At 41.4% G+C, this 121,896-nt stretch overlaps 3 protein-coding genes and 1 long non-coding RNA gene across 8 annotated transcripts; 2 read left to right on the plus strand and 2 right to left on the minus strand.

Annotated features, from left to right (window-relative positions):
* The first annotated feature begins 50,920 nt into the window (after positions 1-50,920).
* Positions 50,921-56,073, plus strand: LOC140915602 (leukocyte cell-derived chemotaxin-2-like). The gene is made up of 4 exons (XM_073355510.1): positions 50,921-51,013; positions 53,612-53,717; positions 54,842-54,993; positions 55,638-56,073. The coding sequence occupies exons 1-4, from the start codon at positions 50,968-50,970 to the stop codon at positions 55,802-55,804; spliced, it is 471 nt and encodes a 156-aa protein (XP_073211611.1). The 5' UTR covers positions 50,921-50,967; the 3' UTR covers positions 55,805-56,073.
* LOC140915603 (uncharacterized) lies at positions 55,008-67,803 on the minus strand. The gene is made up of 4 exons (XR_012160215.1): positions 66,256-67,803; positions 63,623-64,580; positions 59,483-59,645; positions 55,008-55,318 (listed from the first exon to the last, which is right to left on the minus strand). It is a non-coding gene; the product is annotated as an uncharacterized lncRNA (long non-coding RNA).
* A 263-nt stretch (positions 67,804-68,066) lies between these two features.
* LOC140916433 (leukocyte cell-derived chemotaxin-2-like) lies at positions 68,067-83,435 on the plus strand. Its single transcript, XM_073358082.1, has 8 exons — positions 68,067-68,130; positions 69,486-69,582; positions 70,758-70,848; positions 72,142-72,204; positions 77,334-77,343; positions 81,313-81,409; positions 82,588-82,729; positions 83,202-83,435. Exons 1-8 carry the CDS (start codon positions 68,067-68,069, stop codon positions 83,433-83,435), a joined length of 798 nt encoding a protein of 265 aa, XP_073214183.1.
* Positions 83,436-90,917: 7,482 nt separating this feature from the next.
* On the minus strand, positions 90,918-115,108 carry LOC140915604 (F-box/LRR-repeat protein 21-like). 5 transcript variants are annotated; one of them, XM_073355516.1, is made up of 8 exons: positions 114,965-115,108; positions 114,330-114,479; positions 108,060-108,159; positions 107,069-107,197; positions 99,564-100,022; positions 97,629-97,751; positions 94,219-94,390; positions 90,918-92,412 (listed from the first exon to the last, which is right to left on the minus strand). In XM_073355516.1, exons 5-8 carry the CDS (start codon positions 99,933-99,935, stop codon positions 91,769-91,771), a joined length of 1,311 nt encoding a protein of 436 aa, XP_073211617.1. In that variant the 5' UTR covers positions 99,936-100,022; positions 107,069-107,197; positions 108,060-108,159; positions 114,330-114,479; positions 114,965-115,108; the 3' UTR covers positions 90,918-91,768. The 5 variants fall into 5 exon arrangements, with proteins under 5 accessions (XP_073211617.1, XP_073211614.1, XP_073211613.1 ...); XM_073355513.1 differs by lacking the exon at positions 114,330-114,479 and having other exon boundaries at positions 108,060-108,155; XM_073355512.1 differs by lacking the exon at positions 114,330-114,479.
* Between the last annotated feature and the right edge of the window lie 6,788 nt (positions 115,109-121,896).

Below are 121,896 nucleotides of genomic sequence, written 5' to 3' on the forward strand. Positions count from 1 at the left end.
CAAAGAAAAGGCTTTGATGCTAATGAGCCTAGGGGGATTTTAATTAAGCTCACTGGAGAATATAAATATTTGGTTACATTTCCCTGTAAGAAATAATACTATTTTAAGCTAGTCCATGAGAAGCCGTACAAGCCAATTATCAACAATCCAAGAATAAATACAAAGAAAAAGAATGACTTGTCCTTCCAATGAAACAACATGTGGCAAGAGGAGCTCACTGACGAATCTGCCCTTTAACTGCAGAGCGTAATAATTATACAGGAAGACTGTGTTTGGTCACTTGCTGGTTGCCAATATTATTAGAATCAGGGTTTGAAATATTGCCACATAAGAGTTTCATCTTAACCCATTCTGAGAGAAACCCAGCAATGTACTCTACCCAAATGTAACTATCTTCTGTATGCAGAGGACTCCCAGACCTACCTCTACTCCTGACTGCTCGCCTTCTGTCCAAACGAAAATCTCAGCCTGCCTCTCTGACATCTCCTTTCGGATGTCCTGCCATCAGCTTACAGCCAACATGGCCAAAACAGATGTCCTCATCTTTGCCTCCACTCAGTCCTTCCTCCCCTCTTGATCACAGCACACAACCACTCTCCTCCCTGTCACTCAGGCCTGTAACCTGGTCATCACCTTGACTTGGCTCTCACATCCAAGCTGTGTCTAAATCTTGCTGATTCTTTCTGCATAACATCTCCAAGAGACGGCTTTTCCTCTGCATTCACTCAGCTAAAATACTTCTCCAAGGTCTCATCAGATCACATCTCAATTACTGTAGCATCCTCTTTCATGGCCTTCAAAAATCCCATCTTGCCCCTGTCAAGCCATTCAAAATGCTATTGCAACGATAATTTCCTAGTTTGTCTCTTTGACCAATTCACCCCTCCACTACCTCCCCTTTCTCCGTCACATCAAACTACTTGTCTTTACTTTCAAGACCTTCATGGCCTATCCCCACCTATTGTCTGTCATGTGCTATCCAGATGCCAGCTCCTACCTCCACTTTGCCAGTAATGCCAGCCTCCGTTGCCTACTTGTTAAAAGTTCAAACAAGCACCTTTTTTCATTTCTCCCACAGTACCCCTGACCCTTTGGGATAAGCTCCTCAAACGTCCCCAAAGCCATCTCATTGTCCTCCTTCAAATCCCTCATTAAAACTCCCTTTGCCATGATGTCTAAAAAAAAAAAAACACACCTTGGCAAAGGTTAGGCAGCTGGTGTCACTGCCCATCATGTTGACCAATGCTGTCTCATTGTTATCTTGTACTGCCCCATTAGTGCATCAGCATCCGCTCCTTGGGGTAGTGTTGTATTAATTTAGGTGTGCGAATGGATTCGTGGTCCACTGCCACTGCAATTCCCAGTGGCCACCCCACCTAGTTTGGTTGCAGTAGGAGAAGTAGGGGAACCCAGGCTCTCCTGCTCCACTGGGTTCTGACCCAAGGCCCTGTGCGGCCTGTCCAGCATCCTCCATCTTGGGGTGCCTCAAGTCAGCCTCCCTGGGTCACTTCCTATCTCCCTGTTTCCTACAGCATGCTACAGTTTATCCCTGTAAGCGCTATCTCGAGGGTTGCCTACCTGGCTCTGGCCCACAGGACTGCCACTCACCAAAGTTCCTTCTCCCAGTCTGGATCTGGGTCTGTCCTCCTCCAGAGTTCCCAGATCAAGTCTTTCTCCCTGCTCTATCCGCCTCCAACTGAGCCAGCTGGCTCCCTTTTAAACTCTGCCTCCAATTGGAGCATGCTCAGCAAGAGCAGAGGAGCAGGGCCTCCTGAGCCCAGAACTGCTCTTTAACCCTTTGCTGTCCTTCCTGGTCTCTCATCTTTCAGTCAGCCAGCATCGCAGTCCATTAGCTTTCCCCCCAAAGCCTCTTTCTGAGGACCCCAAAAGGAAGTTATGGGAGGAATGACCCATCCACTCATGATTTTGTCCACCAGATAGGCCCAATATCCAACACCAATTGTGGTTCACTGATTCCTGATCCCACACTTCTCTTGTTTACCAGGCATGATTACACAGTCCTTGAGTTATAGCAATAGGATTTTTTGTTTGGACTAATTAATTCCGTCTCCTTTTTGCACCTTTTCCCACCAACACTGATGATGGCACTTTATGAACTTTCACTCACTTTTCACAACTGAGCTCACAATCCAGGGAAATGTGTAGGCCCATTTATTACAACAGCAGGGACCACCTCTTTGTTCTATGCCCGTATAGCACCCCGCACAAAGGGGTCCTCATCCCGGGCTGGGACTCCTAGGCGCCACCACAATACAAAGTAAGAATAAATCATCATCACCACCACCATGAGGAAGAACACTGAGGACACTAGTGTCTATTTCTTCTCTGCCAATTGAACAATTAATTAAGGACACCGTGTGTGGCTTCTTAATCAAACCTTCCACAGTGAAGAGAAGCAAGGCTATTGTGCCCATTCTCTGATGCTACTGGATTCATGATTGGAGGATGCCTTTTACTATGGTGCCTTGTACTGAACTGACATCCATGCTACTCTGAAGCAGCTATATATGTATCCTTCCCAGCAGCAGCAACTCCTTGACGACATCTTTTATCCTTTATGTCAATTGTTCCCCTCTCTGTCTTCATTCAGACTTCAGGCCCAATCCTTTCCCATCAGAATTCTTTCTTCATTGGGGCTCTGATGCAGGAAAGCATCTGTACTCAGGAAGGTGCTTTTAACCCCTTCCTTAACTTCCCTGAATCAGGGCCTCAGATTGCAGTATTGATTGTCACTTGGTAGCATTTTCATAAACACTAAAAATACTGGATATACAATAGCTTAAACACTTAGCAGTAGCTTAGACAGTGGTTTATAATTATGTAGCTGTCCTTCAGAAACCAGCCAAGAGGCCATTCCTATACACAAAAATAAATACAAGCAGGAAGCAGTATTCTGCCATAGAAGAACCTGCCAGCATGAAGGTAGCACTTCTAGATTTTATCTGCATACCTATGAGCAATTCCCCATGTACTTACTCTTCAGCAAATAGATTCTGCAGCATTCTGAAAATAATGTGATAGCGTCTTCGAAAATTAAAAATGTGGGTCTTCTTAACTATGAATAATCATTAGTAGAGTAGCTGTATCATGTATTTTTATATTTGGTTGGACACTGTTCTCACATGTTTAGTTCCGGTATACTGCAGATGTCTGCACTGACAATGCATTTTAGATGCTATTCGTTTTGGGGTGGGACTAGAGATTGGGGCAGCTGGCTAAATGAGGTCTGATGCTTTGGACACCAGGGGGCCTGGGAGACAAGTTTGGGATTTTGAGCTAAAATGATCAGAAGTGAAATAATTCACAAGGTTGACAATTAAAATGATCAGCACAGGGAGATGAATGGGCCAGTTAATGCTTCTCAGAGCTATTGTTTCAGGCTGTCTGCAGACTCCAGCAGACAACACTGCATTGCTTAGGCTCAGCTTGCATTTTCAAGGGGTAGAAACATTTTTTTCTAAATGAAAGCTAAGTCTGGAGCACAATTCTGCAGGAACTCGGTGGCCTTGGCATTGCAGAATTCACAGGGTCTCACCAACAATCCACATGCTGCATGGCAGAGAGAGAAGTACAGAAAGTGGGATGAATGGGCCAGTAAGAGAAGAAAGGCAAGTAGGCACTACATTGCTTCCACCACTACCTGCAGACCTCCTACTCTAGCAATAGATGGTTAGCTCCTCGTGTCTGAAAATGAGCATAGCCTGTCGAGAAGGAGTGACTTATTCTGCAACACGCAGCTAATAGCTCCCAGTCTGCACCATTCAGACTCCATCAGAGGACTTGCGCATGAGGAGCCAGAGATAGGAGAAACAATGGCCATATGACGTAGGAGCAGCTAGACAGTGTCCAGTGCTGGTCCCTGACTGTACAAGTAGACAGATATGGGTGAGGCTATCCTGAGCCTACTAGATAGCACACTGGACTGGAGCTCAGGAGACCTGGGTTCTATTTGCAGCTCTGCACTGGCCCCCTGAGTGATATTGGGGAAGTCATGTCACTGTCCCTGTGCCTCAGTTTCCCCATCTGTAAAATAGGAATAATAATGCTGACCTTCTTTTAACGTGCTATGAGATTTACTGATGAAAACTGTACGTAAAAGGTAGGTATTTTTATATCCTGAGAGCCACAGGTTTTGCATTATGATTCACTTAACCAGAGATCAAGTAGGGTAGCGAAGATGTAATCTGAGGCATCAGGAGCTAAGGACATGCATGCATTGCAGTCAGCCATCCATATATGGAAGACATGAAGAAGCAGGAGTGGAACTAAATATGAAGACTCTCAGTCAGTCAGTCAGTCCTAAAACAGAATCCAAAAACGCTAAGGAGGAAGCTGCTGTAGTTTAGCTCAGAAGGAAGTGCTGTATTTGTAGCCACTCTCCTGCAGAGGGCAATGTTACACAGTGCTTTTCAGTCTCCATGTGAGGAACTGTCTAGCAAATTGTGTGATTTAGTACCACATAGAATCATAGACCAAAACATCTCACTGACTTTGCAGCAGGCATAATAGTGCCCTTTCCAGATCCTGGTATGTTTCTCAGGAGTCTGATGAAAGGATTTGACTGACCCCAGCCACGATTTCAGTGACACTATCTCTCATCCCCTCCAAAGGTTGGCTAAATCATAGCTTCATAAACTGACAAGAAGTTTGATCGCCTCCCCTGGGTTTGCCTATTCAGGATGCACATGGGCTTCTCCAGAAGCCTCTCCAGGATATTAATGTAAAGTGTCAGTTGCATGATTGTTTGTTACAATTGTTTGTTACAATTTTGATATTTGGTTGGTTTGTTTTGCAGAACTATTACAGAATTTCATTCATGAGGGCTCAGCTGTGAGCTGCCTAAATCTACCTTAAGTCAGAGGGGAGGAGGGGGTATAAGATACATCCCTAGTTCTCTGCACTGGCTTACCTCCATTGCAGTCCATGTGCAGGGAGAAGAGAAGCTGCCTCCAGGCTTTTCCTTCCTCCCTCCAGAAGTGGGTAGAATCTACAGAAGAACAAATGGATATAAACTGGCCATCAGGAAGTTTAGACTTGAAATTAGATGAAGGTTTCTAACCATCAGAGGAGTGAAGTTCTGGAACAGCCTTCCAAGGGAAGCAATGGGGGCAAACGACATATCTGGCTTCGAGACAAAGCTTGATAAGTTTATGGAGGAGATGATATGATGGGATAGCCTAATTTTGGCAATTAATTGATCTTCGACTATTAGCGGTAGATATGCCCAATGGCCTGTGATGGGATGTTAGATGGGGTGGGATCTGAGTTACTACAGAGAATTCTTTCCTGGGTGTCTGGCTGGTGAGTCTTGCCCACATGCTCAGGGTTTAGCTGATCGCCATATTTGGGGTCGGGAAGGAATTTTCCCCCAGGGCAGATTGGCAGAGGCCCTGTGGGTTTTTTGCCTTCCTCTGCAGTGTGGGCCATGGGTCACTTGCTGGAGGATTCTCTGCACCTTGAAGTCTTTAAACCAAGATTTGAGGACTTCAGTGGCTCAGACATAGGTTAGGGGTTTGTTACAGGAGTGGGTGGGTGAGATCCCATGGCCTGCGTTGTGCAGGAGGTCAGACGAGATGATCATAATGGTCCCTTCTGACTGTGAAGTTTATGATTCTATGATAATCTTCACTCTACATATCCACTCCTCCCCCCACTGCTTGCTCTGCTCAGCAAGTTGAGCTGAGGGGGAACTAAGTGGTGCCAGTAAAGAGCTTGCACAGTTTGCTTCCTATAGTAAGAGAAGGGGGAAGCAAGGACTCAGCCAGAATTCAGTCTGCTCTGCATCTGGGGCAGTGTGGCTACGTGATGACAAAGGGGCAGTGATGGAATATGAAATATGGAATATGATGGAATATGAAAGCAAATATTCTTACAAATATTTTAAGGGAAACTGATTATTTAGTGTTGCACATGGGGTATAGCTAGGAGTACGGGATAAAACTAAGTACCAGGAACAGTTTTCAAAATTGTGAGATGTATTATGGAATAGTCTCTCAAGGCAAGTGACAGAAGCCCGTCTCTTGGGACTTTATAAGGAAGACAGGATGAAATGCACTGCATGGTATAATCTTGCACTGGAATGGAAATGGGGTGACAGACCTAAAAGGCAACTTCCATCACTAACTTCTTTGATTTTATACTCAGAGGCTCCAGTTTGTTTTCCCTTTTCCATCTGAACCAGTTTTAACCCACAGGAAAGATTCCGATATTTTCTCCATGCTTTTCCAAATGATCATTCAACCTTTGTGTTAGCTAATCCTAAAATTCTAACAGCCTCAGAGTCAGAAACCTCGGCGCCTGCTTACTGGATCGGGCCCTGCAGGCAATAGGCAGGGGAAGGCTTATCTTCCCTTGATTCGGGGATCACGCTAGGGCTTCGGCATCTGGAGTGAAGCAGCAGTGCACATCTTCACAGGCAGAAACTTCTGTTGGAAAAGTTTCCTAGACGCCGAAGTACAGGTGCCGAGTATAGTCACCTAAATGGTTAGGTGGCCGCTGAGAAAGGATTTTGTAGATCACAGTGTTGCCTAAAACTGGGATTTAAGTGCTTAAGAACCTTTGTGGATTGTGGCCTGAGTCTTCACTGTTTTTGTTTTTTTTTCTTCAGGACCAAGTTGAGTCTCAGCAATGTGCTCTTCTCCTTCTATTTAGTAAGGCTGAGATTTTCAAAGACTATTATGCGATTGGGCTACACAGCTCCCATTGAAGTTAATGGGAGTTGAGTGACTAATTCCCCTGACCGGCTTTGAAAATCTCAGCCTCCATGTTTAAATGAACCTTAGATTTTGTTAAACACATCCCAGCACAATATACTCTTATGGCATGTCAGCTGAGATAATCCTACTCTTATTGAAGCAGCTGTGAGCATGAATGCCAGCAAAAGCAAGTGTAATTGCATTCTGGGGGGAAAAAATCTTAAACCATATCCTGGTTTGAAGCCTTGACACTATTTAATGTTTTTAATAGTATGTAAATTTTAAATTGCTGTAAAGGCTGCCATTCTGATTGGGCCGTGAAGTGCTATAGGCCCACTTTGCATAGGTGTATATAGCTTTAAATGGTACATGGCAGAAGAGAATCGGACACATAATTACAGCACTGTAACACTGTTCCTGCCACAGCCCTAGGGTCTCTACAGAGCCCTGTGTTTACTGCTGGAAGTTTTGGGACTCTATATCTTGTTGGGGGTGGGAGGCGAGTCAGGTGGGATGTGGGAGGAGCTTGCTTTATATAAATTGCCCTTGGGCTGCTTGCACCCCTGTTGAGTTGCTTGTGGATTTGCCTAGGTTATACTTTTTGCTCATGTCATAATTTAAATTAACTGATTACCAATTAACCGGGGTTAATTTACATGACCTATTAACCAGAGTTACAACACAACCAAAAACTGTAGTCTAGACAAACTCTTAAGCCATGTCTTCACTGAAGGGGGAAAATAAAGTATGTTTTTGCATAGATGCAAAATCTCCTTGTAAACTCCTACTGCAGACATCAAAGTTCTGAAATTCACATGAGTAAATGAGATGGGGGAGCTTATGCTCAAATAAATTGGTTAGTCTCTAAGGTGCCACAAGTACTCCTTTTCTTTTTGCGAATACAGACTAACACGGCTGTTACTCTGAAACATGGGGGAGAATGACAGCACTCCTTTGCTGGTGCTGCTGTTTGGTAGGAAAGGTTTCTGGAAGGCTGGGTTAGCGGGGCAGCTGTATTTGTGATTACAAAGCAAAGGCTGTGAGTTCACAAAGAGATATCAGCTAACTCACCAAGCTAGCAATGTCTAGACTGGCCCCCTGCACCTCTGGGGGTCCTTTTGGGACTGGACTCTGCAGGGGCACAGGGCTCTGAACTGGCAGACTGGGATCCAAATATGCAGTTGGAGGATTTTGCTATGTGCTTCTCAATGAAATACTTGAAATATAGCTCAGGCAAATTGTCCCAGAAGCAGCCTGGAACAAGCAGTTCCCTCATGACTCTCAGCTTGACCTCCTACTCACTGCCCAGTGCAGTTCACTCTGCTCCTTATTGATATTATGTAGGAGAGCTGGGGAACACCTAAACTCTATATTTGTAAAAAATAGCACATGGCCACTCAGCATGCAGAGAAATAATTTTTCAAGCCGTTAAAAGTTTCTCATTGTTGAATGGCACCAGCCCAAAAAGAGAAAAAAAACCCAAAATCTAAAGTGGCTCACCCTCACCTGAGACCGGTTACAAGCACACTGAGACTTTTTTTTAAAGCACAGCACATACTGCTGTTGCAATCATCACACACAAAGAGATGACTGTGCATTTTCAAACACAGACACACACATTTCCCCTACTTCCCAATCATCCACATCCCCCTCCAAGCCTCCTCTGCCTCCCATTGCTCTAGACCTTCCCAAACCCCCCACTGCTCCAGACCCCCCTTCTACGCCTCCCCTGCCCCCAACTGCTCCAGACTCTCCCTCCACGACTCCCCTGCCTCCCACTGCTCCAGACCCCCCCCCACATTCCTCTCGCCTCCAACTGCTCTAGACATTCCCTTACCTCTTCTGCCTCCCACTGCTCCAGACCTCTCTCCACACCTCCTCTGCCTCCCACCGCTCCAGACCCCCACCATGCCTCCTCTGCCTCCCACTGTTTTAGACCTTCCCATACCTCCTCTGCCTCCCAATGCTCCAGACTCCCCTCCACACCTTCCCTGCCTCCAACTGCTCCAGACCTGCGCCCCCCCCGCCCCCCGACACACACCTCCTGCCTCTCTCTGTTCTGGACTTTCCCCCACACTCGTTCCCTGCCTCCCATTGTTCCAGACCCACTCCCCCCCCCCCAGTTTTATGGTTGTGTTGGAGGAAAACTATAAGAATATTATTGTACATAATATCGTATCTCAAACTAAACAGGAAAGTTTGTTCCCATATGTACATTACTTTCCTATCAAGTTTTTAATAGCTAGAGACAACTGTAATCCCTTTTGCTCTCTAAAGAAAACTTAGAAGAATGAAAACAATTGAGTTCTAGTATCAATGAAGGATTGTGCACAAACAAAAACTAATGCTCCCTCTGCTGGCCCATACTGCAAATAATTATTTAGATTCCCGGGCTAGCACCATTCATATTCTCCCCACAAAATAATTTTCTATCGGTGTGTGTTGCACTTTAATATATGGTACATTTACAGTGTGGATGAAAACTTAACATACACTTAAAATTGTATAAAGCTTCCCAATTGCAGATGAGATCAATAACGTTTAAAAAGTAATGTTGCATATTTCATAAAAACTGACCAATCAAATATAATTGGGAGCAGTGTAACAGGTAGTAACTATAATTCATTCCAGAAAAAACAGACACACAAAAGTGGGTGAGGTAATTATTTTTAGTTGGAAGCTGTTCCAACAAAAGATATTACCTCATCTGCCTTCTTTCTCTATCCTGGGACATACGCATCTACAACACTGCAAACAAAAATATAGAAAAAATACTTCCAAAATGTCTGTTTTCAATTTAACCAAGAAAATGTTGTTCTTTTTACAAGTTTCGTAACAGGAAGACATTTTAATATATTATTTAAATGTCACATTTAAAAGCCTCAGTCCTCCAGTCCTCAATATTGACGGTACTACTGAGATGAGTAAGGGTTGCAGGATCTGGAATGTCTCTACTTAAACCTCTAGGTCTTGTCTACACATACAGCAGTGCAGCTGCACTGGTGTAGCACTTAGTGCACATGCTTCCTAGGCTGACAGGAGAGCGTCTCCCGTCGGCGTAGGTGCTCCACATCCCCGAGAGGCGGTACCTATTTTGACGGGAGATGGAGTACCCCTGTGAGCTTTAGGCTTTATGTGGCACTTTTTCATAATTTTCATATGGGGCTGAAGAGCAAGCCTGGCCCAATTTCCCCAAGCAGCAGTGGCTCCTGTCCTGTCCCATGGGACTGGGCCCGGATCCCTGCTCCAGGCAATGCAACCCCATTCACCATGATCCATCACCACTCACTCAGATTTGGCCCGGTGCTCCTCCATCATGACTGAAATGCGGACAGGCCAGACCCGAATGGTGCTTCAACCTCAAGTGCCAGGTTGCAATGCCCACTGTGGGGATCCAGGCCCAGCCCTGTGGGACAGTAGCCGCTGCCAGGTGAGTGCAGGGTGGGCTCACTCTCCATCCCACCACCAATGACCCATCACCCTCCTCGGTTTCAAAATCTGACCCGGACACTGTTTTAAATTGTCTATTTAAAAAAAAAAAAAAAGTATCCCTCTGACTTCACAGCAGGCGTCTGCCCTTTCCAGATCCCGGTGTGTTTCTCAGGAATCTGATGAAAGGATTTGACTATTTCCAGGCAGGTTTTTCCCAGACATCTCCAATTTCTGAAGGAGATGAAACAACCTGGCACACTAAACTGGGGCTCCTTAAATTGACTAGAGGTTTGAACTCCACCTCCAGGTTTGCATATTGGGGATGCACTTGAGGCTTTTTGCTTCTCCGCCAGCCTCTTCAGCATATTAACAAAAGTATTGTCAATGGCTTGATATTTTTTTAAGTGTATGGTTTGATTTGCAGAACTGTTGCGGCATTTAATTTGCCAGAACCTAAGCTGTGAGCTGCCTAGTGTACCCACACAGGGCAGTGAGATGACATACCCTGTTCTCTGCATTGGCTACCCACGTTGCTGGTCCATGTGCAGAAGGAAAGCAGCTGTCTCCAGGCTTGTACTCTCTCTCCTGTGTAGGTTGGTGGGAGTGGATGGAATCTTGGCTGTACATTCACTCTCCTTCCCCAGCTGAGCTGGCATAAAGGGGAATTAAGGTGTGCCCGGAAAAAGGCTTACAACGCAGTTCACATCCTTCGTGGAATAAGGAGGAAGCAGGGACTGAACTTCAAATCTAACTCAGAATTAGTCCCATCTCTGCTCCTGGGGCAGTGCAGCCCCAACGTGGTCTGGACTCTAAGCTGCCAATACCTCCCCAAGTGACTGTATCAGGAAGCTGGAGATTTTCTAAGCCTTTAATCAGGGGGTTCATCCTGGCTTTGTGTGTTGGTTTGTTTGTGGGGTTTCTATGATTTCTTTTTAAAAATTGGAAGTCATCATTTCTGTATAAAAGAGAAAAGAACAGATGCATCAACCCAGACATTCTGTTGTTGGTGAACTTCACCCCTTGCAGATGGGCTGGAACAAAATAAAGCTTAAGTGAGACTTAAGTGGTACATGGGCTTTGTGCTGGCTCGCTGCACAGGGGTGAAGTTTACCAACAACAGAATAGGCCAATGAATCAACAAAAGTTTGGAAGCAACTTCTTAAATTTGGCTATGAATGCTAACTTCTGCGCCTATTCTATACACCTCTCATTACATTTACATTCCATTGAGCACACACAAAAAATATTTAGTCCACATTAGCTTTCCATCTTTTAATGAATGAGGGTGACTAGCAGGGAACAATAATAAATAATGAGAAAATAATGGATGTTTGGAATCTTCCCCTTGGAATAATTCCTTTTGCTCCCCGAGTCTGATGTGACCGCATCTGGAATATTGTGCACACCACATTGCCCAAAAGGAGAGACAAACTGGAAGGATATCAAAGAATAAGTATTCGGATTAGAAGATGAGGGGCTTGGTTTCCGAGTACAAAGCTCAATTTGTTATAGCATGACAAGGGGATGACAAGGGGGCTATGGTGGAATATGAAAGCAGTTCCAAATATTTAACAGGAGATTAGTTTGTGTTACACATAGGATATAGCTAAGAGTACAGGACAAAATTAAGAAGGTTGAATACCAGTAAGTTTTCTTACTGTGAAATGTATTGTGATGTGGAATATTCTCCCATAGTAAGTGGCAAAAAACCCCTCTCTTGGGACTTTTCAAGGAAGACAGGAAGAAATGCACTGTAGGGTGTAATTCTGCACTGGAAGAGAGATGGGCTGGAGACTTCACAAGTATTTTCCATCTCCAGTGTCTCTGCTTTTGTACTTAGTGGTGCCAATCTAGTTTTATTTTTCCACCTGAGCAGCTTTTAACTCATAAGGAAGTTACTCACATTTTTCAAAATGTTCAATCAGCTTCTGTATTAGCTCATCATCAGGTGCTTCCTCCCTCACACAGAGAAACTAGTTCTTAATTTGCATTCTGTGAAGCAATGGTCTCATTATTAACAAACTAAGCCACCTTTTGACTAATTTGTTATTATTCAGATCATATTTATTTGGCTTCCATTTTGTATGTGGAGTTAGGACCCGAGCCAAAGATCATTGAAGTCAATTTTCTATGGACTTCAATGGGCTTTGGAATAAGCCCTTGACTCTGTCTATACTACGATTAAAAACCCCTGGCTAACCTGTGCCAGCTGGCTCAGGCTCACAGGGTTCGGGCTCAGGGGCTGTTTAATTGCAGCATGGATGTTTGGGCTCAGGCCCGGGCTCTAGGACCTTGCAAGAAGGGAGCTGGCACAGACCAGCCGCAGGTGTCTAGCTGCAATGTAGACATACGCTCAGCGTTTCAAAAACAGGAGCCTAAGGTTTAGCTCCTAAGTGAAGGATTTAATGTTCTGAAGTGCTGAGCTTCCTGAATCTGGATTTTGGGTCATGCCCTCAGTGCTTGGGAAAGGAGATGGATCCACAAAACTGACACAGCCTGACCGTGGCACTGCAAGCATCTCTCACAATGTGCCTCAGCCCTGCTTGGGGAGAACATCGGCAGGGCAAAGAGGGTGATGCAGTTTCCATTCCTATTTTCTGGATCACTGCAAAGGATGCACACAAACCTCTTGTCTCCAGGTTCAATTGTCTAGCCAATTGGGCCACTATTCCAAAGGTATATGCTTGCTCTATAGGCTGAACTGGGGGTTACCGATGTATTCCTTCATCATTCCCCTCGTCATAAGGGTTGGACGAGATCTCAGGAGGTAATCTAGTCCAACCCCCTGCTCAAAGTAGGACCAATCCCAACCAAACCATCTCAGCCAGGGCTTTGTCAAGCTGGGCCTTAAAAACCTCGAAGGATGGAGATTCCACCACCTCCCTAGGTAACCCATTCCAGGGCTTCACCATCCTCCTAGTGAAATAGTTTTTCCTAATAGCCAACCAAGAACTCCCCCGCTGCAACTTGAGACCATTGCTCCTTATTCTGTCATCTGCCACCACTGAGAACAGCCTAGCTCCATCCTCTTTGGAACCTCCCTTCAGGTAGTTGAAGGCTGCTATCAAATACCACCTCACTCTTCTCTTCTGCAGACTAAATAAGCCGAGTTCCCTCAGCCTCTCCTCAGAAGGCATGTGCCCCAGCCCCCTAATCGTTTTTGTTGCCCTCCACTGGACTCTCTCCAATTTGTCCACATCCTTTGTGTAGTTGGGGCCCCGAAACTGGACGCAATACTCTAGATGTGGCCTCACCAGTGCTGAATAGAGGGGAATAATCACTTCCCTCGATCTGCTGGCTATGCTCCTACTAATGCAGCCCAATATGGGGTTAGCCTTCTTGGCAACAAGGGCACACTGTTGACTCATATCCAACTTCTCGTCCACTGTAATCTCCAGGTCCTTTTCCGCAGAACTGCCATTTAGCCAGTAGGTCACCAGCCTGTAATAGTGCATGGGATTCTTCCGTCCTAAGTGCAGGACTATGCACTTGTCCTTGTTGAACCTCATCAGATTTCTTTTAGCCCAATCCTCCAATTTGTCTAGGTCACTCTGGACCCTATCCCTACCCTCCAGCATATCTACCTCTCCCCTTAGCTTAGTGTCACCCACGAACTTGCTGAGGGTGCAATCCATCCCATCAGGACCTCTTTAGGACCTCTTGGCATACCATCATAAAATAGATGGGTTCTGTTAAATCTCCCTCCTCAATTGAAAAGTTCTGTTAAAAGTGGAAAAAGCTCCCCTGCTATCATAATCCGATTATTTAATTGATGGTATGTCTGACAGCATATTTAGGACATTGTGACTGTACTCTGTGTATTAGTAAAAGCTAGATAAAATAAATGCACCGTGAATTATGTGCACTAAAGGTAAGGAGGCTTGAACTTTGATGGACAGAGTTTATGATTCCAAAGGTACGTTCTCTTCAGCTGAAAAAGCCCCTGCCACTAGAATTGGAGTGCTAGAGAGACAGGTATGTTTTTATGATTGCAAGTAAAATATCCAGCAGTGTGCAGCAGGTCTTAAGCATCATTACTTCTCTCACCAAACTGCAACAAGGCATAGCGAAACCTACAAAACCCCTATGTACAGGGCTGAGTGTTTCCAAACAATTTTCCACAGATCTTTGCAACAAGGGTTCTCTTTAAAATTAGACTCAGACAAATTTGGTTTGATTCGCATCGTTCACCTTTGGTGCTGATTACACAGAATATTTGCTATGTTTCAGGAAGACATTTTAATGTTAAAAAAAATAGTTTCCTTGTGAACACAAGTTTGAAAAGCAGCAAAGAGTCCTGTGGCACCTTATAGACTAACAGTTATATTGGAGCATAAGCTTTTGTGGGTGAATACCCACTTTGTCATGTATATCCGACATCTTTACATTTACACAGTCTACCCTGGCTTGACTCTGAAATGAAACTGAGTCCATCAAAGCTCCTATACTCATTTTCTGACTCACAAACACCCAATGTGCAGCTTGCACCACCATTTCTATTCACTGCGGAATTTAACCGCCAGAGTTCTGACCACCTCGAAGGATCAAGAGACAATGTGGTGCCAGATTCATATTTCACTTACACTAGCGTAAAGCCAGTGTTACTACATTCAAGTCAATGGGACACCCGCCAGCTATCAAATATGTAAGCCAGTTATGTGCTTTTGAAAATCTGGTCCAAAAACATATGAAAATAGGCAGACATCTCCTTAAATATTTCCCTTTCTGTGCTGACTTCTTACTGCATGTAGCGGATTCTCACTCCCCGACTCCTCCCATCCTACCTATCCCTGAACAAAATCCTAAAATTGATGCACACATTCAGATATAGAAACACTGAAAAATTATTTGCTTGGAACGTGTTATAAGGGCCCGTTTTTCTGTTTTTCCATTCATTTGGTTTTCTTCCACCCACCCCACACCACAAATGCACTTAGTAATTTGTTGTATAGTGCTAACCGCAAAAGAGCCAGAAAACACTTGGCAAGGAAGAGATATCAGTAACCATGCACCTCTTTGAACCTGTCACGCTGAAGAAATAAAAGGGGTGGATATAGGGCCCCGGTTACATTCTGAATCGGTTACCTTTAGAACAGCTGGAGGACGCTGCCTACTCTGTTTGGAATTAAGACACATTGTCATTTCACTCACTGCTATCAATTGGCTCTGGGTGTACCTTTATCTAGGTCACTAACTCCCCTTCAGATGTCATTTGCCTCCACTGTTTAATAGATTACTAAGTCAATTCTGGTTCCTAAAGAAAGATGACCAGCGTAAATCTTTATTCCTAGTAAAAGATGAATATGATGGAATGCACTTTACAGATACTCAGCATCTCTAGTCCCTGATTAAATTCTTTGTTCTTACCAGATGGAATACAATGGGAGATGGTGAAATGAGGATAGCTGGTCAGGTAGATCACCTCAATATGTGTCCTCCTCAGCTTCAGGTAATGGGGATAACTTCTGTAAGGTAGGAAGAAGGAAGGGTCTTATGGGTAAGGTACTGAACTGGGACTCAGGCAATCTGAGTCTTGTTCTTAGCTCTGCTACACAGTTCTCTTGGAGACTTTGGGCAAATCCCTTAATCTCTCTGGGGCAGATTTACAAAGGTATTTCGATGCCTAAATAGGCATGTAGATTCATAGATATTTAGGTCAGAAGGGACCATTATGATCATCTAGTCTGACCTCCTGCATAATGCAGGCCACAGAATTTCACCCACCACTCCTACAAAAAAAAAAAAAAAAAAAAAACCTCACAGAGCTAGATCCACAAATGGATTTAAGTGCCTAATGGCCATTTTAGCTATCCAAATCCAAAATTGACATTCTTGAAACCCCTGCCCAGCTGTCACCTCCCCTCTAAGCACCTAAAGTCCCTAGCACCTACATTGCCGCTTAGCTGCTCAGTGCCCAAGCTCTGGTGGGATTCACAAACTTGGTGTTCACCTGCCTAATTCACCTTTGGAACCCAATTCAACAGGCACACTGAGAAGCTGCCTTAGAGCACATTTAACTGATTAGGGCACACACAAAACACAGTTGGAGGAGGAGAAGGTAGTGCTACCCCTGTTATATCCGAGAGCCCAGTGGTGAGAACATTTACCCAGGATGAAGGAGGTCCAAGGTCAAATCCCCACTCTACCGGAGTTGGAACAGGGACCGGAGTTGGAACAGGGACTTGATCCTAGGTCTCCCACCATCATGGTGGATGTCCTGACCATTGAACTATGGTATATCATGGGGAGGCTCTTTCTCAATCTCTCCTGTTGAAGCTGTTCCACTTTGTTGTATAAAATACCTGAATATTCATCAGAGTAGGGACCATAACTTGGGTCTCCCACCTTCCCAGGTAAATGCCCTAACTACCAGGCTACACAGTCTCTCTCACTCACCCTCTAGCCCACTGAAGATGTAAGTATCGTATACAAAGTGGAATATCGTCAAGAGACCTACCCCAGGATATCCCATAGCCCAGTGGTTAGGAAGCCTGGGATCCTAACCCACAGCTGTAGAATCACAGGAGCAGGGTGTTAAAGTTAGGCATTGCAATGCTCTACCTACATCCCCTCTGTGGATCTAGCCCTAGTGGGTTTTACAAAACTCCTAAGCCGATTAGGTGCCTAATTTCTGTTGAAAGTCAATGGGATGTATGCACCAAACTCACTTATGCACATTTATTAATGCTGCTCTCCACCTTGCTGCATCTTTAGGTGCCTAAATACCTTTGTAAATGTGGCTCCCTGGGCCTCAGTTTCACCATGAGAATAATGATACCCCTATCTTACAGGGGTGTTGGGAGGGCACATGCATTGGGTGTTGAGTGCTGAGATATTATAGGGTTTTCTATGATGTGCCATAGTAAAGCCCAAGCTGTCTTCTAAGGTGTGGGTGAACCATCTTTTACTTCTCTCGGGAGTTTCTTTAAAAGTTCTTTTAGGGTGAAATACTGGCTCTAATGAAATCAATAGCAAAACGGATATTGACTTCAGTGGGGTTAGGATTTCCTCCATAGTGTTCTGGAACAGTTTCCCCGACGCTTACTCTTCTACCTGTATTGATCTTACCAGCTCTGAATGTTAGCTGTGTTATTCTGAGACAAAACATTCAGGTTTCTGGCTTCAGTATCTCCAGTCTTCCATACACTCTTACTTACTGGCTCTTCAATTATGGAAGATAACAAGGTCTAAATTTGCTTTTGTTTCAGTCTGCCCATCTCTGGCTTTGACTCTTTCACACTCATGATAAATGCAATATTGCTCCAATTCTTTCTGCTATGAGCTCCTCAGCAAGGAAAACCAGCTATGTTTAGGACTGATGGGAAATATGAATGTTAACCATTAATAAAGAATTCCCTTGGGTCATCAGAATACTTTTCTAGGTCTCGGACAATGGAGCAGATACTTACATTTGTACTCAGTGTTCCTTTGTACATTCATGTGAAACAAATTATAACAGAAGATACAGACCGTGAACAAGGAAGAGATTGTATCCTTGCCGCTCCTGCTCAAAAAAGCAGCCAATGAGCATTCATCTCTTATCTTGGTTCAAGAGGATAGCATAAGACATTCAGCAAATAATTTAGTTTTAGCAAGTTTAACCCGTTCAACTAATTTCATGAGAAGTCAGAACAAAACTAGTTGAAAAACAGAGAAGGTACAAAGGGGGCAAATCTTGTAGTCCTTACTCAGCAATTATTCCCACTGAACTCTGTTTTCCTCTCAGTAAAGAAAGCAGGATTTAGTCAAGTGTCTGTGACAGGAGTAGCGTCATACCTGTTAATCCAGGTTTCCAGTGAACCCTTCACTGACATATCAATTTCTAAGAAACAATAGAAACAAGTTTCAAAGGCCCATTCACCTAAAGTCCTCTGTGGCACAGCAATATTTTATATTCAAACATAGCTAAATTGTTTATTGTGCATGAGTTTGTTGAGAATTAGGAGAAAATCCTGGTTTTGGATATCTCTCAAGTAGAAATCCCCATCTGCTCAGATGTTTTGTATTGGAGCAATACACACTGGGATGGGATTTTCGTCTCCAGATTAGCTCACATAATAAGACTGCCTCCTTTACACTGAATTGAAAGTATATGAATTTGGATTGGCTTGGAAGCCAGGGTGGCCTTCACTAGCATTCATAAGTAGCAGGATGAGAAGAAAGTCCAGTACCGTTGCATGAACACAGAATCGTGGTGAAGCGTACAGAATGATTTCACTGATTTTTGTCTTTGCCTTGATTTCAGTTGGTAAGTCTTTAACAAAGTCAACTTGTGTAGATGAATTTAAACTGACCCAACTGAATTGATATCTATGGATAAAAGATGCTATATAAGAGCTAGGTATTAAATATTATTATAATTGAGATTATATTTAACTGCACATTCTATAGATGTTTATTGTTGTAAAATGCTACAGTAAACTAGATTTTAAAATACAATAGTGGAGGAGTATTACACCAGTAAAAATCAGTTAAGAGATCATCAATATTTTCAGCAATAGACAGTTAGTTCGAGAGGTATAGGGGAAATTTAGGGAAAACATTTTTGCACTCTCTTGACAAACAAGTGTCTCTCGCTTGTCCTGAATAGAATACAATTTCATGAATGGTATTCCTGTATCTTACTTTTTCATTTGCTAGGGGAAAAACTGGCTATTAACTATTTCCTTTCCTAACAATCCTCTCTTTGCCTACTGTTCGCGGTTGGAAGGAGGAAGAAATTGCCTGTAAATGTGAACATTATTGAGCATGGTATAAGCAAGGTTCTGAAATTCACATCTTAGGTGAATGAAATGGGGGAAAATGACACCACCCCTTTGCTGTTGCTGCTGTTTGGTTGGAAAGATTTCTGGAAGGCTGGTTTAGCAGGGCAGCTGTATTTGTGATTACAAATCAAAGGTTGTGTATTCACAAAGACATATCAACTAACTCACCTATCTCACAATGTCTAGTTTGGGCCCCTACACCCCTGCAGGGTCCCTTGTGGGACAGGACTCTGGATGGGTGCACGATTCTGAACTGGCAGATCACATTGCAGAGCCTGGGATCCAAATATGCAGTTGTGGGATTTTGCTATGTGCTTCTCAATGAAACATTTGGAATCCCGTGCAAATTGTCCCAGCAGCAGCCTGGAACAAGCAGTTCCCTCATGACTCTCAACTTAGCCTCCTGGTCACTGCAGAATGTAGTCCACTCTGCTCCTTACTGATATCATTTAGGTGCAGAGGGGAACAACTAGGCTATACCGAAAATCTTAGTAAGTGGCAACTGATCATGCTAAGAAATAAGTTTTCAATTGGTTATACATTTCCAACTTTAGAAATCAGACCAACCCTAACCCTCCCCCCCCCAAGTCATTCGTCTTCACAGAGAGTGAGTGACATTCTAAATTAAGCCTTTATTCTCTCTTTTTTAAAAAGAGTAGGTTACTTACTATTGTTAAAATTTCACGAAGAGCTGAATGTGCATTTTCAACCCAGATGACTTATTTTAGAGAACAAGTGAGAAAATCCTCACAGCTCAGCTTTCGTAGAGGCACAGCCAAGTCCAGAGACATAGTTAGTGAGGAGCTCCTCAGGAATTTTATTAGCACTTATTTCTATTCAGTTATACCTTGTCACTTCACTGTAATAGCCCAGTGTAACATGTCCGTGACATTTCTGAACAAAGTCTTTTGTACTTGCTAGGTGCTGCTGACGTTAACTGTGAGAAAAAACATGGGAAGTGCTATGACTATCGGCAAAAAAGATGCTGGTCTGAAATGCTTTCTGGCCTGTGCGGACCTAATAAAAATAGAAAATGCTGCATGCCTTGCTCTACTTCGTGTAAGTACAAGCTATTTTATAGTTTATGGATATTCGTTTTCCAAAGTATACATTTATAATACATCGAGACTGCATAAGAATAGTCTTAGAAAGACAAGGCAGGTGAAATAATATTTCATTGGACCAACTTCTGTTGGTGAGAGAGACAAGATTTCGAGCTACACAGAGCTCTTCCCCAGTTCTGAGAAAGGTTCTTAGTGTCAAGGCTAGCTACAGGATGGAAGAGAGTTTACCATACATAGTTAGCACATATTCTAAGGAAACATTCAAGGTGAAGTGGCCCTCAACTGACTTGTGACAAACCCTAGGTTCCCCCATCCCTTATCTGAAGTTTTCTTCTGAGGTACATCCCCTTCTCTTCCGTCAGATTCTATAGGAGAGAGAGGGGAATGGGCTGGCTGCCTCTTTCCACCAATTTGTGCTTTCATGGAAGTGTTGAGGAGACTCCTTCCCTCCACCCATATCCATGGGAAGGATCATCTGACTAGGTGGATTTCCATCCCTAAATTAGTAGGAGGACCAGAGAAACACCTCTTCCTGGTTCTTAGAATTATAGAATATCAAGGTTGGAAGGGACCTCAGGAGGTCATCTAATCCAACCCCCTGCTCAAAGCAGGACCAATCCCCAACTAAATCATCCCAGCCAGGGCTTTGTCAAGCCTGATCTTAAAAACATCAAAGGAAGGAGATTCCACCACCTCCCTAGGTAACACATTCCAGTGCTTCACCACCCTCCCAGTGAAAAAGTTTTTCCTAATATCCAACCTAAACCTCCCCCACTGCAACTTGAGACCATTACTCCTTGTTCTGTCATCTGCTACCACTGAGAACAGTCTAGATCCATCCTCTTTGGAACCCTCTTTCAGGTAGTTGAAAGCAGCTATCAAATCCCCCCTCATTCTTCTCTTCCACAGACTAAACAATCCCAGTTCCCTCAGCCTCTCCTCATAAGTCATGAGTTCCAGTCCCCTAATCATTTTTGTTACCCTCCACTGGACGCTTTCCAATTTTTTCTTCTGCAATGGTTCTAAGTTCTCTGGAGAAAATTAAGCTCAAGGGAAACCCCATCCAGGCTATGGAAAACCAGCATAAGTGGATTTGAACCGTGCCTAGTAGCAGTTCTTTAGCCCAGCATGTCACCTGGTCACCAGCTGGGTCAAGCTGAAATCTTCCCCTCCTAAAAATATTGCAGATTTAGCCACGTAATGATGGTGAGGACAGGGAATGGTGTGTCTTCCTCTGGAGGCATATGGATGGGACCTCTGTTCTAGCAAGGCACTATACGTTCATCTGCCCCACTATTGTGTGGTACTGAGACCACGTCCAGATTTCCATATACAGCTGTGAGCAGTCAATACCAATAAAGTGCCAGCAAACTGAAGTGGTAATAAAATGATTAAGAGGATCAAAAGATTGGCTTTTGAGGAAAGATTAAAGAATATACATAGCTTGGCTAGATAATAACTAAGGGAGTCAGGATAACCAACAGTCCTGGAGAAAATCTTTCCTTGACAGAGGGACCTTACTAGCCATTTCCATGAGTTTGTGCCAGTGATTAATGGCAGTGTCACTATGATTGTGGTTACTAAAATAAATGATAGTATCAATTTCTAATGAGATTTTTAAAAACTCTATTATTTCTTAGGTAAAATGGATGAGTACCTGTGGTTTCTGTTCTACGATCGAGAGTGTTTAAACCACAGAGGGATATGTCAGTACAGGAGCAATTATTGTTCTGGTTCATACACTAACCATAGATGTGGGGGACCTCGAACGCGCCACTGTTGTTTGCTACGTAAGTGCAATGACTGAGGTTAATAAAATAAGATTTGTAAAGGATTTTTAGTAACTTCACAAAAAAGAACAAAATATTCATTCTGTTTTATAAGGAAAGGTAATTCACCCAATCTTATTTATTAATGGTTTGAAATACTTTGTGGTCTGTGTATTTGGACTTTCAAAAGAATCAGCCTTTGCAACATATGAATTCCTGGCACTAAATCATGCCTTGAGAGTAGAAATGGCCAAAAATTTTCCTTAAAAACCTTTTTTGCGAAAAAAATTGCCTTTTTATTTAGCACTCAATGCTTTCATAACCTATTGCCCCTTTTCTTAAAGTATCCAGTTTTTCATAAAATTGGAAATTATCTCTCAACATTCCAGGTTTCTTGGCTTTTTCCCCTTTTCTTCCCTTCTTTTTTCCTTGTTGACACTAAGTATAGAAGAATGTTTCATGTTCTCTGTGTATATAAAATCTCCCCACTGTATTTTCCACTACATGCATCCGATGAAGTGAGCGGTAGCTCACGAAAGCTTATGCTCAGATAAATTTGTTCGTCTCTAAGGTGCCACAAGTCCTCCTTTTCTTTTTGCTGATACAGACTAACCCGGCTGCTACTCTGAAACAAACTAACACTATTTCTTTCCATTGTTCTATTTAATTTCATTCTAACCCCCTCCAGTTTTATGAGGACAAGGATTTGTGTTTGAGTCCCCTGTATCTAAACCTCCTCTTGTGGTTTTGTCAACAAGGTTGGATAGGCAATTGCTTTTCAGAAGAAAGTGTGATACTATGAAAGGAAAAAGAGGGGGAATGAAAGGAAGAGGGTCAAGAGTACATCCACCAGGTCTGAACATCTCATAATAAAATTATATGTAACCTATTTTTTCATTTTTATTTTACAGCTCAGCCGTATGGGAAGTAATGACTCCCTAAAGACATACACCTGGCAGAGCAAGAGCCAAGACTATAAACTTAACTCTCAGCCTCTGGATACCAGCAATAGATCACATTGCCTTATTCATGCTTCAGCATTCTCCATTTCTTGAATTTCATGTAATTTGGTTTCACTACATTATTAGAGGGTTTCCTGTTTTTACATTCAGCCATGCTCCAGACTGTAACCCTGTGGCTTTTCCTGATGTTAACTCTGAAGGTGTATCATATCTAGGATGTATAATGAAATAGACTTATGTAACTGAGCAGGAAGTGTCCCATTTTCTGGTGAGACAACACCAGAAGAACATTTCCTGGAACACTAATAAGGTTCTATTTGCCCACAACTTTTCCAAAATAAGGTTGATTACTCAGTGGTCACCTTGTGAAGTACATAATTGTCCAACTAGCGGATTTCCTTCCCAAAACTGAGGTGTGTGTTTGTCTTCAGGCCTGCCTAAGTAGCTTTACAGATTACCTGGGATTTCCTTCCCACCTTCCACTCAATTATCTTTCTGAAATCAGGAATTTAGCTACAGACTTATGAGGAATGCAGAAAAAGATATCTGCAATTTGTCCTTGAATTCTCCCCTTTTCTATTTTTAAACCCATTGTTGTTAAAAATACCCCAGACAAGCTAATTGCACTGCAGTCTCCAAAACCACATAATTACTTTTGCCAAAGGGTTAGGTGTTTCCACAATATTTGTTATCTGCCCTGCCGGGACGCCCCCAAGAGAAGGTTCTGTTCCGGCTGGTATTTGGCTTTACAGATTAAGTTCTCAACCAAGAGAACGGATTCCTCTTAAATTTCTCCAGTAATGTTTGATTGGCTGGGAACTTAGACACAACCTCTTTTGGAATGCATAAATAGAAAGCAAAGTATTTTAGACCCTTCACTTGAAGCCACAACTCTGGTGACACAGACGAAGATGCTCATAGTCAGAGCAATCATTGTAGCTACCTTGATTTCATCTGGTAAGTCAAAATAATTTTGTAATATTGCTGATTTTAAACTAGCATTTTTTGCTACAAAAAAACCCCCACCTCTTAAGGAAATAGGAGTAGATCTGGTCTTAACTGCCACTTGTGCTTTTGAAAAATCACATCTTAATTTTGTATAAATACTTTAATAGTAAAATCCATAAAAGTTATTGATAAAGATTACAGTAAAATATTGATAGTATTAATCTATGTCCATTGCATAAGAGAGACTATAGACAGGTAACAGTATATTAACTCCATCAGCAATTTGGGGCTTCTCCCAAAAACCTCGAAATGGTTTTAAATAATGACAAAGATCAAAAGGTTTAGACATTTTAGACTGTTTCTCTATTTGTGATCCTTCAATCAAAGGACCAGAACCATGGAGGAAGAAATGTTCTCTCTTTTTAAGTGAATTGCTGTCATTCAATGTAAGTTTGTTGGATGTGATTATATTTACATATTTTTCAGTTACTACTATATAAAGGGCCTTTCTTCCAAGTGATCAAGTCCTGTGGAAGGAAACAGGTTTGAGAGAGAGACACACTTTTTATCCCAACATTTACTCTATATTCATTGTGAAGGCCTTTATGAACCACTAGTATCTCAAAACATATTTCTCACATCCCTTCTTCACTAGTGATTTGGTATGTGTATCCACTTCTGTATAGCCATTGGATAGAATTGTTTATACAGGACAACACCACAACACCCGTTCAACCATAAATTCCTTTGTTAAATTTAAAGGCCAAATTGTCTTTTTGCAATTGCTTTAAATATGTCTAAAAGCTGAAGCAATAAGCAGTTACAGCCATACAATAATACACTCCATAAGCATTTGATCAGAATACTCACAAATGGATCAGTCTCGGGATAACCCTTGCAACCTGGCTTGATTCAGCATGAAGGATCTGAGAAATACCCTTGGCAAGTCTGGTTCTTTTATACAATGCAGCAAACAACTGATGTCATATTGACTCAAGTGATGTCATAATAACCAGGTTTTGACCTGTTTGGAGTCATTACTGGTTCATTAGGCACAATCCTCCTTTACTGTTAGAACCATCCCGGATAACTGGGGCCTTTTCCAAGGTCTTTTCCTCCTATGTTATCAGTTACCTTTTAGGTCCATTCCCCCGCACCATCCCACCCCCAATTAAACCACATTTCAAGCCCAGTATTTCCAATCAAGCAGACCATTTTTCAAAGCCTTCCCACAACTGCTAACAGTAAACATGTGTTTTCTTTAACCAAGCTAATTGAACCGTTTATATATCTATATTATCTGACAACAGCTATACCTACAGTATCTCTCTATGCAATCACTGTACCAAGAGAATTTTTTGTTTCCTGAGAGTTCAACTGGATTCTCTGAATAATTGTAGAGGATTTAAAAATACTATTAAACTACTGTGTGAAACCATAGAGCTATACTCTCCTGTGTGTAGAGAAAGGCATGTTATTCTTTCCCATACATCAGCTATGTGATTACTAGGTGAACTCATTATGGAGGTGGCATACATGATTAATGTCTTGTGGTGAGTATCTGATATTATTACCTTTTCCCTCGACTGCAGATAGTAATAGCATGGTTGAAGAGGCATCATCCTAGAATATTTCTGTAGGTTTGTTTCTATATTAAATTGCCAAGGGATGGATTCTGCTACCTATACTCACATTGACAAATACATTATTCTACAAAGGGTCCTCAAGTGGGGCAGCTGCCCTACTCCCACAGACAGGGGTGAAAAGCAGCCTTGGAGAGGGCTGCAGCTGGGAAATGGAGTGAGAACCGCTGGGAGAAGCTGTGGGGAAGCAGCCACAGCTGTGGACAGCTCATTTTGGGCCCAGCTGGCCCTTATAAGAGGGCAGTGGGCCAGAAGCTGAGGAGTCCCATTCTAGCCTTGGAGTGGGAAAGGTGAGCTGCCTGGGAACAGGGTGCCTGAGCAGAGCAGCTCTGGGGAAGGGCAAAGAGAGCTGGGGAGCTCCAGCCTGATAAACCCACAGGCTGCAGGCCCTGGTGAAAGCCTACAGAAGCACTTGGGCTGCAGAGGGGCAGCCTGAGGATAGGCAAAGACAGCAGGTCCTACCCCCTGGCCTGTGATGAGTGGCCATTGCAGTGCAGTCTGCCCCAGTGAATGGGAGCTAGCTGATGACTGGCAGTAGCCACTGAGGCAAGGTGGGTTTAGAGGGTTGGGGGTTCCTCTGGGAGGGGAAACCCAGAGTGGGGGTCCTGCTGGGGCAGAACCCCAGGGGAAAAGGCACCGGGGTCCAGGAGGGACATGGGGCCAGTGGTAGGGGAGACACTGGCATGCAGAGGGCACTCCAGTGCTGGTGAAGAGCTAATTCCCTGGACGACCAGCAGGAGGCACCGCACAGGTGAGTCTCGCCCCGCTACAGGTCCATAAAAATAAATGCAGCAAATCTAGAATAAAGTATTGTTATGAGCTGGGTGGAACCTTGTTGGGCATAAATCTGCCACCTAGGATGAAAGGAGTATGCGAAACTGCCGGGGAGCTTTTAGCTGAGTACTGTTTTGGGCTGGTGTGTGGTATGGAGCAAAACTGGGAATATGAGAGACAGAGAGCGAGCCTAAAGGAGTATCAGAAAGTGCAGTGGCTGACCTTGCAAAAAATTGGAGAAAGGTTTCTTGGTTCAGGGAGCTGGCTGAAAAGGGTGCTCTTGCTATTTTCGGCTATTCGATTCTAAGTTTATTCCTATTGCAGTATCACCTACGTGCTCCAGTCATTGGCCAGGTGGTATACAAACGCACACACAAAAAAGAGCCTATGCTTCAAAGAGTTTACAATCTAAGTCAAGTATGGGAATCCTTTCAGAGTTCTGAAAGAAAAACTTGGCTTGGATCAATTATTCCTGTGTCAAAAATATCAAGATCTTCTCTTCTGTACTGTGTATTCTATTTAAAAGAAGAAAGAACACCACTCTGTTCACACTAACTTAAAGAAATAAAGAGCCATTCATCTGTGGCACTCACACAACCAATGTATATTCGAAAGTGACACATGATAACGCATATTACTAAAGAAAGTTCAGTGTCCTCCTATTTTAAATCTATTAGTTGCGTACCAAACATTTAATATGCAACATTATGTTTTGTACAAGGCAAAAAAGCTTCAATTTTGTATATTCCATTTCTTCTTAAGTTGCTGCAGGACCATGGGGACAGATATGTGCCGGGAATCCTATGAACAAAGCAAGGGGCTGTGATGGATATGGCTGTGGATATTATGCAGCTCCAAGGTAGTATACCGAGAGCACTTTTTCTGTGTGTGGAACGAGTGTTTTGTTCGTTGTTGTTGCTAAAATAACGAGATGTTCACCAAGAACCAAAACTTCTGAGTTTAACCATCATTTAAAGCACTCAGGGCTTCTGAAGTCTGTCAGAATGACACCACTGAAGAGCAGTTCACTAAAGAAGAACCAGGACAACAATCCTTCCAGCGTGCATTAATCCCCCACGTGACAAAATCACTCTGAGAATAAGGAGAGAGTAGTCTCCATGACCCATTCAGTCCTTGGCCCTCATGGATGGATCCTTAGTTACTTTAATGTTGTTTCTAAGGATTTTTGTGATAGGGACAGGACATTTGCCCACTAGGAACTGGACTCAGACCACCAGATTTCACATGCAGCTCTCTGAGGCTGTTCAGTTTGTTGTTCTAGACACGGGTGGGACAGAACTAGTTTAGAAATGACATTGAAATGGTCTCACTGCCACACACTTGAGTGACCTCAGTTCCGAACAAATAGGTCAGGTGCTCAACCTGTGTAAGTCAGTATAGCAGTAGTGAAGTCATTGCAGTTCTGCTGATTTACACTAGTGGAAGGTCCAGTGTTCTTTTGAGCCTTGTAAATGAGTCTGCAGCACCATCAAACTAACTGGAGATATTAAGAGTAGATGGAAATGTTTTGAACAGTTCTATCAAATTCACTAATTTGCTATTTTTTAATCTCAATGATTAAAGGCTTTTTTTCCTCTCAGATCTTCTTGAGAAATTTTCCTTTTGTTCAAGGAATTTTTCTGTGTTTTCACAAATATCAAAAACCTCAAAATGTGAATTTTTTTTTCATTTTAAACAAAGGAAATATCTATGTTGGGGGTGGGGAGGTTGTGTTACTTTTTTTGTTTTTTTGAAACCCTGGTATACCCCCAAAACACTAAAAAAGTGTAAAAGTGAAGATTTTATTTTCTTCAATAAGTTTTATGGAAAATATAATATATTTTTGACTTGCTCTGGTAACAGTTGAGAGAGATTTGCAATTATTATAACTGGACTGAACCCTCAAACCCTTCTTCCATTGCAGAAATACAAAAATTTGAAACACAACTAAGCTAACAATGGTAGCCATACCCCCCTGTGTTGCTTTAAATCTACCTGGTGTATCTCGTGTGAGGCTTTAGGGCTAATGAACATGTAAGTCAGCATTGTCTCATTACTTACACATTTGCAGAAAGGACGGTCGAAGAAAGCACCTAGGGGTGGATGTTATATGCAGAGATGGCTCAACAGTGTATGCTCCTTTCAGTGGCATGATTGAGAGACGAATTAACCCCCATGGAGGGAGCAGTGTCATTGATAATGGTGTCCAACTTCGTGGATCAGGTAACTGAGCTCCCATACACTAATATTTAAATATTTAATAAAGATTTGTCATTAAACAAGATTACCTTCTGTTCTTAACCAATTGGAGAGCTACGGTAGAAGCACAATCTAAACAAACTTAGACGGTAAGCAAATCATAACTGTGTAAAGTAGGCCAATGTCAACGTTTCACTCAAAACTATCTGGTCCTATATTTGAATACAGGTACAACTCTAACTCAAACACAAGGCAGGCCAAATTCTCCAACAAAAGGACCAGCACCACACTCCTTTTCCCCTCTAGCTCTCCACCCACTTAGACAAAGGAACAAAAATGAGGGCCTAAAGTGAAGGAAAAAAAGATGAAAATAAAAAGGAGCTTGAAATACATGGTAGTTTGGTTCCGTAAGAAAAAAATTCCTCCCCTGACCTCCCAAAGACACCAGTCTAATAACACCAACTTCATGAATACTGTTAGCTGGACTGCACTAGTACTCCCAGCAGTGCTAACACCAATGACAGTACAAGATTGGAAGATAATCAGAAAATTGTCAGAGTAAAATCAACCAAGGAGATCAGATGATGATCAAAGTTTGATGTTTCCTTTATCCTTCCTAAATCTTTTTCCCCCCTCTCCTCCTCCTCTCAAGGTTTCTGTGTCCAGATGTTCTATATCAGGCCTGTTAAATACAGAGGTCGGATCAACAAGGGGCAAACCATTGGAGAAATGATGCCAATGCAGAGAGTATATCCTGGTATAACATCTCATGTTCATGTCCAGAAATGTAACCGCTTTAATGTCACTCGCTACTTATAAATGGAAATGTATATTAAATGGAAATGTACAAAATCCCAAATAAAATCATCTGAGCAAACAAAAGCAAGTTTCTTCCGCCCCCTACTCAGATAGGGTAAATTTAAAAAGGTAGTCCATGGGAAAAGACATTTTATACATACAGCAAAATAAAAATGTATATTACTCCCGGGGAAATTCTGCGCCACTGCACGCCCACAGAATTCATGTCCCCCACAGATTTCTTTGCTTCCCCATAGAAAAATGACTTTCTGATAGGAAAGCAAAGGGAAGCCACAAGAGCAGTCACACGTGTCTCCCCAGTGAAGAGGTAAATCACTTTGGGGGTGGGGATGCCGTGGCCAGTGGCTCCTACCCTGCGCTGGGCTCAACTGCTAGATTTGGCTGGGCTGCAGGGGGAGGGAGGATGATGGGATGTCCTCTTTCCCTGCATGAAACAGCCAGGGCCAGGGGCTGGGCCTAAACTAAAATATGACTTAATTAGCTTCACAGAGACTTAGAGGGATAAATTTTGGGGTGACTCAAATATTGGAATAGAGCAGGATAGTTTTTTTAAGAAAGACAGGCAGGAAATAAAGGAAGGAGGGGTTGCATTATACAACAAGAATATGTATACTTGTTTTGAGGTCCAGAAGGAGCTGAGAGGCAGACTAGTTGAAAACCTCTGGGTAAAGATAAAATGCGGATGTTAGGGGTGACGTTATGGTAAGGGTCTACATCAAATCAGGAAGAGGCGGCGGATGAGGCATTTCTAAAACAAACAACAAAAATATCAAAAACAAATGACCTGGTAGTTACAGGGAACTTTAATTACTGAGGCATCTTTTGGAAAAGTAATAAGGCAAAACATAAAATTTCCAATAATTTCTTGGAATACATTGGGGAACACTTTCTGTTTCAGAAAGTGAAGGAAGTAAGCGGGGAGACAGCCATTTTAGACTTGATTCTGCCTAACAGGGAGGAATTGATTGTGAATCTGAAGGTAGAAGGTAATTTGGGTGAAAGTGATCATGAAATGATGGACGTCATGGTTCATGCTGTTAGTCTTCTTGGCAACAAGGGCACACTGTTGACTCATATCCAGCTTCTCATCCACTGTAATCCCCTGGTCTTTTACTGCAGAACTGCCGCTTAGCCAGTCGATTCCCAGCCTGTAGCAGTGCATGGGATTCTTCTGTCCTAAGTGCAGGACTCTGCACTTGTCCTTGTCATCAGATTTCTTCTGTCCCAATCTTCTGCCCCAACCTCATCAGATTTTTTCTGCCCCAATCCTCCAATTTCTCTAGGTCACTGTAGCCCTACCCTCCAGCGTATCTACCTTTCTCCGCAGCTTAGTGTCATCCACAAACTTGCTGATGGTGCAATCCATCCCATTATTCAGATAATTAATGAAGATGTTCAACAAAACCAGCCCCAGGACCGACCCCTGGGGCACTCCACTTGATACTGGCTGCAAATTAGACATTGAACTGTTGATCACTACCCGTAGAGTCCAACGATCTTGCCAGCTTTCTATCCACCTTATAGTCGATTCATCCAGCCCATACTTCTTTAACTGGCTGGCAAGAACACTGTGGGAGACCGTGCCAAAAGCCTTGCTAAAGTCAAGGAATAACATGTCCACCACTTTCCCCTCATCTACAGAGCCAGTTATCTTGTCATAGAAGACAATTAGATTAGTCAGGCATGACTTGCCCTTGGTGAATCCATGCTGACTGTTCCTGATCACTTTCCTCTCCTCTAAGTGCTTCAGAATTGATTCCTTGAGGACCTGCTCCATGATTTTTCCAGGGACTGAGGTGAGGCTGACTGGCCTGTAGTTCCCTGGATCCTCCTCCTTCCCTTTTTTAAAGATGGGCACTACATTAGCCTTTCTCCAGTTGTCCAGGACCTCCGCCGATCGCCATGAGTTTTCAAAGATAATTGCCAATGGCTCTGCAATCACATCCAACTCCTTTAGCACTCTTGGATGCAGCGCATCCGGCCCCACGGACCTGTGCTCGTCCAGTTTTTCTAAATAGTCCTGAACACTTCTTTCTCCACAGAGGGCTGGTCACCTCCTCCCCATCCTGTGCTGCCCAGTGCAGTAGTCTGGAAGCTGACCTTCTTCGTGAAGACAGAGGCAAAAAAAGCATTGAGTACATTAGCTTTGTCCACATCCTCTGTCACTAGGTTGCCTCCCTCATTCAGTAAAGGCCCACACTTTCTTTCACTTTCTTCTTGTTGCTAACACACCTGAAGAAACCCTTCTTGTTACTCTTAACATCTCTTGCTAGCTGCAACTCCAAGTGTGATTTGGCCTTCCTGATTTCACTCCTGCACGCCAAAGCAATATTTTTATACTTTTCCCTGGTCATTTGTCCAATCTTCCACTTCTTGGAAGCTTCTTTTTTGTGTTGAAGATCATCAAGGATTTCACTGTTAAGCCAAGCTGGTTGCCTGCCATATTTACTATTCTTTCTACACATTGGGATGGTTTGTTCCTGCGTCCTCAACAAGGCTTCTTTAAAATACAGCCAGCTCTCTGGACTCCTTTCCCCCTCATATTAGCCTCCTAGGGGATCCTGCCCATCAGTTCCCTGAGGGAGTCAAAGTCTGCTTTTCTGAAGTCCAGGGTCCATAACCTGATCTGGAGTGCACTGAAGTCTAAGAATAGGCTTCAGGAGGCTTTAGATGAGGGCTGCATGGAAGAAGGGGCTTGGAGCTGCTCGCTTCTTTCCTAGCAATAGTGGAACACTTGCAAACTGCAAATCCCCAGTTGTTATTCATTATTTATATTACAAAAGCACCCAGGAGTCCCAGTCATGGGCCAGAGCCGCATTCTGCCGTGGGCTGTACAAACAACAGACAGAGATTCCCTGCTCCAAAGATTTTACAATCTAAGTCAAGCATGGAAATTCTTTCAAAGTTCTGTAAGACAGACTTGGTGGTTGGATCAGTTATTCCTATGTCAGATAATATCAAAATCTTCTCTTCCAAAGTATGTATTCTACTTAAAAGTAAAAGGAAAGGGGACATGAAAGGAAGAGGGCTGAGAGTACATCCACCATGTCTGAAAGTCCCATAATAAAATTATATGTGACCTAATTTTTCTCTTCCCCCCTCCTCTTTTTTTTTTTTTTTTTTTTTTTTTTTACAGCTAGGCCATTTGGGAAATAATAACTCCCTAAAGGCATACCCCTGGCAGAGGAAGAGCCAAGAATACAAACTTAGCTCTCAGTCCTCAGCTATCAGCAATAGATCACATTCCCTCCCTTCCCCAAAATAGCTTCAGTTTGCCTTATTCATTACTCAGTGGTCACCTTGTGAAGTACATAATTGTCCAAGTAGCTGAATTTCTCCCCAAAGGGTGTAGGGGGGGGGGGAGCGGTGTTTGTCTGCAGACCTGCCCAAGTAGCTTTACAAATCACTTTGAATTCTCTTCCCACCTTCCATCCAATTAAATTCCTGATTTCAGAAAGATAACTACAGACTGCTGAGTGCAGAGAAAGATGTCTGCCATTTGTCCTTGAATTCTCCCCTTATTATTTTTAAACCCCTTGTTCAGTTGTTAAAAACACCCCAAACAAGTTAATTGCATTGCATTCTCCTATACCACATAAGTACTTTTGCCAAAGGGTTTGGCGATGCCACACTGTTTATTATCTGCCCTGCTGGGACACCACGAGAGAAAAGGCTCTGTTCCCAGTCAAGATAACTGACGCTCCTTAAATTTCCCTGATAATGACTGATTGGCTCGGAAATGAGACAACAACCTCTTTTGGAGTGCATAAATTGAAAGCAATGTATTTTAGATCCTTCACTTGAAACCACAACTCTGGTGATACAGACGAAGATGCTCATCGTCAGAACAATCATTGTTGCCACCTTGATTTCATCTGGTAAGTCAAAATAATTTTGTAATATTGCTGATTTTAAACTAGAATTTTTTTGCTGGAAAAACCACTCTTCAGGAAGTAGGGGCAGATCCGGTCTTAACTGCTACTTGTGCTTTTGAAAATCAGCATCTTAATTTTGTATAAATACTTTAACAGCAAAATCCTTAGAAGTTACTGAAAGATTACAGTAAAATAAAGTATTAATCTATGTCTATCGCATAAGAGAGACTATAGACAGGTAACAGTATATTAACTCCATCAGCAATTTGGGGTTTCTCCCAAAAGCCTCTAAATGGTTTTAAATAATGACAAAGATCGAAAGGCTTAGACCATTTTAAACTGTTTCTCTATCTGCAGTCCTGTAAGGGCCAGAACCATGGAAGAGGAAACATTCTCTGTTTTTAAATGAATTGCTGTCATTAAATGTAAGTCTGTTGGGTGTAATTACATTTATGTATTTTTCAGTTACTACTGTATAAAGGGCCTTTCCTCCAAGTGATCAAGTCCTATGCAAGAAAACAGGTTTGAGTGAAATATACACTTTTTACCCCAACATTTGCTCTATCATAGAATCACAGAATCATAGAATATCAGGGTTGGAAGGGACCTCAGGAGGTCATCTAGTCCAACCCCCTGCTCAAAAGCAGGACCCATCCCCAATTAAATCATCCCAGCCAGGGCTTTGTCAAGCCTGACCTTAAAAACTTCTAAGGAAGGAGATTCCACCACCTCCTTAAGCAACGCATTCCAGTGTTTCACCACCCTCCTAGTGAAAAAGTTTTTCCTAATATCCAAACCTCCCCCACTGCAACTTGAGACCATTACTCCTTGTCCTGTTCTCTTCCACCACTGAGAATAGTCTAGAACCATCCTCTCTGGAACCACCTCTCAGGTAGTTGAAAGCAGCTATCAAATCCACCCTCATTCTTCTCTTCCGCAGACTAAACAATCCCAGTTCCCTCAGCCTCTCCTCATAAGTCATGTGTTCCAGACCCCTAATCATTTTTGTTGCCCTTCGCTGGACTCTCTCCAATTTATCCACATCCTTCTTGAAGTGTGGGGCCCAAAACTGGACACAGTACTCCAGATGAGGCCTCACCAATGTCGAATAGAGGAGGATGATCACGTCCCTCGATCTGCTCGCTATGCCCCTACTTATACATCCCAAAATGCCATTAGCCTTCTTGGCAACAAGGGCACACTGCTGACTCATATCCAGCTTCTCATCCACTGTCACCCCTAGGTCCTTTTCCGCAGAACTGCTGCCTAGCCATTCGGTCCCTAGTCTGTAGCTGTGCATTGGGTTCTTCCGTCCTAAGTGCAGGACCCTGCACTTATCGTTATTGAACCTCATCAGATTTCTTTTGGCCCAATCCTCCAATTTGTCTAGGTCCTTCTGTATCCCATCCCTGCCCTCCAGCGTATCTACCACTCCTCCCAGTTTAGTATCATCCGCAAATTTGCTGAGAGTGCAATCCACACCATCCTACAGATCATTTATGAAGATATTGAACAAAACCGGCCCCAGGACCGACCCCTGGGGCACTCCACTTGACACCGGCTGCCAACTAGACATGGAGCCATTGATCACTACCCGTTGAGCCCGACAATCTAGCCAACTTTCTACCCACCTTATAGTGCATTCATCCAGCCCATACTTTAACTTGCTGACAAGAATACTGTGGGAGACCGTGTCAAAAGCTTTGCTAAAGTCAAGAAACAATACATCCACTGCTTTCCCTTCATCCACAGAACCAGTAATCTCATCATAGAAGGCGATTAGATTAGTCAGGCATGACCTTCCCTTGGTGAATCCATGCTGACTGTTCCTGATCACTTTCCTCTCATGTAAGTGCTTCAGGATTGATTCTTTGAGGACCTGCTCCATGATTTTTCCGGGGACTGAAGTGAGGCTGACTGGCCTGTAGTTCCCAGGATCCTCCTTCTTCCCTTTTTTAAAGATTGGCACTACATTAGCCTTTTTCCAGTCATCTGGGACTTCCCCCGTTCGCCACGAGTTTTCAAAGATAATGGCCAACGGCTCTGCAATCACAGCCGCCAGTTCCTTTAGCACTCTCGGATGCAACTCGTCCGGCCCCATGGACTTGTGCACGTCCAGCTTTTCTAAATAGTCCCTAACCACCTCTTTCTCCATAGAGGGCTGGCCATCTATTCCCCATGTTGTGATGCCCAGCGCAGCAGTCTGGGAGCTGACCTTGTTCGTGAAGACAGAGGCAAAAAAAGCATTGAGTACATTAGCTTTTTCCACATCCTCTGTCACTAGGTTGCCTCCCTCATTCATTAAGGGGCCCACGCTTTCCTTGGCTTTCTTCTTTTTGCCAACATACCTGAAGAAACCCTTCTTGTTACTCTTGACATCTCTTGCTAGCTGCAGCTCCAGGTGCGATTTGGCCCTCCTAATTTCATTCCTACATGCCCGAGCAATATTTTTATACTCTTCCCTGGTCATATGTCCAACCTTCCACTTCTTGTAAGCTTCTTTTTTATGCTTAAGATCCGCTAGGATTTCACCATTGAGCCAAGCTGGTCGCCTGCCATATTTACTATTCTTTCGATACATCGGCATGGTTTGTCCCTGTAACCTCAACAGGGATTCCTTGAAATACAGCCAGCTCTCCTGGACTCCTTTCCCCTTCATGTTAGTCCCCCAGGGGATCCTACCCATCCGTTCCCTGAGGGAGTCGAAGTCTGCTTTCCTGAAGTCCAGGGTCCGTATCCTGCTGCTTACCTTTCTTCCCTGTGTCAGGATCCTGAACTCAACCAACTCATGGTCACTGCCTCCCAGATTCCCATCCACTTTTGCTTCCCCCACTAATTCTTCCCGGTTTGTGAGCAGCAGGTCAAGAAAAGCTCCCCCCTAGTTGGCTCCTCTAGCACTTGCACCTCTATGTTCATTGTGAAGGCCTTTGCAGAACCATTAGTAGCTCAGACATATTTCTCACATCTCTTCTTTACTACTGATTCAGTGGATGTATCCACTTCTGTATAGCCGTTGGATATCGTTGTCACCACCGTAACACCCATTTAACCATAAATTGCTTTATTAAATCTAAAGGCCAAATTGTATTTGTGCAATTGCCCCAAACATGTTTAAAAGCTTAAGCAGTAAGCAGTTACATCCATACAATAATACACATCCGTAAGTATTTGATCAGAATACTCATGAAAGGATCAGTCTCGGGATAACTCTTGCATCCTGGCTTGCTTCAGCATGTTTGGATAGGATCTGATAAATACCCTTAGCAATCCTGGTTCCTTTATATAGTGCAGCAAACAAGTGGCTGTTACTGTATAACATGTTGCTGTTACTATCCTAGCTAAAACCCACATTTTGGACTGTTTGGAGTCATTACTGGTTCACTACGCACACGCCTCCTTTGTTGTTAGAACCATCCCGGATAATCTGGACCTTTTCCAAGGACTTTTCCTCTTATGTTATCAGTTACCTTTTAGGTCCAATTTTTCCAGTTAAGCCACATTTCAAGCGCAGTATTTCCAACCAAGAGTAACATTTTTCAAGGCCTTCCCATGACTGTTAACTGCAAGCTATAATTTTTTTTAACCAAGCTAATTTAACCCCTTATATACCTATATAATCCTATAGTACCTATACCTACAGTATCTCTCTCTATAATCATTTTTATCAGGAAATAATAAATGCTCTTGGAAGTTCAACTGGATTCTTTGAATAATTGTAGAGGATTTAAAAATACAATTAAAGTGTGAAACCATAGAACTGTACTCTCCTGTGTGTAGATAAAGGCATGTTATTCTTTTCCATAGATCAGCTACATGATTTCTAGGCGTACTCATCATGGACATGGCATATATGATTAATTTGTTGTGAGTATCAGATATTGTAACCTTTTTCCTCTTCTGCAAATAGTAATAACATGGCTGAAGAGGCATCATTCCATTCAGCACAAGAATATGTCTATAGGTTTGTTTCTCTATTAAATTGCGAAGGGGCAGATTCTGCTACCTATACTCACATTGAAAAATACATTATTCCACAAAGAGTCCATAAAAATAAATGGAGTATATCTGAATAAAGTACTGTTATGAGCTGGATGGAACCTTGTTAAACATAAAACTGCCACCTAGGACAAAAGGACCGTGAGAAACCGCTAGGGAGCTTTTGCCTGAGTACTATTTTGGACAGCTGTGCAGTACGGGGCAAAACTCGGAATATGAAAGAGAGAGCGTGTGCCTAAAGAACTAGGGGTCCCCAAATGAAATTAATAGGCAGCAGGTTTAAAACAAACAATGGAACTCCTTGACAGCGGATGTTGTGAAGGCCAAGACTATAACAGGGTTCAAAAAAGAACTAAGTAAATTCATGGAGGATAGGTCCATCAATGGCTATTAGCAAGGATGGGCAGGGATGGTGTCCCTAGCCTCTGTTTGCCAGTGGCTGGGAGTGAGTGACAGGGGTGGATCACTTGATGATTGCTTCTTCTGTTCATTCCCTCTGGGGCACCTGGCATTGGCCACTGTCGGAAGACAGAATACTGGGCTGAATGGACCTTTGGTCTGACCCAGTATGATCATTCTAATGTACTTATGTAAAGAAGTATCTGAAAGTGCAGTGGCTGACCCTTGCAAAAAATCGGAGAAAGGTTTCTTGAGTCAGGGAGCTGGCTGAAAAGGGTGCTCCTGCTGTTTCCTGCTATTCGATTCCTTCTGTGTTCAGAGACACAGGACTTTATACAGTCTTTGTAAAGAAACAAAACTGCATCAGAAAAAAATACCAGATCCTATCAAGTTCTACTTCCAACTGGAACATCCCCGGAGCCCCGAAACTTGGACTAGCTGCTTGGGTAAAAAGGGGTAACATTGATGCTAGGAGCAGGATCTAGCTTCTAAGGAGAGAGATTGTGAACTGGTATTCTTATTGGACCAAGATGGAACAAATAACGGAGGCACCAGCAGAATTGTATTGACCTTCTTTAGTGTGGTCAGTAGATGCCTTTCCCAACCTGCACAAATACTATATATAGATTCCAAACTCATCTCCTTGCTGGGGTCTGCCTTTCTTTAAAAAAAGAGAACAGTAAGGAGCAGCTCAAACCATCTTTCTCTGATTCCTCCCTCAGGACTGCTTTCCCTAGACAGAGCTATGCCCACATCTCTTCTCTCTAGGTGGGATAACAAGTCATTGCCCACTTACCCCTTTCCCAGCAGGGTAATAGGATGATATGTTTCAGGCCAATGACAGCCTTTTACAAGGATCTTCAAGGACTACGTCATATTGCAAGTACTGTGATGACATAGTTACTTATTGACCAAACTCCAGCCTCGGATATGCCCAGCAGTTACTTCAGTGGGTGCCGCACATGTATCTAAAGGCAGAATTTATTCCTTATACAGGAAAGAGACTCCATAACGATATTTATTTCTTCATATTATTAGTTCTTATTCTACACATTCACTCACCTCTTCATTTCACCCATTTTGTTCTTTTATCTGAACTACAAAGGAGTACGAGAGCTGGGGAAAAAAACAACTTTCTGGACACAATTTTTTCTCCCCCCAAAAATGCAGACTTGGGTTGTCATAAACATACAGCTAAGGGTAGTCTAGAATTCCTCCTTACCTGTAAGGGATTAAGAAACTCAAATAGCCTGGCTAGCACCTGACCAACAGGACCAATGGGGAAAGAAGATACTTTCAAATCTTGGGAGGGGGGGAAGGTTTTGTTTGTGCTCTTTGTTTTGTGTGGGGGTTCTCTCTTGGGACTGAGAGGGGCCAGACAGAAATCCATCTTCTCCAACCCATCCCCATCCAAGTCTCCAATATTGCAACCAGTAGAGGTAAGCCAGGCAAGGTGGATTAATTTATCTTTTGTTTTTCTTGTGAATTTTCCCTGTGCTAAGAGGGAGGTTTATTCCTGTTTTCTGTAACTTTAAGGTTGTGCCCAGAGGGGAATCCTCTGTGTTTTGAATCTGAATACCCTGTAAAGTATTTTCCATCCTGATTTTACAGAGATAATTTTTACCTTTTTTTTTTTTTTCATAAAATCCTTCTTTTAAGAACCTGACTGATTTTTCCATTGTTCCAAGACCCAGGGGTTTGGGTCTTTGATCATTTTGTAACCAATTGGTTAGGATATTATTCTCAAGCCTCCCCAGGAAAGGGGGTGTAAGGGCTTGAGGGAATTGCTGGGGGAAGAGGAACTCCAAGTGGTCCTTTTCCCTGGTTCTTTGTTAAATCACTTGGTGGTGGCAGCGTTAGTTAAACCCAAGGTACAAGGGAGAATTTGTGCCTGGGGAGTTTTTAGCCTCAACTGGTAGAAATAAGCTTAGGGGGTCTTTCATGTGGGTTCCCAAATCTGTACCCTAGAGTTCAGGGTGGGAAGGAAACCCTGACATGGTGGTAGCTGTGGGATCATTTTGAATCAGAAGCACAGGGGGTTTAAACAAAACTTTTCTCTCTCTCTCTCTCTCTCTCTCCTTTTGGCTGCTTGGAAGCAGAGAGAGGTTTTGAGCTGAGAGCAGCTGGAGTTCTTCTCTGCCTAAAGGCAGGGTAGTTAACCTCCTGCAGGGAACCCTGACAGGTTGACTGAAACATTTCAGGAACATATGATGAATTCACAGAGTGGTTTAAAAAAAAAAGTTCCATTTTGACATTTTCAGAACTAAATTTTTGAGTCCAAATTATTTTGTTTGGAAATTTACTGCAGTTTTATTTAAAAATAAAAAATTAAAAAGTTTAAAAAAATGTTAATGGCCAGCAAACCAAAAATAAAAAAAACAGTTACTCTCTCAGCTTTAATCAGCACATCCCCCTACATGTTTCATAACAAGATTTGTGCAACCTGGAGCTCCACACCTCCTTCCCTAGAGGCTTACTAGAGAAGATCAATTTTTCTTGTATGTAACCCTTCCAAAATGTTGGGGCACACCTCCTGTGCTTGACGCCAATTTTCAATACAACCCTAGTTGCTAGTTAAGCTAGTGAGAGACACCCTCAAAATTTGCATACCTGATTTCTAGGTCAATGTTTTGAAGTTAATCAGGGTTAACCCACACACTCAAACCTGCATCAGAATTTGCAATAAAAGAAAACAGGACACCACCATTCCCATGATGCACAAATAGTATACAGTGGTGGCTACCCTGAAGAAGCCTGCTAAGAAGTATGGACAGCCTGACTATAGTTCAGCAATGCAACTAGATTGGCATACATGACTGTTGGCATCTCCCTGGTCACTGACAAAGGCCCTTGCAAGACTCAGAGCCTAAATATTTTCATTTGGATGGGACTGAGCGATCAGTAGAAATCTTCCACAAGTCAATGGCTGGGAGTATGATAGCACCAAAATGTATGACTGATTATGGATATTATCTTCAGAAAGAGAGAATGAGAGTAAGCGTGGATCAAATTTAAGCTCCTTGTTCTTGCTTTCAGGGCAATGAACAAACTGGACTCTAACACCTGGTGTGCACACAGTTTTTGTACCAATATAACTATGTCAGTTAGGAGTGAGATTTTTTTTTTTTAATTGAAATAGTTATACTGGTACAATCTCTAATGTGGATGCAGTTATACAAGTATAATGGTGCCCTAAACAAGTATATCTTATTCCCCTTCCTCTACAGGAATGCCTATAAGCACCATTATCGTTTATATGAATAGAATTACACCTGTACAAGAGGGTTGATACCCATTTAATTACACTGGTTACTTTTAGGAGTAGACAGGCCCTAACACTTTGCTTTTTTGTCTTCCCACATGCCATACTCCCCATTTATAAAAATCCACCACTTTCCTGTTGACGGAGACCTATGTTCCCTTCACCCGGTAGCTAGTTTAATCTACTGAATACGAGCATATAAAAACTCCTTCCCCATTCTGTACAAACGACATGGAAGTACAAAGCGTGGGCTCTGTTGCACAGCTTTTCAGTGCTCCCTTTCCTGCCGCTTGGTTTGTTTGTATGTTGTCTGTTAAATGGCAAGCTCACAGGGATAGGGACCCTTCCTTCTTACCTAACTGTAAAGTACTTAGCATGCTGCTAATGCAACACAAATAATAGACTAGATGCTTCACCCTCTGCACTGCTCTGGCCTGGAAGCACAAAGGACACAGAAACCTGGTTTAATCAGCCAGTTAGGAAAACCCCTTGGATAGGAACACCTGGAGGGCACAGTCAGCTCCATGCCACCCCTTCCTGCTCCCTGGTCCTCCAAGCATAAAAGAGGTTCTGAAGGGTTAAAACAGACTCTGTTGAGAGAAGGGGCCACCAAAAGTCAGTTTCACACTCCCCACCTCCTCAGCTACACCAAGCAGAGCTCGGTCCCACAAAGTGAGATCCTAACGAACTAAAGAACCCCCAAATGGAGCAGTTGAAATCAATATTTTCATCAGAATAGGGCCTGACCTTCCGATTATACTCCCCGGAGAAATGGAGGTTACAAACAACGCAAATACTTGGCAGTTCCAGAGTATATTATAGCTTCATATGACTTGTGAGCAAATGCATTGGCTGGTAAACTGAACAATGAACGCAGCCTGCTGGTTCCTAATGAAAACTACAATAGAAGTAATTGGTGGTGCAATTATGCAAGCTTTTTGGACACAGCTTATTTAGTCCTCTATTGGTCTTCATCTCTGTTCACCTCTATCCTAGCATTATTGGAACTCTTGCAAGCTGCAAATCCCCAGCTCCACGGGTCCCCTGCCTTGAGGGTCAGGGCTAGGAAAGCTGGAAAAGCAGAAAAAATATTTACATGTGATCTCATGAAGCTGTCAGGCAGCTTCTCAACTTGAAGCTACAGAGGAATATACTTCTGTTTTCTGACTCTCTCCATGAGCTAAGCTGATATCAGAATAGATCGCCTGATGGAAAGCCAACATCCATAATCACCTAGGACCTCATATGCGGCACTTCTACTTCAGAGTGAAATAATGCCTTCAAATCCTTGACTATCATTAATTAATTTGAATTGAAGGTGTTGGGTAGTCTCTGATCCTTAGCTTCAGTTGCTATACACTATTTGTATTGCAGTAGCAGCTAGGTTCCCTAGTCATTGAGCAGGACCCCACTGTGCCAGGTGCTGTATAAACATAAGATTGGAGCAGGGACCGACTAACAGTTTATGATCTAAGTGGAGCACGGGAATCCTTTTAGAGTCCTCTAAGGAAAACTTTTTTGTAGGATCATTTACTCTTTATGACAAAAAAATATCAAAATCTTGTCTTCTGAACAGAGTATTCTACTGGAAAGAAAAATAACCCACCATTCTGCTTATATTAACGCAAAGAAATGCAGAGCCATTAGTTTGTGGGATGCACACAAGCAACGTGTATGGGAAAGTGACACATTTTAACACAGATTACTCATGAAATTCTAGAGTCCTCCTATAAACTTCATTAGTTGCACAGCAAACATTTTCTATATAACATTTCTGTCCTGTTTAAGACTAGAAAATTTGCTTCACTTTTGTATATTCCATTTGTTTTTAAGTTGCTGCAGGGAGAGGGATAGCTCAGTGGTTTGAGCATTGGCCTGCTAAACCCAGGGTTGCGAGTTCAATCCTTGAGGGGGCCATTTAGGATCTGGGGCAAAAATTGGGGATTGGTCCTGCTTTGAGCAGGGGGTTGGACTAGATGACCTCCTAAGGTCTCTTCCAACCCTGATATTCTATGATTCTATGACCATGGGGACAGATATGTGCTGGGAATCCTAGGAACAAGACACGGGGCTGTGACAGATTTGGCTGTGGATATTATGGGAGTATACTGAGAGCACTTTTTGTGAAGGGGGCAGGACATTTGTCAAATAGGAACTGGACTCAGACTACCAAATAATTGTATATGCAGTTCTTTGAGGCTATTCACTTTGTTGCTCTAGACATGGACAGAGCAGAACTAGTTAAGAAATAACATTGAAATGATTTCACTTCCACACACTTGAGTGACCCCAGTCCCCAGCTCAGAGGTCATATGCTCAGCTGGTATACATCAGCATAGCTGCAATGAAGTCACTGGAGTTACACTGCTTTACACCAGTGGAAGGTCCAGTGTTCTTTTGAGCCTTGTAAGTGAATTGACAGCCTGCAGCACCAAGAAACTAGTGAGAGATTTTAAGAGTAGGGCTGGTCAAAACATTTCGATCCATTTTATTTATTCATATTTAATAAAAAAAGGCTTTTTCCTCCCAGATCTTCTTGAGGAAATTTCCCTTTTGTTCAAGGAATTTCTCTGGGTTTTCACTGAAAAATCAAAAACCTCACATTCTTTTTTATTTTTCATTTCCAGCAAAGGAAAACATTTCCACTTCTGAGGTGGTTGTTGTGCGTGGGGGTGGGCAATATTTTCTTTTCCTTTGTTTGAAATCCTGGTATACTCCAAGAAAATGTAAAAAGTTTAAAAGTAACAACTTTTTTCCCAATAATTTTCTTGAACAATTAAATGGAATTTTTGACCAGCTCTGATTAAGAATTGAGAGGGATTTGCCATTATTACAACTGGAATGAAACCTCAAACCCTTCTACCTCCACTGTAGAAATACAAATCTGGAACCCAACTAAGCTAACAATGGTAGCCATAGCCTCTGTGTTGCCTTAAATAATCTACATGGTGTATCTAATATCAGGCTTTAAGACTAATGAATATGTCAATCAGCATTGCCTCATTACTTGCACATGTACACATTTTCAGACCTAAAGGAAGAAAGCACCTGGGGGTGGACGTAATGTGCAGAGACAGATCAGCAGTGTATGCACCTTTTAGTGGCATGATTGATGGACAAGTTAAACCCCATGTGAAGAATAATGCCATTAATAATGGCATCCAACTTCGTGGATCAGGTAACTGAGCTACAATATATAAATCTTTGATCAACTTTAAAGATTAGTCATTGAATAAGTTCACCTTCCATTCTTAACCAACTGGAGAGCTATGGAAGAAGCACAACCTAAATGAAGTTGAGCAAAACATAACTGTATAGAGGAGGCCAAGGTCCATGTTTCACTCAGAAGGGTCTGGTCCTGTATTCAAATCCAAGTACAACTCATTCACTCTTAAATACATAACAGGCCAAGTTATCCATCAACAGAATCAGCAAACCACTCCATGTCCCCTACAGCTCTGCACCCATATAGATAATGGGAGAAAAATAAGGGTCTAAAGTGAAGAAGAAAAGAGCCGGGGGTTGAGGGGTGGGGGGGTGGAGTATTTAAAGAGGGAGCTTGAAATATACTGTAGTTCAGGTCTTTAAGAAAACATTTCTTCACCTCTTCTTCCCACCCCATCCCCCGAGAAAAGCCCCAGAAATGCCGGTTTCATGAATGAGTCCTGTTGGCTGGACTGCAGTAGTGATGGCAGCCCTGCTAGCACAATGGCAGTACGAGACTGGAAAACAATCTGAAAATTGCCATAGTATAACCAGCCAAGCAGACCAGATGATCAAAATTTGATGTTTCCTTTATCCGCCCTGTGACCAGGGTCCTAGCGGGGAGCCAGCTGTGGTCACCCAGTTAGGGTGAACTGCAAAGAATGGGGCAGACAAACCCCATAAAGCTGGTGGATATTCCAATACTTCGATTTACCAAGCCAGCATAAAACAGCTTCTTTATTACCTTACTGGTTACTCAGAAGTCCAAACAACACAGTTCCCTGAAAGTGAACCAGCCGCAGGCCTCCATCCAGGTATCCACATCAAATATGATGAAAATTTCTGTAAATCCTATTTCATCATATAAAAGAAAAGGTTCTACCAATCCCAAAGGATTAGACACATGACCTCCTAGGTTATTGAATATTTTTTTTTGCTTTTGCTTTTTTCCTTCAACTACATCAAATTCAATCTGAATGGCACCCAGGGGGGAAAACGCTGACAGACTTTTGAGAACGTTCTCTTGTAAGCAGGCAGATGCTACGGCAACCCCCACTATGACCAAGTATGCAGTGGTTGTAAGCAGGCACAGGACTGGTATCTCTCCCTCGAAAGAAGTGAGTGCTGAAGGACTGGTGAGGTAGGGCAGGGGAGCAGGCAGCTGTCAAGGTGTTTCTCACATGATGTCACACCTCAACATTCATCAATCCCATAATGGCCTGCTTTTAAAGGAACAGCAGAACTATTGCTGATGCCATAAGCACACCAACTTGTGTTTCAAAGTTTGCTTTTGCTTTCTAACATTTAAAACTCCACATTAACAGTTTAGGGAAATTTTCCTAGACCCATTTTTTATTAATAATAAAGCTTTACAAGTTTAATGTTTCTTTTGGGCCAGAGATTATACATGGAGAAAACAAACTAGTTTTGGGTATTTTAGTGTATAAAGGAGCATGGGTGTGAGACGGGAGAGGTGATTATATTTTTAATTAGAAAACACCCTTTTCATAGAACACCTACTAGAACCAAAATATTTAAATATTGAAAAAAAAGAAAATGAAAATATTTAAGAGTCTTTTCTCCAAACCAGCCCTGACACTGTAATGACGGACGATACTCGGGGGAGGAGGGGAAAGATAACAGAGATCTGACGTTCTGTTCTGATAAGCATCCAATAGCTCTAATGCTTGTCCAGATTCTCAGAGCTTCAGTGCATCTATTGTATCCCAGGCTCCGTCTGGTAGCTTCAATACCCTGCACAGTACACTCTTCAGGACTGGGCCAACTAGCACATGGGAGTTTCTCTCACTAGTGACAGCATGATGTTTTGGGAGCAGTTTGTCCATATGCTCAATAAAACAGGAACTGGAGCCAATGTAGCTGCAGGGGGAGTAAAAAGGGGTCCAGTTAGGGCCATACCTCTCCCTGCAAGGATCCCTTGAACCCAGAACAAACTGTGCGGGAAAGACACCCACCCACCCACCCACGAGACATTAGGACCCAAGCGGTGCCTCCCCTCCTCACCACCACCTGGTCTTCTTGGAGAACTGCGAAGAGCAGCCAGCCAGAGATGCCAGTCACAGACTCCAGCTGTTACCAACAAGAACAGCCAAAGCAGGGACCTTCAGACATTTCAGGAAAAACTGCTGCAATTTTTCTACCTTTCTCTGCCCTGTAACTGTTAGCTCCAGCCCTCCACTGACAACAGGGTATGTCAACACTGTAGTCAGGAAGTGTGACTATAGAGACATGCCCAAGCTAGCTCTGATCTAGCATGGTAGCTGCATGGGCTAGACCCTCCTGCCCAGGATACTGGGTAAACTCTCCCATGGTTGCTGGACATGTTGCAGCGGGTTCAGTGCTGTTGTTACTTGAGCTACCTTTGATCTAATTAGAGCAAGGCTAGGTCAGATATGTCTACGCATGCTGCAATTACACCTCCCAATTTCAGTACAGACACATCCACAATCTCTTCACCTTCCCTTCACTCCACATCAGGTCATCCCACCTCTCCTGTCCTGCCCTCTCCCACTCAGCCCCTTTCCTTTCCCTTCAGCGGATCCCTTCTTAAGTAACCTCCCCAAACACACACACACAAATCATTGAACTAAGACGTTGTTTGCCACCATCCCATTGCTCACGCTGTGTGGTATTCCCTTTGCCCCAGCCTGTCTCTCTCTTCTCTACCTAGACAATATTCTCTCTTGGTCACTTTGTACTCCCCTGCCAATCTGTTGTCACGTCTTATTCTTGGATTGGAAGCTCTTTGGGGTAGGGACCATCTGTTTGTTCTGTGGTTGTACAGCCCCTAGCACCATGGGGTTCTGCTCCCCAACTGGGGCTCCTAAATGCTACAGGAATAGAAGTGATTAATAATAATGACAAGGATATCCATACAACACAGTAAGCGACCACCAGATAAACTGCATTTATGCAGGTTTCATCCTGGTACGTTGCCAATGCCACATCAACAACGGGTTCTCTTATTTCCTTCCCAAACGACAAGCTGCTTCAGATAAACTGTCATGAGTTTCTTTCATTTGTTCTGCTGCAGAGAAGCAACAACCGCCCCTTGCTTGACTAGCCCAGGGGAAGTTAGAGAATGTGTCTTCACGCTTGCCTTTATATTTGTCATTCATGGATCTCAAAGCCTTCAGCCTTCTTTGTGGTTTCAATATTCACATTCCACAGATGGGGAAAATGCAGCCTAGAATGGTGAAATGATTTACCCAGGTAACAGCTAGTGAGTGACAGTGTCAGGGATAGAACCCAAGGCCATCAGGTTAGTCCGGTCTCCACAGGAGCATGCTGCTCCTGATGTTGAAATAAAGCATGGACTTTTTCTTTTAAACACACAGGACTTTCATTTCACTGAACTGTTGGCAAAGTTACAATATAAAAATACTTTTTTAAGAAGATGCAGGTACATACAACGGCTCTTCTGTGGAGGCAAAGAAGAAAACTGCCCAACCAGCTTTGTTAACATTCAATCAAAAATGTGGTGTGAACTGACCAACTCTGATAGGATGAGGCCAATGGGGTTAAAGGCGTTTTCATGTTATAAAAGCTTGAAAATCAGTGTTCATCAGAGTAAGAATTCCAAACCTATTCTTAGCACAGTCTAGAGCTGAAACAGGGTCTGATGTTTAGTTTTAGGGCACAACAAAGTCTTGAGATATTTTGTCACTTTGTGGGGTTGTTTATGAAAATACTTAAATATACAAAAAAGTCTAAACCAGGACTAAAAATGAATGCCGGTGGCTACATAAAACTCAAAACCAGCTAAACATAAATTCCCAAAAATGAAATTAATAAATCCCTCAAAACTATGAAGGGTTGTTTCTGGAGGTTACAATGAGGTCAATAGTTCTCAGCTTTACAACAGTTAATGATACCCCTAACTGCTGTCAAATAAATCTCTTCATGACAAAATTTAGTGCAAAATATAAAATGAAATTCTACTTAGAAAAGTGGCTAAGTAAATATGCAGCCTTCTTACTTCACAGTTCTGCTCCCTTGGCTTCTTCAAAACTGCTTATTTCACAGTGATTATTCCTTTCCTCTTCCCCCACCCCCCACCCCCAGGGGTTTTTACTCCTGTTAGCCCAGCCATCTGTAAGAGAGTGAACTGAATTCTAGCCTACTTGTGTGCAAAGTTACTAAGTTTCATTCACTCATACTTGTAAAAAATACACAAAAGGTGATGAATTTGGACCAGTATTAGTCAGGCATAATCTAGTGAGCAGAAATTGTACTCTTGTAACTAAGGGCAGAATTTGGCCTGTAGATTTGTACAGATTTGCAATGATATTTAAGAATGCAGCTTGATTTTCACATTTGCAAATTCCACCTGTGATCTGGGGTTAAGAAACATCTTTCATATCTGAACAAATTTAGTACTGGAGCCACACTAACTTTATTTTTAAGTGACTTTAGTAAGTTTTATTTAGACCCAGGACATGCAGAATTTGTTGCTGTTAAAGTTATAACCCTTCTGCCAGATGGAGTTGGCAGCAACAAAGGCCAGGTTCATTATTTAGGTGTTCCTCTTAAAAATACAAAACAGTACCAGCTCAAGCCCCCATCCACTAATCAGGGAAAACCTAACAAGACCCCATGGGTTCCTCTAAGAGGGAATACTTCCCCACTTGTGAGCACTGAGTCAGTGTATAAAAAAGCGAACTATTATTAAAAGGGAAAGGGAACCAAGTGTTAATCTGGGAAAACACCAACCACATTCAAAAGCACATGACCGTAAGCAAACCTGATCCCACAGCGCATTGGGCAGTGTCCTTTGCCTTAGTTCCCCACTTTGCGGAGGGCAAGTCCCATGAATTAATGGCCCTTTAACACATCACTCCCCTATCCCTCCACGGCACCCCATTCACAGTTGGCTGGCCTTGGTTAGTGAAGACCCAGAGTTCAGAGTTGTCATCAGAATAGGGCCTGGCCTTCTGATTGTACTTCCCCGAGAACAGGGAGGTTACAACAAAGCCAAACAATTCCACAGCACATTATAGCTTCAAAGTGACTTGTGACCAAATCTAGTGACTGGAAAACTGATCAACGAGGGCAGCCTGCTGGTTCTTAGTGAAAACTACAATACTAACTGCTGGTGAAAGTGCACAAGCTTTTTAGACACAGCTTATTCAGTCCTACATTGGCGTTTGTCTCCTCTTCATGGGTGGGGGGAGGTGGAGAAGGGGACAATCAACGAAGTCTTGGTCCTTTGATATTTCACAGTGGCTCATTTGGTTTCAATGGGTCTTGTTTGCAGGACCAACACTATTCATTAATTAAGGCTTCTTTCCTGGTTGGTGGGTTACACAGTTACAGAATTCAGAGTAGCAGCTGTGTTAGTCTGTATTCACAAAAAGAAAAGGAGGACTTGTGGCACCTTAGAGACTAACAAATTTATTAGAGCATAAGCTTTCGTGAGCTACAGCTCACTTCATCTGATACATTCAGTGGAAAATACAGTGGGCAGATTTATATACATAGAGAACATGAAACAATAGGTGTTACCATACACACGGTAATGAGAGTGATCACTTAAGGTGAGCTATTACCAACAGAAAGAAAAGGAGTACACACTTCTCACAAAAGCTTATGCTCAAATAAATTTGTTAGTCTCTAAGGTGCCACAAGTACTCCTTTTGTTTTTGTGAATACAGACTAACACGGCTGCTACTCTGAAATCTATTACCAGCAGGAGAGCGGGGGGAAAAAACCTTTTGTAGTGATAATCAAGGTGGGCCATTTCCAGCAATTGACAAGAACGTCCGAGGAACAGTGGGGAGTGAGGGGGGGGGAAATAAACATGGGGAAATAGTTTTACTTTCTGTAATGACCCATCCACTCCCACTCTTTATTCAAGCCTAAGTTAATTGTATCCAGTTTGCAAATTAATTCCAACTCAGCAGAGTCTCGTTGGAGTCTGTTTTTGAAGTTTTTTTGTTGAAGAATTGCAACTTTTAGGTCTGTAATCGAGTGATCAAAGAGATTGAAGTGTTCTCCAACAGAAGTTTTACAATGCAAACACTCATGAGATACCATAGAATACAGATGTTATAAGTGAGACCAATACATGCATTTCATCAACTCTAAACACATTCTTATAAACTGAACTTCTATTTCAGCAATGCTAACATGCCGGTGAGCCAGACTGGTTTCCAGCTGTGCATTTGTCAGTGCTAAGTGAGGCCTTGGGGCCTTGTCATGAGCTGGCACCTGGTCTAGCAGTGTCATATGGGCTACTTCTCCAAACCACTAGCAGATGGTTGCAACCATGGAACAAAGTATAACAATAGCTTAAGCCTTGCTCTTCAAACAACCACATATAGGTGATCCCTATGCTCCAATCACTGCACTGGGAAAGAGGAAACGTAATTAATTACTGGATATAACCAGGCAGCCACCACCAGTTTCTCCACACCATTTATGTGCCATGCCCCAGCACCAGTGGAAAGGATGAGCAACTGGCTGGCCAGAATAATGGCATTTTCCATCTAAAAGTTGCAGAATATCTACAGAATTTTTAAGTGCAGTTTTATACTAACCCAACCAGCAATAACTTTGCCTGCTATAATTTCTGTGACCCCACTGAAAGGGTTATAAGGAACACACACATCAAGGGAAGGCAGCAGTGGTTTAGTAGGAGCAGTAGGAGCAACAAGTAAAACAGACATATTGGCTGTGCATAAAAGACCTAGGACATTTCACTGCATTTGGCTCCTCTCTTCAACTCTTGTGGATCCTCAAGGCCCGGGCAACATATTTCTAGTACCGCCCCCGCCCAGCCCCTCTCTGCAGCTCTCTTGGCCCCAGCTTTTGCAGCTGGAGGAAGATGTGGTATAACTGTACCTCCTCAAGAGCTGTGCTATTTTTGAGGCCGTTGTTTCATTTCCGTTTGCTTTTATGTTGCAAGGGGCTAATTATTCCATTTCACAACTGGACACATCAATGCTTATATTTTTTCTTGACATCAGAGTTGCGTAATCTGAAAATTCTGCCTTCTATAGTTCTAAACTCTAATTTGCTGGGCAAACAGACTCAGCCTTTCTAGAACATATAAATAGCAGAGACGTTGTATATTATAACTTTAATTTGGGCAGAGAACTCCGGTGAAACATCTGCAAAATGTTCCCACTCAAATTGATTGTTTTTATTGCCTTGGTTTCCATTGGTAAGTTAAGATTACTATTTCATTCATTTTCTTGAGTCTTGTTTTCAAACAGACTTTTTAGCAGATGGTGGAATATCAGCTTAATATTCTTGAAGCAAAATCCATCCTTTAAAGATTAGATAATTGACAAAATATAAAATTATTCATGTGCATCTATTTTAGCAGCAATTTGTAGTGACTACTATAATACACTACATGGTTTAAAGGGGGTAGCCAACAGGCGGACCGCCACACAAATCTGGACCACCAGACGCTTTTGAACAGACCGTGAAGTCTTATTTACTATCATCATTGTTATTTTTGTATTATTTTCTCTGAAGTCTAGACTTTGATTATAGCTTGACCAAGAAATTTGAACCTTGACAAAAAATAAATGATTATCCCTGGCTTAAAGTAACACCACATTAATTTCAAAATTAAGATGATTTTAAATTAGTCTTAATAGGTCTGAAAACTAGAGTATATGCAATCACTCAAGTTATTAGCTCTACATTATTTCTAGAGGAATTTACCTTTTACTGTGTCTTTGTAACACGATATTAGAGAAAGTCATATTGAGCAACTAACCTTCAAAGGTTGAAGAGACGTGACCCAATTCTGATCTCACTTACACCAGTGTAATTTCATTGATTTTAAACAGAATGAGATCAGAATCAGTCCCAGAGTCTCTGGTCTTGTCTGCACTAGGTTTTTTCTTCTTAAGACTTCCTAGAGTTGGTTCCATTGGGGCAGCTAAATGAGTGGCAAACTCAGGGAGGAGTACTACTTTAGACCAGCTAACAGCAGCGGTTCGCATTTTAACCACCCTGTCATCTAAATTCACACTGGGCTAGTTAGATAACAGGAGGTAAAAACACCAGTGACTGCTCTACACTATCTCTTCTGCTGTTCCTACCGCTAGTAGAAGTAACCATGGGAAATATTAGGAAAAATCTAGCACAGATGGAACCTCTTTGTGAAAAATGGGGCTGGGAGAAACCAGAGCCTGAGAAGGTTTTTTTGCTGGCACTCAGCAGCTTTTTCTAAGGATTGTGTTTCCAATGAACGAAAGTTCTTCCTCTAACTAGATAAAACATACATTTCAAGTTCAACAACGCTTGGCTGTCTAGATCCTACATCCTGTTTGCACTGGATGAAATTTATATACTAAATACAGTACTCCAAGTATTCCTGCTTCCAAGTGACACTACCATCTTCTGAATTACGGAGTCTGGGTTGTCCATCTCGAAATAGAGAACTGAGTAAGGGTTGAACAACAGCCAAGATGATGGAAACAATGCTATTTATGTTAATATCTGCTTATGAATATATGTATTTTCTATATAAAAAAGATCTTTTCTTCTTAGATGTCTGTCAGATTCCCACCAGCCTTCAATAACTTCTCCATTATCAACATACACAAACAAGTGAAGGAGGAAATAGGTTCATTTTAACTCAGTACACTCAAGTAATTTACTTCTTTTCAGCCTTGCCAAGAACCTGATCTGGAGTGCACTGAAGTCCAAGAACAGGCTTCAGGAGGCTTCAGAAGTTGGGGCTTGGAGCTGCTCGCTTCTTTCCTAGCAATAATGGAACACTTGCAAACTGCAAATCCCCAGCTCTGCAGGTTAACTGTCCTGAGAGTCAGGGTTAGGCAAGCTGGAAAGGCCAAAATATTATTTATACGTGGTCTCCTGCTGCCCTGAGGCAGCTGCTCAACTTGCAGCTACAAAGGAGAATTCTTTCATTTTTTGACTTCATGTGCTAAGCTTTCCTGTGAATAGGTCAGCCTGATGGAAAGCCAACATCCATAGCCTCCTGTGACCCCACGTGTTCTCTTCTACTTCAGAGCTAAATAATGCCCTCAAATGCTTTATTACCATCATTAAATTTCCCCAATCAAGGAGGAGGATAGAATCTGACCCTTAGCCTCAGTTGTTATTCATTACTTACATTACAGTAGCACGTAGGAGTCCCAGTCATAGGCCAGGACCCCATTGCACTGTGGGCTGTTCAAACAACAGACAGAGATTCCCTGCTCCAAAGATTTTACAATCTAAGTCAAGCATGGGAATTCTTTTCGAGTTCTGTAAAAAAAAAAAAAAAAAAAAGGGTTGGTTGGATCAGTTATCCCTATATCAAATCTCAAAATCTTCTCTTCTAAAGTAAAAAACACCACTATGCTTACATTAAAGCAGGAGTCCCAAACTAGGGGTCGGGACCCCTCAGGGGGTCACGAGGTTATTACATGGGGGGTCGCGAGCTGTCAGCCTTCACTCCAAACCCAGCAATGCCTCCTGCATTTATAATGGTGTTAAATATATTTTAAAGTGTTTTTAATTTATAAGGGGGGTTGCACTTAGAGGCTTGCTATGTGAAAGGGGTCACCAGTACAAAAGTTTGAGAACCACTGCATTGAAGTAAAGAATGACAGAGCCACTAGTTTCAGGGACTCACACAAGCAATTTGTATTGGAAAGTGTCACTGTACAAAGCAGATTACTAATTAATTCCAATGTCCTCCAATTTTATCCCATTAGTAGCATAGCAAATACTTAATATGTAACTTTCTATCACAGAAAAATAGAAAATATGCTTAAATTTTCTATATTTTTTTAAGTTTTTGCAGGACCATGGGGACAAATATGTGCTGGGAATCCTTCAAACAAAGTAAGGGGCTGTGATATCAAAGGATGTGGAAATTACGGCGCTCCAAGGAAATCAAGGTAGTATACTTATTAACACCTTTTTTGGCAATGCATTTTTTTCTTGGTTCATTGTTGTTGCTAAAATAACTAAATGTTCACTTAGAACAAAAAAATCTGAGTTTAGCAGCCATCATTTAAAGCACTTAAGCCTTGTGAAGTGTGTCAGAATGACACCACTGTAGACCAACTGATGAAAAAAGAATGTGTCAATGTCCTTCTTCTGTGCAATAACCCTCATGTGATAGACTCACACTGAGCATGGGAGATAGCGGACTCCATGACCCATTTAGTCCTTGACCTTCATATTGTTGGGACTTTCAAGAAGGATCCTTACATACATTAGTGCTACTTCTAAGTATTTTTGTGATGGGAACAGGATATTTGCCCACTAGGAATTGGACTCAGACCACCAGATGATTATACACACAGCTCTAGACATGGGAAGGACAGAACTAGTTAAGAAATAACATTGAAATGGTCTCAATTCCAAGTGCTTGAGTGATCTGAGTCTCCAGCTCATAGGTCATATGCTCAGCTGGTGTAAGTCAGCAAAGCTCCTATGAAGTCAACTGGAGTTCCGCTGATTTGTACCAGTGTAAGGTCAAGTGTTCTTTTTAGCCTTGTAAGTGATCAGTCTGCTAGCAACATGAGGCTAACTAAGGATATTAACAGTAGAGATGGTCAAAATATTTCCATCAAATTTATTTTTTTTTAATGACAAAAGATTTTTCCTCCCATGTCCCTGTGAGAAAATTTGCATATTGTTTATACATTTTTTCTGGGTTTTCATATAAAAACAAAATCCCCTAGGCATGGGTTATATTCCACCTCTTAAAAAATGTAAAAGTGAATATTTTGATTTTTAAAATATTTTGCATGGAAATTGAAACCTATGGTTTTTTTTTAAAACCAGATCTGATTAACTTTTGAGAGTTTTTCAGCTATTGAAGCTGGACTGAAGCCTCAAATATTTCTACTTGCATTACAAAGCTACAAAATTAAAATACAACTAAGTTAATAATAAAAAGCTGCAGCCCCAGTGTTGCTTTAAATAATCTACATGGTATAAGATATCAGACATTATGGCTATAGAATATGTAAATCAGCAATGCTTCATTACTTACACATGTGTACATTTTCAGAGATGGCACCATAAGACGACATCTAGGGGTGGATGTTGTATGCAACGATGGATCAACAGTGTATGCTCCTTTTAGTGGTACTATTGAGAGACAAGTTATCCCCTATAAAATCAATAATGCCATTAATAATGGAATCCTACTCCGTGGATCAGGTAACTTAGCTACCATAGTATTGATCTTTGATAAACATTAAATATTTCTCATGAAATAATTTTCCCTTCATGATTCTTTACCAATTGGAGAGTTGTGGAAGAAGCACAACCTAAACACAGTTGGATGGTAAACAAAGCAAAACTGTACAGAATAGGTCAAAGCCTGTATTTCAATCAGAACTGTCTGTTCCTGTATTTGAATCCAAGCACAACTTATTCACTCTTCAAAACATGACAGGCCAAGTTCTCCATAAACAGGACCATCAACACAATCCTTTTCCCTTATAGCTCTCCACCCACTTAGACAATGGGACAAAATGATGATCTAAAGTGAAAAAAACAAAGAGGAAAAACAAAGTATTAGAACATGGATCTTGAAATATACTGTAGTTCAATTCTTTTAGAGAAAATTCTTCCCCACTTTCCATCAAAGGACAACAGCCCTGAAAACCTCAATTTCATGGATACTGTAGACTGGACTGGACTTGTGCTGAAAGCACTTTTAGCACCAATGAATAGTACTAGAGTGGAAGATATTTTGACTCTGGCCAGAGTAGAAACAGCCAAGGAGATCAGATGATGAAACATTGACGGTTCCTTTATCCTTCCTTAATCTCTCTTTTATTTTTGTTCCTCCCATCAAGGTTTCTGCGTAAAAATGTTCTATATCAAGCCTGTTAAATACCAAGGCCAGATCGCAAAAGGCAACAAAATTGGAGTAATGCTGCCAATGCAAAGAGTGTATCCTCGTATAACATCTCACGTTCACATTGAGAACTGTAACAAATCAGATCCTACTGGTAACTTATAAATGCAAAGTTACATGAAATGAAAACGTACAAAATTTCAAACAAAATCAACTGAGCAAACAAAAACAAGTTTCTTTCCTCCTTCCCAGAGACACTGCCAAAAAAATGTAATCCACGGGAAAGGAAAAGATGTATTATGTATACAGCAAAATAAAAATGTGTATGTCAACCACAGTAGCCATGTGTCTCACTGCCAGTTTAACAGGCTAGTGCTTATCTGCACATGACAACATTGTAATCTCAGGCTCAGCAATAAACTATCCCAAAATTACCAGCCCATCCAATTGCAACCTTTTTTGGTATCAATACTTGTTTTAATATTGCATCTTTGTCTAATATGTAAACTGTGAACTCTTCATTAGATGCATGGACTCTTGATGTGAAATATTAGAGAAGAAAAGTGCTCGCTCTCTATTTCTAAATAAGTCCAGGTAATAAAACAGGCAGGACAACCTCTTCATTCAGTAGACAAGCAGAGAGAATAGTGGAGTCTAAGAGAATAGTTTATCCATAATGGGAACAGAAAGGTAACATTTCCTTTATCTTCTCATTGTGACGGAAATTGATAGAATAGCCCACAAAACCTCTTACACCCCATATGTGGCAGACATGATTTATATTCTGTGTTCTAGTGGTTCTCCCCTGGGCTTTAATAGGATGTGTTTTACTCTGTCTTCACCTAAGTGTGGTGTTTAGATGTTGCTTGTAATTATTAGAATTGGGAGCATTGGCTGTTGGGAGTCTGAAAGGACAGGAAACAGGAAGGAGCGGGGAGGAGTTGAGAGGCTGGGAGAAAGCTACAGAGGGCGCAGCAGCAGCTTGGTAAAGAGGTTTCCACTTTGAAAATAAAGTCCTATTGAAGCTTGTTAGTACCTTGCCTGGTTGACACAACACGAAGTGGATCTGAATTGTAGCCTGGGGGAAAAAACACTGACAGACTTTTGAGAACACTCTCTTACAAGGCAGATCCCATAAAGGCCCTTTTCTATTACTCCAGTTTAGAAGGTCCTCCAGATCTTCTTGTATGATATTCTTGTCCTCCTCCATATTGGCAATATCTCCCAATCTTGTGTCATCTGCAAATTTTATTAGCACACTCCCACTTTTAGTGCCAAAGTCATGAATTGGTCCCAAGACCAATCCCTGACAAACTCCACTAGTAACCTCCTTCCAGCCTGACAGTTCACCTTTCAGTACGACCTATTGTAGTCTCCCCTTCAACCAGTACCTTATCCACCTTTCAAGTCTCATATTAATCCCCATCTTCTCCAATTTCACTCAGTTTCCCATGTGGAATTGTATAAAATGCCTTACTAAAATCCAGGTAGATTAGATATTTGTCTAAAAAATCTGTTACCTTTTCAAAGAAAGATCAGGTTGTTCTGGCACAATCTATTGTTTGTAAAACCGTATTGTATTTTATCCCAATTACTTTTTAGTTCAATGTCCTTAGCTATGCTCTTTTTCAAAAATTGTTCTAAAACCTTGCATACAATTGAGGTCAAACTAACAGACCTGTAGTTTTCCCGATCACTTTTTTCCATTTCTTAAAAATAAGTACTATATTGGCAATTATCCAGTCATAGGGTATGACCCCCAAGTTTACGGATTCATTAAAAATCCCTGCTGTTGTGCTTCAAATTTCATACGCCAGTTCCTTTAATATTCTTGGGTGGAGATTATTGAGACGCTCCTTATTTGGTCTCATTAAGTTGTCTGAGTTTCACTTCCACCTGGGATGTGGAAATTTCTCCCTCCATATCCTCATTTGTCCCTGCCATTACCCCATAGCTCCCCATTATGCTTATTAAAAGCTGAGGCAAAGTATTCTTTTAGCTGTTGGACCATGCCTAGGTTATCTTTAATCTCCAGCCATCCTCAATGCTCAACAGTCCCACTTCTTTCCTTGTTTTCTTTTTGTTGATATGGTTATAGAACAGTGGTCCCCAAACTCTTCATGTGTCGCCCCCGCTAACCCCTGTCCAAACCCTCCCCTCCCCCTGGGAACAGACAGGGGTAAGGGGGCAGCGGCTGGGCCCAGAACCAGGAGCTGAGGCCAGGGCCACAGCTGGGGGCAGGTCTGAGGCTGAGAACAGGACCAGGAGCCAAGGCTGGGGGCAGGACCGGGGACACGGTCAGGGCTGGCAGCAGAGCCATGGCCGGGGGCAGAGCCAGCAACTGGGACCATGACAGCAGCTGGGAGATGGTGCCACCGCTGTGGGCAGGGCTGCAGCAGAGCTGGGCGGTGCTCCCTCCCTGCCCTCCACGGGGGCTGGCCCAGGCCCTACTGCACCCCCTGAAACATCCCTCTGCACATCCGTAGAGGGGCATACCTCACAGTTTGGGACCACTGGTATAGAACCTTCTACTATTGATTTCAATTTCCTTTACAAGGTCCATCGCTGCCTGGCCTTCAACAGTTCTCACTTTTTCCTCTATGCTTTCTGACCTCTGAGAGATAGCTTTCCTTATAGATCCTTCACATTCCTTGTAGGCTTTCTGCTTTCCTCTCAGTAACTTGTTTCAGATGCTTGCTCATCCAGTTTGGCCAGCAATCCTTCCCTATGAATTTTTTCCCCTTGCTTGGGATGCAGGCTTCAGATAGCTTCTGCAACTTCGACTTAAAATAATTCCAAGCCTCCTCCACATTCAGATTTTTGAGTTCTTCAGTCCAGGCCCCTTCCCTAACTAATTCCCTTAATTTTTTTTAAGTTTGCCCTTTTGAAATGAAAGACCTGGTTGGAGACCTATTTAGTTGAAACTGAATTAGCTCATGATCATTTGAACCAAGGCTTTCCTTTACAACCAGTTTTCTACGAGGTCCTCACTACTTATTAATCTAAACGGTCATCACCTCTTGTTGGTTTAAGAGACTATTCGGTGAAGAAAACGGTCAGGTATCACATCCAGGGATAGCTGGGCCCTACCATTATTAGTAGTGCTTGTCCTCCAACCTATATCTGGGAAGTTAAAGTCTCCCATAATCACACAATTTCCAGTAATATGTATTTCATTAAAAATATTGAAGCAGTCTTTCCATATTCAAATCAGATTCTGGGGGTCTGCAGCAAACCCTAAGCACTATCTCAGTGGAACCACTGTTAGTTTTCTTCCCCAAAGTGATTTTGACCCAAACAGATTCTGTTTTATCCATTCTGTCATTTCTAATTTCTTTCCAGTCTACCTCATTAATATACAATGCTACTCCATCACCTTTACTTTTATTTCGGTCTTTCCTGAACAGCACAGACCCTTCAATCCCTGTACGCCACTCGTGACGACTATTCCACCATGTTTCTCTAATCCCTATAATATCTGGTTTCAATTCCTACACTAGTAGTTTTAGTTCCTCCATGCTGTTACCCAGAATCCTTGCATTGGTGTACAGACAACACCTTAGTTGTTTCTGCTTGACTTCACCTGATTAGGTACAGTCATTCCATTGCCAGTATCGTCTACCTGACTGTCACCGGCATTAGCATTATTTTTCCTTTGGACATCCATTCTCCTCCCCTCTGTTGTTCCTCTCTCCATTGTTGTATCCCCTCTTACTTGATTCCCCCCTCCACCCTCCCACACACACACTCAGTGTTAGAATCAGGCATGGAGATTACATGAGCATCTCCCAACCATCTCTCCTGAATTCCTAGTTTAGAGCTTTTTTAATTAGTTGTGCTAACCTCCGTCCCAGAAGTCTATTTCCCTCCCTCGTCAGGTGGAGCCCATCTCGGGCGAGTCCTGTCACCACAGAAGCATGCTGCTTCCTGATGTTGCAGTAGAGTATGGACTTCAAAACAACAACAAAAAACACAGGACTATCATTTCACGGAACTGCTGGCAAAGCTGAAAGATAAAAATACATTGTAGGTACATAAGTAAGTTAAGATTACTATTTCATTCATTTTCTTGAGTCTTTTTTTCAAGCACACTTTTTAGCAGAAGGTGGAATATACATTGTAGGTACATAAAATAGCTCCCCTGTGGAGGCAAAGGAGAAAACGGCTCATCCGGTTTTGTTAACGTTTAGTTAAAAATGTGGTATTAGCTGACCAACTCTGACAGGCAGAGGCCAGAGTGATTACAAGTGTTGCCATGTAACAATCCCTTGAAATCAGAGTTCATAAAAGCAATAATTCCAAAGCCTTTTTTAGAACAGTCTAGAGCTGAAACAGGGTCTCCTGCTTAGTTTTAGGGAACCACAAAGTCTTGAGATAATTGGTCCCTTTTGGGGGTTCTTTATGAAAATACTTAAAAATATTCAAAAAAAGGTCTAAATCAGAAGTAAATATTAATGCCTGTAGTTATCGTGAGTTACCACACACAGCATGAAATACAGCATGTTGCTAACAAATGAGTGAGTAGGAGGAATTTTAGAGGTAAAAGTTTGAGCAGGTTCCATTTTAACACATTTTTTTCAGATTCAGGGTTTGAGGCACTCCCACCCAGCTGCTGCATTGCGGGCAAAGAAGGGTGGAAGCAGAGAGTGACTAAAATCCTACAGTATGAGAGTCAGCTCTTTCCAGTCTCCCCCCACAAACAACTTGGACATTTGAGATCAAATAGAAGGTGTGGAGTTTAAGGATGGGATTGTATCCAGGTTAATTTTCCAAACATCCATCCAGTTGCCATTACCTCAGAAGTCTAAGGAACTCAGCCTTTCCCTGTAATTTCACTGCAGCCCCAACAACAAACCAAATTTCTTCCCTTTGGTTTGTGCATGTATGTGCTGGCCTGGGGGAGGAAAGGAATGGAGACGGACAATAAATGGGGGAAAGCCAGCAATTAATTAAGCAAGAATATCAATTACGTAAGACTGCCATCACCCCTGTCTTGGCAACATTCTTTATCTCAGTCCTATCCTGGCTGTGCATGGCTAATGGGTCAATGCATGGGACCATCATCCACTGCCCTGCTCCCTACTTACAGTTTGTTGTCCAAGAAAGTTGGGCAGGTCCATCTCCAGCCCTAAGGGAAGAGCTGCCTGGACAGCTCTGAGGGCTCTACCACCTCCCCCAGCTGGACCAATTGCAGTATTGATTGCTGGGGAAGGAGCCTGCAAGGAGTCCCTCAGCAAGCCTGCTGCTGCTGTCCAAGCCATCTCAGTGATGCCTCTGTGTCACCTGCTACCTCGAAACTGCAGCAGCCCAGCGCCATACACCCCCTCAAAGCTGCCTCAGTCAGCCCAGCCCTGTCCACTGCCTCCATTCAGCATGGCCCACTGCCTCAAAGAAACCTCAGCTCACCACACAGCCTTAGCTCTGTGCTGTTTCTTCAGAGATCCATCAACCCTTTCCCCTTGCTCACCCACACCTCTGGAGCCTCTTTCTAGCTGGAGTTCTAAAGCAACTCCGGGCTGTTCCTCACCCTATTCACACACCGGTGTCAACAACCAGCTCCCTCCCGCTACGGCTTCTGATTTTCGGTTTTAACCAACACACTGAGATTTAAAAAGGGAAATTAGAATTTAACAACATAAGGCTGGAAGGGACCTTGAGAGATCATCAAGTCCAGCCCCTTGCTGTAATGCAGGGGTAAACAAACCTCGACCATCACTGACAGGTATTTGTCCAACCTGTTCTTAAAAACCTCCAATGATGGGCGTTCAATCTGTGATTCATTATAATCCCCAGATCCTTTTCGGGAGTACTACAAGCTAGCCACTTATTCCCCATTTTGTAGATAGGCATTTGATTTTTCCTTTGTAAGTGTAGCACTTTGCTCATCTTGATTGCACTTTATCTTGTTGATTTGAGACCTATTCTCTAATTTGTCAAGGTTGTTTTGAATTTTAAATCCTGTCCTCCAGAATGTTTGCAACTCCTCCCAATTTGATGCCATCCACACATTTTATAAGCACACTCCCTTATCCAAGTCATTAATGAAATATTGATTTGTACCGGATCCAGGGCTGACTCTGGCAAGTTCCCACTATAGACTCAATTTGACAGTGAGCCACTGATAACTATTCTTTGAGTACAGCCTTTCAACCAATTTTGATCCACCTCGTAGTAATTTCATGCAGACCACATTTCCCTAGTTTGAGTATGAGAATGTCCTATGGGACTGTGTCAAAATCCTTAGTAATCCTTACTTACAAAATCCTAAATAAAAGCAAGATATATCATCTTGACTGCTTCTCCCCCTATCCACTAGGTAACCTTTGAAAGAAGGACATGAAGTTGGTTTGGCATGATTTGCTCTTGATAAATCTGTGCTGGCTATTCCTTAAAACCTGATTATCCTGTAGGTGCTTACAAATTGATTGTTTAACGCTTTGTTCCAGTATCTTTCATATTATCAAAGTTACACTGTCTAGTTCCTTGGATCCTCTGTTCCCCTTTTAAACAGAGTTCTCCTTTTTTTCCTCTGGGACCTCACCATCCTCTGTGAGTTCTCAAAAATAATTGCTAACAGTTTCGAGATTGCTTCAGATAGTTCCTTAAGTAGCCTAGGATGGATTTAACCTGACCCTGTTTATCAAAATATTCTTTAATCTGTTCTTTCCCTAGTTTGGTTTGTGTTCCTTCCACCTTGTTGATAATGTTATTTGTGTTGAGTACTTGGTCACCATTAATCTTTTTAGTGAAGACTGAAGCACAATAGGTATTGAACCCCTCAATCTTCTTGATGTCAGTTATTAGATCTCATTCCTCACTAAGTAGAGGCCTATTGTTTCTTTCATGTTTCCCTTACTCCTAATGTACTTAAAGAACTTTTTCTTACTGCTTTTATATCCCTTGCTAGCATTGATTCTACTTTTTCTAGGATTCCTTTTTGATTTTCAGGTCATTAAAGAGCTCCTGATGGAGCCATATTGGCCTCTTCCTATTCCTCCTATCTTTCCTTTGCATCAGGATATTTTGCAATTATTCCTTTAATATTGTCTTCTGGAGAAACTGTGAGCTCTCTTCAACAGCTTTGTCTCTTCATATTGTCTTCCCATGGGACCTTACTGTCCAGATTTCCGCGTTTGCTAAGGCCTGCCTTTTTTTTTTTTTTTTTTTTTTAAGGTGACTGTCCTTATTCTGCTGTTTTCACTCCTTCTCTTCCTTAGAATCAGGACATCTACCATTTTATGATCACTTTCATCCAAACTGCCTTCCACCTTCAGATTCACAACCAATTCCTTCCTGTTGGTCAAGAATCAAGTCTAAAATGGCTGTCTCCTTGGTTACTTCCTCCACTTTCTGAAACAAAGTTATCTCCAACACATTCCAAGAAATTACTGGAAATTTTGTTTTGCTGTATTACTTTTCCAACAGATGCCTCAGTAATTAAAGTTTTCCATTACTACCAGGGCTTTGGTCAATAATCTGCTTTAGAAATGCCTCTCCACCTCCTCTTTCTGATTTGGTGTAGACCCTTACCATAACATCACCCCTAATATCCCCCTCTCATCTTTACCCAGAGACTTTCAACTGGTCTGCCTTTCACCTCTTTCTGAACCTCAAAACAAGTGTATATATTCTTGCTATATAATGCAACACCTCTTCCCTTTATTCCCTGCCTGCCTTTCCTAAAAAAGCTATCCTGCTTTATTCCACTATTCCAATCACAAGATTTATCCCACCAAGACTCTGTAAAACTAATTAAGTCATAATTTAGCTTAGGTACTAATACGTCCAGTTATTCCTATTTATTCCCCATACTACTTGCATTAGTGTATAGATATCTAAGATATTGAACAGATTCCCCCACTGATTTCCCTCTTGTTGCTCCTATGGCTCTACTGTAATTTTCCACATTTCTCTCCCCCTTCTCCCCTCTCCCGTCACCCAAAACACCTAGCCCTCTGTTAAGGTTGCCTTTTTAATGCTTACCTGTGGGCTTTTGTCACCTGCCCCCTTTGAACCTAGTTTAAAGCTCTCCTCACTAGATTGGAGAGTCAGGGCACAAAGATGCTCTTCCCCTTCTTGGTCAGGCGGACCCCATCTTTTCTCAGCAGTGCTTCTTCCCAGAACAGCATCCCATGGTTGAGGAAGTCAAAATCCTTCTGTCAACACCACCTGAGAAACTGTGCATTCATCTCCGGGATGCACGTATCCCTGCCTGGGCCTTTAGCCTCAACAGGAAGGATGGGCGGGAATTCCACCTGTGCCCGACTCCTTCACCCGCACTCTCAGAGCCCCGTAGCCACTGATGATCTGCTCAGGGTCACACCTGGCAGTATCATTAGCACTCACATGGATGACAAGCTCAGAGCAGTTGTCAGAGGGAAGGTTGAGCCTCAGCAACCTTCCCATAACATCTCCATTGTGGGCTCCAGGAAGGCAGCATACCTCCCTGAGACATCATGTCAGGTTGGCGAATTAATGACTGTGTCCCTCTCACAAGGGAGTCCCCAACCAACAGAACCCTAAGCCTCCTCCTCTTGGGTGTGGTGGCAGCGAGAAGATGACACTTCCTTCAGACCTCAGCCATAGGGGTCTGCTCCTCACCTCCTGTTCCCGGTGCAGCATACTGCGATGGTTGGGGGACCTGGGTGGAGGGTGGAGCACTGTCTACTGCCTGAGGTGACCAAGAGCCACCTCCTCCCCATAGAGCAACAAGTTCTCCTTCCTCCTCTGGTGCCTCTGTAGTTATGGATAGTTGGCTAGCGTCCTCCATCCCAGATATTTCCATGTGTGTCCTGTGAATTAAGTCCTCGTGCTCCCAAACTGTGTAGATGAGCCAACTCCTCCTAGAGTTCTCTTGCCTGCTTCCTGAGGGATTCCACCAACATACACCTCTCATACCGGGTGGTCTCCAGCATGGCTTTAGTCAGCAGGGACATGCAGGCTGAAAACACCAGAAAAAACACCAGAAATGGTTACTTGATCTAAGGGCTTGTCTCCATAAAGCAATGTAACGTGCATTATGGGGTGTGATTTCTAAAGCACACTAACATGTTTCACATTAATTGGTCCATGTAGACTGTTGGTGCACACTAAAGGTTCCCTACTGTGCTTTAACTTAGTGCTCTTTGAAACAGTACTAAATTAAGACGCACACATTACAAAGAGATTACTCATGACAGAATATAATGTACATATATACACACACACATTATTCATTATAGTATATACAAAGAGAAAGTTCTGAAAAACCCTGATATTGTGGCAGCTACATAAAACTCAGGAACAGCTAAATATAAATCCCCCAAAATGAAATTAAGAAATGCCTCAAAACTATGAAGGGTTGTTTCTGGAGGTTTCAATGAGGTCAATAGTTCTCAGCTTTACAACAATTAGGGGTGTCATCAACTATTAACTGCTGTCAAATAAATCTCTTCATGACAAAATTTAGTGCAAAATATAAAATGAAATTCTACTTTGAAAAGTGGCTAAGTAAATACACAACCTTCTTACTTCACAATTCTGCTCCCTTGGCTTCTTCAGAACTGCTTATTTCAGTGATAATTCCCCCCGGGCTTTTTACTCCTGTTAGCCCTAGACTGACAGCTACCACTATAAGAGACTGAACTGAATTCTAGCCCGCTTGTGTACCAACAGAACTGTTTACTAGGTTTCATTCACTCATACTTATAAAAAGCCACTAACAGAACTGAATAAGGACAGGACAAGTATTATTGAGGCATAATCTGGTGACCATGGGTTGTATCTTTGCAACTCAGGGCAGAATCTGGCCTACAGATTTTTAACTGGTGATGATATACAAGACTACAGTTTAAATTTCATGTTTGCAAATTTCACCTGTGATCTGGGGTTAAGAAACAACTTCCACAGTTGAACAAATTTAGTATTCGAGCCCCACCAACTTTTGTTTTTAAGTGATGTTACAGAGTTTGTTACTGTTAGAGTCACACACTTACCCATGGTCAAAAAACAGTCACATTTACCATAGCCACCTCAACATTCAGCTACAAGACAAGTGTATTTAACATTTTCATTCAGTTGCACAGTTTTTCAGTGCTCCCTTTCCCATCACTAATTATGTTGTCTGTTAAACTACAACCTCTCAGAGGCAGGGACCTTGTCCTGTTACCTACATTTACAGCATCTAGCAAAGAGATAATGCAATTAATAATGCTGGTCTAGATCCTTGGCCATTTGCACAGTCCTGGAAGCACAAAGGATATAGAAACCTGTCCTAAAGAGCCAGCTAGGAAATACTCTTGCACAGAGACAGAGACAACACTGCAAATGAATACAGAACATTTCTTTCTCAATCTCATAATTACACAAACTTCAAGAATAAACTATTTTATTGCCCTAATGAGAAGAACATAAATGGAAAAAACCTCAAATTGTTTGATTCTATCAGAGAAGCTAACAATAAAGTGACAGATTGTGAAAAAAATTTGTTTAGGGCTATTTTTCAAAACCACCAGCTAATAACTGCTGCCATGGAATAAGGTAGACCAATAGCTTGAGCCCTGCTCTTCAAACAACCACATTTGGTGGTCCCTATGCTTCAAGAAGTGCACTGGGAAAGGAGAAAGGGAATTAATTACCTGATATCACCAGGCAGCCACCACCTGCTGCTCCACACAGTATACATGTCACCACTGGAAAGGAAGAACACCTGGCAGGCCGGGATAATGGCACTTTCCCTCTGAAAGCAGCAGAATATCTATGGAATTTTTAAGTGCAAGTTTATACAAATCCACCCAGCATTTAACATTGCCTGCTACATTCTCTGTGATCCCACTGGAAGGGTTATAATGAGCAGACACATAAAGAGAAGGTAATAGTGGGTATAGGAGCTACAAAGTAAGAGAGACACATAGGTTATGCGTAAAAGACCCAAGGTTTGGCTCATCTGCTCTACTTCTGATGGATCCACAGGGCCTAGGCAATGTGTTCTTGGTACCCTTCCCTTTTCTGCACTTCTCTTGGTCTCAACAGACGTAGCTGGGAGGACATGTCACAACTGTAGCTGCTCAAGAGCTATGCAATTTTTCAGGTTGTTGTTCAATTTCCATCTGTTTTTATGTGGCAAGGGGCTAATTATTACATTTCACAACTGGACATACCAACGATTATCTTTTTTCTTAACATCCCAGTTGCCTAATCTGGGAATACTGCCCTCCAAAGTTCTAAACTCTGATTTGCTAGGCAGAAAGACTAAGACTTTCCAGAATACATCAATAGCAAAGAGATACTGTACATTATAACTTCAACTCGGGCAGAGAACTCTGGTGAAACGGCTGGAAGGTGTTCCCACTCAAAGTGATTGTTTTTGTTGCCTTGGTTTCCATTGGCAAGTTAAGATTACTATTTCATGCCTTGTCTTGAGCTTTTTTTCTAACAGACTTTTTAGCAGAAGGTTCAATACCAGCTAAATATTCTTGCATCAGAATCCATCCTGACGTATTTAGTTTTTGAAGAGTTAATGGAACATATCATATTCTCATGAACTATTAACTGACAATATACAAAAGCATCCATATGCATCTATTTTATCAACTATTTGGTGTGACTATTATAGCTCACTATGTGATTTAAAGAAATGCCATGAAAACTGCAAAGTTAAGGTGGTTTTAAATTACTCTTTAGAGGTCTGAAAATGAGAGTATATACAAACAAGCAAATTACTAACTTTGCTTGGTTTCTAGGTGACTTTGTAATCCAAGTGCTACTGTACAGCAACAAGTCACATTGAGCATTTAATCTTCCAGGTTTGGAGAGAGATGACCTAATTCTGACCTCCCTTACACCAGTGTAATTTCACGTATTACAACCAGCATGAGATCAGAATCAGACCCAGAATCTCTACCTTGTCTGCACTAGGCTTTTTCTTCTTAAGACTTCATAGAGTTGATTCTATTGTGGCATCAGTGTTAGACTCTGGGGGGATGAGAGTTTAAACCAGACAACAGCTGCTATAGCTATTGTAACCATCCTGTCATCTGGATCCACCCTGGGTCAATTAGATAATAGAATGGAAAAGGCACCAGTGACCGGTCTACACTATCTGGTCTGCTGTTCCTACCACTAGTGGAAATAACTATGGGAAATATAAAGAGAAATCTAGCATAGATGGAGCCTCTTTTTTTGAAAACTGGGGCTGGGAGAAACCAGAGACAAAGAAGGTTTGGTGAAGCAGTCAAAGGTTTGTTCTAAGGACTGTATTTCCAATGTAAGAAAATTCTTATTCTAGCTAGAAAAACAAACAAACATATTTCAAGTTCTATAATATTTCACTATCCAGATGCTATGAAAGTGTAAAAACTCCTGTTTATATTGCATGTAGATTTATATGCTACATTCAGACTGCAGCAGGTTGAGTAGCTCCTCCTCCCCCAAAATTAATATAATACACATGGAAAAGAAACCTTTGCTGGAGTTCAACATAATACTGGGACTTGCTCTTACAAGTTTAGCATGTATTGATTCCAGTCTGTCAACCAGTCATCCTACCTCCCACTGAAGTTGAACTTCTGAGGCTGCTGTTACCGTTTAGAGCTGCACCAGTTCTCTGAATGCCCAGCTCTGGAACATGGTGCTGGGTGCAGCTGACACCAGCTCGCACACACAGGCAATGTCTTCTGTACAGATAATCCTACTGAAGGAACCAACCAGGGAAAGGGAGAGCAAAGTACTCTGAGGAATGCATCTCTTACTCTCCATAATCTTCCGAGTTATGGGTTCTGGGTTTTCCATCTCTAAATAGACAGCTGAGTAAGGCCTGTATAATAGCAATGGAAACACCACTACTGATATGAGTATCTACCAACGAATATAGATCTTTTCTAGATAAAGAGATTTTGTAGGAACAGAGGGCTCTGCTTCACACCACTTTGATAATTTTCCCTCTATCAACACACACAAACAAGCAAAGGAGGCAACAGGTTCTCTTTTCCTCAATAAACTCAAGTAACTTACTTTTCTTTTTGGCCTGGCTCAGAACCTGATCTAGAGTCCATTGAAGTCCATGAATGGGCTCCAGGGGAGTTTAGATGAAGGCTGTATAGAAGTAGGGACTTGGAGCTGCTTACTTCTCACTTAGCATTAATGAAACTCTTGCAAGCTGCAAATCCCCAGTTCCGCGGGTCAACTGTGTTGAGAGTCAGGGCTAGTAAAGCTGGAAAAGCAGAAAAGTTATTTATGTGAACTCTCATGCTGCGCTTTGGCAAATTCTCAACATGCAGCTACAGAAAACTATTCTTTTGTTTTCTGACTCCAACGGTGATATAAGTTGACATCTGAATAGGGCAGCATAATAGAAAGCCAACATCCATGGTGTCTTATGACCTCATATGTGTACATTCTTCTACTTCAGAGTGAAATAATGCCCTCAAATCCTCAACTGTTATCAATAAATTTGCATTGAAGGTGGAAGGTAGTGTCTGATCCTTAGCCTCACTTACGGTACACTATTTGGATTGCCGTAGCATCCTTTTAGAGTTCCGTCAGGAAAACTTGTTGGTAGGGTCAGTTACTCCTACCACACACACAAAAAAATTAAATCAATCTTTTCTTCTGAACAGTGTATTCTACTTAAAACTAAAAACCAGCCATTCTACTTATATTAAAGAAATGCAGAGCCATTAGTTTGAGAGAGTCACACACGCAACGTGTATTGGAAAGTGACACATTATAACACAGATTTCTAATAAAATTCTAGCATCCACCTAGATTAGCTTCATTAGTTGCACAGCAAACATTTTATATAAACATTTCTGTCCTGTTTAAGGCTAGAAAATTTGCTTCACTTCTGTATATTCCATTTCTTTTCAAGTTGCTGCAGGACCACGGGGACAGATATATGCTAGGAATCCCAGTAACAGAATAAGGAGCTGTGACAGACATGGCTGTGGACATTATGGAGCTCCGAGGTGGTATGCTGAGAGCCCTTTTTTTTGTGAAGAACGGGATGTTTTGTTTGTTCATTGCTGTTGCTAAAATAATGAAATGTTGACTAAGAACAAAAACTTCTGAGTTTAGCCATCATTTATAGCACTCAGGGCTTGTGAAGTGTGTCAGAAGGACACCACTGCTAAACAATTCGCTGAACATGAACCATGGCAACATCCTTCCAATGTGCATTAATCCCTCATATGATAGAATCACATGGAGAATGGGAGAACTCTGATTAAGAATGGAGAGAGATTTGCAATTATTACAACTGGACTGGAACCTCAAACCCTTCAATCTCCATTGCAGAAAATACAAATCCGAAACACAACTAAGCTAATGATGGTAGCCATAGCTCCTGTGTTGCTTTAATAATCTACATCAGAGGTTCTCAAACTGAGTTGCACTCAGGTGGTCCACGGATAGTTCCCTCTAAGGTGCATGCCTGGGCAGCTGCACACAAGAGAATGAAGGGTCACCCACCTAATTAGCGGAGTCACACAGGCGTGGCTCCACTAATTAGGTGCCTGGATCCTGGAGAAGATGCACATTTAAGGTGAGATGCTGGCTTTGAGGTGAATATGGGGCAGGTGGGAGGGGGCAGTGAGGTGAGAAGAGGAGGTGGGGGGGAATTTGGGACATGCAGGGCTGTGGCGGCCAGAGAAAGAGGTGACTTTCTCCAGCTCCAGGGCTGCGGCTGCCGGGGAGAGATGACCCTCCTTCCCAGCCTCAGATCTCTGGTTGCTGCGGTGGGGGAGAGAGGGAGAGACACCACTCCTTCCCAGCCCAAGCTCGGGGGCTGCCATGGCAGGAGAGAGAGGGCACATCCATCGCATTAGAAAGGTAAGACTACTGATATTAAAATATGAGTTGTGTGCTTTTATTTGTAGAACAAAAAACCCAATTATTATCAAGGTGTTTTTTAAATATAGTGCTTTTCTCCAAAGCACTTTACAATAGTTAGCTAACGGTACAAACAAAATTTGGAAAGATCATTAAGTGGTCTGCCGAGACCCTCAGCAATTTTCAAGTGATTCGCGAAAAAAAGAAACATTGAGAACTGCTGATCTACATGGCGTATCCAGTATCAGGCTTTAAGGCTAATGAATACATGAATCAGCATTGTCTCATTACTTGCACATTTACACATTTTCAGACTTGGAGGAAGAAAGCACCTGGGGATGGACGTAATATGCAGAGACAGATCAACAGTGTATGCACCTTTTAGTGGCATAATTGGGGGACCAGTTAACTCTTATAGAAAGAATAATGCTATTAATAATGGCCTCTTCCTCCGTGGATCAGGAAACTGAAGCTATCATATCTAAATCTTTGATCATCTTTAAATATTAGTCATTAAATACATTCACCTTCCATTCTTAACCAACTGGAGAGCTATGAAAGAAGCACAATCTAAACGAATTTAAGCAAAAGAACTGTATTGAGTAGGCCAAGGCTTATGTTTCACTTAAAAGGGTCTGGTCCCGTATTAAAATCCAAGTACAATTCATTCACCCTTAAAAACGTAACAGGCCACGTTCTCCATCAACAGGACCAGCAAAATACTCCTTTTCCTCCATAGCTCTCCACCCACTTAAATAATGGGAGAACAATGAGGATCTAAAGCAGGGATCTCAAATTCAAATCATCACAAGGGCCATGTGAGGACTAGTACATTGGCCCGAGGGCCGCATCACTGACACCTGTTCATATAAAGGTACAAAAGCCCCCCACTGCCTCAGCCCCACCCGCCCCACCCCTTCGGCCCTGCCCCACCTCTTCCCACCCCTTCCCCGCCCCCATTCCAACCCCTTCGCCAAAGTCCCCACCCCAACTCCACCCCCTCCCTCCTCCTATTCCAACCCCTTCCCCAAATCCCTACCCCTCCTCTTTTCTGCCTCCTCCCCTGAGTGCGCGGCTCCCTGCTCCTCCCCACTCTCTCCTGGACAGTGCTGAGCACCACCAAACAGCTGTTTGGTGGCAGGAAGCGCCTGGAGGTAGGCAGAGGAGCGGGGACGTGGTGCGCTGGTGGGGGAAGGGGGACAGCAGGTGAGGGGAACTTGGCAGCCGCAGGAAATAACTCTGGAGGGTTGGAGGGGGGTGCGAGGACCTTGGCGGGCTGTAGCAAATAACTCCATGGGCCGTGTGTTTGAGACCCCTGATCTAAAATGAGGAAACCACAGAGGAAAAAATAGCACAGGGGGAGGAGCATGAAAACATGAAGCTTGAAATATACTGTAGTTTGGGTCCATAAGAAAAAAATCTTCACCTTTTCTCCCTCCTCAAATTGCCCCGCTAATCCCAGTTTCATGAATGCTGTTGGCCAGACTGCAGTAGTGCTGCCAGCACCCATGGCAGTATGAGACTGGAAGACAATCCTCAAATTGCCATAGTACAACCAGCCAAGGAGATCAGATGATGATAAACTTTGATGTTTTCTTTACCCTCCCTAAATCTTTTTGTTTTTCCTCTGCTCCCCTCAAAGTTTCTGCACATATATGTTCTACATCAGGCTGGTTACATACAGAGTTTGGATCAAGAAGGGGCAAAAACTTGGAGTAATGCTGCCAATGCAAAGTGTATATCCTGGTATGATATCTCATGTAAACCCCTCTCACAATTTATAAAACGGAAATGTACATTAAATGGAAATGTACAAAATCCCAAATAAAATTACTTCCCCACCTCCCCAGACAGGCTACATTACAAAAGTATAGTGCATGGGAAACAAAAAGATGTTTTAGACATACAGCAAAATAGAAATGTATATGTCAGTCACAGTAGCCATGTGTCTATCAGTTTGGCTTGCTGGTGCTTATGTCACTATAATCTCATGCTCTGCAATAAACTATGCCAGAAATACCAACCTGTCCATTGCAACCTTTTTTGATATGAATACTTGTTTTAATGTTGTATCTTTGTCTAATACCTAAACTACAATTGCTTCATTATATGCACGGACTTTTGGTATGAGCTCTTTAAGAAGAGAAGTGCTCTCTCTTTTTGCATTTCTAAATGAGTCCAGGTAATAAGAGAAGCAGGACAACCTCTTTATTCCGTTGAAAGGCAGAGAGATTTGTAGAGTCTAAGGGAACAGTTTATCCATCATGCGAACAAAAAGATAATATTTCTATTATCTTTTCATTGTAACTGAAGTTTATAGAGAAGCCCATAAAAATCACTTACACCCCAAGCCAGGCAGTCAGGATTTATATCCTGTGTGTTCTAGTGGTTCTCCCCTGTGCTTTAAAAGGATGCATTTTCCTTCGCCTAATTAGATCAAGGCTAGGTCAGGTATGTCTCCACATGCTGCAATTACACTCACAGTCTCCTCACCTTCCCTTCACTCCACATCTGGTCATCCCACCTCTCCTCTCCTGCCCTGTCCCACTCAGCCCCCTCCCTTTCCCTTTAGCTGACCCCTTCCTAAGTAATCCCCCGCCTACACACACCAATACCACATCAACAACAGGTTCTCTGACTTCTTTCCCAGGCTACAAGCAGCTTCTGTCAAACTGCCATGTGTTTCTTTCATTTCTTCTGCTCTAGAGAAGCAACAACCACCTCTTGCATTGAGTAGCTCAGCAAAGATTAGAGAAAGTGCTCTCACACATGCTTTTCTACTTGTCATCATCAATCTCAAAGCACCTGAGCCTTCTTTGTGCATTCATTATCTCCATTGCACAGATAGGGAACACGCAGCCTGGAATGGCAAAGTGATTTTCCCAAGCTAACAGATGGAGCCGTTTACAATCAATATTTGCATCAGAATAGGGCTTTGTCTTTTGATTATACTTCCCTGAGAACAACAGTAAAACCAATAAAGCCGAACACTTACAATTCCAAAACAAATTATAGCTTCAAAGTGACTTGTGACCAAATCTAGAGGCTGGAAAACTGATCAACGAGGGAAGACTACTGGTTCTTAGTGAAAACCACAATACAAGCAATTGGTGTAACTATCCAAGCTTTTTGAACACAGCTTATTTAGTCCTATATTGGAGTTAAATTTCATTTAGTTTAGTTTTATTTTTGTTGGGTTTTGAGTTTTATTTTTTCTTATTGTTTCTCCTTTTGTATTTTATCATTCTACTAAATCCTAATATAGGAAACAGAAATCACTAAATCTTGTTCTAGTAGCTGTACACATGGTTAGATATTGAGCCCTAATTATTTTTTTAAATTCAACCAATTCACTTTTAAAGGTACAGAATTGAAAATTTACCCTGTGTGATCTGTGCATGGGTGCAATGAATCCTTCTATAAAATCTATTGCTAAAGATAACAAGCTTCCTATTGAGTAACTGCTCAAGACAGAAGCAGCCTTCACAAAACCCCTTTTCATGGGAATCACCTTTTTTAAAATTCTTAAACCAGATTAGGAAAGCATTGAATACAGCTCAGAGGAAAAGTGGTGCTCAGAATCAGTTTCTGTGCCACACTAAACACATTTGACTTACTATCATGAGGTAAAAATCAATACACGCTTCAAAATGTTTAAATCTCCACAGAAGATGGCATTTGTTAAATAACCTCACAAGCACTAGAGGCTTGTTACTAGGGTATCAAATCAAATACCTTCAGTGAAGTGGATGTGTAGGTCTTGGAAGTTATGTTGCATCTAGTAAAGAATAAGGTAAACTCTTAGAATGGCTGTGAACTCTTATGAACTGGCCAGATCAGGTGCTGTAAATTGGTGTTGATCTACTGACTATCCACATATGTAAAGAAGGATCTCAAAAAAAATTCTCCTCGGGGCTGAAATCAAACCAGCAGGCTGGCATTCTAGTCACATTACGTTGTGTAGATTGGCTGGTGTGACTTTGATGAGCTATGTCAGGGGTTGGCAACCTATGGCACGCGTGCACGCTGCGGTCTGCCGGGGACAGCAACGTGCCATTAAAAATCCGGCCCGGCCCGGCCCACTCTTCTCCGCCCACCGTTCTCTCCTTGCAGGGCAGGCAAGCTTCCCCCTGCCCCCGCCTCTTTCCCGAGCCTGCAGGGTTCCTGCCCCTCCTCCTCTTCCTCCCTGCGGCCAATCAGCTGACGGCCCTTGCTACGGAGGGGGAAAGGGCAAAGCGGAGCCGCAGCGGGCTCTCTGCTCCGGGGACCTTAGGGAAGGGGGTGGAATCGGCGTATCCCCTCCAGCCCCCTGCCGTGAGCCGCTCAGGGCAGAGGGCTGGGAGCACCCCCACGACCCCTGCCCGCACCCCCAGCCCTCTGCCCCGACCCCTCCTCACACACACCTGCACCCCCCCACACCCCAGCCCCGTGCCTGACCCCTGCACCCCCCCCACAAACCCAGTCCTGACTCTTGCACCCCCCACACCCCATGCCCTGACTCTTGCACCCCCCACATCCCCACCCCCACCACCAAATGAGAGCTCCTGCACACATACACCCACATTCCCACCTGCACCCCTCGCACCAAATGGGAGCTGCCTAGGTAAGCGCTCCACACCCAAACCTCCTGCCCCAACCCTGAGCCCCCTCCCTCATTCTAGCTCCTGGCCAGACCCTGCACCCCCAGACCTGTTCTCAGTGCACTCCCACCCTCATCTCAGTGCAGAGAGAGGAAGAGAATGGGCCAGAACCAGGGAGAAAGTAGGTATCTACTCTATGTGGACAGGGCCGGGACCCCAGACCGGCAGCGGGCTGAGCAGGTCTGGCAGCCGGGACCCTGACTGGCAGGAACTGGCGGACGGAACCCCAGACCGGCAGTGGGCTGAGCCACTCAGCCCGCTGCCGATCTGGGGTTCTGGCTGCCGGCCCCTTGCCAGCCGGGGTCCCGGCCACAGGCCCCACTCAGCCCGCTGCCGGCCTAGGTGAATGGAACCCCAGGCCGGCAGCGGGCTGAGCAGGCTGGCGGTGTAAGATCAGCATTTTAATTTAATTTTAAATGAAGCTTCTTAAGCATTTTGAAAACCTTGTTTACATATGACAATAGTTTAGTTATACAATATATAGACTTACAGAGAGAGACCTTCTAAAAAACATTAAAATGTAGTATTGGCACACGAAACCTTAAATTAAAGTGAATAAATGAAGACTCGACACACCACTTCTAAAAGGTTGCCGACCCCTGAGCTATGCTAATAGACCAGCTGAATGTCTAGCCTATAACTAATAAAACTGTGCCAGTCAGCGTGCATGCTTTACATGCTCCTCTTCTACTTCTTTTATTTATGATAAGCCAACGTCATTACACCATCTCACTACCCCACTGCCCTCTTTGGTGGTCTCTAAGATAAAATAGACAGACCATATTTTGCGCTTCATTGCCAATGAAGTCAAACTAGACCATTTAGTGAAACTATATTGATATTCTGCCAGTTTAGTTTCATGTGGATAACCCACACACCTCCTGGGTGTGGTGTTCTGTCCCATCTAGTGGCACCGAGACCACTTAGCTAAGGCTGTAGAGCAGACTCATTAAACTCTCTCTTAGAGCTGTAGGGTTTTTAGTGCACGTAGTAGAAGCTCATGCACTAAGCTCCAGAGGTCCCAGGTTCAATCCTGCCTGCCAACAACTGGGTCTGTCGGTGTTACGCAGACAGGATATTTTTTATTAGGTCTTTATTTAAAAATGTTGTGGCTTCAAGTATATGTAATTTTCCCTCAGCTATGACTGACAATTGGTCTCGGAAAAGAAAACAAAGAGACAACACTGCAAATGAATACAGCACATTTCTTTCTTAATACCACAACTACGAAAGCCCAACAACAATCTATTTTATTGCCCTAGTAACACGAATGCAAATGAAAAAGAGAAGCTAACAATAAAGTGACAGGCTGAAAAAAAATGATTTAGGGCTAGTTTTTGAAAACCAAAAGCAGATGGCTGCTGCCATGGAACAACATAGAACAATAGCTTAAGCCCTGCTCTTCCAACAACCACATAGAGGTGATCCCTAGGCTCCAAGCACTGCACTGGAAAGAGGAAATATAATTAATTACCTGATATCACCAGGCAGCCATCACCTGCTGCTCTACACAGTATGCATGTCAGTGCCAATGCACCACTGGAAAGGAAGAACACCTGGCAGCCCGGGATAATGGCACTTTCCCTCTGAAAGCAGCAGAATATCTAGGGACTTTTTAAGTGCAAGTTTATACTAATCCACCCAGCATTTAACTTTGCCTGCTACATTCTCTGTGATCCCATTGGAAGGGTTATAATGAGCACACACATCAAGGGAAGGCAATAGTGGGTATAGGAGCAGCAAAGCAAGAGAGACATATGGGTTGTGCATAAAAGACCCAGGATATTTTATTGGGTGTGAGTCATCTGCTCTATTTCTTGCAGATCCTCAGGGCTTAGGCACTATATTCTTGGTACCCTTCCCTTTTTTGCACCTTTTTTAATCTTATCTGTTGTAGTTGGGAGGACATGTCGCAAATGCAGATGCTCAAGAGCTGTGCAATTTTTCAGGCCCTTGTTCCAGCTCCGTCTGTTTTTCATGTTGCAAGGGGCTTATTATTGCATTTTCCTTTCACAACTGGTCATATCAACAGTTGTATTTTCTCTTAACATCCCAGTTTCTTAATTTGAGAATTGCTTTACATAGTTTCAAAGCTCAACTCATGTGTGAATGGGTAGGCAGACAGATTAAACCTTTCTAGAACACAAATAGCAAAAGACACAGCGTACATTATAATGCTGATTTTAAGAGAGATTTCTGGTAAAACAGCTGCAAAATGTTCACACACATACTTACTGTTTTTTGGCTAGGTTCCCATTGGTAAGTTAAGATCACTATTTCATGTATTTTCATGAGGGTTTAACAGACTTTTTAGCAGAAGCTTGAATATCAGCTAAATATTCTTGCAGCAAAATCCATCCTGATATATTTAGTTTATGAAGAGTTAATGTAAAACAATATTTTAAAAGACCTATTAACTGACAAAACATAAAGCATCCATGTGCATATATTTTATCAACTATTTGGCATGATTAAATATTTTTTGAATATATTATGTTCATTGTGCTGCATACTTTCATTGTGTTTGTTTAAAGAAATGCCATGAGAATTGCAAAGTTAAGGTTGTTCTAAATTACTCTTAATAGGTCTGAAAACTAGAGTATATACAGCCAGCCAAGTCATTAGCTTTGCATCTAGAGGATAACTTGGGGTGGGGTGGGTGTGGGCGTCGTCTGTGTACTGAGAGGGATATTTGGGCTCAGTCCCTGAAAGTATAATCTAAAGAGGTTAACAAAGTTCCAAATGAAGCCATTTTAAATCAGTATTGGGAAACAATAGAGCCTCGTCTTCTGCTTATCCATGTGTGATAACAGTGAGGTTACTATAAAACCAAATACTTTGAAGATACATGCTACAGAACTGCCAATAGTGACTTGCAACCAAATCTATCAGCTAGCACAGCCTGCTGGTTTGTAATGAAACTACAAGAAATTGTTAGTAAATCTATACAAGCTTTTCAGACAAAGCTTATTAAGTTCTGTATTGTAGTTAAATACATTTAGTTTATTTGTAATTTGTCATTATTTCTCTTTCTGTATTTTATCATTCTAGTAAATCCTAATACATAAAACAAACAACAGACTAGTGGTCATACACAATTGCACACTGAGCCCTAGTTACTTGTTCTACGGTTAGCCAACGCACTTTTCAGATACAGAACTGAAAACTACATTATGCTCTCTGTGCAAAGGGGATGCATACCCTTCTATACAAATGACTCACTAAACAATTTGGTTCCTACTAAATAAATACTAAAGATAGTAGCTGCCTTCACACTATCCATTTTCATGACAATACCAATAGACTGTCAATGGGATTTTGGCTCCTAACTGCCTAAATCACTTTTGAAAATGAGATTCAGGATCCTAAATTAGTAAGGAAGCTGAGCACCGCATTCAGAGTCTGTATCCAGATGCCTTCCACATGCCTCTGTTATGCAAGCTGAGCAACTATATTTGCCTTCGTTGAACTATGGGTATGAATTTAGGCACCTGATTCCCACTGAAATCTATGGGAGCTAGGGGCCTAAATACTTTAAGGATCTGCAACCAGCTCACTACCCCATTTCTCTTTGGTTGTCTCTAAGATTAAATATTGTAGATCATATTGTGGACTTCATTACCAATGAAGTCAAGCTAGTCCATTCAGTGTGACTAGACTGCCATTGTATACATTTTGTCTCATACCGGTGGAGAATTTTTTGAGCTCCTGTATATTATAAAAATACAAGACTTTTTAATTTTCCATCAGCGACTAATTACAGTTGGTTTCAAAAGGTGACTGCTAAATGGACGCAACGCTGCAAATAAATGCAGTACATTTCTTTATCTCATAACTGTACAAAGCTCAAAGCACAATGCATTAATTCTCTTTCACTACATCCTTGGCACTAGGGAATCAAAGAATGTCAGTTTATCAGAGAAGCTAACAACAAAGTGACAGACTGCGAAACACCATTTGGGGCTTCTTCTGAAAGCAACCAGCAGATTATAGCTGCCACAGAATGAGGTAAAACAGCAGTTTGAGCCCTGCTCTCCGAAAACCAAATGTTGGTGATCCCTATGCACCAAGCATTGCACTGGCTCTAATTTCATGAATGTTAATAGCCAAAGTATGCAGCACAATGAAAGGCTTAAATAACTCAGCACCAGTAGAGCTGAGGGAATACCTATTGACCTACACCCCTACAGAACAGCGGGTAGGAAATCACCAATATTCCTGAAGTGCAATCCTGACTAATCACGCCTTTGCCATGGAAGGCCCATGACTTCTGATCCATCGCTTCTCCAGGCACAGATATACTTTTGTGACATTTCTCGCTACAAACTGACAGTTTGTGTTCATTGTAATTTGTGGACTTGTTGCACATACTGCACTGTACAGAATGCACAATAGCTGGGAACATGGAGGGGAAAGGTAATTGTCCCGTACCACCATGCTCCACACAGTTTACATGCCAGAGCCACTGAACCACTCTTCTATTTCTCATGAACCACAGGGCATAGGCACTACTTTGAGTTCCACTCCCCTTTCTGCCACCTCTCTTGGCACAATTACAGCCCCTCATCACAAGCTGTGCAATTTCTCAGGCTGTTTCATTTGTCTGATTTTATGTGGCAAGTAGGTAACTATTGCACTTGACTTTCAACAGTTGTATTTTCTGTTAACATCCTAATTGCCTAATCTGAGAATACTGCCTTATATCGTTTCAATACTCTACTCAAGTCTGATTGGCTGGGAAGACAAACAGCCTTTGTAGAACACACAAATAGCAAAAAGACTATACATTATAACTTTGATTTGATAGAGAACTCTGGTGAAACAGGTGCAAAATGCTCACACTCAAAATGATTGTTTTTGCTGGTTTGGTTTCCTCTGGTAAATTAAGATTATGTCATACATTTTCTTGATGCTTTTATTTCAAAACAGACTTTGTAGTAGAAGTGCATCAGGTTTACTATTAACTAAATATTCTTGTAGGGAAATCTATCCTGGAGTATTTATTTTATGAAGAGTTAATGTAAAATACAATGTTTTAAAAATCTATTATCTGAGAAAATAAAAAACGTGTGTCAGTGATATGGAGTTAGTGATTTGACACACTAAGTGGTTTAAAGAATGTAAATTAGTTTTTGAGACCTAAGAATACAGGTATATACAACCATCCAAGTTATTAGCTATGCAACATAATAGCTATGCTGTTAGATAAAATCACATTGAGAAACTCTTGAGATTTAGAGAAATGACCCAGTTCTGATCTCACTCCAGTTTAACTTAATTGATTTATAACCAGAATGAAATCAGAATCAGGCCCAAAATCTCTAGCCTAGTCCACACAAGGTCTTTCTGTAAATTTCCTACAGTGAACCCAGGAGAAATTCCAGTAGTAGAATCAGGGGGGTTCAACAATAGCTGCATTGCATTTTAATCACACTGTGGCTAGAGCTGCCCTTGGCAAAGTTGGATAACAGGATGGTTGGAAGACCAGTGATCAGTCTACAGTAGCTTTTTTGCTGTTTCCAACAGTAGTAGTAACTGTAGGAAATTTTAAGAAAAATCTAGCACAGATAAAGCCTCATTGTGAAAACTAGGGTTGAAAACTAGCAAACAGCCATAAAATGTTTTGTGAAGCACTCTTCTGAAGGTCAGCATGATGAAAACCCAACATCTATAACCTCCCCCATTATATACTCTTCTATTTCAGAGCTAAATGAGGTCCTTAGATCCTTGATTAACATCAATACATTTCCACTGAAGGTGTCTGACCCTTAGCCTAAGTTAATTATTTGTATTGAGGTAGCAGCTAGGAGCCGTAGTAATGGACCAGGATTCCATTGTACCAGTGCTGTACAAAACAATAAAAAGTTAGTTAAGGAGGCAACAGTGAAGCATGGTAACCTTTTTAGGAGTCTATAAAGAAACTTGTTGGTGTCATTTTTTTTTTAGGTGTAAGAATAACTAAATAAATAAAAAAATCAAAGTCTTGTCTTCTAAACTGTGTATTCCACTTAAGACAAATACATCTGCTTCCACTAAGTTAAAGAAAGAGCCACTGTTTTGTGCAAGACACACAATGTGTATTGGAAAGTGACACTAACAGATCACTAATGAATTTCAATTTCTTATTTTTAATCAATTATTTGCACAGAAAATATTTAATATGCAACATTCTGTCCTGTACAAAAATAGAAAATGCACTTACTTTTGTGCATTCCATTTCTTCTTGAGTTGCTGCAGGACAATGGGCACAAATCTCCAATGGGAATCCTTGGAACAGCATAAGGGGCTCTGATAAGTATCGCTGTGGATATTGTGGACCTCCAAGGTAGTATAATTTGGACACAGGGTTTTTGGTAATGGCTTTTTGGGGTTGTTCATTGTTGCTTAAATAATAAGAATGCTAATAGAGAACAAAATAGACTAGCGAGCTTAGCCGTCTTTTCCAAGCATTTAAGGCTTTTGAAGTGTTAGAATAACACTGCAAAGCAATTGACTAAAGAACAGAGTGAATGTCCTTCCAATGTGCAGTAGACCTCATCTGGTAGAATGGGAGTAGAAGTTGTCTTCAGATTCATTCATTCATTGGCTTTCATTGATGAGGCTGTCAAACAATTGTCCCAAACTACTTTAGTGCCACTTCAGTTTATTTTTGTGATAGGGACCGGACACTTGCCCAGTAGGATCTGGTCTGGAACCACCAGATAATTTCCCTTTTCTGTTGACTGTTGCTATAGATCTGGGGCAGAACTGAACCAGTTAGTAAAAATGATATGGTCTGTAATCTCACTTCCAATCAGCTGAGTCACCTCAATCTCCCAGCTCATGGGTGAGATGATCAGATAGTGTAAATCAGGATAGCTTCAATTAAGTTCCTCATTGCATTTACACCAGTGAAAGGTCTCACTTCAAGTGTTCTTTTTAGCTTCATATGTAAGTGGACAGACAGCTAAAATCTCTAATTTCATGGTGCTAACGGCCGAGATGGTCAACTTTCCATAAAATATTTTTGTTTGTTTTAATGAAAGATTTCTTTGCCTCACCCCTAACACAAGCGAAAGAAAATTTCCATTTTGTTCATAGATTTTTTTCCTGGATTTTCGCTGAGAAACAAAATCTCCAAAGTGTGATTTTTGTTTGTTTATTTTGCTTTTTTTCAGTTTTGACAGAGGAAAATATTTCAGTTTAGGAGTTTCTTTTTTTCTTTGTTTAGAAAGCTGGGAAAATGCCACACACAAAGATTGAGGGAACATTTAAAAACAATTCATAATAAAATCCATTTTTTACCAGCTCTGCTTAGTAGTTGAGAGTTTTGCAATAATTTAAACCTAGATTGAAACTTCAAACTTTTCTACTTCCATTACAGAAATACAAATTTTAAGTGTAAATAAGCTAAAGCTAGTTCATTTTGCTTTAAAGAATCTACCTGGTACATTGTAACAGGCTTTATGGCTGGAGAACATGTCAATAAGTAGTGTCATTACTTACATATGTCCATATTTTCAGAAATGGCAGAAAGCACCTAGCAGTGATCGTTAAATGCCAGGATGGATCAGGAGTGTATGCTCCTTTTAGTGGCCTGATTGTGAGATGCATTAAACCCTTTGGAAATAATAATGCCATTGATGATGGAATCTTACTCAGTGAAGTAAAAACAGGTAACTGAGCTACCATAGATAAAAGTCTTTGATAAACTTTAAATACTGGTCATTAAATAATTTTACTTTTCTAGGCAATTGTAGACCTATGGAAGAAGAACAATCTACACAAAAGTTAAAAGCTAAGCAAAGCATAACTATAGAGTAGGCCAAGGCCCATGTTTCACTCAGAACTGTCTGTCCTGTATTCAAATCCAAGTACAACACATTCACCCTTAAAACAGTACAACGTCTCCATCAACAGGACCAGAATACACCCCTTTCCCCCTATAGATCTCCACACACTTAGATGATGGAACAAAATGAGGACCTAAAGTAAGGACAACCTTGTAGAAAGGGGAAAGTAGTATGAGAACAAGGAGCTTGAAGTATGCCATGGTTAATTTAAGGGGGGGAAAAGTCTTTCCCGCCATCCCTCAAAAATACCAACCCTGAAAATCTTAATTTTATGTATGCTGCCAGAGTAGACATAGCCAAGAGGATCTGATGTCTATCAGAACGTTGACTCTTCCTTTATCCTCCCCTAAAGGTTCTTGCATAAAACTGGCCTTTATCAGGCCATTGAGAAGCAGAGGCTGGATCAGGAAGGGATCTAAAATTGGAGTAATGATGCCAATGCAGAGTGTGTATCCTGATATATCATCTCATGTTCGCATCCAGAACTGTGACCACTCAAATCCTACTGGCAACTTATAAATGAAAACTTACATTAAATGGAAGTGTACAAAATCCCAAATAAAATCTGAGCAACCAAAAGTGAGGTGTTTTTTTTTCCCTACCCCCCATAGAAAATCTACCTAAAAATTTCGTCCATGGGAAGGAAAAGACATTAGCGCACACAGCAGAGTAAAAGTGTACATAGTGTGTGTAACACGGCCTGTAGTGACTCAAAGAATGTACCAACCTCAGGGCAGACTTAAGAAACAGGGCACATACCCAGTGATGAGCTGCCAAAATCTTAGCAACCGGTTTCCTCCTCACCACATGAAGGGGTCCTGCCCCATCCAAACCCCGCGTTCCTTGATGCCCCTCCCAGGACCTCTGCCTCATCCAACCCCTTCCCCTGTCTGCCCCCAGAACCGGGCAGGAGGGTCTCGTGGGCCACCGTTGTGGGTGCCCACCCCACCCCGCCCCTAAGAGCCAGAGGGACCTACCAGGGGACAAGCTGGGGAGTCCCAGCGGCACTTATCTGGGGCAGCTCCCGGGAAGCATCCGGCAGGTCCCTCTGGCTCCTAAGGGTGGGGTAGCGTAGCTGAGGAGGAGCAGGGGGAGCGGCTGCTACCCCTACTGATCACATCAAAAGTGGCGCCTTAGGCACCAACTCTGTGGGTGCTCCGGGGCTGGAGCCCCCACAGGGAAAATTTGGTGGGTGCAGAGCCCCCACCGGCAGCTCCCCGCCCAGCCCCAGCTCACCTCCACTCTGCCTCCGCCCCTGAACGCGCCGTCCCGCCCTGCTTCTCCGACCTCCCGCGAATCAGCTGTTCGCGCGGGAAGGCCGGGGAAGGCTGAAAAGCAGGCGGTGGCTTCGCGCTCAGGCCCAGGGTTATTCACGTAGCTGGAGTTGTGTAACTTAGGTCAACGTACCACAGTAGTGTAGACATCACCTTAGAATTCACCAACCAATTATCAAGTGGAAACACTGCATGCACTGTAACAGCCTAACCGTGGAGTCACGGACAGTCTACTTGTGTATGCCAATCTATCTCGCTACCCAGGGGAGCGTATTTGTGTGATACCTGGCCACTAACACCAAGAATCACAGCAACATTCAGGTTACTCCCAGCTCCAAAGGAGCAGTCACTTACCCCAGTCAATTGCACCTTAGATCTCACATCAAAGGCAATGAATATAAAGATTCATTAACTAGGAAAAGGAAATTAGAGTGTTATTTACAAGGTTAAAGCAGGTAAACGTGTACACAAATGGAGTTACAATTTAAGTTTCAAAAGGCAATAGAAGCCTCTATATTCAGCGAGCTCTATATGTCCTTTAGGGCTAACTCAGGCTAAGCAACTGGGGATCTCTTGTTTATGCCTAGAAAATCCCCATCCCCACTTCCCCTGAGTCCAAGCACAGAGATTAATCAGTTCCTTCAGGTTAGGGTTTTTTTCTCTCTCTCCTGCTACATGCCCTGAGCTGCAAACTCCCGACAGGAGGAATCCACTCACAAGACTCGTCTTCATGGGGGAGGGTAGAACACACATCGTTTGTCCTCTTTAATGCCCCACAGTATCTATGTCTGGTGTCAATGGACCTTTCCTGTTGGGCAGAATGTAACACCTTCCATTGCATATCAGTACCTCACTTTAATTAATGTCCCTCTTCTGTCTGGTGATTTACATAATCTCAGAGGCTCACAATATAACCGCTCAAATATTACCTTACAATATAGGTGTGACGTTCTGTACCTCATGGGAACACCCCACACCACCATATTCATCCTTATAAAATGATTGTGTGGTATCTAATGCAAAGTTTGTCGTGTCGTCTGTCTTCGGAAGGCTCATGACACGGAGCATTGTTATTATAGTGATGTTATAGGTTGTAATTTCATGTATATTGTTATTAGGCTGAAAATGTGTCTTCATGGCTTAAAATAAGCTCAGGCAAAAACTCTCCAAGAGTAGAGGGGCAGTTCACACGTCATCAGGGCACGTATGGGACAAACCCAGCCCAGCCTCACAGGAACAAAGGACACTGGTCTAGGAAGCAACAAAGGATCTGTTGGCTCTCGAGTGAGTCACCCCCTTTTCCTTGGTCCGACAGGCACTACGATGAGGTAATGCTCACCTGACTCCGAGGGGGGGGGGCACGAAGCCAAGAGAGAAGAAAAAACATGATAAAAGGGAGAGACGTTTGCCATGCTGTTCCTCTCTCTTCCACCTCCATCTACAGACATCGCCACCAAGCGACTGAAGCACGGATCAAAGGGAAGAGCCTGGCTGAAGGACAACCAGCCAGCCTGTGGAGAGAAGCATCTAAGTTTGTAAGGGCATTGAAAGCATTAAGATCAGCTTAGAATGCGTTCTGCTTTTATTTCATTTGACCAAATCCAACTTGTTATGCTTTGACTTATAATCACTTAAAATCTATCTTTGTAGTTAATAAATCTGTTTGTTTATTCTATCTAAAGCAGTGCATTTGGTTTGAAGCATGTGAGAGACTCCCCTTGGGATAACAAGCCTGGTGCATATCAATGTCTGTGTTATATTGACAAACTCATATGAGCTTGCAGCGTCCAGCGGGCATAACTGGACACTGCAAGACGGAGGTTCCCAGGGTTGTGTCTGGGACCGGAGACACCGGCTAGTGTTATTTGGTTGTACAATCCAAGGAGCAGCTTACATGCCAGAGGCTGTGCGTGAACAGCCCAGGAGTGGGTTTCTCACATTTCAACTGGTTCACTACTTCAGTCAGGGTGGCTCGATCTTGGGCTGCCTGGTTCATCAATAATTGGTTAGTCTCCTGTTGGACTCTTACTGCCTCTTGGTGGGTCACCATCTGTACCCTGGTAGCTTCTTGTTCGGCCGCAGTGGCCTGTACCAACGCCTTTGCTACATCCTCGATTTTTTTTTTTTTTTTAAAAAACCCTGCCCTGAGATGGCTTGCCACCGAGCCTTACTCACTCACTATTCCACTTCTGCCACCTCGTGTGGCAAAGTACCTTGTTCTCCTCAGCAGACTCAGTCCTTTTTAGCCTTGGAGACAGCGGCTTGGGCAAAGTCACCAGCCACATTTACTGAACTTTACAAGTTCAATGTTTCTTTTGGGTCAGAGAACAACTTTCAAATTATACATGGGGAAAACAGGCTAGTTTTGGATATTTCCAGGTCTAAAATAATACAGGTATAAAGGAGGGCAGTGTGCTTTTATTTAAAAGCAATATTCAAAGTTTTTTATGTGTGTTCACTTATAATACTAAGTGAAATCAAGATTTTTTTTAAATGATGCAGAGAATTAAATATACCTACTAAAGCCAAAATATTTAAAACATTGTAGAAACAAAAGCATGGAAGTATGTAGGAGCCCTCTCAAAACCAATACTAACACTGTAAAAACTTATGATTCTTGGGGGAAGAAGGGAAAGATAAAAGTTTGAAATTCAGTGTCAATAAATAGTCAAAAGCTCTAATGCTTGCCCAAACTCTGGACTTGGATACATCTACCATACCCCTAGTTCTCCTATAATATTCCTTAGAACAGGCTCTGTTTGGCAACCCCTAACATCGTCCCTGTTGTTTTGCAGTAGCCTACTATCATCTGTTACTTCTAGATGGCATATCCTTTGTCCTCCCACTAGACTCCCTGGGACTTCCCATCTTATTGGTCCCCAACTTTCTCTCTTCCCATAAATCCACCAGGAACTGCACATGCTTTCCCTATGGAAGATATGATAATCTTTAACTAAAAATATATAGCATGACTTATTTTATGAAATACAATTCTTTTTTTTAATTGTTGAAAGCAAGTATAGCTCCATCTTGGCCTAAAATAGAAAACTAATTCATATTTCAGAATCAACATATTTTTAGTTAAAAAGTCTTCATAAAAAATAGGCGTGTGTGTATGTCTCTAAACTCCAAAATCAACTCAAAGGATCAATATCTCTCTTTTGGCTGTGGGGACAGTATCTAAGATAAATATGATTCAGCAGGGTTTTTTCCTGTGGCACTCAAGGAAAGGTCAGTCAGGTATTTCAGTTACAAAGATCTAGGACAGATCCAACTAACATATGGTAGTTGTCTCACCAGTGAGATTAGGATACTTCAGTGGGCATGTTCAGCTCCACAAAAACCGTCTTGTAGCAGAGTGTGTGCGCATGTGCGTGCAGAGAGATGTACCCAATATAATGATTAGCATGTCCACGCAACACACTGCACAACCATTTGATAAACTGCATGTACACACGTTTGATCGCAACTAACCAACAATTCATTACAGATGTGTTCTCTTACTATTCCAAACTGCAAGTAGCTTCAGTCAAAACTGACTTTTTTTCTCTTTTCTTCCTGCTGGAGAGAAGGTACAATCCTCTCTTGAATTTATTAACATTTGGGAAGATCAGAGAAAGTCTCCTAACACTTGTTTTGATACTTTTCATTCACAGATCTAAAAGCACTTGTTCCTTCTCTGCAGTTGCACTATCCTCATTTCACAAATAGGGCAACTGCAGTCCAGGGTATGTCTACACAGCTAAGAAAAACCCACAGCTGGCTCATACCAGCCAGCCTGGGCTCATGGTGGTTTCACTGGTATGTAGACTTCCGGGAGTGGGCTCAGGCCCAGGCTCTAGCACTCTGAGTTTGGAGGGTCCCAGAGCCCGGGCTCCAGCCTGGAATCTACACAGCAATGAAACAGCCCCACAGCTTGAGCCCTGTGAGCCCAAGTCAGCTGGCAAGTGCCAGCTGTAGGCTTTTCTTTGCTGGGTAGACATACCCCTACAATGGTAGTCATTAGCTCAAGGTGACATCAAGTCAGTGAGCGCACCAGAGACAGAACTCAGGTCCACCATACTATTCCGATATCCACAGGAGTATGCCTGCTTCCTTATGATGTAACCAAGCATGGGCAGTTTTTTTAAACATTTGAGACTATTATTTCATTGGATTGCTGGGAAATTCAAAAGATAAAAGTCCCTTGTTAAAAAAAGATATAGGTACATAAAACAGCTCTTTTGGGGGAGACAAATCTGAGGTCTGTTTAACCAGTTTTGTGAATCTTTAATTAAAAACATGTGAGCTAACCCACTGACAGATTGAGGCCAGTGGGGTTAAAAGCAGTCATGTTACACACCCTTGAAATCAGAGTTCACAACAGCAATAATTACAAACCGCTTTATTAGAGCAGTTTAGAGTTGAAACAAGGTTTCATGTTTAGTTTTAGGGAAAAGCAAAGTCTTGAGGTATTTCAGTTACTTTTTTGGTGGAGGGGTAGTGGACGAGAGTTATGAAAATACTTAAAAATATACAAGTAACTCATTCACTTGCATTAATATTTACTGCTATTGTAAGTGCTTCTATGCTGCATAAAATAACATTAACAAAGGTTCAACTTTGAGCAAGCTCCATTTTAATATATATTTTTTTTCAGTTTCAGGATTTGAGGCACTCCCAGCTGCAGTACTGTAAGTAAAGGAGGAAGCACAGGGTGACTAAAACCCCACAGTGAGAGAAAGTCAGCTCTTTCCAGTCCCCGAACAACTATGGCAGACGAGGAAAATAAAAAATGTTGTTAATTTTAAGGATGAGAATGTACCCAGATTGACATTTCAGCTAATAATGCAGTTATAACTAACAGAGAAACACAGTCTTCCCTTACTATTAACCCCCCCGATTCCCTTCCATTTGTACTCCTATGTATGTTTACCTTCACCTGTCACTTATTCTAAAATGTTGCCCTTTAACTACTTTCATTAAAACCAATAGAAAATTTTTCAAAATCAGTGGGCAAATTAGATCAGTTTATTAAATTTACAGTTTAAACAAAAATTACAAAAACCTTCATTAAAATAATATTTGGAACTAATTTAGATTATTAACTTACCACTTACGAACTGCTTGGTTAACAAGTGATATTACACAGTCTCTACTACAATATTTGTCTTGTATAGTTTGTAAAAACTCACTATTGATCAATTCAAATACATTTAGTGTGTTTTATCCCAATTAGCTCTTATTTTATGTTGTGTATAACTGTTCAAACCATTCTGTTTGAAGGAATGGAGGAGTTAGCCAACACCTAACCCAAAATTATTTGTACAGCAGAGAAATTAGATTAATGAAGGAAGTAACTCTACTTGGCTTTTACTTTGATGTGACAAACCTAATACAGATCAACCAAATGCACACATCTCTGATTTACTGCTACAAGCAGGTAGCTAGACAAACTATGGTACAATGCACTACAATTTACAGTAGTGTATAAAAGTGGATCACAAAAAACAAACACATGATCTGCTTTGTACTAACAACATTTACCCCATTTCAAGTAAAAGAAAGATCGCCTTCACCACAGGATTCTTTAGTGTGGATATGCAACAAGTCAATCCTGCAGTCCTTACACAGGCAGGACATTCATTTAGGTTGCAACTTAGGGCTTGGCTACACTTGCAGATGTAGAGCGCTTTGGGTTAAACCAGCCTCATACAGCGCAGTAGGGAAAGTGCTGCAGTCTGTCCACAGTGACAGGTGAAAGTGCACTGGGGGGGGGCACATTTGCAGCTGCACTGGAAGTGGTACATTATGGACAGCTATCCCCACGTTCAAGTGGCTGCAGTGTGCTTTTCAAAGGGGAAGGGGGTGGCGTGGAGTGTGTATGTGGGGGGAGAGAGTGGGTTTTTGGGGTGCTGAGAGTGTGTCAGCACACGGTCTTGTAAGAACAGATCCCCCTCCCTCCCCCGCCTCTCTCTCTCTCTCTCACTCAAAGCAAACATTAGCTGTTTGTTTTTTTTCCTCAGAGCTGATAAGCAGCTGGCACTCCAAAACGGAGCTTTGCAAGGGCCACTTCCACATTCCTGCCGGAGTTCAGAACAAAGACAAGAGAGGCCACTTCAGTTAATGGGATTATGGGACACTTCCGGAGTGCAATCAGGGCGCTGTACCTTAACTCCTCGTTCACACTGACGTTGTAGCATCTCACCCAATATGCAGCAAACCATATCCCTCTTGGGGAGGTGAGGACTCTAGCAAGGGAGTCAGAGCGCTCTACGTGCCTTGCCAGTGCGGACAGGGAGTGAGTTAGAGCACTCTGGGCGGCTTTATGACGGTATAATGTGCAAGTGTAGCCAAGGCCTTAATGAAAACAGGATCAGCCCCCGACACTCACTATAGGAGGACTTAGTGGTTATGGCAGAGTTCTGTGAGGCACAGCTGAGGCTCCCCAATTCCCAGGGCTTAATGGGGCCAGTTTGGCCCCTAGCATTAGAAAAGCCTTGCATTGCTCTAAGCTTTTAATTTTATGCCAAGTGGGGTAAGAACTGGATCCAGGTGGTACACCCCAATCACACTCTCCTCCCTACCAGCATACTTCTGTGCTGGTGTTGCTGAGATATCATAGCAATCCCTACACCAGGAAGAGGAACAGAACCGTGACCATTTCGGGACATCTTAATAGACCCTTTGTGAAGGGAGCATGGGACAGAATCCTGACAGTTTAGTATTTAAGATAAAAAAACTGGTCTTAAAGATAAAAGTATACACTTTATCAAATGAAAGAGCTACTATTTCCTATATACAGTTACCAAAGTGCTTCACTGCTTAGCCAAGAACTGAAACACCATGAATTAGGTACATCAATTTTAACAAGGTTTGTTTTTTTCCTGTACAGGTAAGTCAGTACATAGGAAGAGAAACAATGAATTATACAACACTATCTTTATGGTATAACTTACTGATAAAGTAAAAATTGAGTACAGAGTTAAAATAAAAAATTTTCTTTATTGCGGCATAAGTCCTTAATTTGCCACAATATTGAAACACATGTATACAAGCACATTAAAACAGATTTAATTAGCTACACTATTTCAGATTGCTATTATGATACAAAGTATTTGTTCTGCATGTTCACTAATAATTTTTTGATGAACAAGTGGATAAACACTGCAAATAATAGTTTACCTGAAAGTTCCATTTAACTCCCTATCAAGCAGGCTAGCTTCAGACTCCCTTTAACCACATCAGAAAGACTAACATCACAGAACATCTTAAAAAACTTTGCACTAAGTGTGTTTAATGGAACAATTTAATTTAACAGAGGCCAAATGAATATGCTTAATTTAATTGGAGGAAGAAACATCTCTAACCCACAGACATCCTTTCAATGTATCTATTGTTAACTATACGAGCTTCTATTTTCTAATTTAATGTAACACTGTCACTCAAGCACTTCGCTTTAGCCTATATGCAGTTTATTAAACTTGAGAAATTTAAAATTAAGTTTTGATGCTTTATTTTACAATTTCTTATTTGCATAGTAAGCAACATCTTGATCTAACCAGTTTTAACCATATAGTAATACTTTCTATAGCTAGTTTACCAGGTAGGCATCATATCAGGGAACCACATTCTTCCAAGGTGTTTCGAGACTTCTGAATGAATTTGATCCAGGTTGTAATCATTATCTGGAATTAGTACCTCCTCCATAATAGAAAGCTGGGTGAGCCTCCCTCCACACATCTTTACAAACTCAATAAAACCTCTGCAGGTAACCTCACATTCACCAAGGCCCATCGCTGTTAGGTTCTTACAGCGTTCAGCAATGCAAATGAGTTCATCATCCAGTGGCTGAAGTCCATTAGCACATACCACCAATTCAATCAACCTCGGGCAGTTCATTCCAATACGACCTAACATGGCTTTGCTTACTGCACGACCAAAGTAAAGGTGCGTAACAGGAGTTTCTTCTCTGAAAAATGCATCAAATTCCTCTTCATATAAAAAGAAGTACATCACAATATTGACTTTGGGGGAGTGCTTAACAAGTGCATCCCAACTTTGCTTTTTAATAGTATGAAATTCAATTTGTCCAGGATTTTCACTCACAACATCTATGCGAAGATGTTCAAGATTAACATGTTTCTCACTAGAGAGAGCCAGCAGCAGTTCATCACTTAGTATGTAATAATTCAAAGCCAGTTCCCTAAGGCCATGACACTGGTCGGCAACACAAAGAATTCCTAAGACAAAAAAATGAAATACATAAATTGCATATATTTCTTTTATAAACTACAATATATATTTGTATACTTAGCTTAAATTAAAACATTTTATTCAAACTACAAAACCGTGTGGGTTTTTTTTAGTATACCCATATCCCAGAACAATGTCTAATATTTCCAGAAAAGCAATGATAATAGAAAGGATTGTTTTTATAGGTTGGGAGGAAGTTCAAAGCAGTCAGCTTTACAATAGCTCATATTTGATGGCACCCCTAAATGCTGTCAAACAAATCTCTTCATTTAAAAAGTTAGTGTAAAATATAAAATGAAGCTCTACTGTGAAAAATGGCTAAATATGGAATCTTCCTACTCTGCAGTTCTGCTTCTTTTGCGTGTTCGTATCTGCTTATTTTAGTGATTATTTTCCCCCTACTGCTTTTTTACTCCTGTTAGCCCTAGAATGCTCCTACATCTGTAAGAGAGTGAACTGAATTTTAGCCTATTTGTATACCAACAGAACTGCTTACTAAATTTAATTCAGTCATACTTGTAAAAAGCCACTGAATGCAATGAATAGGGACGAGTATTACTGAGGCATAATCTGAAGACAACCAGTTGCACATCTGTCACTAAGGGAACAATTTGGTCCACAGAAGCTTTAACTAGTAATGATATTTAAAAATGCAGTTTGATTTTTAGTTGTGCAAACTGCAGCTGAGCTGGCATTCAAAAGCCTCAGTACACAACTGAACTCATTTAATATTTATGTTGAGAAAAACAGAGCCTCACAAACTTCTTTAATGACAGGTTTCAGAGTAGCAGCAGTGTTAGTCTGTACCCACAAAAAGAACATCGGATGCATCCGATGAAGTGGCCTGTTGCCCACGAAAGCTTATGCTCAAATAAATGTGTTAGTCTCTAAAGTGCCACAAGTACTCCTAAACTTCTTTAAATCACTTTAAGACGTTTTTAGACTCAGAATATGCAGAGTTTGTCATTGATAAAGTTATAATGACCATACATAAATGCATAACATTTATAATAATACCTTACATAATTCAGGAAATTCAATGTTATCTAATTTCCCATCACAAATTTGTATTAAAACTTCTTTTGCACGGCATTACTTGATTTTAAACAACTAAGCCACATAAAGTTATGGTTTTTCAATGAACAGAGATACAGGTACTGTACATGCTCATGTTATCTTGAGTATATTATGGAACACAAGTTGACTAGTTTAGAAAATACTGTGCACACTATGAGCAATTCATGAATTTGAATACTTACAACTCCATTATTTCAAGCAAAATTTCTTCACACAGCAAGGGTCTCGTCCTTTATACTTATGTTACAGAAAGAGACAGTACTATATATAAACAAGTACTTGCCTTCATATTGGGCTAAGTGCATGGAAGGTTTAAATTTTTTTTTTTTAAATCTAAAATTTAATTCTTTACAGAAGTAAAACAAAGCATTAGAATGACTGAAACAGCACGGACGAATCCCAGAAACAGGAATAAAACCAGAAATATTTAAAGTCATATGAAAGGTATATCAATACTATTCTGATGCTTTCCTTTCACTTTGATTACTCCAAAAATGCTTAACATTAAAGAGGACATTTTCCCACGCTCTAGACAACTGAGAATAGCTAAGTGGAAGGTTTAAGTACCACCTCTGAACTGAGAATTTGCATGAAAGATTTTAAGTGGAAGAATAATTTATTCCAAATGTTAAGTACCTGAAAAAAGGCTAACAGAAATGCATCCCAACAGTAACTATTGCATTACTACTTCCTTTTTAATCAGATTTACTACTCACCAGCAGGTGACACATGAGGACAGCTGCTCATTTTTAGCAGTTTTAGAGTATCGCTATTGTTAGCAACAAGAACCTTCAAAGATGGATCATCAACTGGTGTGTCATCAATTTTGATGGATGATAATGACTTGGAGTTTACAAAAACTACTGTCAGTGCTGATGCAAAATGAGCCTGTTCAGAGAAAGTGGGGGGGGGGGGGGGGTGGAAGTTATCCTTCAGTGGACATTTAATGTTGTTATATCCATAGCATAGTTGATTGAACCTTTGCCTCAAGGTAGAGCCACTAGTTGTGTGTTACATGGGCCGAAGGGGTAAAATAATTATTCTATTATAAATTATAAATTTATATTTATAATATTTATAATTTTTATAATTTATAATATAATTATAAATTCTTATTTAATCGATCCCCTAAGTTATGTAATAAAGAATATAGTACTTACTCTCAAACTAGGGGTTATTTTAATGCTTACAGTGAACACAAACAGTTCTGCGCTTTTCCCCATTTCCCCTCTTTTCAAAGAAAAGAAAGTGCATACAATGAAGAGCTTGAAGTAGCTACAGAATACCAGTAAGTAAAAATACCAAATTAAGAAAAAAAAATTTTTCATCAAGAAACTGAACCGAGACCTCTCAGGACTAACATCTGATGGAGTGATAATTGTGCCCTAGTTCATTGAGAGAGAAAAAGGAAACGATATACTTACATATGTAAAATTAAGTACTGTAGCACCTCACTTCTGGAGATCTGATTCATACCACTACAATTTTGGAATCTTGAATAGGGCTGTCAAGCGATTAAAAAATTTAATCATGATTAACTGCGCTTTTAAACAATAATAGAATACCATTTATTTAAATATTTTTTGATGTTTTCTACATTTTAAAGTATTTTGATTTCAATTACAACACAGAATACAAAGTCGACAGTGCTCACTTTATTTATTACAAATCTTTGCACTGTAAAAAAAAGAAAAAGTATTTTTCAATTCACCTAATACAAGTACTGTTGTGAAATCTCTATCACAAAAGTCGAACTTACAAATGTAGAATTATATACAAAAAAACCTGCATTCAAAAATAAAACAAAGTCCAATTAACCCTATTCTTTGTTCAGCCAATCACTCAGACAAACAAGTTTATTTACATTTGCAGAAGATAATGCTGCTTCTTGTTTATAATGTCACCTGAAAGTGAGAACAGGTGTTTGCATGGCACTGCTGTAGCTGGCATCACAAGGTATTTACATGCCAGATGCGCTAAAGATTCGTATGTCCATGGGCGGCAGGTATAATAGGCCATGGGAAGCTCTGCCTCCCCCAGCGCGGTCACAGCCACTGGACCCCCGGTTGCACAGTTTGGCAGCAGGGTTTTTGCTTTATTATACCCCATGCAGGTTCCAGGGTGGCAGAGGAGGCACATACCACCTCCCCAGCCACCCCAGAATACGCATGGGGCATATCAAGAAGTGTCTTCTACAGATACCTTCCCTCCTCGGACCCAACCCACCCATGACCCAGGGGAAAAGTGAGGCATGACTGCAGCCAGCCCCGAGCTCCTCCAGACGGGGGGAGGCTTCGCTTGGGGATTCAGCCCGCCTGGCCTGGGCTCCTCTGGGCAGGGGGAGGTAAGGGGGAGCTCTGGGCTGCGGCTAGCCTGGGGTTCCTCTAGCCGGGGGGGAGGGGGGGGAAGACACACTCCGGGCTACAGCTAGCCTGGGGTTCCTCCGGGCAGGGGGCACACAGGGAATCTCATGGCTCTGGGTGGAAGGGGCAGAGCTGGGGCTAGCCTCCCCAGAGTGGGGCTCCACCGGCCTCCTATCATATGTCCCTTGATGCTTCAAGCACCATTCCAGAGGCCACGCGTCCATGCTGATGACAGGTTCTGCTCGATAACGATCCAAAGCAGTGTGGACCTATGCATGCTTATTTTCATCATCTGAGTCAGATGCCACCAGCAGAAGGTTGATTTTCTTTTTTGGTGGTTTGGGTTCTGTAGTTTTTTGCACCAGATTATTGCTCTTTTAAGACTTCTGAAAGCATGCTTCACATCTCACCCCTCTCAGATTTTGGAAGGCACTTTAGATTCTTAAATCCTGGATTCAGTGTTGCAGCTATCTTTTGACAAAATGCAAAGAAGATACCAATGTGAAATTTCTAATTTGCAGTGAAAGTGTTCTTAAAAACGAACAACATGTGCTGGGTCATCATCCGAGACTGCTATAACAAAATATACAGCAGAACGTGGGTAAAACAGAGCAGGAGACATACAATTCTCCCCCAAGGAGTTCAGTCATAAATTTAATTAACGCATTTTTTTTTAAACAAGTGTTATCAGCATGGAAGCATGTTCTCTGGAACAATGGCCGAAGTATGAAGAGGCATATGAATCTTTAGCACATCTGATACGTAAATATCTTGTGAAGCCAGCTACAACAGTGCCATGCGAACGCCTGTTCTCACTTTCAGGTGACATTGTAATTAAGTGGGCAGCATTATCTCCTGTAAATGTAAACAAACTTGTTTCTCTTTGCGATTCGCTGAAAAAGAAGTAGGACTGACTGGACTTGTAGGCTCTAAAGTTTTACATTGTTTTGTTTTTGAGTGAAGTTATGTAACAAAAAAATACATATGTAAGGAGCACTTTCATGATAAAGAGATTGCACTACAGTACTTGTATAAGGTGAACTGAAAAATACTATTTATCATTTTTACAGTGCAAATATTTGTAATAAAAAATATAAAGTGAGCACTGTACACTTTTTATTCTGTGTTGTAATTGAAATCGATATACTTGAAAATGTAGAAAAACATCCAAAAATATTTAATAAATTTAAATTGGTATTATATTGTTTAACCGTGTGATATCATAATCATTATTAATTTTTTAAATCACGATTCATTTTTTTGAATTAATCGCATGAGTTAAGTGTGATTTATCGACAGCCCTAGTCTTGAGCCATGCATTTGCTTCCCAGATGTTCCAAGTCTGGATTAATAACCATGCTTCAGCACAGTCTTAAGACTCATTCAATCAATAGGACATAAGCAAATGCTTAGATACATTCCCAACTAGGGCCATAATCAAGGCCACATGACCTAGAGTTGTGGATATATAGTTACTAGTTTTATAGAAGCCAGTATCAGTGGGGCAAAAAGTTCTCTAAGAACGGAGTGTTGTCAAATGTAGGTCATACTTCAAAATACAAACATGAAAATGAGTGTTTAGAGAAATATATGGCAAGAAATAGAACTTTGTGCATTTGGGTACTTTAATGTTAAAGTCTTGGGTTTGTAAAAATTACTTTTCTTTTTAATTCAATAATAATATCTACATAGTTTAACATGCTTAGATATTAAATGATTTGTTACACTATCAAGGTAAAATTTGTGAGTCCATAGGACATTACCTTGGAGACGTTCATAAAACTTGGTTTTGCTGTTGAAATCAAACCTAATGTCTTGATAGAACAATTCACCAATTGAGAAAGGATGTCACAGGCAGCTTCTGCAGACTCAGTACTACTATCAACCTAAAAGACAATTTGAAAACCCTGAAGTCATTTTGTATTGCTTCCTAGAAAGTCAACAGCATGATAAAATATATTTAATATCCAAAATAGAGTAGCACCAGTTTTTTTTAACTAGTAGATTGCACTATACCAACTTTTATTTGCTCCAAGAAAGGAATGTGAAACTTATTAAGCGGTTAATAATTTGAAGGCAGCAAAGAGTCATGGAAAGTACTTGCCTACAATACTTATTACACTGTGTGATTATCAGATAAACCCTGTTCTGACAGTCCTGATAACACCAGACATCTTAAGGTTATCCATCTATCTTTGATTTGCCTCATCTCTGCATTTCTTTATCAACAATTTGGACGCATGACTAGTACTGAATTGCAGGTTAATGTATAGCATAATTCCATAGCTGATGCCTCCTCCTTCATAATTATCAACTGTCAGACTTTTGGGGTTTATTCTGGTCTAAAAACAGGATAAATAAAAGTAATCCAGCAAAGTGGCCCACATTACACGCAGTGTAGCCTAGTGAAACTTGGAGACCTGGGTTCTATTCATGACTCTGCCACTGTCTGCTGGAAGACCTTGGACAAGCCTCTTTACATCTGTATTTCAGTTTCCACATCTGTAAAATGGGGGTGATACCTACCTCCTTTGTCAAGAGCTTTAAGATATGAGCTACATATTGTTATCTAGATCACTATGCAGATGACATATTAAGAAGCAAATCAGTTGTACTACGTGAAGTAGCTACATGTACTTAAAGTAACTGATTAAAATGTTAACCATGGACTGCTACAGAACTGCATCAGAAGAACTCTGAAGGCAACTAAAAAACAAAATTACTAATGACAGTGTTAGGAGAAAGAAACTTCTGAGTTTAAACCTGACTTTGACATTAACTCCCCCTCTGTGGTGTTCACAAACTTAGGGCTATTTTACACTAGAAATTCACCCATGCAAGGGGACCTGATAACATTATAGTCCCCACATGTAATTAAGACGGTCTTCCAGCGTAGATTCTATCTACGTAATTGCTATACTTCGAGTGGTGTATCTCCAAGACAAGCTACATTAATATCATCTGAATGGTCTAACACCCGAATAAAGGGAGGACTACGTTAAGGTGGTACTCTAAACATGAACTTAACACTTGTGTGTGTAAACATTACTGTGCTGTTTCTTGGATATTAACATTTCTCAATATTCATGTGCAGCATATAAAAAGTTTTGATATATCCTTTAACATATGTAGTTAGATATACTATTTTGATTACATTTTCTTTACCTCTCTGCTTTAAATTGCTATGTCTAAGAGGTAGAAAATACTACTTCCCTCCTTCCCTCCCAGAAGCTGAGAATTAGTCGGTAGAGAACTTAGTTTAGTGCCACTATAAGAAAAACTGTGGATAGGATGTCAATCCTAGTCTTACAGAATACTTCCACTAACAATACTGGTCTTGTAATTTTTAAATACAAAAGGTAAAATAGCTACTATTTAAAGTCAAATTTACTACAATGTTGTGCAAAATAAATTTTTTAAAATAGTACGCTAAATTAAATACAACAGGCTATGAAAATCATGTGAACTAGATACTGTGCATGTACAGGAAGTACATAATTTTAGCAAGTGCTTCCTTTTGAAAAAAAATTGCTGGAAACATCTTGGAATATAACTTTCCATGCATTCAATAAAATAGTCATACCAATTTATCCTTAAAAAAAGAAGAAGTTTTTGGATGGAGATGCAATACAATTTACAGACATCCAAACACCACCGTCCTGTAAAATGACAAAACAAGCCTCCACTCCTATCTTTACCTTGAAGCTGACATACTGCAGATCATCAGCATGTCTCTTGATAATTTGCTGAATCAGATCGGGGTGAGTAGACTTTAAATAAGAAGTAGCTGGTTGGTTAAGCTCAAATTCAAACTTCCTCCACAGGTCAGGAATATGAAAAACTTCATTCCACCTTCGGCAAACAGAAGATGCCCGTGCTCTATCTACTAAAGGCAAGAACTGAAAAATATGTAAAACTACATGGAGTGGCAGGGTTCCCCAGTCCATCAAGGTTTGCAGGTGAGACTTGCCAAATGCTGATCCATAGAAAAATGTTTTCTGCTTTTTTGATCTTTGTGGTGCTTGGAGAACAGAGTTCTCAGTTTTAACAGTCCGCCTGATTCTCTTCATTTTGAGAGCAAACAATTTCAGGTACTAGAGTGGTGTGATGTAATGAAGGTACAAAGCTTTCTGTACGTTTTCAAGTACAATAGATCTCTAAAAAAAAGTACAGAAGATCAGTAAAACAAAAACAGACATGTTATCAAACCCTATCATACAAAATGTCTCTGCACTTGATACAATGTACACACAGTAGTAAGAGTCTCATTTCCATACATAAGGTATGCTCTGTAATGTAATTAATGAAACCAAATTTCCTAGGTCCAGATGAGCTACCCAAGGACAATTTCATCTGCCAGTATTTCATGTAAGCGTACCACCAACTGCCTTCTAAAAAATAAAAAAAAATATATAAAATAAAAAAAAAAGTTAACTATACACATAAGTTTCCACTGCAAATAAAAATATGGGATTTGCTACTAGGTTTAAGTAAGTAGGCTCGAACTAGCGGGTCCATTAGTAATTTCTAAGAGCATATTTGTCTTTGTTACAGTTTAAGATACACTGTCAATGCATATTTTTTCCCAAAGTGATGGACCTGTGAAATGCCATGCCACTTTTTGTCTTATTCTTTTAGCCAATATGGCAAAATAGGGCTTGTCTACATAGAGATTTAGCAAAAATTAATCCAAATTGATTAAAGGTGTGAATTTAAAGTGGATTAGTTAAACCGCATTGAGTAAGAGTGTCCACATAGTGTTTAGCATTAAAATGACTAATTCAGTGAATTAAGCTAAACCAAGTTAAGATCACTTTAACTCTGTGTAAGTGTCAAGACAGGATTTAATGTGGACCAATCAATCCACTTTAAATTCACTTTAGTTTATCTGGATTAAGGCTTGTCTACACAGGAAAATTAAGTGCCACTGAATTGTGAAGTCTGAGGAAGAATCACCCCCACACTGCCTAACAGCTTGTCCAGGTAAATCTAATTCAATGAACTTCTGAATACCTACTTTCACCCATGTTCCTTTTTAGAAAAAGGCAAAGGCACAAAATATTATTGCACATAAAAGCAAGGCAAGACACACTGATCAAACTAAGTGGATGAACCCACAGAAGAGTTTTTGAATCACATAACCTAGAACTTCAATGCTTTTGAAATACTTCACTTTTTTTGAAGTGGGGACAAGGTATAGTGCATAAAAGATGAAAGATGAAAAAAATAAACAAAAGATCTAGAGTTTATTTTACACATTTGCAACGTTTATCTAGGTTACAGACATTTATCTGAAACTTGCCCCTACAGTGTAAGGAACCTACTTCAGCACGCTGTAACTTCACAAAGAAACTAGTTTATTCTTGACCAAGCTTGTGAGACCTTACATAAAACTGGATGGCATTTCCATGTCTTTAATATGGTAACTTTTAAGTGCTGCATCAGATCAATTCCAGAATTTTCAGGAATGTTAGGTATCAACTGTCAGAACTCTCTTAATTTGGGGTACACAACACCATCTGTACTGAACAGCCACAGCTTCAAACCCCTCTATATAACTGTCGTCTATCAATTAAAGAACTGGTTATGGAACCCACTAACACCTTCCAGCATAACAATACCCCTTGTATCATCTCTTCTCATCCTCCCAATATAATTTTATGGCAATACACCGAATGTCCTATCTTTCAGATAAAAAGATGATAAATAATGGTGGGAACAGAGCCCGTAGCATAAAGGGAGGGAGGAATGGGCATGCAGAGACCACGTGGGCTGGTAGAATGAGGGACCCTGAAATGGAGGGCAAATAGAATCCCTGGGGCTCGAGGGAGACTGGGGACCCTGGCATGGGAGGAGAAGCCGAGGGGGGGTTGTAGTAGTTCCTTAAATAGAGAGGGTTGGAGAGTAGCAAACAGAGTGCTTATGGAAAAGAGCAGAGAAATGCAAGCAGCTCTTGGTGTATACAATGAGTTTGGCCTAAAAAAGCAACAAAGTGTTGCAATCCCCTCCTTTTATAGCACACAAAAAATGTACTATATACTTCACAAAAAGACATCAGCTTGTAAATTTGTTGCAAGGTTAAATTTAGTTGGGCAACAAGGAATGAGGATAACAGCCAAAGAAAAAACAATCAAGTGATAATTCATCTTAGGCATGTGCATAACTTCATGGTTTCAGGGTTGCTTTTAGAACTCTAAAAAGAAAGATACTACTGACTCATTTGTTATGGGTAGTGAGCTTTCAGAAAGGATATACCTTATGTTAGAGGCTTGCTGTTACGAATTCCACAATCACAGGGCAGCATACATAAGGCAACAATACATTTGTGCCTGTTTATGGGTTTAAATCTAAATTGCTACAGCATATGATCCAAACACAGATTAGTTTTATTAGCAATGAAAAAGAGGTCTGCTATTTGCCTACCATAAAACTTACCCTAATTTGTTATGTCTTTGTAGTTTTGTACTGTCTAGTCTTGCACTGACAAAATGTAAAAGTGCATAATTCTATTGGAAACCCTGTGATGAGTGCCATATTCAGAAGCCTATACAATCTTTTTGTAAAATAAAATAAAAAATTAACCACAAAAAAGAAATTAGGTTGGTCTAAAAGGACCTATTTAATTGTGATTTGTTTGCATTTTACATTTTCACAATATGTAACTGCATAAAGGCCATATACATATTGTGGCTAGGTATACTTAAGAACCAAACTATGACAGCATGAACATGAAATGGAAGTGTCATGCACAGATTATGTCCCATTTCAAATTCCTTTAAAGGGACCTTCCCACTTTCTTGGTTTTTTTCCAGTGCTAACCAATTCTTGAAGATATTATGGCATTTTGTCAGTTTCCAAAACTAGTTCTAGACACTAAACAGATAAAGCACTCACAAGTCAAGCAAAACTCGTTAAATAATTTAATCAGCCTTGATGCATCTTTGGAATTAGAGGGAGTTCAATTCCCCACTTTCTCATGAAAATGGAACTATTCAAGGCGATGTTGAACTTTATGGACCAGACTTCAGTACATATTACAGTTTAAGATACACATAGGAGTGTGTAAATTAAACAGAATACAACCAAAGCATGTTAATCCAAGAAGTCATTAATACAATCTCTAGAGGGTTTATCAGTATGCCACAGATAAAGCATACGGATTGAATGTCAACTCTTACTTCTCTACAAACAGAATGTCTATGAAAACTAAACAATTCTCACCCAACGTTTTGCAGTATACCGGGTACTATAGAAACCTGAGACAATTAATCTCAATGATGAAAAGCCTAACTTTTTGCTTGTTTTAGGACAATATCTGAAAAAACCAAAATCCCTTTCTTACAAAGACAGGGTGAGGTAATACCTTCTGTTGGCGAGAGAGAGAGACAAGCTTTTACTGCACAACATAAATCGATCGAATAAAAGATATTACCTCACCCACCTTGTCTGCCTAATATCCTAGGACCAACACAACTACAACAAACCCCTTCCTTGTCCTTTTAGTCCATGAACTTTATAAGAAGTTTTTTTTATCAATTAAAATATGGAAGGTAACTCTTATCCCAGTAAGCACCTTCTATATATTAAGGGTGTTTCAAAATTAAAGCCAGTACCTCTCCCAAACATCCAACCACATCTGAAATACCGATGTACTTTCACCTTTTCAGGAACTTCCAGGTTTCTGATATTACTGTCTTATATCTCTATGGTTTGGAGATAAAGAGGGAGATTTTCAAAGGTACAAATGGTAGCTGGGGCAAGCCAATAGGAGTTGGATGCCTAAATTCCCAGCTGCACTAGAGCTGCAGCTTCATGTTGCCAAGCAGGGGGAAGGGAGTAAAATTTTGCATGTACCCCCAATCTCTGAGGAAAGTGGACTAACAGTATAGGCCAAAATGAGTTGGCAGTCAGGTCTAAATCTTAGAAAATCACATGCCCACATCATAACTGGCATCCTTGTTAGCTACATTAAAAGAGGCCAGAGACAGAATGAACATGAAGGCTTTAGATTTGATGGAGCTTCATCAAAAAGGAAGGATCTTAGATGGACACATGGTCAACGTTATAGGCAGTTCCTGCTACACTGAGGGCTCTGAAGATTAAGAATATGACTTTAAATTGGCAACAGAAGCAGACTGGGAGCAAACAAAGACTATGACACAGAAATGGTGTGTTTATGGTATCCTAGTCCACTGAGGAGATGGGTAGCTGTATTCTCCCCAATATAGTGTGCCTGCAAAGCTTTCATACTTAGTATTAGAATTAGTTTCTGGAATCTAGACTATGAAAAAACTAAAGATCTGGCTGCAGTGATCCATATTCTGAGAGGAAATGACAGTTTTCTAGAAAACTGAAAGATGACATTTTCCACAACTGATGCTACCTGATTTTCCAGGGTTAGTAAGGAGCTGAACAAGACTGAAGGTTCACACCACTTTGAAGAACTAGAAGTAGGTATGTTCAATGCAAGGGAATACCAGTGGGAAAGACAGCATTCTAACTAGTTCTATGAAGAGATACCTCACTATGACCAGCATCACTGCTCTCTGTTTTGTAGATAGAGGACTTCAATCCCCAGGGAAATTATTCCAGCGGCTTTCAGAAGCAGTAAATCCACTTTAAAGATTATGGTGAACTATGATCATATTTATATGGCAAAAAACAAAGAATATGAGACAATACACAGAAAGTTAAGGAACTCCTCAGAAACTTTGAATGAGTAATTCAGAAGTATTCTCACCCACCCACCCACCCACTCTTCATACTATAAGTATTACAAGTTTGAAAGGTAATTAGGTCCAAGAACAGTCTCATACAGCTATTTTTTCTGACTACTATAACAGAAAGATGAGAAAAGAATTCTGCTCTTTGTATTAGCAGTTTCACTGTACTTGTTTCCTGTTGTGTAGTCTTCACACAGCAATAAGGAGATGAAAACCACGTTAAAAAAAGAAATTGTGACTGAAGTCACAATAAATTGGGAGATTTAATAACTGAAGTTTTGTCTTTTTAACTGACTAAATAGTAAGTTTTTCTGATCTAAATGAAAAGAGTGTTTCAAATCTAATCAAGAATTTGATTTTTACTAATTTAAAGAAGAGCAGCACACTAGCTTATGTTAATATACACTTAATGTGTTGCTTCACTTTTCAGACCATTTTGTCAGATAGTCATCTAACTGACCAATTTAACAACTGTTCAGAGAATCACTAAATGGATCTGCAGTAGAACATTAAAGTTAGTATTCTGATATTACAGGCAGAGTTGGTAGCTTCCCATTATAGACTCCGTTTTTGGTTCCTTGTAACTTTGACAACTTTAAACTGCCTGGGATGAAATTTTCCATGCCAGAGGTCTTCCTCCGGCTGAATTTTTTGAAAAAAATTCCATCAGCCAAAGTAGCTCAGCTATTTCTAAGAATAAGGTATAGGGAAAACATGCTTTCCCATGTTAATTTCTGGCACCATCTTCTTTGATTAGCAACCACATGCTTTGCATGAGGGACTTTCATTTGGCAGGGGGAGTCTTTTATTTCTAGGATGTGCCTCATTATTTCCGTGAAAATCTGCCCAAAATTGGCCAAGTTATAAACCTTTGACACACTACATCTTACACAAGCTCAGAAGAGACTTGCTAGAGCTTCACAGCTAAATGTCCTTAAGATTTTGATTGCATGCCCCAGCTTGGAGCTGAGCAGGACTTTCCTTGAAATTGTTGCACAAGATTGCTGCAGGCCAGGCTGGACAGCAGAACTGAGAGTTGGTCTCCTGTGCTCTCAACGACATCATTGCTGGGCCCAGGAAGGATGGAAGAGGAGATCTCAGTTTGAATGCAGAAGGACAACAGCCAAATTAGGTGGGCTAGATTGTGACTGGATGAGCGCCAGTGTGCGGGGAGACTAAAATCCAAAAAAGCATTGGAGAGACAAGACACATACTAGATGAGGAGCCTTGGGAAAGAGACCATGGGGATAGGGAACATAGGTGGTGCGTGATGAATGGAGGCTGGGGGGATCTGGGACTGGAAGTTCAGAGGGGTGAGACTAGGCCTGGCTAGACTACGACTGGGATAAGAAGCCTCAGGAGTGGAAACTGGGGCTTGCTAGGTAAGGAGAATGGGACTAGGAACCATGACTGGCGAAGAGACAGGGCAGAAGGGGTCATGGCTGGGGGTAAATGGGAAGAAGAGTCTGTGCCCAAAAGACGCCTCTCCAGAGAGAGTCTCACCATTCCTCTGCCATCAGCACATATGGAAAAAATGTTGCACATATGCATTACAACGATCACATAAGGGGGCCAAATTAAGGTTACATTGGCAACCTTAATCCTAGCATTTCCAAATTTTGAGTGCTTGCCCTTGCAATATTATGTTTTATTGCATCTTTTTGCATGCAACGTATTATCCACTTCAAAATTTCACAAACTAGTACACCCTGCTAAAATTTTAATTCTATTCCTATGACTCTAAATCATCTAAATGATACAACTATGAAAACTGTGGATACCCTTTCTCTAAACATAAAGGGTCAGTTGCTCAGAAGCAGACACTTGGCACTCAGTATAGATGAGGAGATAGTGCGCAGAGGCTTGCTGTAAACTGCGGCTGCTGCCATTGGTCCCCAAGGATTGTTTGGGCAGTTGGGAATCATGAGACTGCAAGAGTGTGACCACACCCCATATGCGAGGGTGAGGCCAAAGAGTGGTATAAGTAGTATCTTGTAAATGCTGAATATATATGGTACATGAAATGCAGACTGCAGGTTGTCAGCCATAAGAACAAAATATGGTAATTATTACATTAACTATCATATTATTTTAGCTTAGCTATTTTTGAGTCTGATATAGTTTTGGTATTCTATATACTTCTATAATACTTTAAAACTCTTGCAAAGTTGCATCACAATGTTACGTGATGCCAAATTTAGAACCACAATATGAAAAAAAAAGTTTATTGCTTATAGATCATGGACAATCACTATAAATGTAGATTTTTTTTTAATTTTCCTTTTATACATAGGTGTTCACAGAACCTTCTGTTCCATTCTGGCATTAACTAAAATCTAAAATAAGATGTATGTCACATATACAGCTATTTCTTAAAAATAGTTTACAATATATTCTCTACAACTGAAGTTAACTACAGTCTAATTTTCACGTGATACAATCAAGGTAGCCTTGAATCAGAGGTGCACATGCACACATACCTCCAAAGAATGTGGAAGTTCCTGTCTAACATCAGCACCTTTCAGGTGTTTGAACATCCATCCCATTGCTGAGTCATCCTGTATGTATGAATCCAGAAGGCAGGGAGGGGTCCCAGAAGATGAACTGACCTGTGAAGTCATCGACCAAAGACAAACTGACCTGCAAAGTCTGGGAAACCCATGAGGGACTTTAAGAATTCTTTAAGAATTCTAAAAGTATTTTAATTAAACGAAGAGCACTACTGAAGAAGCTAGTCTCAAAATGTTCGCTCAGCAAACAGTTTTGTAACAGAACAGTGATCTCCAAGGTGCATGGCTCTAACCTTGTGCCACTTTATACCTTCAGAATGCACCCAGTTAGCATTAGTTGCACAACTATAGGGATTGAAGTTACACAATCAATACCATATTATTAAACCACCACCACAACTATATCATTCCCCTCAACCAAACAAGTCTGTAAAGGGATACACAAGCTTCCATGTGTGGGCAGGAAAAAAGGTGCTGCTCAGCTCACACAAGAGAATCTAAGAGCTGGGGAGCTGTACTTGCCCGATGTTAAGCAACCAAAACACAGGACAGAATCTGTAGACAGCATCCAGAGATTTTTTTTTTTTTTTTTAACTTCAGTGTCTCTCAGCTATAGTAATCTTGTATTACTTGTACATCCCACTGTTACACGATGTTCCTAACAAAAGTTTGTTTTGTTTTGTTTTTAAGTTGACTGTATCCTTGATCACTGTTGGTTGTTCTGCACCTGCACCACCTTTCTGCAAGAATGTTATTATTACAGTATACAAGAAAACTGACAGTAAATAATATATTAGTAATTACACAAATATACTATGCATAAGACCACAACTGAAAACAAAGCAAATGTGACATACAACATGCACAGATATTTTACAACTAAAGTTATAGAACCAACATAATTAGATATAAAAGACCAATTTTGAAAGTTGTATAGGACAGTCTGAGACAATTTTCTTACCTAAAGAAAGCTTCCAAGTTATGGTGGGTAGTGGACAAATGAACTGTGGTAGCCGCGGCCATGGGGCATTCACCAGCATCTGTCTGCTTTCACTTCCTGACTAGATAAAAATGCGACAAAAAACATTTAAGTTTAAAAATTAACACTGAGATTCCATCCAGTATAAGAATGAGTGAGTTAATAAGGAACTACAGTCACCTCATTAGCCTTCACCTTCCCTACAGACGTTTATACAGAGAAATTTAGCATCCCTCAGCATAGCAAAAACAAGTTTGGTTGTGTCAGCCCAATGTCATGTAGATGTTTTTCCATACTGCAAATACTACAGACAGAATTGGTAGTCTTTGCTGAAGATAAGCATGAAATTGAAAGATGAGTGTTACAAGTTAAGAGTAAGTGTATTGGGCAAATTATATGAAGGAGTTTAAACAATTGTTCTACTGATCCAATGCTACTAGTCATGTGTTGCCGTGAGCACTGAGCTAAAAAAAAAAAAAAAAAAAAAAATCACTACCCAAATTAAGTATTAATGTAATCTAAAGTCACAGAAAACACTAAGTATATTAAAGAGCAACTATATAGGCTTTTCCTTGTTTTTTCTGTGTCAAAGATTTATTTCCTTTATCACATTATGATACTATATAAGGAGCTCTCTGGATCAATTTCATCTGTTTTAAAACAGCATTAAGAATCTCTTTCCCATAATCAGATCAGTAAGGTTATTTTTGTGAGAGCATAGAGTGGATATTAATGCGGTACTTCAGTACTTTTTGGTATTTCTGGAAAATACTAAGAGAAGGCTCACTCATCCCATCTGTCCTATTTTCAGCACTTTGGTATTTCTTCCATCATTGTTCAATTTGAGAAACTATAGTCTAAGGCAGAGGTGGGCAAACTAGGAACCGCAGGACCGTCCTGCGCGGCCCTTGAGCTCTTGCCCAGGGAGGCTAGTCCCCGGCCACTCCCCTGCTGTCCCCCCGCCCCTGCAGTTACGCCACTGTGCGGACAGTGCGCTTGTGCCTGCCCACCTCCCAGGTTTTCCAATAAGCCAGTCATGCTGGTCTAAGCGGCACGGTATGGGGGCGGGGAGGTTGGATAAGGGGCAGAGGGTCCCAGAGGGCAGTTGGATAGGCATGGGAATCCTGGGGGCCTTGTCAAGGAGCAGGGGGTGGTCAGGGAACAAGGAGCGGGGGGATTGGATGGGTGAGGAGTTAGGGGGTGAGAAGTGGGAGGAAGCAGATGGGGGCAGAGGCCAGGCTGTTTGGGGAGGCACAGCCTTCCCTACCTGGCCCTCCGTACAGTTTTGCAACCCCCATGTCGCCCTCAGGCCAAAAAGTTTGCTCACCCCTGGTCTAAGGCAAGAATGCTATTTGCAGTCACCTTCTACTTAATTATCTCAAATGCCACAGCTTTCCAATATCATCTTTGGTGATTTGTTTATTATAACTTTGACCAATAGCACACTTATGAATCTGAACATGCCAAAAAGTAGGAGATGCTTCTGTGTTTCATTAAGATTTAGGTTGGGGTAACTATAACAGCTAGTTATTTAAGATCATCATAATTTACAATTCACAGTTAAATACGTTCCTCTTACTTTTCCTTTTCTGAATATGCTTAGACGGTCCCAGTATAGATTTATACAGTAAATCAAACAGGTGCTTCTGTGTTTCACAAAGAATCAGACTGGGTAACTATACAACAGTTGGAGACTTAAGCTAACCACAAACTATAATTTGTAATGAAGTAGATTTCTCTTACCTTTTCCTTTTATTGAAATATCAGAAGTTCATAATACAGATTTATACAGTAAATCAAGCAATTACATTTAATCTAATAATGGTTTGTGTTTGCATATGACAGTATTGATTAAAATTTTGGAAGACATACAGAAAATGTAAAGAACGAGAAGTACTTGTGGCACCTTAGAGACTAACAAATTTATTTGGGCATAAGCTTTTGTGGGCTAACACCCACTTCATCAGATGCCTGGAGTGGAAAATACAGTAGGAAGATACACACACAACATGAAAAGATGGGCGTTGCCATACCAACTCTAACAAAACAACTTTAATTGATCTGTCTCGTTAGAGTTGGTATGGCAACTCCCATCTTTTCACGGTGTGTGCGTACGTGTGCCTACTGTATTTTCCACTCCAGGCATCTGGTGAAGTGGGTCTTAGCCCATGAAAGCTTATGACCAAATAAATTAGTTAGTCTCTAAGGTGCCACAAGTTCTCCTTGTTCTTTTTGCTGATACAGACTAACACGGCTACCACTCAGAAAATTTAAAGTTACCTAAGGCTTTCAGAAAAGAAGCAAACTCCTGCAGTATAAAGAAATTTCCTTAATGTAATTAAGACAAAAATATTGCACATAGTGCAGACAATGCCATCTAGTTTAAAAAGAAATGTAATAATAAATATGACTAATAATTAACAAAGGTATAACAAGGTATTTGTTTCTTATTAAAAAGGTACTCCACTTATGCGGAGAAGCCAATGTGAAGTGAAAGTTTAAGATAAATCTAACCAAATGTTATAAGAGCTAAATAACCATAAGGTCTGTCCGACGGTATAACTAGCAGTTGCACATAAAGCTTAACATAAGAAGTGATCCTACCAATCTTGTCACTGAACTGTAGGGAATAACCAAGTATTTGTACAGTGTATAGACAGCTGCTTTGCCTTATTGTTTAACTTACATCCTATTGGTGTTTGATCAAGCAAATAACTTTATACTGCTGCATGATGAACTACTAAACAAGTACAGAAAACAAGGAATGTGAAGAAACTTTACGTAAAGATACTCTAGCTTCAAAACAGACATTTCTTTAGGCATCTAGGAGTGGTGACAGAAACTGCAAATTGGAAAAGAACAAAGAGCTATGCAAGGTTGGCCAAAGGTTACACCACAAGAGAGAGGGAAAGAGTCTGGAGAAGTATGTTGCTGACTGGAACTAAAATAACGGGCAGCTGTTAAATGATTGCCTTGATAAAATGTCTCTTGCAACCCATTATGTCCCAAGAGGTTTTGCACAAACTGGTGAGGTCTAACATGTTTTACACAAACTTGATAGCATAAGATAACTGCACCTAAAGATTAATAAACTTTCCTTGAAGTTCTTGATTCCAGGACTGAATGGTAAACAGTTGAGAAACAAAAATGCAAATTGTCACTCGGGAAAAATTCATGTTCTTTGTCAGGATTTTTTTTATTCTGAAGGAGAGAATTGCTGAACAAAACCAGGCTGGTTTTATACAGTTTCTGATAGGTGTTGAAGGTGTTGAAGGCTGGTTCCTCTTCTTGGTGAAGTTATGTGGGCAGGTCAAAAAGTGACCCAGGCTAGTGGCAAAGATTTGAAACATCCAACCGGCATAGGAGTTGAAAGCAAGACAGAACACCCTGACCAAAAAACATGTAATTTTGCTCAGCTGGCAACTTGGCTATTAAGCTACATGCTTCTTAGAAAGTACATACTTAAGTTAAAGTAACTGTAAATAGCTAAATACGTATGATGAACACTTGTGTTTCACCAACAACTTTGATTTAACATGTTTTCTAGACAACTAAGATTAATAAGCTATTTATAGTTTTGAAGCCACAAAAAATTATAAATGCTGGGCCACGTTAGTGTAACGAGACACTGCTTAACCCCACTAAAAGATAACTGAGAGAAGCCTTGAATGTTTTCAAGCCTTGAATGTTTCAGAGATCAATCTAGAAATCAGAAATTTTGTGATAAAAAGTTGACAATTTTCCAAAGATGAAAAAGCTTTGACCTGACTTGTAAGTTTAAGATTTTTTCCCCTTATTTGAACAACTGATTGAAGTGACATTTAGAATATATAGTAGTGGTGAAATTCCACAGATATTAGAATAGTTTTCAAATCATTATGTGCATACTGTATTTGGGGGTTAGAGTGATGTGTGAGGAAAAACTGGAAGAGCTTGGCTGCAAGTATCACCTTGGCAAGGTAAATGAGTTGACATTCGTAGTAATTAAATAACTGGTTTAAATTTCTAAAATGCAAACTTTAGTGTTTGGCTGGACTGCCACAGGCAGTCCATAATTTAATTGACACACTGACATAATTCTGTATTTAAGAATGCATAGTTAAAATGCATACCTGGTACCAAAATCATCTGTCTAGAATAGTAAAGAATTAAGAAAGTTTGCCTACATAATACGAGTGTGAGAGATCTTTAATCAATGTATTATATTTATTGCCTGACAAGTTTTAACATCCCATATTGTTAACATCGTATGCTGGTGTCATTCTTTTAAACACTGTAAATACTAACTAATCATTCTTATTTGGTTTCCTGTAATTCTTATTCTGCAAAATAGAATTTAAAGCAAATAAATTTCAAATAACTCAGCAATCTGTACTTTAGCTAAAGCCTAGAGAACTGTGAGAAACCTAATTAACCAACTCTCTCTCCCAGATCTATTTAATGTGTGTTTTTATAATGTCTCTCACAAGCCCGATGCTCAGGATTCCAATAGAAAGTTTTTAAACTAATACATTACCCGCGGTGTGTGCAATGCAAACAAAGCTGTTTTGTGCTTGTGAACAAAAACCAGAGAGAAGTGAAGACACTAAAACAAGCAAGACTGACAAGCCTAATTAGCACAGAAAGTATGCAAAGACAGAATAATAGGTGAAAATTCAATTTTAAAAAGGTGTTCATTTACAGGAATCTAAAATGTTACCTATAAGAAAGCTGTCCCCGCTCCCCCCCATCCTCTTTAGCCAAGATCATACATCCCAAAGAAAGCAGTATTTGCTTTGAATACTATTATAAATAAAAACCCCAGCTCAAGCCATGGGGCTCAAGCTTTGGGCTTCAGCAGGGCTGGTCTTCCAAGGCACTGTGGTCAAGATGCAGAATAAGCACAGGGTGCATGGCTGTGGAAGCGTTGGGGGGAGGGAACAGCAGGGCCCGGGGGGATGGTGGGGAGCCAATGGGGGTTTGGGGGATCCTTGAGGACTAAGAGAGGCAGCAAGAGCTAGAGGTGATTTGGGGGTTGGGTGCCAAGTGGAGGCAGCAGGGGTCAGATGCACCAAAATACAAGTACATTATTTTTTGTTATTGAGTCTGCAAAAAACCAAAAACCTACATAAATCAATTACAATGATTTGGAAACATATATGTGCACATTCATTTGTTTTTCCTAAAGTATTTTAAGAACATTTAAGTAAATTAAGAAAATTTAAGAAAAAGCAAGAGTCGGTGGCTGCACTGAGGCCACCAAAAAATTTGTTGTGAGAACCACTTCAATGGAGTTTAATGGCTTAGTGTCTGCTCCCATTGCCTTCACTGAGAGCAGCATCAGGTCCTAAATAAAGGGAAAGTCAAAGCTTAAAGAAATAAGAGTGAAGTCAGTAATAGGAAACTAATTATACTCAATTACCAGTTAAGATGGGACTACTGTTATATCAGAGGAAAGAGACAGCTTGACATTTTTGTAAGATAAACACCACCCTGGTCAGGAGATGTTTCATTGTGTGAAACTCTGTCCTCTAAGTACTGACAACTGGAATACACTTACTTCAGAATGCTATTTGAATGTAAAAAGATAAGCTCTCTTCATAACAACTGATTGTCGTTCCTCCCTCCTTCAATGTATGTATGTATGTCAGAATGCGTGTGATGACAGCTACTTTAAATATGAAGGTGGGTGCCAGACTTTCAAAAAGGTTCTAATCTGTTAGCCCAAATAATTTTTAAAAATAAGTTATAGAATTTGTTGCGTACTTTTACCCATGACTTTAATCTTTTGTTTTTCCAAGTAGTAAAAAGCAGTTACTCAGAAATCCTGTTAAACTTCTGTTTGAAAAGCAATCCCCTTTTTCAGTTTTATCTTAAAGCTGCTTCTTTTAAATCTCCTTATTACATAATTTATTCAGTGCTTCAATGAAACACTTTAAAGGCCTCCCTACAGTATTTTTACCTATCACCTCTCCCTATTCTTTATGGAATAACAGAAATTAAGATGCTCCCTACAGTGTTTCCTGAAGCATTTCACCCTAATTTTAAGTAGTATTCTGTGCACTCCAAATTAGAAAAATCCTTCCTTTTGAACCTGACACTCTCCTTTTTTAAAAAAAAAAAAAAAAATTGCAGAGACTAACAACTATGAGAAGTCTTTTGACCGAGCCCCCAGTTCAGCTTCAGCTACAAACTGAAAGGTGACAACAACCCAGCCAAGCCTAACAGAGTATCACTGAAACACTTGTTCCTTTCAGTTAATGTCAATATTACCTCTGCCTACTAGATACCAGGATCTCCAAGTCTCTCCCCTGAGAAGAGGTGTCCAAATGAGTTTAGTGTCTGATGGAAGATTTTGCTTAACAGCAGTGGAGATGTCAGGGATATTTCACTTTTATCTCCTCTCACTCCGAGGGCACCAGTCTGAAAGAGCCCAACCCGAACGGGGGAGGAGACCATAATAACCTCAGCAGCTGGGCCGCTGTTTATAAACAACCACCGGAGACACGCACACGGCAGGACGGACGTCAGGAGCAGAAGCAGCTTTGGGGCTCAGAGTGAATTAAGGTCTAAGAGGCCAATGGCCACTTGCTGCGGCAGCTCCTGACGGTGCGGGTTAGGGCTCCATCCCCCCGCCCCCGTCGACAGCCTGCAACACCCTCAGCCCCCCGCCACCTCCCCCGTCGCTCCCGGCCCCAACCCCGCCCACCCCTCATTCACGTCCACACCGCCTCCTCCTCGGCCCCAACAGCGCCCCCCGTCGGCTGCCCCCGCGCAGCCCGACAACAGCGCCTATCCCCCGTTCCCAGAGCTGCTGCCGCCGCTCGGCCCGCTCTCAGGGCCCTATTGTGCAGGAGCAATTCCCCCGGGCGCGCCTGCCGGCCACCCCCCAGGTCCCTCACACTCACCGCCGCGATGCCCCCCGCCGGCCGACTGAGTTGAGGGGTTCGGGGGGCCGGGGGGGGGGGTCAGAACCTTCTAGGCCAACAGGGAGCCAGCAGAGCCACCGTCCGCTGCCGTGCCTCGGGGGGGGGTGGTGGAGCTTCTTCCCAGACTCCCCAGCCAAAGGCACTCCCTGCAGCGCATGCGCTGCTCGCTCCCGGGCACCTGTGACCTGACGCATGCGTCGTCTGCGCGTTTCTGTTCTTCCGCCGCTAGGTGGCGGGAAAGTCCGTTCTAGCGTCAGCTGCCTCTGCGGCGCCGCAAGGAGGCGGGGGCTTCCGGAGCGCGTCAGCTTGTGCTGAGCGGTTCGGTGCTTAAAATGGGGATGAGGGAACCTGCTGTGTCGGTTCCCCTGGCCTCGGTGCCAGACAAAGGAGCCCACGCAGAGAAGCTCAATGTGATGAGCGGGGGGGGGGGACCGTCTCCCTCGTCTCCCCGCCTTGCAACCCACTTAGCCTACCCCACCTCCCTCACCTACTGCTGAGACCCACTGTCTCCTCATCACCGTGCCCAGCAGCACAGCCTGCTACTGTAGGGGAGCGTCCAGTCTGTGGCAGGCGTCGAGGGGCTGCCCCCCCCACCCCGTGTTGAGGACCCAAACACTCTGCCCTCCTTCCCAGGGCCTGCTACAGTCACATAAACAATGGGAAGAATAAATTGTCTCTGTTCCCCCCCCACCCCCGATGGAAGAACAGAGGAGAGTGGTGTAAAGGTGGCGTTAAGCTACCGTATGCTCCCTCCACCTAGGACCAGCAATGGACCAGGCTGGTTTCTGGGGTAAGTTAGAGCAGCCTTGGGACTACTCCACACCCCGCGGCCGGTGACCCCGAGAGGCAGTTTTAACATCGAAGCTACATCCTTTTTGGGGAGAGCTGTGAGAGGGTAGTATAGAGTTACTGTGTAGGTATATAGGTCAGCCTTTGGTGGCCAAAGAAGCAGTCCCTTTAATTAAACACTATATAAAATAATACCACGCATTTTCCCTTCCTTCTCTAGTTGCCTCTCCTTTGGAAACAAGATTGCTATAACTGGCAGCTGGTACCATCAGGGCCTAGACATGTTGCTGGATCTTTCTAAATAGACCTACTGTTGCATGAAAAGAACATCAAGAGAATACTGAGGAAAAGTACATTTTCAATCCTTATTGAAATGACCTTATCCTTTTATTATGTACTAGAAAACATGTAATATCAATTTATTAGGACTGAATCCTAATATTTATTTTATTTTGAGAGTTTAAATGAGACAAAGATTAATCATAAGAACAGCCATACTGGGTCAGACCAAAAGTCCATCCAGCCCAGTACCCTGTCTACCGACAATGGCCAATACCAGGTGTCTCAGAGGGAGTGAACCTAACAGGTAATGATCTAATGATCTCTCTCCTGCCATCCATCTCCACTCTCTGACAAACAGAGACTAGGGACACCATTCCTTACCCATGCTGGCTAATAGCCATTAATGGACTTAACCTCCATGAATTTATCCAGTTCCCTTTTAAACCCTGTTATAGTCCTAGCCTTGACAACCTCTTCAGGGAAGGAGTTCCACAGGTTGACTGTGCGCTGAGTGAAGAAGAACTTCCTTTTATTTGTTTTAAACCTGCTGCCCATTAATTTCATGTGTTGGCCCCTAGTTCTTATGGGAACAAGTAAATAACTTTTCCTTATTCACTTTCTCCAGGTATATGATTTTATATACCTCTATCACAGTGGTTCCCAACTGTGGTCCACCGCTTGTTCAGGGGAAGCCCCGGGCGTGCTGGGCCGGTTTGTTTACCTGCGGTGTCCGCAGGTTCGGCCAAATTCGGCTCCCACTGGCTGCGGTTTGCCGCTCCAGGCCAATGGGCGGGGCGAGGGATGTGCTGGCCGCTCTTCCTGCAGCCCTCATTGGCCTGGAGTGGCGAACCGCGGCCAGTGGGAGCCGCGATCAGCCGAACCTGTGAACGTGGCAGGTAAACAAACCGGCCCAGCCCGCCAGGGGCTTTCCCTGAACAAGCAGTGGACCACAGTTAAGAACCACTGCTCTATCATATCGCCCCTTAGTCTCCTCTTTTCCAAGCTGAAAAGTCCTAGCCTCTTTAGTCTCTCCTCATATGGGACCCGTTCCAAACCCCTAATCGTTTTAGTTACCCTTTTCTGAACCTTTTCTAATGCCAGTATATCTTTTTTGAGATGAGGGGACCCCCTCTGTATGCAGTATTCAAGATGTGGGCATACCATGGATTTATACAAGGGCAATAAGATTAATGATTCGTAACATCCTGTTTACTTTTTTGACTGCTGCTGCACACTGCATGGACGTCTTCAGAGAACTATCCACGATGACTCCAAGATCTTTTGCCTGATTAGCTGTAGCTAAATTAGCCTCCCATCATATTGTATGTAGAGTTGGGGCTATTTTTTCCAATGTGCATAACTTTACATATATCCACATTAAATTTCATTTGCCATTTTGTTGCCCAGTCACTTAGTTTTGTGAGATCTTTTTGAAGTTCTTCACAGTCTGCTTTGGTCTTAACTATCTTGAGCAGTTTAGTATCATCTGCAAACTTTGCCACCTCACTGTTTACCCCTTTCTCCAGATCATTTATGAATAAGTTGAATAGGATTGGTCCTAGGACTGACCCTTGGGGAACACCACTAGTTACTCCTCTTCCTTGTGAAAATTTACCATTTATTCTTACCCTTTGTTCCCTGCCTTTTAACCAGTTCTCAGTCCCTGCAAGGATCTTCCCTCTTATCCCATGACAACTTAATTTACATAAGAGCCTTTGGTGAGGGACCTTGTCAAAGGCTTTCTGGAAATCTAAGTACACTATGTCCACTGGATCCCCCTTGTCCACATGTTTGTTGACCTCCTCAAAGAACTCAAATAGATTAGTAAGACATGATCTCCCTTTACAGAAACCATGTTGACTTTTGCGCAACAATTTATGTTCTGCTATGTGACTGACAATTTTATTCTTTACTATTGTTTCAACTAATTTGTCCGGTACAGATGTTAGACTTACCGGTCTGTAATTGCCAGGATCACCTCTAGAGCCCTTCTTAAATATTGGTGTTACATTAGCTATCTTCCAGTCATTGGATACAGTAGCTGATTTAAAGTACAGGTTACAAACCATAGTTAATTGTTCCGCAATTTCACATTTGAGTTCTTTCAGCCTGAGGTTTACAAATTACACAGGAGAGAAATTTAGCTCTACTTACCTGATCACTTTTAAAATAGACTATTTGTGAGAGTAACATATAGGAAGGTGTTTACACCAATCTTGATGGTCTAGGTGGATTCTGTTAATACACAAATAACAATGAAAATACAGGCGTGTGTTAGTGAACAAGACTGCAGTGTGGGCACTAAGAGAATACTTGATCAACATCCTGCATAGATTTCAGCAGTTAACAGCTGGTCTGTTCTTGCATGAGGAAAACAAGTGTTTCTCTATGTTTATATTTATTCATGAACAGTCTGTGTTCATTACCCACTGCAACCATACACTTCTACTAGTGCCCATGGATTTCCTGGCATTTGCATATGACAGTAATTAGCTGACCATAACATTTTGCCGTATCTTAATATAGTTGTAGACATATACAAAGTCTTTAACTGTGGGATAATTAACTTTATGTACATTTATTATATGTTGCCAGATTTATTTTTTTGTATGTACAGGATGGCTTTTACTTTTGTTTTGACCTGTAAAGGTATTATGTCAGCATTGGTGTAAGTGTAAGAATTGGTTATGTTCCATGATTTTCAAACGTGAAACTTTTTTTCTAGAGGAAATCCTCATTTGATTAGAATCCAACTGCTTGAAGTACATCTGTGAACTAAGGAAATGTAGTAAAGAGCTAACAAGAAAAAATAGAAGTAAATATGCATTATACTATTTTCATTTAATCTTCAAGTTATTATATAATATAAAAAATAAGAAATCAGTTTATTACAGAAAATCACAAATATATTCTTATCTATAAAGTACTTGACCGCATTATAATCAACACTTCAAGAAAGAGAGAGAGAGAGAGAGAGAACAAAACCATGGTTCAGTATCTGTTCTTTGTTGTACAAAAAAAAATTACATGCACAATTTCTCTTTAAATAAACTGTTATTAAAAATACCAGACACGTTTGGCATTACTGTTACTCTCTGCAGACAAGAATACAAGGTAGATAGTAAACAGAGATGAATGGAGATTTATAACTGTTGGCATCCAAATCTACCAGTCATATGCTTATCCTTGGTGCACTGCCATTAACTATTGGAATACTATAAGGAATAGGTCTGATTACACTTAAGTGATATTCAGATTGTCCTGTCTTTTGTTACTCTTTCTTTGTAGAGAAGCAAGTACATGGTTTTCTCTACTGAGGTTGCAACAACTTACATATGTGCTTAACTTTACACACTGAGAGAAATCCTGTTGTCTTTAAAAAGTTAGGCAAATTTGTGTTTGCAGGATGAGAATATATGTTTTGTAAAATGCTGTATATTAAGAATATTAAATATATTAAGAATAATAGGAGTCAGATATGCAGGTAGGGGAAGGGACAGGACTTTTTCAAACTCTAGCCACAATTCAAGTTCCACCAACTCTTGATGGAAATGTCATTCAAAATAGATCATGTAGGTGTTCATAGTATGATCATCCTCCTTCTTTGTGTGTTTTGATCAGCTTTGACATTGACACGATTATCATTAGGCTTCAAAGTAACTATCCCCTCCCCCTCCACCCAGAGATTAATAGAAACAGTTCACGCCTTTCCTAGCTATTACTTCATGATGCCTGCACTGCAGACTCTGGCAGGTAACCAATACATTCATTTTCATTTGGTTCAAATTGTGAAGATTAGTTTTATTTTTGCAACTGTAAAAGCTAGAGATGAACACATTAAGATGTTCACTAATTTTTGGGTGCCTCCATTTTTGGGGGGCCAATCTGAGACATTTTTTGCTTGACTTTCAGAGGCTGTGTAGACCAGCAGTTTAGTTACCTGAAAGCTAGGTAAGAGAATAGAAAGATGAAAGGAGAAAGGGAGGAATGGACGAAGAGATGGAAAAAAGAGAATAGAAGGGAGGAAAATTGAGGTATAGATTTCTGGTGAGAGTATTGGTATAGATTCATATTGATGAATATTCCTCCAGAGAAAGTGGAAGAATTTAAATTACAGTATAGAACTTTTCCTATGGAGTCTAAGCTAAGCTGCCAGATTTGTACCCAGACCTAAAGGAATCATTCTGAAAGAGGCACCATGATTTGGCAAGATCATTTTCTGAAGCATCTGTAACTTCATTTGCATTGGCTGCTTTAAAAAAAAAAGTTTTTAAACAGAACCTAGAAAAATTGTCACAATACATATTGATACAAAATGAAAAAAACTAAGCAGATTCTTATGGTATTCCAAAATATGGCAAGCACTTTTAGCGACAACCACAATATTACAGTTTATTAGTTATTTATTAGAGTTTATTTAATATCAAACATGTTGCTCATGAAGACAACAGCTGTAATTGGCACCCACTGAACCAGCTTGATATATGATATCTTGCCCTGGAATGGCAGGATTTTGCTTTAATAAAAGCTTCTGGCATCCTTTCTGGGTAGGTGCTGCTGTCTTCATTGAACTGATTTTCTGGCATATTTTCATGAGCCTCATGGTCTTCAGTACTTCTTTCACAATGCTTGGAATTCAGCTTAATGGTATCAGAAGAAGCACAGTTTTGCATCCCTGCTATAATATTTGCAACCACTCTAGTTTTCAGAAGATATTCACTGACTAGCAAAATTTATTGTAAAACTAACTTTTTCTGAAATTATGCTCTCTCTCAAAAAATTCCTTTAAACCAACCATTAACAAGTAGGGCAGCAAATAATACAACAGTCCAGTGGTTCTTCTTTCCTTTCCTCAATTTGTTTCTGATCATACTCCATTTCTTCTCTCCTTTGTGTTTTTATAATCCACTTTAGCAGAATTTTGAAATTGTTTAAATTAGAATTTAGAAATGCAATTACAGCAGTTTCTCTTCCAAAGGTCTTCCCTTATTGGCCCTGAACACATTGTCAAAGAGCAGCTAAACTATGGATTCTGCTAGGTGGCCTTGATGCTTTTTGATTCAAGAGAGAGTGGTGAAGGCGTGGGCAAGAATACTCATGTCCCTGATTTCACAATCTCCTCAGTCATTTTTATGCATTCACCTAACTAAACGTAATTAATTTGTGATTTATAATTCCATGTGATTTATTGTGCTTTGTTCAGATAATTCATCAAAGCCTAAAAGATGATGTAGCCTCCTACATCCCTCCTCTCACTAGCCTGTGTCCCGGAGCATTCTCATGAAGGTGGGCTGCTAGGAGGAGTAGCATTTCCAGTCTATCCTTGTCTATTTTTTGTCTGCAAACAACTTTAGGCTGAGATTTTCAAAGTCATCTATGAGGGTTAAATGCACAATGTTATCAGAACAACACAACTTAAATCATCGAGGTGTCTGAAAATTTCAGCCCAGTCTCGACTGGGGGATCCATCGGAACCCTGTTGACAGAGACTGCAGGGAAGACGTGCTGAACAAATGTATCCCTGGTACTTGGTGACCTTTGTTAGAGGAAAAGTTATGGGTGCCTAGCATGAGAGCTATCCCCTGGTGCACACTCTTCCACCAAAGTCTTCAGTAAAGTCTGGACCAACAGAAGCTGATCCAGACCCTGAGTGAATTTGGCTTTCGGCCTGTGTATGCTGTTTTCATAAAAATATAGATCTGAAGTACACCAAACATGCAGTCTTAGCAATGTCCTGCTAAATTCTAATACCAATAAGCTTTCATGCTACATCAATAAATGTAGCTATTAATTATCATAATCATTAAATGTTTATATTAGGTCAGTGACCAGAGGCTCCA

The sequence above is a fragment of the Lepidochelys kempii genome, chromosome 8 (genome assembly GCF_965140265.1).
Source record: "Lepidochelys kempii isolate rLepKem1 chromosome 8, rLepKem1.hap2, whole genome shotgun sequence".
Lineage (NCBI taxonomy): Eukaryota > Metazoa > Chordata > Testudines > Cheloniidae > Lepidochelys > Lepidochelys kempii.

Excerpts from the sequence above, each read along its gene's own strand:
- LOC140915602 (XM_073355510.1), top strand. The coding sequence starts at position 50,968 with ATGTTCCCACTCAAATTGATTGTTTTTATTGCCTTGGTTTCCATTG. Across the intron at positions 51,014-53,611 it reads TATTGCCTTGGTTTCCATTG|TTTTTGCAGGACCATGGGGA; the intron begins GTAAGTTAAGAT and ends TATTTTTTTAAG. Across the intron at positions 54,994-55,637 it reads AATCCTACTCCGTGGATCAG|GTTTCTGCGTAAAAATGTTC; the intron begins GTAACTTAGCTA and ends CCTCCCATCAAG.
- LOC140916433 (XM_073358082.1), top strand. The coding sequence starts at position 68,067 with ATGGAAAAGAAACCTTTGCTGGAGTTCAACATAATACTGGGACTTGCT. Across the intron at positions 69,583-70,757 it reads GGACATTATGGAGCTCCGAG|ACTTGGAGGAAGAAAGCACC; the intron begins GTGGTATGCTGA and ends ACACATTTTCAG. Across the intron at positions 81,410-82,587 it reads GGATATTGTGGACCTCCAAG|AAATGGCAGAAAGCACCTAG; the intron begins GTAGTATAATTT and ends CCATATTTTCAG.
- LOC140915604 (XM_073355513.1), bottom strand. The coding sequence starts at position 99,935 with ATGAAGAGAATCAGGCGGACTGTTAAAACTGAGAACTCTGTTCTCCAA. Across the intron at positions 94,391-97,628 it reads GTTTTATGAACGTCTCCAAG|GCTCATTTTGCATCAGCACT; the intron begins GTAATGTCCTAT and ends TTCTCTGAACAG. Across the intron at positions 92,413-94,218 it reads TCCTCATGTGTCACCTGCTG|GAATTCTTTGTGTTGCCGAC; the intron begins GTGAGTAGTAAA and ends TTTTTGTCTTAG.